This window comes from Suncus etruscus, chromosome 16, assembly GCF_024139225.1.
Source record: "Suncus etruscus isolate mSunEtr1 chromosome 16, mSunEtr1.pri.cur, whole genome shotgun sequence".
Classification (NCBI taxonomy): Eukaryota; Metazoa; Chordata; class Mammalia; order Eulipotyphla; family Soricidae; genus Suncus; species Suncus etruscus.
In genome coordinates, this window is record NC_064863.1 from 6,526,381 (window position 1) to 6,631,826 (window position 105,446).

The 105,446-nt window shown below is 50.1% G+C and overlaps 4 protein-coding genes across 4 annotated transcripts; 3 read left to right on the top strand and 1 right to left on the bottom strand.

Moving 5' to 3' along the window:
• Positions 1-7,109: 7,109 nt before the first annotated feature.
• Positions 7,110-28,031, bottom strand: ZBTB49 (zinc finger and BTB domain containing 49). The gene is given in 18 exon segments (XM_049790224.1): positions 7,110-7,843; positions 8,762-8,923; positions 9,000-9,082; positions 9,681-9,754; positions 17,179-17,225; positions 19,935-20,042; positions 20,045-20,178; positions 20,214-20,392; positions 20,434-20,502; positions 20,504-20,533; positions 20,535-20,909; positions 20,911-20,952; positions 20,954-20,988; positions 23,791-23,881; positions 23,883-23,966; positions 25,511-25,613; positions 25,708-25,761; positions 27,340-28,031. Coding segments are annotated over 18 exon segments (3,024 nt in total). The 3' UTR covers positions 7,110-7,181.
• Positions 28,032-33,792: 5,761 nt separating this feature from the next.
• On the top strand, positions 33,793-45,438 carry LYAR (Ly1 antibody reactive). Its single transcript, XM_049789797.1, is given in 10 exon segments — positions 33,793-33,825; positions 33,827-33,856; positions 33,858-33,916; positions 35,697-35,811; positions 36,867-36,974; positions 37,069-37,152; positions 41,732-42,143; positions 42,832-42,933; positions 44,659-44,744; positions 45,103-45,438. Coding segments are annotated over 10 exon segments (1,164 nt in total). The 3' UTR covers positions 45,238-45,438.
• A 4,590-nt stretch (positions 45,439-50,028) lies between these two features.
• TMEM128 (transmembrane protein 128) lies at positions 50,029-57,037 on the top strand. The gene is made up of 5 exons (XM_049789815.1): positions 50,029-50,131; positions 52,850-52,991; positions 54,129-54,287; positions 55,136-55,244; positions 56,869-57,037. The coding sequence occupies exons 1-4, from the start codon at positions 50,035-50,037 to the stop codon at positions 55,233-55,235; spliced, it is 498 nt and encodes a 165-aa protein (XP_049645772.1). The 5' UTR covers positions 50,029-50,034; the 3' UTR covers positions 55,236-55,244; positions 56,869-57,037.
• A 2,194-nt stretch (positions 57,038-59,231) lies between these two features.
• Positions 59,232-85,966, top strand: OTOP1 (otopetrin 1). The gene is made up of 11 exons (XM_049790225.1): positions 59,232-59,256; positions 59,396-59,450; positions 60,667-60,803; positions 60,990-61,055; positions 61,105-61,353; positions 61,431-62,009; positions 68,813-68,949; positions 71,659-71,717; positions 76,357-76,487; positions 83,426-84,297; positions 85,796-85,966. The coding sequence occupies exons 1-11, from the start codon at positions 59,232-59,234 to the stop codon at positions 85,964-85,966; spliced, it is 2,481 nt and encodes an 826-aa protein (XP_049646182.1).
• The last annotated feature ends 19,480 nt before the right edge of the window (positions 85,967-105,446 follow it).

Here is a 105,446-nt window from a genome sequence, read left to right on the forward strand (position 1 = left end):
CCCCGCCCCCAGGGAAACTGAGGCATGACCCCACTAAGCATGTTGTGTGGTGAGGAAGGTCCGCACCTGTTTCCCCTGCCCAGTGAGGCTCTTAATGGTTGGGGTGATAGGCAGAGCCCGTGTGGGGGGTCCTTCTACAGGGGGGGTCCTCCTACAGGTCCAATTCTGGGCAGATGGAGTCCGGAGTCTCCCGAGGTGGCAAACTAACTGAGTCATTACTCAGAGCTTCACAGAGGGTCTGTCTGTCCTTGCGTTCCAGGGCATCTGAGGTGCAGCAAGGAGGTGCCACTAGCTCTCCTACACCCTAACCAGGTAATCCAAGCAGAGCATACTCAAATACGGACCCCCTAAGACACTCCCCAGCTCCTTTGCTGGCCCAGTTCACCGTGAGCACTGCAGAGAGAGCACAGCCAGCCCTAAATGCAACCTGCAGACACCTTCTTGCATCCTCCTGGGCCGACTTCTCCTTCCCTTTGGTTTGAGAGACACGCCCTGCATGTCAGAGTCTGGGAAGGCTCCAACTCACCTCTCTTGTGTCTTCCAGAGCTGATGGCTTGAGGAGGACACAGGGGACACTGCAGCTACCTTGTGATCCCCCAAATCCGGAACCTCCTTGCGTCCCTCCCAGGGTTTCCTGTACACATGGGCTCTGCCTCCTCCTCTGGCTGCTGCTTTAGTCCATTAACCAGCCCAGGGGAAGGCGGCACTGGTGAGCAGTGGGGGCCCCAGGCGGGGTCCTGGGGACAGGGTTTCAGTGGGAAAGAGGTGGCTCTGAAGCCCCTTTACTCCACCCACCCCTCCTGAGTGGGCGAGTCCAGTCCTTGACTCCTGGCTTTTACTCCTTGTATTTAATCAGCTGCTTTTTGCCCTTTGGATACGTGCTTTACACAGCGGGTCCCAGTGTTTCACTTTGAGGGTTCTCCAGTTGAGCTCTGCAGTCTGGAGGGCTGGGCACCCCAACCTGCTCTTCTTTGCTAAGGGCCAGTGGCCAGGGCTGGGGCTCACCAACATAGGGTGCCTGAGACCAACAATGGGGAGTCTGCTGGGAGGTGGGGTGGACGGTGCTCAGGTCTCACAAGGGTCCCATCTGGCCTTTCCCACCCCTCCTACCCTCTCCATTTTATGGGCCACAGCCAGTTGTGTTCAGGCATTGATTGCCACTGCACCTCTCCCTGCAGTGCTCAGGGAAGCCTGCAGGGTGAGGACTCAACCTGGGCTCTCTCCTTTTCCCTCCCTGCCTCGCTCCGTCCCCCCACACCTGGTTCTAAGCTTGCTTGGGGGTTCTCACAGAGATGCTCTGCCCGCACCCATTCCAGATACACTCTCCAGGCCTGTTTGCATTTCTGGAACTGCTTTTTATGGGAGAGCACACCCCATGATACTCAGGGGTTACTCCTGGCTCTGTGCTCAGGAATCACTCCTGATGGGCTTGGGGGAGTCAAACCTGGAGGGCAGATGCCCCACTGTGCCATCGCTCTGGCCCCTGAAACTTTTTTTTTTTTTTTTTATCAGAAACACTTAAAAGCATGGCACATGCTTCAAATGTCCAGGAAAACTCAGGCAGCTAAACATACATCAACTGTGTGGGATTTAGGGACAGACACAGACACACAAATACACACACCCCCCCCACTAGGCTGGGATTTAGGGACACACACACACACACACACACCCTACTGGGCCAGGATTTAGGTACACACACACACATGCCCCTCTGGGCTGGAGAGCCAGGCCTGCCTGTGGGTTTCTGGCGGGCACAGTGCCAACCACGATAAGGCGTGTTGACGACTCACAATTGTGGGGGCAGGACCCGGCTGCAGGGAAGCAGGTGGGTGAGTCTCCTGAGGCAGAACCCCCGTTATCACTCAGCAGCTTCCATGCCGAGTCCTTCCCTCAGGGAAGGGCTTGGGGGGTTATAGCAGCTGAGGGCTATTCAGAGGAAGGGGGCAGAGTGGCCCTGACTTCAGCCCTTGTATCTAAGATCCCTCAATTCTCCATTTCAAGGCCTGCCTTTGAAAATTAAGACACACACAAAGGTAGACGGAAATTCAATGAGACAGTCAGTGCAAAACCTTTGCAAAAAGAGATTTTCAACCATGGACCTAATAGGCGTGATGAGGGCAGAGCGGAAAAGAACTTCTTCCTCAAGATGTTTGGCAATGTCTGAGGGCATCTGGGGGGGGGGGGGTGTTTGTTTTTGATTTTGGGACACAGCTGGTGGTGCTTAGGGGTTACTCCTGGCTGTGCTCAGAAATCACTCCTAGCAGGTTAAGGGTACCATATGGGATTCTAGGGATCAAACCAAGGTCAGCTATGTGCAAGGCAAATGCCCTCCCTGCTGTGCTATCACTCTAGCATCCATTTTAAAAAGTATTTTATTTTCGGGGCCGGAGAGATAGCATGGAGGTAAGGCGTTTGCCTTTCATAAAGGAGGTCATCGGTTCGAATCCCAGCATCCCAGATGGTCCCCCGTGCCTGCCAGGAGCAATTTCTGAGCATGGAGCCAGGAGTTTCCCCTGAGCACTGCCGGGTGTGACCCAAACACCACACACACACACACACACACACACAACTATTTTATTTTCTTCTTCTTATTGTTATTATTATTTTTTGGGGGGCCACACTGGCAGCGTTTAGGAGTTACTCCTGGCTTTGTGCTTAAAAATTACTCCTGGCTCCGGAGACCATATGGGATGCAGGGATTAAACCAGTCAGCTATGTGCAAGGCAAATGCCCTCCCTGCTGTACTATCATTCCATCGCCATTAAAATATTTTTACAACAGGGGCCGGAAAGATAGCATAGAGGTAAGGCGTTTGCCTTGCATGTAGAAGGTCGGTGGTTTGAATTTCGGCCAGGAGCGATTTATGAGCATAGAGCCAGGAGGGACCCCTGAGTGCTGCCGGGTGTGACCCAAAAACCAAAAAAAAAAAATTTTTTTTTATAACACCGTAATTGACCAAGTGGTTCACAATACTGCAGTCTTTTCAGGCATATTTCAGCACCAACCCCACCACTAGTGTCCCTAATGCTGGCCCCATTGGTCCTGGGTTGAGGCCACACTCAGTGGCTGGTCTCTGCTGGGCACAGGGGTCCCTTTCAACCGGGACAGCTGCATTCTGGGTCAGCTGCACCTTTGCAGTCTCTGCTCATGACTCGGGACTAATTATACCAAAGTGACCTCGTTTCTGAAGACAGACTCATGTACTGCGCCCCAGGGGCTGGGGGTGTGGGGGTTCCGCTTCTGGATCTTTGTGGGACATGAGGCCTCTCACCACATCCCCAAGTCCTGCACCTGAGACAGCCGGCTGGCCGGCGGTCCCTTCTCTGGGGTCCCTCTTCCAACTGGGCCATGCCCTCCCAGAAGCTCTTCCACAGCAGCCACTGAGGGGAGCCCCCACCCCCCAAAGCGGGCCACCTCACCACTGATCTGAACGGTCCTAGAATGCTGTGGATCTCAAGGTTGGCAAAGTCACTAATGGGTGTGGAATGGCAGAGGAAGGGGCCATGGCACCCCTTAGACTCAAACCATAGCAGCTCTTCTGCCTTGTCTGGGACCTGGCAGAGACCAGACCCTGAAACCAGCACAGGAGGTAGGTGTGCTGGTACAGGCTTTCTCCCTGTACCCTGCTCCCACTGTAGTCCAAGTGAATGCCCCCCACAGTGGGCACTTCAGAGGCCCCTGGGAAGCTCAGACTTGTCGGTTGGGGGGTAATAGGGTTTGCTGGGGGGCCGGGAGCAATATAGTACAGCAGACCTTGCTTGTGGCCAACCAGGGTTTGACCCCCCACCCCCACCCCAGCATCCCATATGTTACCTTAAGAACTGCCAGGAGTAATTCCCAAGCACAGAGCCAGGAGTAACCCTTGAGCACCACTGGGTGTGGCCCCAAAACAAAGCAAAACAAGGAATGCTTCTGGACCTCTAGGGTCATGGCTCAGTTTGGTTATGGTCTCCCTGCTCAGACCCCCCAATTTCTCACTCCCCTGACCTGCAACACTTCCCCCTCTCCCGCCTAGGTGACCTGGGGCCTCAGCATGGGTTGTACTGCTGTATTCAGAGCTGGGACTGGAAAGGAAGAAGACAGTTCAGCAAAAATGAGGTCACTGGGGTGGCCATGACCTAGAGCAATGACAAGTGTCCCATGGGAAGAGGAGAGCAAGACACAGGCTGGGGACACACAAGAAAACAGCGGGGCTGTGTGACCGCCCCCCCCCCCCCCCAGTGGCCTCCCCAGGACCCTGCAAGCAGCCCTGTTTCCTGAGCGCCTGGTCTGGTGTTTGAGATGAGCCAACTGCAGCATCAACAACGAACTGGACAGAGCCCGTGTCTTCCCGGACAAGCCATCAGCTTTAGACGTGTCGAGAATAATCTCCCTTGGGCCTGAATGTCCATGAGATTGGAGATGATCGCTCTGCGCAAGAACTGGGCGCTGGAAAGGGCAAAGTGACAGGCACGATGCCCCTTCAAGAACAGTATTGCAAACCAGTGTCTAAAAGGAGAGAGGGGCTGGAGCAATAGCACAGTAGCAGCGGGGTTTGCCTTGCACCAGTAGACCTGGGACGGACCCAGGTTCAATTACCGCCATCCCATAGGGTTCCCTGAGCCTGCCAGGAGCAATTTCTGAGTGCAGAGCCAGGAGTGACCCCTGAGCACTGTCGGGTGTGGCCCCCAAAATTAAAATAAATGGGGAGGGGGTGAAACAGAGACAGAGACAAAAGAGGAGGGAAAGGAAGAGAGGAGAGGAAATCAGGGAAAGAGGAGGCGACAGAGGGCTCTGCCATGGACTTGCCCCCAGCCAGCCAGCTGCCTACAGAGGTTGATCATCGAGTTCCAGGTCAGCCCAAAATGTCTGCCAGTGGGGGTTGGTGGGCGTGCAGATCAGCCAGGGGCAGTGGGTCATTTCTAGTTGCAGGATTAAGCCAGGCTCACGCAATTCCTTCCCACTGTTGCTCCCCTAGGACTGACACCCCAGGTCCAGCCATAGAGCAGAAGAGACAACAAGAGACACAATGGGAACTCGGTGCTGGGCCTCTGCAGCGCCACCCAAGGGCGTGTGAGAAATGGCAAGGCCAAGCCGGCCCAGATGGCCTTGAGATGGCCCAGAGAGCCTGTGGCAGATCCAGGTGCCGCCTGATGCCTGCAAGGGGCGCTCTTGCCACCTGGAGCCGGGCAGAGAAACAGATGGAGATTTGCTTTCGAATTCCAGGAGAAAGAGGCCTTTTGTTTTAGGGTAAATTCCTGAAGTATGGGCAGGCTGTCCAGGACACCCCTGGATCAAAAAACACGAAAGGAGATCACACAGAGGTTGCCTGTGCTTAACAACAAACTTTTTTTTTTTCTGAAGGGGGGCCCACACCCAGTGGTGCTCAGAAGTTACTCCTGGCTCTGCACTCAGAAATTGCACTTAGGGGCTGCAGAGATAGCATGGAGGTAAGGCGTTTGCCTTGCATGCAGAAGGACGGCAGTTTGAACCCCGGCATCCCATATGGCCCCTCCGAGCCTGCCAAGAGCGATTTCTGTGCATAGAGCTAGGAATAACCCTTGAGTGCTGCTGGGAGGGAGGGAGGGAGGGAGGGAAGAAGGAAGGAAGGAAGGGAGGGAGGAGGGAGGGAGGGAGGGAGGGAGGGAGGAAGAAAGGGAAGAAGGAAGGAAGGAAGGGAGAAAGGGAAGAAGGAAGGAAGGAAGGAAGAAAGGGAAGAAGGAAGGAAGGAAGGAAGGAAGGAAGGAAGGAAGGAAGGAAGGAAGGAAGGAAGGAAGGAAGGAAGGAATGAATTGCTCCTGGCAGGCTTGGGGAACCATATGGGATAGTTTGTCCCAGGTCATTTTCATGCAAGGCAAATGCCCTATCACCGTGGAATTGTGCTGATAAGGGAATGTCTGAATGTCTCCAAGCATTTGCATCTCACGAGAGGGAAATGTGAGGGAGAAAATGAAGTGGCCACCCCATAAACTCAAGGAGTGCTGGGGGCGAGGAGTCAAAGTGGCGACTACTGGGGAAGTCACCTCTATTGGCACCTCTGGGTTGGATGCTTGTTACTTGTTTTCTGCTTTTCTTGTTTGGGGACTATACCCGGCAGTACTCAGGGCTGACTCCTGGTGCTGTGCTCAGGGATCTCTCCTATTAGGACTCAGGAGACCATATTGGTTATAGGGGGCTGAACCTGGCTGAGCACACGGGAAGTGCCATATTCACTGCACTACTGCTCCCACCCCAATTGTTCGTGTTTTTTGTTCACTTAGAAAATCAGAATGCAGAGCAAGTGGGAGAGCCGGTGGACAAAGGGAAGAGAATGGTCCTGGGGCCTAGTTTGGTCAGACCAAGGTTCCACACTCCCTGCTGTTGAGATTGGGAGACATTCAGCTCCTACTCAGGATGGCAAAGCAGCCGTGGAGGGCACCAGTGAGCCCCAACCTGACTCCTGGCCATCTCTCTGTGCAGCTAGTGAAATCCTCAGCTCAGGAATTCCTCCATCCCTCTCCACTTCTCCCATCCGCTGCTCGCTACTGGTGAGCACTGGATGGGTGCCCAAGAGGACAATGGGGAGTGTGTTAAGAACGGGGCATGGTGCAGTTTGGACGGAAGAAACCACCTGGGGCAGTCATCCCCGTGCCCCAAGTCCCTGTGGGGTCCCAGAGCAGCCTGTGGTTCTGGGGTGAGGTCAGCACAGATTTATCCAAGGCCCCGTCAGAGTGGGATGGGGAGCTTGGCAGAGATGCACGGGGCAAGGGCCGGATAAGGAGGGTACAGGGGAGCTTTTGACGCCGGACACAGGCTGTTCTGGAGATTTCTACAATCCCCGTGGGTCCTGGGGAGACACGGGCTCTCTAGGAAAACCGGAGTCGCTCATACAAGTGAAATCACAGTCTGAGTTTCGTGGACAGATAAAAACTTTTAGGAACAAAGATACAAAATGCTACGGGCTTTGATCGTGTAAAGATAAAAAAAATAATCTGTGTGTGGTCGTGGAGCTATAAGATACATGCGTATGTGCAGTCGCTGGTCCCGAGGCCCACGTTCTCCCACTGGCCGGCCAGTGAGCCGGGCATCTGCCACCCCGGGCCAGGCTTGCCTTTGTTTCCAGGTCTCGTCGATGCCACTGCCTGGGCTGGATCTCACTAACATCACTCCCCAGCTAGGATCTCAATGTTGTCACCGTCCCATCCAGGGTTCTGCTGCCGTCACTGTTCCAGCTCGCCCTCATTCTGCAGTGTCTTCATGGCAAGCCCCCAGAGCGTCATGCTAGAGAAGAACTGCCCCTCAGCATTCCGGTAGGCCGTGGTAGTCCCCCGGCTTCCCAGGGAGTCGGGCCCATGGCTGTCCAGTGTGGCCAGGGACGAGCGGATCAGGGCCATGCCATCGGCCGGCAGTTCGTTGCCAGGGGTGGCGCTGGCATCTGAGTAGGCATAGGCCGGTGGCTGTGCGGGTGGCAGGGGGCCCTTTGCCAGCCTCTGGGGGTCCAAAGTGAGTTTCTCCTGCTCGTTCCCAGCAGGCAGAGGCTCCAGGGAGCGGAACTTACAAAAGGGGCCCGCAGCAGCAGCAGGGTGCCCGTGGAACCCAGGCCCTGCCTCTGGGCTGGGCAACTTCCCCGAAGCTGGCAGCAGGGCCTCGGCCACGTCCTGGGACAGGGAGCCGGATGGCTGGTGGAGGTCAGAGGCCTCAGGGGCCTGCGCTGTCCGGTCCGGTGTGTCCCGGGAGGGGGCATGACAGTGCATCTTGCAGTGGCGCCGCAGCACCGCTGAGCGGGTGAAGCACTTGTCACAGATGTCACACACATACGGCTTCTCCCCAGTGTGCGTGCGCAAGTGCCGTCGCAGGTCGCCTGAGCCCCCGAAGCACTTCCCTGAGGGGGGCCGGGAAAAGTCAGGAGGGGGGTTGGGAATGGGGATCCTCCTCTCCTTGAGGAGAGCGTGTACAGGCGTGGGCTCAGTGACACAGGGGAGGGCGGAGAGGGGCCGAGAACAGAAGCTGCTGTAAACGCTGCTGACTTCTAGCAGGTGGCAATACCTGCAAACTCACCCTGAGCCTGGAAGCCCAGATAGCGAGTGACCGTTCCTGGGGGTGGTGGGGGGTGGAGGCCGGGATGAGTGCATAGGGTAGTTCTAGGTCTTGCGGGACGCCCCAACACCCCGCACAGCCATGCTCTGGCTCTAATGCCTCTTCCTAGGCCCTAAACTTGGACCATGGCACAACCAAGAGCCCAGAGTGTGAGCTCCACAGTGGCCCTGTGCACCCCCTTTTCACTCTCCAAGCTGCCCCACTGGGGTGCGGGTGCCAGGAGGAGAGAGCTGGGAGAATAACTGGGCCAGAGAAGCCCCCCCTCCATTTCCCTCCATGGGGTCTTGCTGCAGAGGGAAACGAAATATGAACTTTGTTCATTTGGGTTTGGGGCCACGCCTGGTGATGCTTAGGGTTTTTTGTTGTTGTTGTTGTTTTGGTTTCTGGGTCACACCCGGTGGTGCTCAGGGGTTACTCCTGCGCTCAGAAATTGCACCTGGCAGGTTCGGGGGACCATATGGGAGGTCGGGATTGGAACCACCTTCCATGCTGGATCAGCTGCCAAATAGCTGTGCTATCTCTTCGGCCTTAGGATGCTTAGGACTTACACCTGGCGGTGCTCAGGGGCCCCCATGGAATGCCAGAGATCAAACTTGGGCCAGCTGCTGCAAAGCAAGTGCCCGCCCCTCCGGGCTGGCCCTGAGTCCTTCTGCCCCAGGCCTGGGCGCCCGCCCTCTCCACGCTCCCCGGCTCCCCGACTCACCGCAGGCGGAGCAGCTGTAGGGCCGCTGGCCCGTGTGTCGCACGCGGTGCTTCACCAGCTTCCGCTGCATGTTGAAGGACTTGCCGCACTCGTCGCACGTGAAGACCTTCTCGGCCGTGTGCGTCTTCTTGTGCTCCTTCAGGTTGCTGAAGTTGCTGAAGCCTGGGGGTGGGGGGGTGGGCAGGGGTCAGGCCACGGAGGGACGTGGGCGCCCGCCCACCAGAAGCGGCCTGCTTACCTCGTCCACAGATGTCACACAGATGCGGCTTCTCTCCGGAGTGGATGATGATGTGTCGCTGAACGTCCCCCGAGGCTGCGAACCTGTGAGGTGACGCAGTGTCAGGGATGAGCCCGACATTGTCAGGAGTCTTCCTAGCTGCTCCGCCATGTCTAGCAGCCACCAGCTGGAGGCTCTGGAGGCTAGCACCATGGCATGGCTGGAAGAGCGCTTGGTACCCCCGAGGGTCCCCAAGCCCAGCCAGGGGCGATTCCTGAGCACTCTGGGTAGAGCCAAGAACTAAAAAAAAAAAAAACCAGAATCTTTTCCCTCCTGTGGAAGCAAAGTGGAAACCTCAGACCTAGAGGCAGGGAAAAACCTTGGTCTGGGTTAGGCGGGTGTGAGACGCTCCCCACTTTTGGAGATAAAGACATTATTTTTATACCTAAATTATAAAATAATTTTAATGCCTTTTATTTTTTGTGCAGGGCACAACCTTCAAGTTCTCCTGAGAACTGAGCCTCAATTGTGCTGAGTTACCTAGGGCAGAGGGTCCCCTCCCCTTCCCCCAAATCTTCCTTCCCTGAGGGAACAGTTGTACCCAGGGCTACTGCTCTCAGTCCTTGTAGCATGCTGCCCGGTTTCCCCTCCTAGTCCCCTGGGCCCAGCCGCTGCGCTGCTCAGAGCCCACTGCTCTCTCACCTCTTGCCACAGATCTCGCAGATGTAGGGCTTCTCGCCAGAATGGCGACGTAGGTGGGTCTGCAAATTGCCTGCCTGCAAAAGAGGGCGAAGAGCGAGACAACCATGGTGGGAGGGAGTTTCTGTCAGGAAGGAGACAGGCACTCAAAATGAACGTAGCAGCGTGTGACTGGGGCCAGGGCCAACTCAGCACACCTCAGAAGGTTCCAGATGCATGGACCCCTAAGGACCCCTGACTCCAAGCATGGGGAGACACTGGCCTTCTCTCCTGTCTCCCCACGGGTGCTCCCCAAGTCCATGCTACTGTGGGTGCACGTTATGTTGCTCCCCTTTTGGACCCCTGCCAGAAGCACATCCCAAGGAGATCCACAGGAGGTGAGCACTGCTGGGACGGGTGAGGAAGGAGTGCTGGTACCTAGTTACTTCTCTCTAAGACATGCGTCAGTGCAGGAAGGTTGTGAGTGAAAGGCCCCTCCTCGAGCAGGCCAGGGCTTCTGTCTCCTGGAATGGCACATTCGCCTTTGTACACAAAGGCGAATCAGGACAGTGACAGCGTCCTTCAGCTGCGAGGGCCTTTCCTATTCTTCACTGCCGACAAGTGGCAAGACTGGGCAAAGAATGACTTACTTCTTTAAATGAGGATCCCCAAGTAAGACTCGCATGTCAGGAGAAACACAGGATGAAAAATCAACTGCCTCAAGAAGGGCAAAAGAAATTCAATCCACAAATGCCTCGGGATTAAAATGGCGCCTGGCCAACTGGGTTTGGAAAGCAAATCTGTCAGTACAGCAATCGAGTCACCGGTCCCAGCCAGCTGGTCCCTTGCTTCAATTTTTGGAATAGCGCTCTGCTCTAAATACCAGGAAAACAAATGACTGGGCCCCAGGGTAACAGTGCTCACGCATTATGTACCCTAAATCAAAGAGAGGAGATGATGAGTCGTTATAGCAGGTTACACCCGCTAACAAACCAGGCTTTGTAAATCTGCAAACAAACTTTCATTGGCTCCTGTTTGCAGGTTTGGAAAAAGAGTCTGTCTGGCCGCCTACAGTGGAGAGTTCCAAGGGGCAAACATGGTGCCGGCAGCCAGAAACAGCACTACACAGCATTCTTTAGGTCTCAAGGCGTCTGGAAAACAACTAAGACAGACACGACCTTGGAAAGTACAATCAGGAGGTAGAAGAAAACAACTCCAACCATTCAGAGAGCCCCTGAGCAACAGTCTGGGAGGCCATGGTGACCACAGAGCTGGGGTATCAACTTCAAGAGACATTTGGTATCATGGGGCCCCGTGGAGTCTGCCCAGAGCCCCTTTGGTGAAGAGAATCCGCAGCTCCGTTTCCTTGATGAAACTGAGATCTGGAGAAATCAGGAAGGTCAGGTTATGTGACCGGGGCGAAGGGAACATTGGTTTGTCTCTTGTCTAATGTGAGATAAGAATATCCGAAAAGGCACACGTGTGGGAATGGCCACTTATGCCAAATACAGCTGCTCCCCTTTACTTGTGTGGGCTACATTCTAAGAGGCCCCTTCCCCAGTGGATGCCTGGATACATTAGAGACTCTGTAGACACTTTCCACCTCCATCTAACGAAGACCAGTTTATATATAAATGAGCCTGAAAGCAACTGATCACACAATACCATGCAACGAGTGATAAAAATCACGACAGATCTCTCTCTCCCTCTCTTCCAATACCTCACTGTTCATGACATTTCAGGGGGCCACAACCTGGAGAAAATAGAACTGCAGGAAGGCAGGAGCAGATGGGGGAGCAAGAATGGACTTAAGTGTGCCAGGGATGCTGCCCTGAGATGCAGCTCACTAACTGCTCAGAGCGGTACCCAGGACTGTTAGAATCGACCATTTGCAAATCTCTCAGCACTTGGGCCAGTGAAGCCGTCGTTTCTCAACAGGCTATTGATTTGAGTTTGGGGGCCACACGTGACTGGTGGTTGAATCCAACACGCAAAGCGTGTGCTCCGGTCAACTTGTGCCGGACCCCTCAAGTCACTCTAAACTGTACATGGTGAATGGGATCCACTCGATTTGTACATGGCTTTGTGTCCTTTTCTGTCTTTTTGCTTCCACCAGGGATGGAACATGGGCTCACACTGGGCAGTGCTGAAGAGTGTTCCTGGTGGTGCTCAGGGGACCGTATGCAGTGCTGGGGATTGCAGCCTGGGTCACTGCACTACTTGCAGGCCTCTGCCTCATCCTTTAAAAATACAGCTAGGCAATTAAAGCTTTCAAAGCAAATAGGAATTAACGATCTTATGCTTATAGCAAGTAATGGGCACAAACACGTAAAAATGGTTCCCAGGGGCTGGAGAGTAGCATAGCAGTAAGGCATCTGCCAGCCGATCCAGGATGGACTTGGGTTTGATTCCCAGCATCCCCAATGTTCCCCTGAGCCAGCCAGGAGCGATTTCTGAGAGCAGAGTCAGGAGTAACCCTGAGTGCCACCGGGTGTGGCCCAAAAACCACCCAAAAACCAAAAAAAAGGGTCTCCAAGGACCAGAGCAATAGGACGGTGGCGGGGCTGAATGATAGAGCAGCAGGTAAGGTATTTGCCTTGCATGCAGAAGGTCGGTAGTTCGAATCCTGGCATTCCATATGGTCCCCTGAGCCTGCCAGGAGCGATTTCTGAGCGTAGAGCCAGGAGTAACCCCTGAATACTGCCGAATGTGACTCCAAAACAAAAAACAAACAAACAAAAAAAAACAAAAAAGGATGGTGCTTGCCCTGCACACAGCCCCCCCCAGGTTTGACCCCCTCCCTGCCATAAGGCACCAGGAGTTGCTAGTAGTGATCCTTATGCACAGAACCAGGAGGTAAGCCACGAAGCCATGAGCATTTCTACGTCTCCTCCCACAAAACAGAAATGGTCACCAAAACTAACAAACACATTTTTAAAGCTATTTAGTACTGGAAATGTACAATATAAGTATCTTGGGAGCTGGAATGATGGAGCAGCAGGTAGGGTGTTCGCCTTGCATGCAGACATCCCATATGGTTCCCTGAGCCTGCCAGGAGTGATTTCTGAGTGCAGAGTCAGGAGTAACTCCTGAGAGCTGCCAGGTGTGGCCCCCAAACAAACAAAATTATCTCCACTCTCACCAACTCCCCCAAAGAGAGGCAAGTTAATCTAAATATCATCAAGGCGATTCAATAAGAGCTCCAGGTCAAAAGCCCAATCAGCTTTGGTGCTAATCACACTTGAGGTGCACAAGTGGCATATCAATGAGCCTTGTCGTGCTGAGCCCAGAGAAGTGTGCTCTGTGCTCAGTGCTCACCCCCACAGGAGCCTCTTTTGACATTCTGGCTGAACAGCCCTTGCCCTCGCCGCCTGTGCCTTCTGAGCCAGCAGCACCCTATGCAGGGCAAGAAACCAAAGGCCAGGCAGGGCCCATGAGGGCAGGCAGGACAGGGCCCCAGGCAGTGTTTCCCGAGGGTGTGCATCTCCCACCCAGGGAGCACCAGGCCTATCCAGGATCTCGCAGGAACCTCAGAAGCCAGGTCTGTTCTGGGATAGACACAGATTTCGGGGTAGAGTGATTTTTTCTGATAAAAGGAGGGTCAATGGAAGCAATCCTCTACCAGGGAAGACCCTACTGCTGCTCTGACATCGATCTACTCAAGAGTCTTCCCTTAACACTGAGAAGACTTAACAACCACAACGACCTGCTTACAGGACAGGGTTCTCTGCATTGCCCTTTAATTGAGTGGAAATTAGAGGACGCTCGCACCATCCTGACTTCAATGTAGGAAGTGCAGATTCCAGGATCTTCAATACAGAAACATGATACCAACAACAGAGACTGTGAAAAATAAACTGTATTGGCACTATAGACAATGACTTGGTTTAGACAAACTAGTTTGCCTGGAGCCTAGAGTTGGTCTTATGCCAGGAAACTTCAGGGGTAGAGTCTCCTTGTATTTAGGCCAAGGCTTTTCCTTCCCATGTCCCCCATATTTTGGTGGGCCTATGCAAACGATAATTGCCACTCTAACACCGTTTTTACTGTGCTCCTTTGACTCTAAACCTTAAAAAAAAAACCACTTAAACTTTTGAAGTTAACTTAAACTAATATGCATGTGCGTGGAAATGTAAAAAACTACTATGCCTTCAAGTTTAAGGAGTTACATAAATTTTATGGCTTTAGATTGCTTGGTGTACCGCTAAGAAATGTTATAATGTACTACAATCTGGGGACTTGAGGGACAAAGTAACTGTACATGGGTTCAGTTTTATTTTTCTTAATGTTCTTTGACTGTAAGTTCAAAATTAAGGTGTCAGCAGGGGGATTTCTTCGGAGAACTCTGTTTTTGGGTGATTGTCCTTTCACTGTAACTTTACCTTGATCTCTTTGCATCATTGTTCACATAATTAAAAATAAATAAAAAATTTAAAGAAAAAAAGGAGGGTCAATATGTCAAATGAGTTTGAGGACTTCTAGACAATGGTAAAACAAAACAAAACAAAACAAAAAACAGTAGACTATAGAGCTCTTGTATTAAGAGACAAGTGGCCCCTTTTTCCCATCTGGGTCACTACGGCTGGTACACAGCGCTTGCTCCTAGCTGTGCTCAGGGCTTATGGCTGGCAGGGCTCAGAGACTCACAGGTGGCTCCCAAACCTCAAGCCTGGCTTGGCCATACACAGGGCAAGTGCCTTAACCCTGGTGTACTCTCCTCACCCGTGGACAGAGGAAGCTGGTGCCTGGCTCCCCGTCTTCATAAGGTTGTCCCCCTTCCTCTGAGCACCAAGTTTGCTAAACACGGCACTAAATGCGCTGTGAGTTACTTTGCTGCTTTCAGCTCTCCAGATAGGAGTCGCTTACAAGAGCCTTCCACCGAAGTCTGAAGTAGTGACAGGGAGCACACACACCCACCCAAGACCAATGTCCCAGCTCATTTCAGGCAGGAAGGCCTGACAGGCTCACAGGTGCCCGTTAGCCTCCTCAGAGCTCCATGACCACATTCCGCCTCTTGGTCTATACTGCCTGGGACCAGAGGCCCACTCGAGCATGCCACTTGTCTACACGGCTCCCTTCTTACTCCAGATACAGGCTTGTGGGTAGAAATGACCCTCCCTTCCTCCCTTCCTTCTTTCCCATGATTTTCCCTCCTCTGTGCTTCATCAGAGAAGTTCTGATATCCCACCATGCTCATCACTCGTCTGCTTCCCCCAAACCAGTGGCTCCCGGAAGCCTGTTGTCTCTTCATGCCTCAGTCCCATGTGGAATCCTGAGGCACCAAAGCCATGCTATGTACAGAAGAAATAATCCTAGGCTGGAGCGATAGCACAGTGGGAAGGGCATCTGCCTTGCACACAGCCGACTCGGGTTTGATCCCCGGCATTCCTTATGGTCCCCAGAGCCTGCCAGGAGAAATTTCTGAGGAAAAAGCCAGGAGTAACCCCTGAGCACTGCTGGGCAGGGCCCCCTCAAGAAAAGATCCATCTTTTTGGAGTGACCCTCAGTATTGCTCAGTGGGCCATGTGAGGTGCTGTGCATTGGATCAGCTGCACGCAAGGCAAGGAACAAGCCTAAAAACCCCCTGTATTATCTCTTGACCTGGGCAGTACCTGATCACTGCCCATCTGTGCAGGCCTCACAGAGCAGGGGCCCCCTATGTCTCTAGTGACCATCAAACAGAAATACAGACACTGACAGCACTAGAGACAACAGATATTGAGCAGTTTGGCTGGGATCCCAGGTGGAACCAAGAGAGGTACAGGGCTCTGGAGGGGACATGGCACAGGGCCACATGTGGCATCTCTGTGAGAATCCATGGTTCAGCCCTAAGAAGCCTCATATGGGAAGCGAGCCTGGCATCAGTGTCCAGACTGGGCCAGAGGGTCGCCAGGCTCCACCCAAGGGGTTGGGGAGAGAAAGGAAGTTTCCTGGCCCCAGGCCCCTTGGCCACTTGCCCTCTTGGCGCAGCCAGCAGAGCTACAAAAATCAGCCCCAGAAAGCTGTTCCCTCAGCCCTGTGGGCACAAACCAGAGCTCAAAATCCCTCCACCTTTGAGCAAGCTCCCAGCGTGGGATGCAGATACAAGCAGGGGCAAGGGAAATTGGGGCTGTGAGTGCGGTGAGGGAGACTAGGAGAGGCTGAAGCTCCCCAGCTCGCCTCCTCACACAGCTGCCCCAGCCACTGGTCTTTCTCAGCTGAGAAGCGAATCGATGTGCCAGAAGCTTAAGGGGTTCCCAAGGCCCCGGACCTGTGAGCCAGGGCAGAGACTGGAACCCGACCACAGGCTCCAATCTGAGCTCAGAACTCGGGCCAGACTGAGAGAGAAAAGCCAGGGCCCACAAGAGGTCAGCCTGAGGGAGCAAGAGTGAGGTACTGTTGAGGGCTGGGTGAGTGGGAACAGATTTGGAGGGATAACTTTGTGGGCCAAGGCCAGAGATGGGGTGGCCTGGGTGGCCAGGCCTTTCCCAGAGATCCAGTCAGTGCTGGCTGCGCAACTGCAGAACTGATAGAGCCCGAAGGTCCTACCTGTCTAGCCCTGGGCAGAGGCTAAGACCAAGAAATTGAGTCTGGGCACGTTGCCAACCCAGGATGGACTCGGGTTCGATTCTGGGCATCCCATATAGTCCCTTGAGCCTGACAAGAGCGGTTTCTAAGCACAGAACCATGAATAACCGAAGTGCCACTGGGTTGTGGCAAAAAAACAAAACACAAAACCAAAAAGGAGTGATCGGGGGCTGGAGAGATATAGCACAGCAGTAGGGCATTTGCCTTGCACACGGCCGACACAGGATGAACCCAGGTTCGATTCCCAGCATCCCATATGGTCCCCGAGCCTGCCCAGATGATTTCTGAGTGCAGAGGCCAGGAGTAACCACCCTGAGCGGCCGCCAGTTGTGGCTCAAACCCACCCCCCAAATTGAATCTCCCCAAAGCTCTTGAGCTTCCTACCATTAAGTCTACCCTGTCCAGGGCCGCAGCAGTGCACTGCCCATGAGAAGGCCCCACAAGCACAAGCTTCGAGCGTGTCAGCACAGCAGGGAGGACGGGAACAACCTGGCACCCTCCTAACACCCCACAGCCTCCCTGAGACTTGCTCAGCATCTGGCACAAAAGAAAAGACACCGAGCACACTACAGGGAGGGGGCAGAGAGCTGGGTGTGTGTGTTGAGTACACTGCTGACTTGCAGGAGCCCTAGGTTGGATCCCCAGCACTGCCTGGTCCACTGAGCACGTGGAGGAGTGACCCCCATCCCCCAATCCCACACCAGAGTGAACTAGAGTTAGGACTTGACTTCCCCTCATGGGGGAAGGATATCTTGAGAACAAACAAGCTCATAAATATTCCCTCTATCCCTGTCGCTCGAGAGCTACCTTCTCCAGATTTTTGCTGGGAACCTTGTAGATCACAGCCGTCCCCAGAGGCTTTCCCTCCTAAGCCACAAATACAGCTAAGCCATCACAAAAATCAACACTGGTTTTCGGGGGTCCAATTATTAACAGTAAATAAGAGTATTCCCACCTGAGAGAAATGTTTCCCACAAATGTTACATTCAAAAGGTTTCTCACCTAAAAAACAAAACAAAGCAAAATCAACTTGTAAAATCATTCGCATTTGCACGCTAACTTGCTTTTTAAAATCATTGCACGCTCATTTTTTTTTTAAAGTCACTGCAACGGTCCGCACACTAATTGGCTGTTTCGTAAAATCACTGGTGGTAGCTGCACAGTAACTTGGGCGAAGTGTTTCTGATGAGGTCAACGAGTCCTTCTTTGGGCTAAGAGCACAAAAACAGAGGCTCGCAGCACCGCACACTTGGCTCTCACCCTTGGGTGTTAGGTGTGTGGGGGGAAGCAAAACCCGCATTTCCCACTCTTGAGAGACCCACCAGGCCTAGTAGTGAGTGGATGGCAAAACGCACGTTGTCTGTGGAGCAGCTCAACCCGACCTATAACCGTTCTCACTGCTTGGGAAGGCCAAGCAGGGAGTGAGGGGGCATGGGGGACTGGTGGACCACACAGAGACCTCTGTGGGAGTCCAGGTCCAATATCCAGCAGCACTGGGTATGGTCCCCCTTCGAACCGAAAGTGACAAAGACAAAGGCCTCCAGTCTTTCGGCCCTGGAGAAGTGCCCAGTTGGGAAAGGGTTTCCCACCCTCGATGGCAGGCAATGACTCGGAATTAAGAGTCATTAGGGGCCAGAGCTCTGTCTGGAGAGCGGAGAAAAATCTTTGAAGGTGTCCTGTACCCCTAATTAGGAGGGGACTCTGAGTCTTCTCTAGGAAAGAACCAAATGAGGAGGCTCTCCTGGAAGCTGCGGGGGTGTCCCTCCAGGTCAAGGGGCTTTTTCTGACCCTGAGGAAGTAGGGTCGCACTAACTAGTGTCAGTACCTCCTTTTCAGGCAAAGTTCTGGGAGCAACGAGGTGTGGTGGAAAAGGTCTGGTCACGAAGACTTGAGGATTCAGGACTAAGGGCCCCTGCTCCCCCACTCTCCTATCAGAATTGGTTGGGCTTGCTCTCCGGGGATGAGTAAACCTCCAGGGCGCCTGAGCCAATTCCTCTCCTCCACACCCTGCGACCTCTTGCCTGAAAAGGGCCCCCAAGTCCGCTCCAAGGACTTCCGCTTTCCTCCACAGAACACGCCACATCCTACAGTCTGAGGGGCTGTGGGCCAAGACTGCAGAGGATGCCCCGAGCCCAGGGTTTCTAGGTCTAGTCCCAGGCCTGCTGCTCTGTTCTACACACAGCCGTGGGCGCGGCTTGAGTACTCAACCCTAGGCAGGGAGGAACAACTAGCAACCAAGCAGAGCTGGAAGGAAAAATCTGGGAACAGTGGTCTCTCTGGCCTAGTGTCTGACAGGATGGTCAGAACCAAACAGGGGGCCCATGCAGTTGCCCAATGACCACCTGCTAAAAAGCAAACATTTGTTTTTTCCAGTCACCAGTCTCAGTGACTTCTTCTCAGGTGCTGGGAAATTCAATCCAGTAGAACGAGGTCAGTTTTTTCAGGAGAAACTGAGTGACAGTCAAGTATGAAATACTTTTGAATCACTAGTGCTAATCACTAATGATAATCGGGGCTGGAGAGATGGCATAGCGGCAGGGCATTTGCCTTGCATGCTGCCGACCCAGCAGGGACCTGGTTTTGATTCCCGGCATCCTATATGTTCCCCCAGTCAGCCAGGGGCGATTTCTGAGTGCAGAGCCAGGAGTGGCTCCTGAGCACCACCGGTGTGGCCCAGAGACCAATCAATCAATCAGTCAATAAAGTTTAAAAACATAATGATAATCAGACTATGCACTTTATATACAAATACCCTTTAGCATTTATAAAGCCCGTTCTCCAACATCCAACTCTCCTCATGGTAGGACTAGGGAGTAAACACCAAGAAAACACAAAGAATGGCCAAACATCACTTTCATGAATGCAACCATGCCAGGTTCCTCCTCCAGAGCCTTCTTGAAGCATCCTGTGCCAATCTCACCTACCATGGGTGACATTGCTGTCATTGCTCTGCACTGTGCACCAGCACCAAAGGCTCCATGACAGGAAGGACATGAGTACTTTAAAAAAGCCTTTAGGATATGTCACCTTTTTGGAAAAGGAAGGAGGCACGAATTAAGGTATGAAAATGGCCTAGGATCAAAGCAGATTCTAGTGGCAAGAGCTTATTCCAAAGTGCTCGGGCCTGTCTCCCAAACAAAGCACCATTTTAAAAACTTTCTATTCACATTACTCCTGAGAGGACTTTTAGAATTACTCAGAGTATGGCTAGAGTGGGGAAGGCGTTTGCCTTGCCCACGACCAATCGGGCATTTGATCCCTGGCATCTTATATGGTCTCGAGTCCTCCAGGAGTAATTCCTAAGCACAGAGCCAGGAGTAACCCCTGAGCACCACTGTGTGTGGCTCAAAAAAACAAAAAAAACAAACAGAAAAGAATCAGAGTTTACTGCAGTCCTGAATGAAGCCACATTCTAGAATCACTGTACTTTTCTGAGAAAAAAAGATAGCTGATAAGGCCTCTATAAAAACCGAAATTATAGCTGGTCCTCTGAAAGCCATTTCTAGCCCTCAGATAATCTATAGAGTATTAAGAAACTTCACCAATGTGATCGCATCAAGAACAGCCGACCCTCGTGGGCAGAAGTGCGCCGTGGATGGGCGACAGTGTCCTGAGCTAGAGCAAAGCTTCTCACAGCACTGAGAGTGGCGGCGGCGTCTGATGGTCCGCGCTCTCCCCTGTCCGGGATGCCCGGGGAGCGAATCAGTGTACCTGTGTGCGACCAGCCTGTGCAGCTCAGGTTGCTGGGGTGCTTGAAAGGTTTCCCGCACAACTCGCACGCGTACAGTCTCTGCTCCTGGAGGCCTGGGGACTGGTCTCCCCGCGGGGGCCCAGTTCCTCGGGCCTCGATGTCTCTTGATCGCCACCAAAGCCCTCGGGGTTTCCCAGTCCTTCTCTCTCGTCCTGCTGGGGGCTCGGCATGCCAGCTTTCTCGACTGAGGTGTCATGGGCCGGGCTGGTGTTGCTGGGTCCCACCAGAGTCGAAGGTGCTGGGGGTGAACAGCGGCCTCGGCAGCTCTCTGGGACTTGAGGAAGTTGAGTTTCTTGAGGTGAAGAGCCTTCTTGAGTCGCATCTGCTTGGCAGGGTGCTCGAGCTCCAGGGCCGGATTGAGGATGTCAGAGGGCAGGTGCTCAGGGCTGGTTGCCACCGGCTCTGACTCTCTGCGGCACTGCCCAGAGCCGAAGGTTTGCTGAGTGCCCCTCTCCTGGCCCAGGGCAGGTGGCTGGTTGACGCTAGCTGCTTACTGTAAAAGCTACGAAGCTTGGAACATCGGTTGGGCTTGCTGGAAAGGCAGCTCTGGGCCGCTGCCTGTCCAAGGCAGAGGGGGCCTGTTTGGACACTTCATCCAGGGAAAGGATGCTGCGTCCCTGGCGGCGACCATGGGGATGGGCGTCATCCGGAGCTTTGTTAGGCTGCACCTCGGCTGAGCAGGCTGGCAGCAAGGGAGGGTAGTGTGTCCCCAAAGACGCAGTCCGAGGTCTGGGGGTCAGAGTGCCCTGTGGGGGGAACACGCTGCTACCTAGCAGGCAGGACGGAGAGGCTGCTCGGCGGTGGCGGGTGGCCTTCAGGAATGTGTGGCACAGACCTAGCACATTGGGCACTTGCAGGCACTGGGCAATGCTCAGCATGATCTGTACGTTGGCCGGGGTCAGCTCGAGATGGGACGTGTACATAAAGTCCAGGATCCTGCCCGATGCCACTGACGTTCTTGATGTCCAGGTGGAACACATTCATTCTTCTGGCCTGAAGAATTCCTGGAAGAGGCTCCTGGGGAAAAGGAAAGATACGGCACAAAGGTTGTCAGTACCTGGGACACTTCAACTGCTCCCACCAAGCATGCAGTCACAATCTCTCTCCCCCAGTAAAGGCAGTAATATCACCGTGCTTAAACTCTTTCAAACATTTGACGAGACATCCAACTCGGAAGAAAGACTTGTGCTCAGCACCCAACTTTTCCAAAGAAATCTCAGAGTAAAATTTTTGCGATAGATTCACTGCTTGTTCTAGAATATCTAGATATTTTGTCATTTTTTTTTTTTGGATGCAGACACGAAAAACTAAAGGATTTTTAGTTTTATACGAAATACAAAAAAACAAAAATTTCAGTTTTTCATATATAGTCTTTCAAATCTCAGGCCTTGAAACACAAACATGTTCATATTTAAGTACCTTGAAAATGTTTACATCTAGAGGCTGGAGCGGTGGTGCACTGGGCAGGGCGTTTGCCTTGCACGTGTCTGACTAAGATGGACCTCGATTCTTTTTTTTTTTTTTTATTTTTTTTTTTCTTTTTATTTTTGGGCGCACACCTGGCGGTGCTCAGGGGTCACTCCTGGCTGTCTGCTCAGAAATAGCTCCTGGCAGGCACGGGGGACCATATGGGACACCGGGATTCGAACCAACCACCTTTGGTCCTGGATTGGCTGCTTGCAAGGCAAACGCCGCTGTGCTATCTCTCCAGGCCCTGGACCTCGGTTCTATCCCTAGTGTCGATGGTCCCCCAAGCCAGGAGTGATTTCTGAGCGCTATGGCCAGTAGTAACCACTTGAGCGTCACAGGGTGTGCCCCCTCCCCCCCAAAAGAAAAGAAAACAAAGAAAATATCTAATTCTTCAAACAGGGACTGTGAGAGAGAACAGCAGGGAAGGAGTTTGCTTTCCATGAGCCAAGCCAAGTTCAACCCTCAGTATCACATAGGACACTTTGAGCACCTTCAGGAGTGATCTCAGAGCTAGGTGGTAAGCCCTGAGTACCACACTGCTGTGGTGTGTGTGGCTCCCCCAAGAAAACAAACCCCCCCCAAAAAAGCCTAAAAATAAAGAGCTATAATACAATCAACTGAGTCGTTTTTGCCAATTATACAAAATGATCTACCATTTATCATTAAGCCATTGGAAGTGATGAAAATGAAATATGAGGCTGGTGAGGTGGCACTAGAGGTAAGGTGTCTGTCTGCCTTCCAAGCGCTAGCAAGGAAGGGCCACGGTTCAATCCCCTGGTGTCCCATATGGTCCCTCCAAGCCAGGGGCAATTTCTGAGCACTTAGCCAGGAGTAAACCCTGAGCATCAAATGGGTGTGGCCTGAAAACCAAAAAAAAAAAAAAAAAAAAAAAACAAGAAAATATATGACTACTCAAACAGCAAATCTGATGGTTTTAGAAAGAAAAACGAGAAAGAGAGAGAGAGAGAGAGAGAGATGAGAGAGAGAGAGAGAGAGAGAGAGAGAGAAGGGGGATAGAGTACAGGCAGGAGGGTGCTTGCCTTGCACACAATTAACCCAAGGTTTAATCCCCAGGCATCCCATTTGGTCCCCAGAGCATGCCAGGAAAGATGTTTTATTTTGGTTGTTTTTTGTTTTGTTTTGGAGCCACACTCAGCAGCTCTCAGGGGTTACTCCTAGCTCTGCATTCAGAAATCACTCCTGGCAGGCTTGTTAGGGCCATTTGGGGATGCTAGGATCGAACCAGGGTGGAGCCCGTGGCAAGGCAAATGCCCTATCCACTGTGCTATTGCTCCAGCTACCAGCAAGAAAGATTCTTTTTTTTTTTTGGTTTTTGGGCCACAACCCGGCGGGTGCTCAGGGGTTACTCCTGGCTGTCTGTCTCAGAAATAGCTCCTGGCAGGCACGGGGGACCATATGAGACACCGGGATTCGAACTAACCACCTTTGGTCCTGGATCGGCTGCTTGCAAGGCAAACGCCGCTGTGCTATCTCTCCGGGCCCACCAAGAAAGATTCTTGAGTGCAAAGTCACAAGTAACTTCAGAGCGCTGGCGGGTATGACCCAAAAAACAAAACAAATATACCACAGCTGGGGGCTGGAATGGTTAGCGCAGCGGGTATAGCGATTTTGCCTTGCATGCGACTGACCTAGGACGAACCACGGTTCAATTCCCCGGTGTCCCATATGGTCCCCCAAGGCAGGAGTGCATTGCCAGGAATAACCTTTGAGTGTCACCCGGGTGTGGCCCCCAAAACAACACAAACAAAAACTCATGGCTGGCAAAGGTCCTTCTTGGCCGGGCAATTCCATTTCTTGGTCATAGGTACTGGCTGAGGGCTGTTCCCCTTTCTGGGGTGCCTCCACACACACCTGGGATTTGACCTGGTGCCTGGCTACCTGCAAGACTAGGAGCACAATGCGTCCTAGGTAGGGGTGCCAAGACGCCACCTCTCCACCTCATGGCTTCACAGACATCCACACACTTCCTGCCATCAAAAACTGGCTCATCATTTCAGATGGACTCTGTTCTACTAAGCTGGTGCTTTTCTTTCTTCCCTCCCTCCCTCCTTCCTCCCTTCCTTTTTTCTCTAACTTTGATTTGGGGGGGTGTGTATATCTCCCAAAAAGGTACCTGCTGGCTCTGTACCAGGGTTCAGTTCTGGCAGGTCCTTGGAGGGCCTAGATGGAGTGCCAGGGCACCAAGCCCAGGGTTGTGTGCAAGGCAAGCACCCTGCCTGCTATCTCTCTCTCTAGCTATTCAGAGAAAATCAGACAGAGCCCCAAAATTTTCACAATGGACAAGCTGTCCTCCTCCCTCCCGGGGAAAGCAAGTCTCCAGTCCGCACCTAAAATACTGGCTGAAGGCAGCCAGGACATTCTTGTGTGCCTTGAAGCAGACGCCTTTCACCACGAGCGTGCAGTCGCAGAGCAGACCCTTGGATCCGCTGCTCGTGCAGCTGCTGAAGCAAGTGGCAGCTATGTGCTGCCCGCAGGGTCCATATTCGGCCATGCATAGGAACCTACAGAAGAGAAGAGAGTGAGCCTGGGGGGGACGGGATGCGAAAGGGAACCCCTTCCACTGCACCCTCCAGGCAACCTAGGCTCCCTTCTTGCAAGCCATTGGAGACTCCATCCCAGTTCCTACTTCTCCAAAGTCCCTGGATCCTGGATGGTCTGCTCCAGGGGGCTAAGCTGGTTCTTCCTTTCCCTGGAGGCCTCAAATGTCACTGACCCTTAGGATCTAGCACTTGGTCCCCATTGCCTTTCTAGGGTCTTCGCTTCTGGTAAGCAGACTAGGCACCACCTGAATCTAGGGCTTGTAATGCCAGCTGAATTCTCCTCTCTGCAGCCCGCAATCAACACTCCAAACTCTTACCGTCAGCCTGGCTCCAGCTCTACATCGAAGAGCTGATCCCCCAAGTGAGAAAAGCCTCACTTCAATATGCAGTCCTGGCATGATCTCAAGGGGAGCAGGGGTAGGCAGATGTTAGGCCCCAAATGAGCCCAGAAGGGTAGTTTGGGCAGGCAGCAGGGCCTGTCCAACTCAGTTCCTCACTTAAGTCAGATGATAGCATTATCCTCAGTCCTCACACCCCTCCCCAGCCAGTTGTTGGGTTACTTCTGTCAGGCTGGCATTCACTGAACCATGACCCATGGCTGGGCCTAAACTATGCATGGCATAATACATAAGTCAAATCATTTCTACATGGACCCCATTACCTCCGTTTCATAAGCAAGGAAATTAAGAAAGTTTCAATGACTTGCCCAAGGGATTCAAAGCCAGGATTTAAATTGGAATTTCCTAAACCCTAAGGCTTACTCTACTTGCTCTACTAACTTTTCCTCTATAGGGAAAAAAAATAAGGCATCCAGACACAGAACTTTCCTCCAAAGACCTCATTGTTGAAATGCAGCAAAAACTCTGAAACTACATTAAATGTCTTCAACAGAAGCAATATGGAGTGATTGGAGCTGCTCAAAGCTTTGTTGTGACTTCTCATTCACTTATTCATATTATTTAATAAAGGGCTCATTGCACAACTGCTTCCCTAAATTAACCTGCCACACCCTCCCTCACTCTCTGGAATCAGAACTTGAGCGAGAGAGACATCACCTGCTAACTTTTTATGGGTCCTGGCAATAATTACCATAAGGAACATGTACTGTAGCTGGGAATGGCAACAGACCCGATAACAGTAGTCATCACACTGCTTCCTCTGTGCCAGGCATAGTCCTAAGCTCTGACACAGGCCCTCACAGAATTGCTGGGAGCCCCAAGAGTGAATATGTCAAGGATGCATGCAGACAGTGGCACCAGGTTGCAAAGATGGCCTGACTGAGCTAGGCTACTCTTGAGAACGTGCACAGTCTGGAGGTGGGGGATACAGGGGGGTGGGAAGTTGGATCTTCTGGGGCCAGGCTCGAGATGGTCCAACCACCCTGCACACAGGCCCTGCAGAAGAACAAGGACAAGAGAACACTCCTGCCCTGTCGTCCTGAGACGGGAACCCTGAACCCCACTTGCAGCAGCGGATGTGGAGCTGGAAATTGGCCAGCCCTGTACCAGGCCTGACCCAGACAGAAAACTGGGAGTCTGTAAGTCATAGTTGAAGGTCATTGGTTGCAAGTACAGGACATGACAGGGTGCCGCTCGGAGGATCCCTGTGCTAGGGGAGAGTTTGGGGAGCCTGAACCCAGGACCTTGGGCCCTGGCGGACAGCCGTGATTGGGGACACCAATGCTTGTCCCCATCCTTAGCACGCTGAGGTGCTTTCCACACCATCCACCTCCACTCTGCGAGTGGCTGCTGTATGCCTGGGGGGATACCAAGTAAGAGGGCTGGAGGGCACGGGAAAGACAGGGCTTAGAACCATGCCTGGCACAGAGGAAGCAGTTTAATACGTACCGTATTTTCTGCTCTATAAGATGCACTTAGTTTTTCGATGCTCTCCTCCCCTGCATTCAGGCTTCAGCTCTAAGCGGCAATCGCCTCCATAAGAAGCACTTTTGGGGGGAAAAGGGAATTTTATGGTATGAAAAACACGATATTTAATCAGTCTGTCTTGCCCATTCCAGTACCTAGCTATGGTTGCATGTTCCTCATGGTGGTTGGTTATTCCCAGGATCCCCTGGACAAAAGTGCCAAACCTCCAAGTCTTGGTGGGTTTGTTTTGGGGAGGGGGCACACCTGGCGGTGCTCGGAGCTTCCTCTCGGCTCTGCCACGGAAGGGTTCACTCCTGGCGGTGCTCAGGGGCTCCCTACCTTATGCATAGACAGACAGGGTGCTGAGGATCAGATCAGACCCAGCAAACTCCCCTCTGTTCTACACCATCTCTCTGGCCCTGCCACCTCAAACAGTGTGACCCGAGGAATTGGGGCAGCAAATGTCTTTTTTTGTTTGTTTGTTTTTTGTTTTTGGCCACACCCAGTGACGCTCAGGGGGCTCAGGGGTTACTTCTGGCTATGTGCTCAGAAGTCGCTCCTGGCTTGGGGGACCATATGGGACGCCGGGGGATCGAACCGCGGTCTGTCCAAGGCTAGCGCAGGCAAGGCAGGCACCTTACCTCTAGCGTCACCGCCCAACCCCAGCAGCAAATGTCTTGGGGTGTGTGTGTGTGTGTGTGTGCGCTGCAAATGTTTTGGTGTTTGTGTGTGTTGCAAATGTCTTGGTGTTTGTGTGTGTTGCAAATGTCTTGGTGTGTGTATGCGTTGCAAATGTCTTAGTGTGTGTGTATATGTGTTGCAAATACCTTGGTGTGTGTGTGTTGCAAATGTTTCAGTGTTTGTGTGTGTTGCAAATGTCTTGGGGTGTGTGTGTGTTGCAAATGTCTTGGTGTGTGTATGTGTTGCAAATGTCTTGGTGTTTGTGTGGCAGCAAATGTCTCGGTGTGTGTGTATGGCAAATGTCTTGGTATGTATGTGTTGCATATGTCTCAGTGTGTATGTGTTGCAAATGTCTTTGTGTGTGTGTGTGTGTAAGCGTTGCAAATGTCTTAGTGTGTGTGTATATGTGTTGCAAATACCTTGGTGTGTGTGTGTTGCAAATGTTTCAGTTGTTTGTGTGTGTTGCAAATGTCTTGGGGGGTATGTGTGTTGCAAATGTCTTGGTGTGTGTATGTGTTGCAAATGTCTTGGTGTTTGTGTGGCAGCAAATGTCTCGGTGTGTGTGTATGGCAAATGTCTTGGTATGTATGTGTTGCATATGTCTCAGTGTGTATGTGTTGCAAATATCTTGGTGTGTGTGTATGCGTTGTAAATGTCTTAGCGTGTGTGTATGTGTTGCAAATGTCTTTGTGTGTGTTGGGGCAGCAAATGTCTCCGGGGTGTGTGTTCATTTGTGTGTGTGTGTTTGTGTGTGTGTGTGTGTGTACCCGAAGGTGTGGGTCCCCCACCCTGCCCCTTCCTCCCTTCCTTCTCGGTCTCCCGGGGGTGTCCTGGGGGGTGGCGGCGACGGGGCCCCAGCGCCCATCTCGATCCTGGGGGACACCACATTTCGGGGGGCTCGGGGTGCGTCAGGCTTGTGCATGGGCCAAAGGCGGCTCCAGCAACGCCGAGCAACCGGAGCCGAGCCCCGCGCCCGTGCCCGGGCTCTGCTCCCGAGCTGGTCCTCCGCGACCGGGGGAGCCCGTTTCCGGCGGTCCCGTCCCCCCCGACCCCACAAGGCCGCCTCCGCGGCCATCGGCCATCGCCACGCTCCCGTTCCACGTCGTCGGGCCCTCTCGGCGCTCGGGGTCCCCCGTGTCCCCGGCCCGGCGCCCCCTTTTACCTGCGGAGAGCCGCTGCGGGGCGCCCGCGGGGCAGGGCCGCCATGTTCCTGGGCCCCAGCCGGGGTCCACGACCCCGCTTCCGGTGTCGTCACTTCCGCCGCCGGCCCCGCAGGACGCAGTGGGGCTCCTCGGGCGCCAGCTGCCGGCAGCGGTGCAGTGGCGGGAGGCTCGGCTCGGGGCGAGTGGCTGCGCCCCACGTGCTCCGGGGCGGCCGGTGGAGGCAGTTGGCGGGTCCGGCGGCAGGTGATGGGCTCCGGGGCTGCAGGTGGAACGCCCGGGAGGCCCGGAGTCCGGGAGGATGGGAGGAAGCGATGCATGCGCCGGGCTGGGCTGCTGCACCCTGTTTTCCTAGCAAGGGCAATGAATGACACACTCGCTGCAGGTCCGTCATTCATTCATTCATTCATTCACTTTTGTATTTATTTATTTATTCATTTACTTAATTATTGGCCGCGGGCTTCATGCTTCATTCAGTGCCTAGGTGCAATGTGGCATCCGGTTCTTGGAGAGTTCCATTTTCCTAGGGGCATGGTCTTGCAAGGCCCAGGGTGCAGGGTGCAAGGATGGGGGGCAGATCCAGGGCACCCCCCCTCGCTGCACAGGGGTGGGGGACAGACTGCCTGGTGGAGGTGGGGGGTGTTCGTCTGTTCTTTGGGAGTCCTGGATCCTGGAGCATGCGACCCATAAGGGTCCCCAGCACCATCACCCGGGAGATAGGGGGTTGACACGTGCCTTTGTGGGTGTACTATTGGCGGGCCCCGGCGGACAGGTGAGGGGGCTCCGGGCAGCAGATCCACGTCCCCGGGAGGCCCCAAGTCCAGGATGGGAGAAAGCGATGCAATGCACTGAGCTGGGACTGCTAGAGCCTGTTTTCCTAGCAGGGCAATTAATGACATACACACTAAAGGTCATTTATTTATTTATTTAATTATTTTGCCCCGGGCTTCATGCTTCATTCAGGTCTAGGTACATGTGGCATTTGGTTCTTGGGTAGCTCCATTTCCTACGGGCATGGGTCCTGCAAGGCCCAGGGTGCAGGGATGGGGGGGGATCTAGGGAACCCATTGCTGCATGCAGGACAGCCTCATGAGTGGGGGTGAAGGATGTCAAGAGTCCTGGATCCTGGAGCATGCATCCCATGGGGGGTCCCCAGCACCGCCTATGCTGACAGGGAGGGTTGACACATGCCGTTTTAGGTGCACAAGTGAACTTTAGACTTTGCTGCAGGGTTCTGCCCTTTTTTTTATCCACCAGGTAGGAGGAGGAGGGTGCGGGAGTACAGGTCTGCACTGATGGGGTTCCCCCCAGAGCTCTGTGCACTGATTGCCTACTGGGATGGTTTTAATAGATATGTGGTTTCAATAGATCATGTGAGGTTTGTGCTGGAATGGGATGCTGGAATTGCGGTGAGGGGATAGAAGGGACCTTCCCACCTTGTCTGCTTGTTATTAGATGCACTAAGAAGAGGTGTACCTATATCTAAAGGTTTTATTTATTTATTTATTTATTTATTTGCAAACAGCAAGCTCTCAGGCCCCAGCGGGAATACAACCTGAGAGCATCTTGGGCATTTAAGTGTAGATCCGGATGATCTCCTTCTGCTTCGTTTCTCTGGGTTTCTGGATCTCCTCTTCCCTGGAGGGGAAGTTCTGGTGGTCTGACATCCTTTTTTTAGATGTTCCACCAACACAGTGCCTCAGGGCTGACTCCTGACTGTGCTCTGCTGGGGCTTGGAGGACCCATGTGGGGTGCCTGCTGGATTGTCATCTGTATATAGAACCTCTGCTCTACAGAAGAGAGAAGAATTTGAAACCAAGCAGGGACAGACAGTGACTCTCTTGAAGACACAATGCTTGATGGGGACTTTGCAGTTGGCCCTTGGTGGCAGAATGCTGGGGTGTAAGTGAGAGCCTGGGTGTGGCTGAGAAACTTTGCAGAATATGAGGACACAGCTGTTTGTAAAGAGATGAGATGATGCATAAAGTGTGTGAAAGCAGATTAAAAACAGATCTCTGAACTAGAGCGATAGCATAGCGGTTAAGGCATTTGCCTTTGCAAGCGGCCAACCCTGGACAGACCCATGTTTGAATTCCCAGCATCCCATATAGTCCCTTGAGCCTGCCAGGAGTGATTTCTGAGTGCAGAGCCAGGAGTAGCCCCTGAGCACCACCAGGTGTGACCTAGAGGGAGGGAAGGGAGGGGGGAGAGAGAGAGAGACAGAGACAGAGACAGAGACAGAGTGAGAACTTTCAGTCTCTCCCGCTGCCACAAAATCCAGCCTTTACAAGGGTCCTGGTGATATTCTACACACAGGCAGGGGGTCTGAAAAATTCGATGATACTGGGCGAGACCACATTTAAAAGAGTGGTTTGGGTGGGGACAGGAAGCCTTTCTGTAGCTGGACAGGGAGGGGGGCACTCTGGGATGGACAGTCCACACATTAAATAGGGAAGCGAGTTTCATAGGACAAATGTGGCCTCTATTTAGCTCAGATCCTTGAACCCTTGGCCCAAGGCTTGTTCAGCTGAGGGGGCTTCTTACTGTCACCCTCAACCTCAGCTGGACCTTTTTTCTTTTTTTAAACTTAATTGATTGATTGATTGGTGGTTTGGGGGCTACACCCAGTGGCTTTTCAGGATTACTTCTGGCAGGCTGGGGGACCATATAGGATGCTGGAATCGAACCCAGTCCCTTCCGGGTCAGCTGCATGCAAGAGGCAAACACCCTTCTGCTGTGCTATCTCTTTGGATCCCCTACACTTCTTCTAGGGGCTGGGAGGGGCTGGGCAGCAGGAGGGTCCTAAGCACCAGGGGGCCCTGGCTGAGGACTGGGTGGGCGAGTGGGGCAAGTGGATGGAGGTAACGGCATCCCCAGCCCCTCTAAATAGGGTCTGGAGCATGAAGCTGCTGTGGTGCTAACCTGGAGTTCTTGTGCTCACTTTGCTCTGTGCATGTGCCTTTGCTTCTAGAAGGAGGTGCTTGGAACCCTGGGAGCATGGTGTATGGCTTCAGCCCCAAGGGCAAGCTGGGATATGGGCCGGGAGTCCAAGAGCAGTCGGAGCCCCATAGCAGGAATTTTCCAAAGGTGTGGTTGGCCGATTCTGGAAGCTTCCCCTTTTGTCAGTCCTGGAAATTTCCCCATTTGTCAGTCTTGGAAATTTCCTCAGCTCTCAGTCCCGGAAGCTTCCCCATCTGTCCGGTCCCAGAAATTTCCCATCTGTCACTCCTGGAAATATCCCCATCTGTCCAGTCAGTCTGAAAGCTTCTCCATCTGTCCGGTCCTGGAAATTTCCTCATCTGTCACTTGCAGAAATTGCCCTATTCTCTTGCATCCAGTTCACATTGGTCCATCCCATATGAAACCCTGAGCCAGTGCAAAGCCAGAAGCATGTCCTGATCCCTGCCAGGTGTGGCCTCAAAGCAAAAAATAAATAAATAAATCTAAATAAATAAAAAGCGCCCTATTCTCAGTCTGGGGTAGGAAGGAAGGAGTTTTCACACATCCTCTCTGTAAGATTGTAGTATTTACACTTTCTGGTGTTTACCCCCCCACCTCCCAACCTCCTTGCAGCCTGGGATACCCTGGGTGCTCTCTGTCTCCCCTTGGGGGCTCCTGGGAGAACAGAACAGCTGGCTTGGAGCACCCTAAGGATCTTAGGTGCCCCTTTATCTCTCTCTCCCTCCCCCCCTCCCTCCCTCCCTCTCTGTCTCTCTCTGTCTCTCTGTCTCTGTCTCTCTCTCTCCTCTCTCTCTCTCTCTCTCTCTCTCTCTCTCTTTCCTCTTCTCTCCTCATTTTTTTGGTATTTGGTTTTTGAGCCACACCTGGCAGCGCTCAGAGGTTACTCCTGGCTCTGCACTTAGAAATTGCTCCTGGCAGGCTCGGGGACCACATGGAATGCTAGGAATTGAAACGGGTCCGTCCTGTGTCGCTGCGTGCAAGGCAAACACCCTACTACTGTGCTCTCTCTGTCTCTCTCTGTCTCTCTCTCTGTCTCTCTGTCTCTGTCTCTGTCTCTCTCTGTCTCTCTCTCTGTCTCTGTCTCTCTCCTCTCTCTGTCTCTCTCTCTCTCTCTCTCTCTCTCTCTCTCCCACACACACACACACACTCTTTCTATCTCTTAAGCACACCAGACTGGGTCCTAGCATGGGAAAGCAGAGAGAAAATGGCTGTGAGATGCCCCCAGGGACAGGCAATCCCCCCTGAATTGCTGTTTACTTTGGGCAGCAGCTCCCCAGGGTGTGTGTGTGGGGGGGGGGGGGGAGTAGCTGGTATTGTGTGGGCTCCTTCAGCTGAGTCAGTCACCCAGCCAGGTCTAAAGCTTCCAAAGCATTCCTTCCCTGGTCCCCCTCTCAGTCTAGAAGTGGAAGAGGCAGAGAGATAGAGCTGTGGGTCATGCGCATATGTGCTTGAAACTGGTTGACTCAGCTTCAGTCCCCAGCACCCCATACGGTCCCCCAAGCACCATCAGGAATGGTTCCTGAACATTTCTGGGTGTGGCCAAGAAAAAAATGAACACTAGAAATAATAACTGTCACCACCACCCAGGACTTAATAATTAATATATGCGACCCCCGATGGGGGACCCCCGACCCGCGGGGGTGTGGGAATGGAGGTTGCTAGTAATTTGTGGGTTCCCTCGAGCAGAGCTGATCTGTGAAGTAAACTTGAGGTTAGTAAGAAGAGAGCTTTTTTTTGTTTTTTTGTTTTTTGTTTTTGGGCCACACCCGGCATTGCTCAGGGGTTACTCCTGGCTGTCTGCTCAGAAATAGCTCCTGGCAGGCACGGGGGACATATGGCATATGGGACACCGGGATTGGAACCAACCATCTTTGGTCCTGGCTTGCAAGGCAAACGCCCGCTGTTCTATCTCTCCGGGCCCACGCTGTTCAAAAGGATTTATTGCTTGGGGAGACTGGCATTTAAAGGCAAAAATACGTCATGGGGGTGTTACAAGTACGTCACTCAATTTTCCACCAATTACAGCTTGCAAGCGCTTATCCGCTTAAGCTTGGGGCAGGAAATAGGGAGGGGTAAAGAGGCAGACTTGAGCACATGTAAAATGCTAATCATTATCTTGTTTGTACTGAAAGCACGAGTGTGTAAAACGTTACCAAACAGGATCTTATAAATTTTACTCAGCAAGCATAAATAAAACATCAGCTGTAAACACATTAATCTTTTGCTAACACAAAGGCAAGTTGTTCTATATGGGTAACTTCTCTCTGGCTGGGTGGATGGCTGCTTTGAATATACTTTAGAGTTTAGCTATTTCCTTTGTCCTTAGGGCATGGGTGCCTCTGGATGTATGTAGAGTCTGAAGTTTCAGAGGTTCCGGTTATGCTCAGGGTTCAAGCAGCCCCCCAACAAATATTAATTAATAAATATGTAATAATTAATATGTATTTCTACTATAATATGTATTTCTAGCAAGGATAGTAAAAATAAGTCCCTTTCTTCTGCTTAGATTTCTTATATTTGGGGCATTCTGTTTCATGTTGAGTCGTTTTGTTTTGTTTTGTTGTTTTTTGGGACTGTACCCCGGTGGGGGTGCTCAAGGAATACTCCTGGCTCTACACTTAGAAATCGCTCTGGGTGGGGGCCGGGCGGTGGCGCAAGAGGTAAAGGTGCCTGCCTTGCCTGCGCTAGCCTTGGACGGGACCACAGTTCGATCACCCCGGCGTCCCATATGGTCCCCCAAGCCAGGAGCAACTTCTGAGCGCATAGCCAGGAGTAACCCCTGAGCGTTACCAGGGTGTGGCCCAAAAACCAAAAGAAAAAAAAAAAAGAAAAAAGAAATCGCTCTGGGCAGGCTCGTGGGACCATATGGGATGCCAGGGATTGAACCCAGATCAGCTAGTGTAAGGCCAAATGCCCTACCGCTGTGCTATTGCTCTGGACTAATTGAATCTTTTTTGTTTGTTTGTTTCTTTAAGGGCCACCACCATCAGTGCTCAGGTTGAGAAGAAGGTCCACGTCATCCCAACACTGATCCTCGTCTTCCTTTCTCATGCTTGTAGGACAAGGCTTCAAATCTCTTGTGCGGCGGGAAACTCGGTTAGCTTTTTTATTAAAAAAAAAATGGTATTTTTTACATGCAACGCCTGTGGCGATATCAGTAAAGAAAGCGCAAGTGGAGAAACACCGTGGCTGCCTGCCAGAACTGCGAGTGCCTTTCTTGCATTGATTGTGGGAAGGATTTCTGGTAAGTTCTGCACATTCCTGCAGGTGGGTCCCAGTTTCCGGAGCACCTGGCCCAACCGAGCTCTAAAATAGGAGGCATTGTTGAGGGGAGTAAAGCTGAAAGAAGTGATGTGCTGGGCCAGAGAGATAGCATAGCTGTAGGACATTTGCCTTGCACGCGGCCAACTCTGGACAGACCCGAGTTTGATTCCTGGCATCCCATAGGGTCCCCTGAGCCTGCCAGGAGAGATTTCTGAGCACAGAGCCAGGAGTACCCCTGAGGTGAGGCCCAACACGTACCCTGAACACCATAGGGCCCATGGTAAGGAGCCTCAGTGTCTGCTGGGGTCTCTACAGGGTACATACAGATGGCCTGTGTGCAGCTCCGCCCAGGACCAACAGTCTCTGGGGTTCAGTGTCTCTGGCTGTTTCCAGAAGGAATCACCCTGGCTCTGGCCTTTGGGTGTTAGTTAGTGTCTGTACTTGTTTCCTTTCAAGCAGTGGTACTGAAAAAGTGGGGATCTGGCACAGTGTTGAGGGGCCTCTTGGACCTTTCCACTCTGCAGGGCAGCCCCCCAATCCCTACCACCGGAAATAACTGCCCAGGCCAGAGCTAGTACAATGGGGAGGGTGCTTCCCTTGCACACGTCTGGCACAGGTTCATTCCTCACCAGCCTATATGTGTCTCTTGAGTACTGCCCAGGCGTTAATTTCTGAGCATCATTGGGTATGATAAAAAAAAAACAAACAAACTCAAAAACAGTATGAACAACCTTGTAACCGTGGTGTTTATTTTTTTAAACTTTATTTATTGATTGATTGATTGGTTCTTGGGCCACACTCAGCATCATTCAGCGTCACTCCCTGGCTCTGCACTCAGAAATCACCCCCCAGCAGGCTGGGGACCATACGGGGATGCCAGGAATTGGACCAGGTCCTTCCCAGGTCGGACCACATGCTAGGAAATGCCCTACCACTGTGCTATCTCTCTGGCCCCGTAACCATGGTGTTTAAGTCAAAAACATCTGCCATAGAGCACATGCCTACCAGGGTGAGGCCCCACATTCCATCCCCATTGCTGCAAGGGGAACAAGGAATAGTCTGGAAGCATCCGGGCACCTTTGTTCAGAGCTAATCCCCAGGGGAAACCATCCGTGTCCAGTGGGTTTGAGCAGATGCTTCCTCTGACATGGCCCTGGACATTTCCCTGAGGCCCCTTGAAAACTGCTTGAGATTGTGGTCAGACTGTTCTCCCACCCCACCCCAACATCTGAAGTCTAGAACCTTCTACTGACTCAGTGCTGCTGCTTCTATCAGTTCTTGGTGTGCATGGGACCACTAAAAATTGTCCCCTGGGATGGGTCACTGATGTTAGGATTTGAGGTGAAACCCATGTGGGGCAGAGCATTGAGTCTCCGGGGTCTATATTTATTTTGGGGGGGGCACACACCTGGTGGTGCTCAGGAGTTACTCATGGCTCTCTGCTTAGAAATTATTCCTAGTGGGCTCTAGGGACCATATGGGATCCCGGGGATCAAACCTAGGTGGGCTGCATGCAAGGCAAACACCCTTCCTGCTATTCTATCATTCTAGCCCTGACCCCCAGCATTTTTGTGGAGCCCCCTCACTCCACTCCCCCAAATGAATCCCAGCCTGGCTTCGGGCTCTCATTTCTCCTGCTGCCTAAAGCGGTAGGGTCTCGTTTCCAGAGAAGCCTTCGCCTTGCAGGGAAAGGAGTGTGGGTTGGGTAGTGGAAGTTCTAGGCTAGCCTGGATGCTGCCCTCATGTGAGTGTCTCCCCAGGGGCGACGACTACAAGAACCATGTGAAATGCCTCAGCGAGGACCAGAAGTACGGCGGCAAGGGGTACGAAGGCAAAAGCCACAAGGGAGATGTGAAGCAGCAGGTCTGGCTGCAGGTAAGGGCCCCACCTTCCCCCCAGGGCTGTCCCTCCCCTGCCTGTGTGGCAGCAGGCAGAAGTAGGGGCTAGTATCTGGCTGGTAGGTAGGTGCAGACTGGCCCCATGTCTGGGGCTGGCACTCATCATTTCTCTCTTGTCGCTGTCTCGCTGTCTCGTTGTCTTAGGATGCTGAGTGCTCGATCCTTAATGCATATCTTTGGCCGAATCCCCAAAATGGTATTTTACTTTGTGGCAAGGTTTGCAATCAAAGTTGAAGATTTCTTATTTATTTTTTGTTTGCTTTGTTTTCTTAGCCACAATTGGCATTGCTTAGGGGCTTACTCCTGGTTCTGCCTAGGAATTACTCCTAATGGGTCTTGGGGAATCCTGTGGGATGCCAGGGGATTGAGCCCAGATTGTGTGCGAGGCAAAAGTCCTTCCTGCTGTGTTCTTGTCTGGCCCCTGCATTTAATGGTTTTTTTTTTTTTGCTTGTTTTTGTGTTTGGGGCCACACCCTGCAGTACTCAGGTTTCACTCCTGGCTCTGCTCTCAGAAATATCTCCTGGCTCGGTGGACCATATGGGTTGCCAGGAATCTAACCCGCATCTCTCATGCCATGCAAGTCAAATGCCCTACCTCTGAGCTACCACTCTGGAAAATTCTGCTTTCTCCTTACTAGCTTGGCTACTTAGCTGTTTGTTTGTTTTTAGGCCACACCTAGCGATACTCCTGGCTTTGAGCTCAGAAATCTCTCCTAGCAGGTTCAGGGGACCTGATGGGATGCCAGGGAATCTAATCTGGGGGTCAGCCTTGTGTAAGGCAAATGCCCCACCTGCTGTGCTATTGCTCTGGCCCCTCAGCTACCTCTTTCGTGTGGTGCTGTTGACTCTGGCAAGGCCTATTGGACACTGCCACTTTCTCGAGCAAATACAGGGTCTCGGAACCTGTCCCCAAGCTGGGTGGGCGGGAGCCAGACTGGTGTGATGAGACCCACTTGGGTGCCGGATGTGGGGGGCATTGACTGGCTTTTTAGCTCTACTTATTTCATGTTGTTTGCTTGCTTGTTTTGGTAGAAAATTAACGAGTTAATGAAAAGGTCCAACATCAGCCCCAAAGTGAAGGAACTCCTAGAGCACATTAGTGGCTTTGACAACGTGCCCCGGAAAAAGGCCAAATTCCAGGTAGGTGTGTTGGCCGGGACCCGGGGTTCAGGGAAGCCAGTGAGTGGCTCCAGTGGGGACGCAGGACCAGCGGCTGGTTCTCTTCCCCTTCCAGAACTGGATGAAGAACAGCCTTAAGGTTCACAGCGAGTCACTGCTGGACCAGGTGTGGAGTCTCTTCTCAGAAGCAGCCAGCAACGTAAGTGGGGCCCAGGCTCCTGAGGGCGGTGGGCTGAGGAGGTGGGGGTGTCCCTTGTGGGGGAGGTTGAGTCAATGTTCTTGGTCAGCAACTCTTCAAGCCTCCCTTTATGGGAAGACTAGGTTGAGGGCAGTGCAGAGAAGGGTTTCTAGTCCTGCCAGGAAAGGTCTCGAACCCTGGTGTCTGCTCCTGGTTCCCACTCTAGAGGGGTGCTAGACTTAGAAAATAGGCAGGGCTGGGGCTGGAGCGAGAGCACAGTGGGGAGGGTGTTTCCTTTGCACGTGGCCTACCGGAATTCGATTCTTGGCATCCTATATGGTCCCCCCGAGTCTGCCAGGAGCAATTCCTGACTACAGAGCCAGGAGTAATCTCTGAGTGCTGCTGGATGTGCCCCCCTCCAAAAAAAGACAAAAGAAAGCAGACAGTACTGGTAGCCTGCCAGGAGTAATTTCTGGGTGTAGAGCCAGGAGTAATCCCTGCAAACTGCCCAGTGTGGCCCATAAAGGAAAGAAATCAGGCAGCACAGGGGGCTGGAGTGAAAGCACAGCGGTAGGGTGTTTGTCTTGCACACAGACGACCTGGAACAGACCTGGGTTCGATCCCTGGCATCCCATATGGTCTGAGCCTGCCAGGAGAAATTTCTGAGCACAGAGCCAGGAGTGACTCCTGAGCACTGTTGGGTGTGGCCCCGAAACAAAACAACAACAACAAAATCAGGCAGCAGGACCCAGAGACAGGACAGTGGGCAGGGTTCTTGCCTTGCGCTGGGTTTGATCTGCAGAATCCCACTTGGTTTCCCCAGCTCTACCAGCAGTGATCCCTGTGTGCAGAGCCAGTAATAAGTCCTATGCATTGTCAGGTGTGGCCCCAAAACCAGAAAAAGGAAAGAAATGAGGCAACAGGCATGTTGGGAGGATCAGGAACTCTGGGCAGAGTGTGGCCGTCCCTGACAGAGGAGAGGGCTGTGCCACGGGGAAAAGTGGGGGACTGTGAGGAGAGGGTCGTTACCCAGTGCAGGCAGCCGGGCAGGGACGGGTCCTTGTGTGCCATGGGGCCTGTGTCTGGTGATTAGGAATATAGGACAGTGACAGGCACATGTGGGTGAGGCTGGAGTCGGGGATGAGAGGGGCACAGCTGGTTGCTAGATGGCTCCATCCCCTTCCTGCTCAATTTCAGTGGCTCTTCATTCTGCCCCATGTGGCTGGGTTCATGGGGGTCCCCTTGGAGAGTGGGGGGCTTGCAGCAGACCTCGTTCCATCCCCTCCTATTCTCTGACTTGCTGCTGTTTTGCCAGGCATAGGGGTTGACTAGGACAAAGTGAGCCCCTCCTTTATTTACTCCTGTTTGTACACCTGCTCCCCAAAACAGCCTGAAGGTCCCCCACCTATCTCCACTGACACCCGCCTTCTCCCTCCTAAGCCCTTGAGTCCCAGCCCAGCTCCAGGGCTATTAGAGGTTTGTTTGTTTGTTTGTGTCTTTTTTTTTTTTTTTTTTTTTTGGTTTTTGGGTCACTCCCGGCCGCACTTAGGGGTTACTCCTGGCTCTGCTCAGAAGTCGCTCCTGGCAGGCTCAGGGGACCATATGGGATGCCGGAATTCAAACCACCGACCTTCTGCATGCAAGGCAAACGCTTTACCTCCATGCTATCTTTCCAGCCCCTGTTTGTTTGTTTGTTTGTTTGGGAGGATTTTTTAAATAAATTTTTTATTTAAGTAATATGATCATAGTTTGGTTACAGTCATAACCAGAACACCCCCCTTCACCAGTGTAACATTACCCCCTCCTCCCTTCCCATCCCCTACCTGTATTCAAGACAGGCGTTCTACTACTGTTATTTGTTTTTAAGTTCAGTTAGTTGTATTATTTTTTCCTCAAAGGATAAGAGTAAAAAAAGTAAAGGTGTGGTAGTGGCAATCGCTGTTGTTTGCATAGGTCCAGAAGAATGGGAAAATGGAAAAAAATCCTTGACCTGATTACGAAAAGGCCTCACCCCAGAAGTTTATTGGCATAAGACCGACTCTGGGTTCCAGGCATACCAGTCCGAGTCCAACTCGAGTCATTCTCAAGGTCCCGGTGAAACTTTTTCACACTTTAGCTATTGTTGGTATCAGATTCTTATATTTAAAGACTCTGGATTCTGTGCATTTCTTTCATCAATGTCAGGCTGATGCAGAGCAATCTGCCCTGCATGCAGACTGTTGCTGAGTTGTCTGGGTGTTGGGAGCACTTGTTGGAGTAAGTCAATGCCAAAGCAGTGGTAGGTTTCCCTGATAGAGGCTTGGATCCTGGTAATGTTAAAGACAATTGTGGTTGTTTCCATAGATGGTATCCATTGTTCAGGTGTGTGTGGGCGATGCCCATTCTTCTGAGGCCTGAGCCAAATCATTATGCCAATGTTCAGGGTAAAAGGCCTAATTATATTACCAAATTTGTGCTCCCATCTCTATTAGATAAGAACTTGTTTGCATATGTATTATTTTCCCATTTTAATGTGCCTATGCAAAAGAGAAGCAATGCCACAAGATATTGTTGGTGCATCTGGGGGCCGACGAATAAAGTCCAACATTCCCCATAACTTGGTTCAAACATGAAATCTATACAGAGATACTCTTCTACCAGTATTGCTCATAAAACAGATCTCAAAGGGGGAAAATCAAACAATCAAATAACAAATCCAGTGGGCAAAATTGTCACTATATGAGGATGTTCGAAAAGAGTTATAGATGTTAAGGGAATACATCTGAGATATACAGAGGAGATACACATGTCCCTTTTGTGTTTGAGAAATAGTCAAGAGGGAGGGGGGTGTTTCCGAGACACCACTTTGGTCTGTGATTTGGACAAGCGAAGAGAACATGGAGTCATGTCCTCCCCTTGTTGCCTGCTGAAGCTTCTGACTCCCCGAGAGGTGTTTTCTTCCTAATTGCTGGAAGTTGAAAGTTCACCAGTCCCCTCCCAGCCCCTTGCAGGAGCAAGGAAGCCTGGGGTCTCTTTTAAATTGCACCTCACTGGAACCCACTTGCTGGGACCCTGAGCAGGTGTCTAGAAATAACCCTGGGGACAGGGAGGAAGGAGAGAGAAGGCTGTGAGGGGCAGCCAAGGCTGCATCTTCACCTTATCTTGGCCAAAAAGCCTACAGCATGGAACCTTGCCGTGACGAGTTGCCTGCTGAAGCTTCAGACTCCACCCAAAAAATTACTGGGAAAGATATGTAATTCACCTTGGCCAAAAAAAAAAAATCATTAGTACAGAAAAATGGTTAAATGTGGGGTAACAAGAGATGGGAGTGAGGGAGTAAAGGAATAAAACGAGCTCCTGGACAGCGTTCAGATAATGACAAGCAATGAAACCCAATGATATCAATAAATTTGTCATAATGTTCTGTGCGGGGCCGCGCGGTTTCACAATGCACAGGTTTAATAAGGAAACTTCCCTGGTAAGTCCTATTGCCAGAACCTATTGTGCTGCTATTCCTCTTGGTTCCCAGGAAGGAAGGAGATCCTTCCCGAGCTAGAAGGCCAGAAGGTCAGAGCCCACACCCCCAGACCCTCCCTTTGGAGCCGGGAAGGAAATGGGGAAAGCCTAGGAAAACCAATAAACTCCACCAAGGGACCCACCTTGCTGGCTTGCCCAGCCATGTGGCCAGGAAAAGCCCTGGAGCACCAGAGGAAGGAGGTAGAGGGGTGCTGGGGTGACCCATGTCCAGCACCCCTTCCTAGGCCCGGTTAAAGAGGCCCTTGGCATGGCGGAGGGCTGCCAAACTCAATGCTGATCGAACCTCCTGGCTCCCAGCAGGATTTGTTTTTAGATCACACCTGGCAGTGCTCAAGGCTTACTCCTGGCTCTGTGCTCAGGACTCAGTCCTGGTAGGGCTCAGCGAACCATATGGGATCCCGGGGATCAAACCTGCCTGCATAGCAAGTGCCCTACCCACTTCATCATCTGTCTGGCCCCATAGTTGTTGTATTTTGATCAAAGGGGCTGATAGAGAGGGGCTGTATTAGGATGGCTGTGAAATAAGCCTTGCAGTCAGCGGGGGTCTTCTCTGGTCCCCCAACTTCCTCAGGCCTGCATGGCCAGCCTCTCCTTTATCCTGTGCATTGGAATCTGGGGGGCCCCACACGGAGCACTTGACTGTGAGAATGAGGAAGTGGGTTCAGAGCAGATGCAGGGACTGGATCGGGAACAGACCCGGGTTTGACCCCTGACATCCCCTGTGGTCCGAGCCTGCCAGGAGCGATTTTTGATCTCCTGACTCTGCAGCAGCTGGCAGGGTAGGGTCTGCGCTCATATGCCCCAGGCACCCCTTTTTCTGCAGGACAGAGAGAGCTGCTGAGCCTGGTGGTGTCCAGGCTACACACTCAAAATTCTGGGTTCTGGGCTGGAGTGATAGCACAGCAGTAGGGCGTTTGCCTTGTAGGTGGCTGATCTGGGTGGGGGACCCAAGTTTGATCCCTGGCATCCCTTATGGTCCCCTGAGCCTGCTAGGATCAGTGTCTGAGTGCAGAGCCAGGAGTAACCCCTGAGTGTGTAGGGTGTGGCTCCAAAACAAAAAACAAGTCTGGTTCTGTTTCCTAAGGACCCAGAGCAGAAGCCCCCTGGCCCTGTGGCAGCCCACCCGCACTCTGCCACAGGAGCCCCCACCAAGAAGCCCCCTCCTGGGGCAGACGAGACAGGGGGGGCAAAGCCCGCGGTGGCCAAGAAGAACAAGCGGGAGCGGAAGGAGGAGTGGCAGAAGATCCGCACGAAGGAGAAGAAGGAGCTGAGGCTGGAGGACCACCATGCCAACTGCAAGGGCCAGAAGCTCAAGAAGCGTAGGCTGGACCCCGCTTCTGTGGCGGCCGAGGAGGCTGGCGAGCAGGATGACCCCAAGGCCGCTGGCCCCACGAGGAAGAAGAAGCGGAAAGGCCAGCATGCTGAGAATGGGGTCATCGCTGGGGATGGGGCGCCAGAGGCGAGCAGAGGCAAACGGAAGCGCAAGCACTCGGAAGGTGCTTAGCCTGGAAGATGGGGGTGTGGGCAGTGGGGGGCTTGGTGTTTCTGGACTAGGCTGGATTGGCCTGCATTGGGTTGGGCCAGGCTGAACTGAGCTGGTCGGGTCCACTCTGCCAGGAGGAAAGGCAGGCACCCTGTTGCAAGTCAGCCCCTGAAGAGGTTGATTGATGGAGGGATGGAGGATGAGGCCTTTCTCTTCCAGCTCGGAGCACGCGTCTGCCATATTTCCACAAGCCTGACTGTCTGCGAGCTGTTTACCCGCCGTTTCATCTCAGAACCGAAGGCTAGACAGGGTGGCAGATGCATGCTCCGAGCTGGAAGAGAAAGGCCTCATCCTCCATCCCTCCATCAGTCAACCTCTTCAGGGGCTGACTTGCAACAGCACCCCACATGTTGGGGTTGCAGAGGGAGGACCCTATGGTGGTCCCCCCATTTATGGGGCTACTGCTGTCCATCCATATGTAGATGCAAACTCTGGGGGCCGGAGTGATGGCGCAGCAGTAGGGCATTTGCCTTGCATGCGGCTGACCCGGGACAGACCTGGGTTCGATCTCTGGTGTCCCGTATGGTCCCCCAAGGCAGGAGCGATCTCGGAGCACAGAGCCAGGAGTAACTCCTGAGTGTCCAACGGGTGTGGCCCAAAAATCAAAAAAAGAAATGCAAACTTTGTCCCCTCCACCCTAGCCTCCGCCCCTGTGGAAGCAGCATCCAAGAAGAAAAAGAACACCGTGCCAGGACCGGCCTCTGACGAAGGGGCAGCAGATGCCCCAGAAGCACCTGCCCAAGGTATGGCTGCATGGGGCCCAGGGAACCAGGTCCCAGCTGCCCTCTGCAGGGAGCCTCTCAGTGCCCTTCGATGCCCCATCCCTGCTGGGTGTGTGTGGGTTCTTGCAGACCCACAGGCTTGCGTATGTGTGTGCAAACAGCATGCTTGAGGTCTCCCCACGTGATGACTCACACACATACAATGTCACCTTCTGGTGAGCCCCCAGGCTCTGCGGCATGGCTCGTCCCCATTCTGGACATAGCCCCACTGGCCCTGCTATTCTTCCCTGGTGCTTGTTTTACTTTCTGACTCTTTGAGGGTTTGCAAGGATGTTGGGGGCTTCACCAGCTTCCTGTGCTTGTGAGCAATGTCATATTGCTGCATTACCTAGTCTTGGGGGGGGGGGGGAAGTCCAGCTCTTTGGAGAATGGTTGTGCAGCAGGAACGGGGGTATCCCTCCCTCCATGAGGATGTGCCTCACATGTGTGTGCAGAAAAATTGACCTTTGTCCATTTCCACCTGCAGGATATCCTGCCTGGCCAAGCTTTCCCATATCCTAGGCAGTACTCAGGGGTTAGTCCTGGCTCTGTGCTCAGAAATCGCTCCTGGCAGGCTTAGGGGACCATATGGGATGCCAGGAATTAAACCCGGGTTGGTCCTGGGTTGGCTGTGTGCAAGGCAAACACCCTACTGCTGTGCTATAGCTCCAGCCCCACCGGCCCAGTTTTGATCCCCAGCATTCCATAAGGTCCCCCCAGCCTGCCAGAAGCGGCTTCTGAGCACAGAGCCAGGAGTAACCCCCGAGCGCCACCGGTATGACCCTCCCACCCCAAAAAGACTCTTTCTTCCCCCATACTGATCTGCTTTTGCCCCTTCATCAGAAATCCAACTTTCTGTGTCTGTTGTGACTTCTTTATTCTTTGGGACTGATCTGCAAATCTCTCCCTTTGCCCAGTCCTGTAGATGCTGGATGCCCTGAAACAGGATAGGTATATTCACCACAGTTTTAAGGAGAATCTGCCCGTGCCTACCTAGTGGGGTCTTGCTGGGATTTTAAAGGGGCAATTAGGGGGGCCGGAGAGATAGCATGGAGGTAGGGCATTTATGTCTCTTGCATGCAGAAGGATGGTTCCCTGAGCCTGCCAGAAGCAATTTCTGAGCATAGAGCCAGGAGTAACCCCTGAGCGCTGCCGGGTGTGACTCAAAAACCAAAAAAAAAAAAAAAAAAGTGAGCAATTAGGCCTGTGAGTCTTGTGGGGAGCTGTCGAGTTGTGCATCTCCCACGTGGAGCTTCTTGTCTATGAACACGGTAGACGGTTCACATCTTTGGTTCCATTCACTTCCTTGTAAGCCATTATGTCCCAAGAATTCTCCAGAAGAGTCTTCTAGCTTGACTGCCATTCTTTTGTTTCTCCTCCCCATTTGCACAGCGAAGCTTCTTTGTCTCATCTCCTTCTCTCTTATTGACTGCGCTTAAGCATCCTGCAGTCTTCTCAGCTGCTCGATGCCTCTTCCTGGTTTCCATCCATCCGTCAACCTATGATCTCTCCCAGGAGTTTGTAGTGCTGCTGATGTCGACCACAGCCCCTCTCAACCCCCCCACTCCAGAACAGCACTGGGATGGGTACGGTGACTGTCCCCCCCCAGACTGGGTTGACTGCATCATCCGCCTGCTTGTTCAGAACTGCTGCTTTGTTCTCTGAGGAAGTGAGCCCAAGCAGAGAGTCATGCGTTTTCTGTTTTAGGTAAATTTAACTGGAAGGGAACTATTAGAGCCGTGCTGAAACAGGCCCCCGACAATGAAATCTCAGTGAAGAAGCTCAGGAAGAAGGTATGATGGTTGCTGCGTGGGTTCCTACGTGCAGAGAGTCATGAGGGGACCCCAAGCATAGTTCAGTCAGGAAGGAACCTGAATTGTGCTCAGCTCACCCAGGTTCGATCCCTAGCATCTCATATGGTCCCCCAGCACCATTAGGAGTTATTCCTGAGTGCAGAGCTAGGAGTAACCCTTGAGCATCCCCTGATGTGGCTGGCTGAGTCCTGTCCCCCTCCTGACATCTGAACAACAGTGGGTAGGGTTAGGGCCCTGTGGATCCTTCTCAGAGCTTTCATCCCACCTGCGCCTGGCATAGTGCCCAGCCTGCTTTCGGAAGGCCCCTATGTCCCTGGTGACCATTTCCTCCTTGCAGGTCCTGGCACAGTATTACACCGTGTCCAGCCAGCAGCACCAGTCTGAAGAGGAGCTGCTGGCCATCTTCAACAGGAAAATCAGCAAGAACCCCAGCCTGAAGCTATTCAAGGACAAAGTCAAGCTTCTGAAATGAACTTTGTTCTATCTACAAAGCAAACAACTAAAGCCAATCCCATCCACGCCGTTGGCTTCTTCCTGTCACTGTAGTTGGAAAAGCTTGGGCTGAATTGGTACCACTCACTCGGGTCTTCCTTTCCAAAGACGCCTTTTTAAGTTAAAGTAAAATACATATTTTTGGTAGAACTTTTATGAGAAAATAAAGTATTCTTGTCTGAAGTTGTGATGTGGTGGTGAATACGAGCGTATGAGTAAAAATGACTACGCAGCTTCAGGTAGGAATTCACTTTTATTTTGGGAGGAGGTCTACACTTAGTGATTGGGGGGATGAGGCGCTCTTGGTAGCTCTTGGCGGAGTGTATGGTATGGGACCCCAAATGTCTTCATATACAGTAGTCACTCTAGCCCCTATGAGGTGTCTTCCTGACCCCGGAATACTCTATAATTAGAACAGGTCCAAAAAAATTCCTCTTTGGTAAAACTCACTTAGCTGTGTCATTTCTAAATACTTTTTGTTTTGTTTTATTTGGGGGCCATCCCCAGAAATGCTTGGGACTTATTCCTGGCTTTGTGCTCAGGGATTACTCGTGGCAGTGCACAGGGAATATATGGGATACCGGGGATGGAACACAGGTCGGCTGCTTGCAAGGCAAATTCTCTCCTCACTGCTAATGCTCTAGTTCCCAATTCCAGATTGTGTGTGTGTGTGTGTGTGTGTGTGTGATATTTGAAACGTATATGCACAAGCAGTAGAGTTCAGATAGTGTGAACAGTGGCCAGACAGATTCTTACATGCAACTGAGCCGGGTTCAATCCTCAGCATCCCATATAGACCACTAAGCACTGTCAAGAGAATTCATGAGTGCAGAGCCAGGAATAACTCCCGAGCATTGTTGGGTGTGGCCCCAAAACAAAAGAAGTGCAAACAGCAAGTGTTTGTGAGTGAGCTGCTCCTGGCCAGTTGTTCTGCTCTATGACATGTGGACCAGCCTTGCGAGGCAGTGCCTAAGGTGGCCTGTCACCACATTTGAGGGACACTTGGCTGCAATGGTGTCCACTATTGAGCTAGACCACTGTCTCAGCATCCTGACCAGACTCGGGTCCTTCCAAAAAGGGTCTTCCGGGCCTTTCAGGACTCTTACCAGTTAGATTCCCAGCATCCCATATGTTCCCCTGAGCCTGCTAGGGGTTATTTCTGAGCGCAGAGCCAGGAGTAATCCCTGAGCGCCACCGGGTGTGGCCCCAAAACCAATCAATCAATAAATTGGTGTGGCTCAGTGGTAGAGTGCACACCTACTGAGGCACTCACACACACACACACACACACACAATAAGGCACACACACTGCTCACTTCAAATGACTGTATGGTGTGCCATTTCTGCCAGCACTGGGGAAAACCTTGCTAGAAGAATCTGAAGTTTCCTTTAATACTTTCTCTTTTTTTCTTTTTTTTTGGTTTTGGGTCACACCTGGAGGTACTCAAGTGTTACTCCTGGCTCTGCACTCAGAAATCACTCCTAGCAAGCTTGGGGGGGACCATATGGGATGCCAGAGTTCGAACCCGGGTAGGTCCCACGTCAGCTGTGTGCAAGGCAAAAGCCTTCCCACTGTGTTGTCTCTTCTTCCCCTCCTTTAATATTTTCTTAAGAAATTTATTGGTTCTGAATGAGCTAATCTGTAAAGTGCTCATATTTTTATATAAACTTGCTTTTCCCTTTCCTAGGGCTAGAGAACCACTGACTTCCCATGCCCTTCTCCACCTGTGTGAAATAAACTCTCTAACTCCTGTCTGTGTTAGTCTTTCTTTTCTGGTGGGGACTGGTGGCTTGGGCCACACCTATGGGTGTCCAGAACCTATTACTGGCTTCTGTGCTCAAGGATCACCCCTGGCAGGATGCAGGGGTATAAAATCACCCCACGTGCCCTAGCTCTGGTGAACGAGTATGAATCACATGAAATGTGAAATAATCCAAACCAAGCTGAGGGTGAAACACATGTAGTCTGGCAGTCTTCTACTTCATATGGAGAGTCAGTTGCCTGCTAGAACTGCCATTTATATTGAGTCCAGAGAGTAGGTGGGGCAGTAAGGACAGATAGCTTAGGCTATCCTGAGCCAGTCCCACTCAGGACTTTACATGTAAGACGATTTGTTTTGGTGTAAATCCAAGTTGTAAACAAACAAAGGAACCAGAGATTATTTTTGTTTTAGGTAAAAAAAAAAAAGGTGTAACCTAACACAGGGGGTCACTTGTACTGCTGGGCATGGAACTGGGGTTGGCTGTATGCAAGGCAAGCACCTTAATCTCTGCCGTGTCTCTCACCCTCATGCAATTTCTTAATATTCATCTCATAGCTGATCTACCCATCATGGTAATTTTATCTGTCCCATCACAAAGGTTACAGTCAAATTCATTTCCCCTAACCCCCCATCCTCTCTAAAAATGCAAATGTCTTCGGGGCCGGGCGGTGGCGCTGGAGGTAAGGTGCCTGCCTTGCCTGCGCTAGCCTAGGACGGACCGCGGTTCGATCCCCCGGCGTCCCATATGGTCCCCCAAGCCAGGAGTGACCTCTGAGCGCATAGCCAGGAGTAACCCCTGAGCGTCACTGGGTGTGGCCCAAAAACCAAAAAAAAAAAAAAAAAAAAAAAAAAATGCAAATGTCTTCATTTCAGCAATATAATCTCATCAATCTGTAACCAAGACACATAGTACACACATTTAAGAACCTACTCAACGAGCCCCAGCAATGCATATGTCGTCATTAAGTACTTATTCCAACCTGCTTTCAAGTATCAATATTGTGTGCAAGGAATGTCATTTAATATGGGGAAGGAGGATGAGACTGGAAGGATTTCAGACCCAGATACAAAGCCCCTGAAGCCCCTGAAGGGGAAACCAGATCTGACCTGAATATACTACCTATGGACGCCTGGAATCACCACGATCCCTTGGGAATATTCGGTTACAAGGGAGACCCAGCTCTGACCCTTTCGCAAGGAGACAATCAACAGAAGACTGTGTTTGATAGAAGGGATTTACTTCCTGTTAACAAGGTTTCAGACCCTCGACAAGGGAGACAAGAGGGAGGGCAAGGACCCCAGTTGGCTCTGAAGAGATGAACTCTGATTCTTTAGGAGGCTGAAAAGAGAAAAGAAACCTAACAAGAAAAAGGAAGTATTGTGTGGAAAAGCCATATGATCCACCCAGCTGTTAAGTCCTTTGCTCTAAATGATTTGCTAGAAAGACTGAAGCAACAATAAATACACCAGTAGAAAATTGACATTCTTGAGCATTTTTTTTCTCTCTTTTTAGTTTTTTGAGTCACACTTGCCAATGTTCAGGGGTCACTCGATGCTCTGCATTCAGGAATTACTCCTGGCGGTGCTGAGGGACCCTATGGTATTACCAGGGATCGAATCCAAGTTACACATTCCTTCCTTCCTTCCTTCCTTCCTTCCTTCCTTCCTTCCTTCCTTCCTTCCTTCCTTCCTTCCTTCCTTCCTTCCTTCCTTCCTTCCCTCCCTCCCTCCCTCCCTCCCTCCCTCCCTCCCTCTCTCTCTCTCTCTCTCTCTCTCTCTCTCTCTCTCTCTCTCTCTCTCTCTCTCTCTCTCTCTCTCTCTCTCCCCCTTCCTCCCTCCCTCCCTTCCTTCCTTCCGTTCGTTTTTGGGCCACACCCGGGCTGCACTCAGGGTTTACTCCTGGCTATCTGCTCAGAAATAGCTCCTGGCAGGCACGGGGGACCATATGGGACACCGGGATTCGAACCAACCACCTTAGGTCCTGGATCTTCTGCTTGCAAGGCAAACACCGCTGTGCTATCTCTCAGGCCCCGCTCCCTCCTTTCTTTCCTTCCTTTTTGGTTTTTGGAGCTGCGCTTCTGACCAGTATATTGCTCAGGATCCAGCTCTGGCCTTTACATGTAGGCGACCCCTTGAACTCTCTCGTTAACATATTTCTTTTACAAACATCCATATATATACATACATACACGCATATGTATATGTGTGTATGTATGTATATATAAGCTATTCTTTTTTTTTTGGTTTTTGGTCCACACCCGGCGGTGCTCAGGGGTTAGTTACTCTGGCTGTCTGCTCAGAAGTAGCTCCTGGCAGGCACGGGGGACCCTATGGGACACCGGGATTCGAACCAACCACCTTTGGTCCTGGATCAGCTGCTTGCAAGGCAAACGCCGCTGTGCTATCTCTCCGGGCCCATATATAAGCTATTCAAGAGGGTAGGGGCCAGAGTGGCAGTACAGCGGGCAGGCCATTTGCCATCTCTGAGGCTGTCCATCTGTGATCCCTGGAACCCCATATAATCCCTCTAACTTGCCAGGAGCGATCCTTTAGTGCAGAGCCAGAATTAAGCCCTGGGTATGGAACACCTAGCGGCCTGAGTGATGGAAAATTATTTGGGGGGGCCGAGGACATAAGTCTAGTTCTCTCCCCCCATGGTGCATGCAGGAGAGGAGCTGAGCCCAGAGAAGTTTATTATGGGGCTGGATGCGGCTTCCCAGTGTCCTTTCCCCGCCTCGAAGCAAAAGTCTCAGCCCCGGTGGGGCTGCAGAGCATCAAGATGATGCAGAAGCGACGGAGCTGGTACCCAGGAACTACAAGGGCTGCTGGGAAGGCGCTCAGCGCCAACGGCAAAGCACGGCCCTTCTGGGCTTCCGTAAGTCGCCCGGCTTCTCCGGAAGTCTTTATTGGCCCCGCCCATGGGCTGGGCTCAAAGAACCCTTCCCCCTTGTGAGTGGAAGAGGGCGCCGGGAGTCCCTTACGTCACTTCCGGCGCGTTCCTAGGCAGCGCCAAGATGGATGCCTCCAGGGCCCAGGAGCAGCTCCGGCGGCGCTACCGGCTTCTACCCGACTCCGAGCCCGCGTGGGACGGCGAGGGCGACGCCGGGTCGGGTGAGGCGCTGACCTCCCGTCGCCTGGCCTCGTGGAGTAGCCGGGTTTTGGATGTTCAGCAGCATGGAGGACACTTAAGGCGCTAAGGCGGCCCAGCTCCCACGCCCTTTGACCCCGCCTTGGCTGCTCTTGGACCTGGGCCCTGGAGATGCTGGGGTGTCGTGTCTAAGAGGCCTCTGGACGCGGGGTGCTCTGGGACAGCGTTTTTCCACGTTTTTGTGCAGAGGCACCCCTTTTTTCACGATAATAAAGTCACTAGCACACCCCCATTAGAAAATGTTAAAGAAAAATTAAGTCTGTGCCTCTATTGACTATAGAAAGTCATTCTGTTGACCAGGAGTCAAAGAAACAGAAAGCAACTATTTCATAATGACTTTATTAAGTATTTTAGGGGCCGTAGAGACAGCATGGAGGGAGGTAGGGCGTTTGCCTTCCAATCAGAAGGACAGGATAGTGGTTTGAATCCCATATGGTTTCCCCCCATTTGAGCCTGCCAGGAGCGATTTCTAAGCGTAGAGCCAGGAGGAAGCCCTGAGCGCTGTCGGGTGTGACCCCCCCCCCAAAACCAAATAATAATAAAGTATTTTATAATTGTTCATATTTCTGTTGACTTACTGAGTGAAGACCACAAAGCTGATGATATTCTGGCAGGAATGCAAGAAAGACACACACAAACGTAGCTCTTCGTCAACTGCTCTCAGTCTCTGTCTTTAGTTTTTTTTAATCTTTATTTTTGGGAGGGTCACACCCCCAAATCGCTCCTGGCAGGCTCGGGGGACTATGCGATGCTGGGATTCGAATCGCTGTCCTGCATGCGAGGCAAATGCCCTACCTTCATGCTTATCTCTCCGGCCCCTGTCTTTAGTTTTTATAGTCCGTAACATGCGCTTCGGCTCACAATTAGACCAATCTTTTTTTAATTTTTTTTGGGGTGGGGGCACACCTGGCAGTGCTCAGGGGTTACTCCAGGCTGTCTGCTCAGAAATAGCTCCTGGCAGGCACGGAGGACCATATGGGACACCGGAATTCGAACCAACCACCTTTGGTCCTGGACCGGCTGCTTGCAAGGCAAATGCCGCTGTGCTATCTCTCCAAGCCCAAATAGACCAATCTTGCCGAAGTCTATTGTTACCAAGGAAATTAGAAATTGGTGATTGAAAACCGCTGCTCTAGGACACTCACAAAGTGACTTTGCAGCAACATGGTTAGGGATGGTGATGCCCAGGACTTAAGCTCACCCACCTGCCTGTAGAGAGCAAGGCAAGGCTTGTCCCTGACCTCCTTCTCAGCCCACCCAGCTAGCAGGCAGAGTGGACTTCATCGTAAGAGAGGCCACAGCTCGATGTGTGATGTGTGCTCAGTACCGAGTGTGCACAAATGACATCAGGAGTCGGTCCAGATTGTCTGCCATGCTTGCTCCTGAGGGTTTGGTAGGAAATGGTTTGGACCTGGGTCTTGCCAACCAGATGCTCTTATTTCAAAAGGAATAGGAAGGTGGGAGAGACATCGCTTTTCCTGCAGGAGCAGGTCCGATTGGGTCAGTAGCACCACATGCTCCAGGTGGTGATGGGGGGGACCCACGAGCACTGAATCCTGAGTATCCTCTGAGTGCCTCTGGGTATGGCCTCTCCCCAAAAGCAAAATGTTGTACCCTTGTATGCTGGCTTAGTGATTTTGAGGGCATTGCCCACGATTTGCGGTCTGAATCAGTTTCCCAGAGATTGCCAGTTGGGTAAAACAAGAGAAACCTGCCCTGGATAGTTCTGTGTTTTTCCCATGCGTGAGAGTAAACATGTCAGTAAATACCCAGGAAATATTCTTAGAAAGAACCCTGTTATCCCATCCCAGCCCCCTGTTCTTCAGTCTCCTTCAGGACTAGACCCCAGGGACACCTTATTCTTGTTCGGTTAAAGTACTCCCCTAATAAGGATTTTGTTTTTTTTTTTTGTTTTTGGGTCACACCTGGCATCATTCAGGGATTACTCTTGGCTCTGCACTCAGAAATTACTCCTGGCAGGCACAGTGGCAAGCATGTGGGATACTGGTAATCGAAACCAGGTCGACTACATGCAGCCCTACCTGCTGTGCTATTGCTCCAGCCCCTGTAACAAGGAGTCTTATATGATTGTTTTTGGAAAATCATACACACCTGTTTTGTGAGCCAACATTTACCTTTTGTATTTTATTTGAGAGTAATGATTTTCTAGCATGAACTACGAAGCATAAGTTCAAGATTACTACATCACCCAAGGGCATCGATCTTTTTCAGAAGGCTGAATGTATTTATTTGATTTCAAAGTTTGTTTAGAAGGGGGGAAATGGATGACATTTGGGTATAAACTAGCAGGCTCATAACATTCCTGCAAAAATTAATCCATTCTGATGTTTTGTTTTGTTTTTTTCCCTTGGGAAGGGGAAGTTTTGGACCACACCTGGTAGTACTCAGGGATCTCTTCTGGCTCTGGTCTCAGGGATTGATCCTGGTGGTGCTCAGATGCACTGTCAGGGATTGAACTAGGGTCAGCTGCATGCAAGGAAGCATCTTATTCCCTGCTCTATCTCTTTTGCTCGTGTGACAGTTTACAGAAGAGATTGACACTAGAATAAGAAAACATGGTTCTCAGAAAAACTCTAAGCAATTACTTGACTTAAAAGAGGTATAATTTTTCATCACGCACTTCAGGTTACAGAATATGTTGAAATCTCCCCTCTCTACAGAAATCTCGGTAGCTGTTAAGAAAAGTGGAAAACCTCATCGGAGACTTAACATCCATTCTGGATTCTGGATTTTGGCGTCCATTGGGGTGACTTACTATGTGGATTTCTTTAAAACTGTCAAAGACAACATTCACAGTAGTAGGTAAGAATGCTTTTTTTGCTTCCAAAGTCGAACCCCTCCCTCAGTTTATTTATTTGTGCTTTGGCAATCGAAGGCGCTAGATGCTTCGTAAGTACCTCCTTTCTGCTGGGCTTTATATTAGAGTGGCGGCTGGTGAGGAAGAGTGCATGCAAAGTGGATGGCAGAGTGATTGAGACAGAAAATCTTTTCCTTGGAAGAATGGGAAACTAAAGAGGAGCCTGGCTCGTTGGAGATTCAGGGAGGGCAAAAGACTGCAGGCCTTTCTGAAGGTGAAAGCATAGCTGAGGGAGTGGTCATATGGAGACCTTTGGTGGGAAAGTTGAGTGTCAGAGTTGGTTCAGAGAACAAGATTCAGAGAGTGCGGGATGTCCAGGGTCCCACAGGGTGCATGTCCTTGAATCCCAGATGACGATAAAGCACATCGCCAGTGAGAGGAGTTAGGAGCTCTGAGGATATCCGATCAGCCACTGGGAGGCTACAGGATGGAGACCTCAGCTTGATCTCAGGAAAACATTGAAGAGATGATGACGAACCGTGTCCCAGCGTCCTTTTTGAACATTAGAGGCCTCCAGATAAGAAGAAGAGGGACGGTATTGGCCATCCTTAGAAGGGTCAATATGCTAGAGTTGTTTGGGGGGAGAGGGGGCCATACCTGGCCATGCTTACTCCTGGCTCTGCACTCAGGGATCACTCTTGGTGGGCTCGAGGGACCACATGGGATTCTGAGAGTGAATAAGGCTCAGCAGCATGCAAGTCAAGCACCCTGTCCATGGCTGCGCTATGGCAGTGGCCCCTGTGCTGGGGGTTCACTGAGGGTACAGGTGCTTCCATGGGTTCCCGTAAAACTGCACAGGTGAGACAGGGTTCTGTGATCCCATAATCAGACTTTTTTGGGTTGGCGTCTGAATGTTCATTTGTGAGCACCTCAGTTCTTCCATGGCCACCCATTCCTGAGTCTGCGTCCCCCTCTTTTCCGTCCCCCGTGACATCCAGACTTCTTGTAAGCTGTCATCATTGAGGGCTCCTCAGGCTGCCTCCCTGGCTGTTCCTCTCCTGGGGAAAGGGAATTTGATTCTGTTGGCGGAATCTGACTGTCAAGACCTGCGCTCATTCGGACCGCTGTTCTTGCCCCTGCAGCTGGATTCTCCTCGGCGGGGCCTTGCTGCTTGTCAGCCTATTAACTGCCTTCTACTGCATCCTCTATCTGGAGTGGTATCGTGGGATCCAGGACTACGATGTCAAGTATCCGACCTTGATCCCCATTACAACTGTGACTTTCATCGTAGCAGGGATTTGGTGAGTGGACTCGGAGGGGATTCAGAGGAATGAAAATGGTTTGGGGTCTGGAGAGAGTACTCAACTGACTAGGTGTGTGCTGGGCAAGGAGTGGGCCTGGCTTCTGTCCCTGGCACCATAGGCTCCCCAGACGTTGCCCAGTGTGGCCCCAAACCCACACATCCCCAAGAGATTTTGAACAGGCAGTAATGTACATGCTGTAAAACTCAAAAGAGAGGGCTTGAGCCATAACACAGCAAGAAAGGCTCTTTCTTGGCTTGCACCTGACCTGGGTTCAATCCCTGGCATCCCATATGGTTGCCTGAGCCTGCCAGGAGTAACCTCTGAGCACCACTGGGTGCGGCCCCAAAACCAAAAAAAAAAAAAAAAAAAAAAGTAAAGAAGCCATATCATTTGGAATTCTCATAGATTGGTCTTCGGTGTGCCCCATTCTTATCACTCACATCGATATTCTGAGTTTGATTATTGTTGTTGTTGTTGTTCCAGACCTGCATGGAAATCCTGTGACTTATCAATCAGTTAATGTAGGGGCTTGGGGGCCACACCAGGCAATGCTCGATGTTGAATTCCAGCTCTGCTTGGGAGCATATAGTGCTGGGATTTGAGCCTGGTCCACCAAGTTCCCTTCCCAGCCCCCACTGGGATTTAGGTGACCCCATCCCTGTGGCATATTCGATTGCCTTTATTCTCGAACCCTCTGAGGCCGGGCTCTGCATTTGTGTCATTCGCCGACTAGACTCTACCGGCCTGGGCAGGAGGACGTGTCGTAAGCACCATAGCCTGTGCAGGACCAGATTCCAGTTGCTCCGCCAGCCTGTCACCTGTGCGCTTGTCCTTTTCCTTCCTAGTTTCAACGTGGCGTTCTGGCATGTGTGGTCGTTTTTCACTCCACTCTTGCTCTTCACCCAGTTTATGGGCGTTGTCATGCTGATCTCACTCCTGGGCTGATTTCAACAGGTAAGGCTTCCGGAATGTGTTTCTTTCTGGGAAGGGAATGGTTTTCTACCCATTTGGCAGCAGGTCTCGGAAACAGAGAGTCCTTTCTGCCAGAGCTGCCAGAGCTGTTAATCCATGAGTTGCAAGGGACACAGGCTCAGCCCCTTCCCTTTGGAGGATTTATTCTTTTAACACCTACTTCTGGGAGAAGGTGCTCAACCCCAAGGCCAGCTTGAAGGCCACGTTTGCACCTTCCGGTGTAGAGGATTCACATAGTGCATACTTTGCTTTCTGATTCCTTTTTTGGCTTTTGACAACGATGCTCAGGGCTTACTCTTGGCTCTGCACTCAGGATTTATTACTAGAGGTGCTCAGGGAACCATATGGGAAGCTAGAGATCAAACTGGGGTTGGCAGTGTGCATGGCAGGCAAGTGATCTCCTTGCTGTACTATTGCCCCAGCTTCATCCCCACCTTCTTTTTTTAAAAGTTGATTGATTGATTGATTGATTGGTTTTTGGCCACACCCAGCGACGTTCAGGGGTTACTCCTGGCTTTGCACCCAGAAATCACCCCTGGCAGGCTGGGGGACCGTATGGGATGCCGGGAATCGAACCAGGTCCCTCTCAGCTCGGCCACATGCAAGGCAAATGCCCTACTCCTGCGCTATCTCTCTGGCTCCACCCCATTCCACCTTCTTTTGGTGATCCTCAAGTGTTACTTCTGGCTCTGCCTTAGAAATTATTCCTGGGGCCAGAGAAATAGCATGGAGGTAAGGCGTTTGCCTTTCATGCAGAAGGTCTGTGGTTCAAATCCTGGCATCCCATATGGTCCCCCCGTGCCTGCCAGGAGCGATTCCTGAGCATAGAACCAGGAGTAACCCCTGAGCGCTGCCGGGTGTGACCCAAAAACAAAAAACAAAAAACAAAAAAAAAGAAATTATTCCTAATGGGGCCGGTGAGGTGGCGCTAGAGGTAAGGTGTCTGCCTTGCAAGCACTAGCCAAGGAAGGACCATGGTTCAATTTCCTGGTGTCCCATATGGTCCCCCCAAGCCAGGGGCAATTTCTGAGCATCAAACGGGTGTGGCCCAAAAAACAAAAACAAAAGAAATTATTCCTAGTGGGCTCATGGGATCAAATGGGATGCCAGGGATCAAACCTAGTTGGCTGCATGCAAGGTAAACACCCTACCCACTGTATTATTACTCTGGCATCTGACCTCCTTACTTTTTTAAAATGGTCTTTGGGTCAAACCCTGTGATGCTCAAGGGTTTCTCATGGCTCTGCACTCAGGGACCACTCTTAGGAGTGCTTGGGAACCTATGGGATGCCGGAGATCAATCCTGGCAAGGCAAGTGTCCTCCCCACTGTGCTGTTGCTTCTACTCCAGCCAGAAGAGGCAGGATCAAAGAGAAAACACCTTTTGGGGGCACAAAGCACCTGCAGGTTTTAGACCAGCCCATAGACCTCAGAAGCATGCAGCTTGTCCTGCAGTGTGCTGGGGATTTCCGCCTCACTGAGGGTGACTGCTCTTAGTCAGTCGAGTGTGACTTTGGAGTTGGCCATGGCGCTTCACAGTCACATAGGCGTGGGATTGGACTGTGTTGACCCAAATGCTGAAGATGCCTGTGTTTGTTTGCGTTCAGGTCCCAGGACTGCTGTGAGGGAAGCCAGCACCTGAGGGGAAAGCCAGCCATGCCCTTTGTTTGTTGGTTTGTTTATGTGGGAGGAGTGAATGGCTGCCCCAGCAACCAGGGGACTGGAGCGATGTGTGTGGGGAAGCCCAATAAACCGTGTTCATTTATGTGTTCTTCAGCTGCAGTGATTCCTGAATCATTCAGGTCCAAAATAGAAGCATTCCATACATAAGAGAGACAGAAACAGAGAGTGAGAGGACAGAGACTGAGTGAGTGAGCGATGTGAAAGAGAGGAGAGAGAGAGGAGAGGGGCCGGAGCAGTGGCGCAAGCCCTAAGGCGTCTGCTTTGCATGAGCTAGCCTAGGACTTACCATGGTTCCATCCCCGGTATATATGGGTTCCATCCCATATGGTCCCCCAAGCCAGGAGTAGCCCCTGAACGTCACTGGGTGTGGCCCAAAAACCAAAAAATAAAATAAAAAGAGAGAGGAGAGAGAGAAAGTGAGAGCGAGCTGGCTGTATACAAAGGAGTAAAACTCAGTAACTCAGTGCCTTGCTCAGCTTTGGCAGCGGCCAAGTAGCCTCACCATCTCCTGTCTTACTTTCCCCTTGCTGTCGATTTTATTATTATTATTATTAATATATCATAAAATTTTATAATTTTTATTCATAATATTTTATCATTAATATTCTGTCATTATACATTTTGTTTCTCAGCAATTTTCAGTCTGCTTAACTTATGTATCTTTTCTTTTCCTTAACACTGAAATAAAATATTTTTCTAACTTGCCTGTGCTTTGATGAAAACACTTTGGCTGTTTGTTTCCTGTTAACGACAGACGTGAAGCATCTCCTTAGCGTCCGTGGTTCGTGAAGGGAGGCTCTGCGTGCTCCAGGGAGGATGGTAGTCCATTAAGCCTGATGATCAGTGGGCCTTGAACCCCAAAGGCCTCCTCTACTGGGGCTGCTCACCATCAGATGATGCGCTCAGAACTCGAGAGACTTGTTGGTCAGTCTCTGTCTGCTGTGAACGGGTTTTGGGGGACCAGCAATGTTTAAAGCACCTTCTTGGTGCCTGGCCTTGGAACTCAGTAAGTAGAGAGGGAAAGGAAGACAAGATGAGGGCTGGTTCTTGCCTTGTATGCTGCAGAATAGGATTCAACCCCTGGCATCCCCTGTGTTCCCCTGAGTACCACCAGGAGTGTTTCCTGAGTGCAGAGTCCTTGGCACTGCTAGGTGTGGCCCGGAACCAAGAAAGACAAAAGTGGGCAGGCTCAGAATGGGTAGAGGTAGTATGGCCACACATGTGAGGGACGGAGGGAACGTGGTGCCCTGGGGTGAGACTCAAGGTCAGGCGAAGGTCAAAGTCGGTGCCATGGACTCATGAGAGTCCAGCTAGGAGTTGGCTAGGAGTTTACATGCACCTTAGGGGTCAGCTCCTTCCAGATGATGAAATAACACCATGAATGACTACCTGCCTCACATCCCAGTGAGCTCAGGGGTCCTTTGAGTAGCCCGGCCGTGACCATTGAGTGAATCTCCTTGGGTAAGAGACAGAGATCCAGGGACAACTCCGGCCAATTGTCTGGGAGATCCTACAGGAAAGGCATCAATCAAGCCCTGCCCTGAGTGACGCACCTTCCCTTTTACACTGAAGTGGGAAGCCAGGCTGGGACTTGCTACTTCATTCCATGTGCTAAGAGCCAGCCAGCCCTAGAACTGGGAAGTCTCAGAGATTTCCTGTGCCCTCCAAAGGGGGCGATAAAACTGATCAGACAAGAGCAAGTTTCTGTGCAGTAGCTGCTATGAGAGTTAAACCTTACATGTCTTTTCCCGTGCCTGGGATGGTTCCCTAAATATGAATGAGGGCGGGAAGTTCTGCAGATATGCCAGAGCATGGTGTAGGGAGGGAGGAAATGGCCCTGGGAAGAACCAGAAGTGGTGGCACAGTCACAAGCTCTGAGGGAGCCCTGGTCCTCGGCCCTCACATGCACGGGGTTTTTGTCTTGGCCTATACACTGGAGTCCCTGAAATTCAGAGCCTGACCTGAAATTCTGCCTCAAGGGACAAGCCAGACTGTTGGGAAGAGGCTTTCCTCTGCTTCTAGAATGCAGCTTGGTGGGGCCAGAGCGATAGCACAGCGGTAAGGCACTGTTTGCCTTGCACATGGCCAACACAGGACAGATACCGGTTCGAATTCCAGCATCCCATATGGTCCCCCAAGCCTTCCAGGAGCGACTTCTTAGTGAAGAGCCAGGAGTAACCCCTGAATGCCGCTGGGTGTGACCCCCTCCACCCCAAAAATGCAGCCTGGCATTGCACTTGCCTGCACAAAGATTTCTGCAGTGGGCAGGGCAGACGGGACAGGTACGATGGGCTGGCAGCTGAGCTGTTGCTGTGGGCAGAGTCAATGTAGAACCAAGGCCAGGGCCCTTTGCTCTGATGGGCAGGCCTAACCCTTCACCCTCATGGACCAGCGCAGAGCCTTCCCTAACCAGTGGGCCCCAAACTGCCAAGTCTTCTGCTTCTCTTTCAGCAACCAAACTGCTCAGCGTTCCCCTGAGCCTAAAGAAAATGAACCTGGGGGCCGGGTAGGTGGCGCTGGAGGTAAGGTGTCTGCCTTGCAAGCGCTAGCCAAGGAAGGACCGCGGTTCTATCCCCCGGCGTCCCATATGGTCCCCCCAAGCCAGGGGCGATTTCTGAGCACATAGCCAGGAGTAACCCCTGAGCGTCAAACGGGTGTGGCCCAAAAACCAAAAAAAAAAAAAAAAGAAAATGAACCTGGAGCTATGGACTATAGCACTGCGGAATGTGCGTTTTGCCTTACTCATAGCTAACCTAGGTTCGAGCCTTGGCACTCCCGATAGTCCCCCGAGTGAGCACTGCCAGGAGTGATTCCTGAGCCTAGAATCAGGAGTAAACCCTGAGCACTGGTCAGGTGTGGCCTAGAAACAAACAAAACTATGTGGTGTAGTTTCCGGATACGTGGAGCATCACCAGGTACGCACCACCCCCAAAGACAAAAAAAAAAGTGGTAGCTGGGGCTGGAGCAATAGTACAGCAGGGAAGGCACTTGCCTTGCACACGCTAACCTGGGTTTGATCCCCAGCATCCCATATGGTCCTCTGAGTAATGCTGGGAGTGAGTCTTGAATGCAGAGCCAGAAATAAACCGTGAGCATTGCTGGGTGTGGCCCCAAACAAACAAAAAAGGGATGGGATAGGAATCGGGTGGTTGCTGAAAGGGAAGAAAGCCAGAACTTTGGATGGAGAGTCTGGAGATGGAAGGTTGGGAAGCCCACTGGTTACTGCAAGCACATGGTTATGGCTGAACTCATTGCCCAGACTTGGCTTGGGGTCCACCCAATCAAGCTGAGAGACCCGCCCCTTACCGTTCCCTTACTTTTTTGGAAGAGGGGGTCACATTTAATGGTGCCAGGGGAGAGACATCATGTGAGAAGCCAGGGACAGAATCCAGGTTGGCTGAGTTCAAGGCAAGTGCTCCGCCCTGGAGTTTTGCTCACTTCTGGCTACAGGCAGGTCTCTGGAACTGCCCCCTCTGGACCTCCTTAGGGTGCAGGCTTCTTCCAGAACGAAGGAATAAATGAAGCCACCACAGACTGCCTGCCTCACACCCAGGGTGGACTCAGGGATTCCTCCAGCAGGGCCATGGAGCCAGTCCCTTGAGGAGGAGTAGTCTGCTCCAGTGAAAGAAGGACTGACTTGAACCCTGAATCAGGCCCTGGCCAGGCCCCGGGGCTCACTAGCCCGCCCCCTCCCCAATACCGGACCCCTGAAATGGCTCTAGGTTGTTTGCAAACGGCAAAGGTGAGATCTTCCTGCTCAAAAACAAACAGGGCTGCAACGCCGAAAGCAAGGGGGCCAGACCAAGATGTCTGGTGGGGACCAGCTCTCTGCGGCGCCCCGATGCCCCCCTGGACCTATGTGCTCAGTCCACCTTGAAGCTCTCATCCCTGAGCCAGCACCTCCAGGACTCCCGCCTTGCTCTTGAACTTCCTGGAGCATACTTGCCTTCTTTCCCGGGAATCCCCTGTGGGTAGGACTCTTTGGCACCTGCGGACTCGGGGTGGGAGGGTGGGGGGGAGGGGGATCCTGCGTCCCTCCGTCCAGTCCAGACCAACCAGACGTCCGGGACTCACGGGCAGGACAGACCCCGGCTCGCCCTGGTGCGCCCTGGTGCGCTAGGGCGCATTCACCGTGCACCTTTGCGCTCCAAGTCCCGCAGAGCCCCGGGGACCCCCTGCATCCTCCGGGCCCGTGCTAGACGTGCACCTCTCTTTCGGATTGGGGTTCCTTGGGTGGGTGGGGTGGACACCCGCGCAGCGCAGGGCCACGGCGAGCTCGGGGCGTGGCGGGGCGTGGCGGAGCGCGCGCGCAAAGGAGGGCGAGTGGCCAGTGCGCATCGGGGAGCAGGCGGGTTGGGGTCGAGGGGCCGGCGGGCAGGTGCGCCGGGGTGCCACGGGGGAGTCCCGTGGTCGGGCCCAGAAGGCGAGCAGGCTTCGGGGGGCCAGGGGTGAGCCGGAGAGCGCCCTTCCAGCCCCGTCGGGGCAGAGTGGGAGCTGGAGAGGGGCTGCGTGGCACGGGGCGCAGGTGCCCAAGCAGGGCGCAGCAGAAACCGGGGTGGAATCGGAGTCTGGGAGAAGAGTCGGGGCTGGAAGGGGGTGCGGCAGGCGGGGTGCAGGGGTCTCCGGGGTGCAGAGAGGTGCAGGGAGGTACGGGGCGGTGCGTCCCCGTCCAGGATGGCACAGGAGCAGGGCACGCCCGCTCTGCCCCCGGCCCCGGCTCTGGCTCCCGCATCGGGCACCCCGGGCCAGCGTCGGGGACCCTCGGACCCCTCGCCCGGCTCGCCCCCGGGTGCGGGCTCGTTGGCTTCCCGGCCCGACGTGCCGCCCACGCTGGCCGAGGCGCGCAGCAGCCAGTACGGGCTGAACGTGTTCGTGGCGGGGCTGCTGCTGCTGCTGGCCTGGGCCGTGCACGCGGCGGGCGTGGGCAAGCGCGACCTGCTGGCCTTCCTCACGGCGCTCATGGGGCTGCAGCTGCTCTGGATGGCCTGGTACGAGGCCCGCAGCTCCACGCACCGCCGCCTCTTCCGCCTGCGGGACGCGCACGCCGGCGCGCGGTGGCTGCTCGGTGAGTGCGGAGCGGCCCGCGACCCCGACCCGCGACCAGGCTGAGTCCTCGCTGAAGGCGCACTCGTGTCTCCGGTCTCTCTTCTCCTCGTTTCTGCACTTCTTCCCCTTCTCCCTCTTTCTCTCTTTTCCTTCCTTCCTTCCTTCCTTCCTTCCTTCCTTCCTTCCTTCCTTCCTTCCTTCCTTCCTTCCTTCCTTCCTTCCTTCCTTCCCTTCCTCCCTTCTCTCCCTTCCTTACTTCTATTTCTTCTTTCCTTTCTTCCTTCTTTCCTTCCCTCCTTTCTTCCTTCCCTTCCTTCCCTCCTTCCTTCCCTTTCTTCCTTCCCTCTCTTCCTTCTTTCCTCCCTCCCTTCCTTCCTCCCTTACCTCCTTCCCTTTTTCCCTGCCTTTCCTTCCTTCCCTCCCTCCCTTCCTTCCCTCCGTCCTTTCCTTCCTTTTCTTCTTCCATTCATTCCTTAGTTCCTTTCTTCTCTCCTTCCTTCCTTTCTTTCTCCCTCCCTCCTTCCTTCTTTCTCTGTCCTTCCATTCCTTCCTTTCTTCTTTCCTTTCCCCTTCCTCTTTTCTTCCTTCCTTCCCTCCTTCTCTGTCCTTTTCTTCCTTTCTGTCCTCCCTCATTTCTTCCCTTTCATTTCTCTCTCCCTCCCTTCCTTTTCCTTCTTTCCATCCCTTCTTTTTCCTTTCTTTTCTGTCCTTTCCTCCTTTATGTTCTACCTCCTTTCCTTATTACCTTCCTTCCCTTCCTTCCTCCTTCCTACCCTCCCTCCTTCTTTTCCTCTTTTCTTCACTCCCTCCTTCTTTCCTTTCTTCTCTTTCCTTCCTCTGTCCCCTTCCTCTCTTCCCTGTCTTTCTTCCTCCCTCTCTGTCTTCTCTCCCTTCTTCTAAGAGCTCTTTCAGCTCCTGGGGCTGCATGGGTGGGTAAGTGATGAAATGACAGGGGATGGGAAGGCAGATGGAGGTGCCTGTAGTGGGAGTGTCATTCTGAACCATGTATTAGATCCCAAGGGTCAGGGAGGCCATTGAAAGAGCCACCACAGTAGGTGCTCACGGAGCAGTGGCTATTAGACACGTGGTAGCTGACATCAGTGTCACTGGGGTCTGGGGCAGTGGGAGGGGCATTGGTCCTGGAAGTCCCTGTCCCACATCTGTGTTGTCACCTGCCCTTCCTGAGCTCTGTTTTCTCAGCAGTAAGCTGGGGCTCCTGAACTTGGAGGGCAAAGTCCTCACCCTCTCTCTCTGCCCATGAGCTACCTTTATCAAGGATGCAAGAGGCGAAGGCAGCACAGCCAGCCTGCAGGACTGAAGTTTCCCCCAGAATTGTGACTGGAAGGAAGCATTTGAATTTTGGGCAGCCAGGAGATAGAGCCAGCCCATATGCAGCTTTGGCAGTGAGGTTCTGCAACTGTGGGGAGTGTATGTATGTGTGTGTGCATGAGAGAGAGAGAGAGAGAGAGAGAGAGAGAGAGAGAGAGAGGGAGAGAGAGAGAGAGATAGAGAGAGAGAGAGAGAGAGAGAGAGAGAGAGAGAGAGAGAGAGAGGTTCTTTGGAAGAACAGCTTTATTGAGAATGGAGTGCCATTGTGCCAATGCACATATAAGGACACTGAGTCAGGGGAGAACTACAAGGTCTACAAGGGTGAGAATGCTCTTGGTATTTATGTCCTGTAGCACCTCATTGCCTACATTGTACTGGATAGATGGATAAATGGATGATTGGATGGGTGAATGGTTGGATGGATGGGTGGGTGGATAGTTGGACAGATGGATGGACAAATGGCACTACTGTATTCTGATCTCTGTTATGACAATTACCATGTAATAAGTGTCAGTAGGTATCTGAAATCGTGACATCAATGGATGGATGGTTAGATGCATAGATGAATTTATGAATATATGGAAGGTTGACTGATGATGGAAGGGTGGATAGGAAGATGGATGGAAGAATTGTGGAAAAGTGGGAGGGTGGGTGGATGGGCTTATAGACAGGTTGAAGGGCTGATGATGGATGGTTGAAGAGTGGGTAGATGATAGATATGGCAGACTCTCCAGGAGAGAGAATGGCAGACCTGAAAAGCTAATATCAGCTTTACATAAGAACATTCTGGCACATGTGCCAGCCGCTGATACGTGCACATAGGGAATGGTGTACCTCCTAGCCTTCCATGTCCAGATGGAGACCATATGGCCACCAGGAAGCTTTCCTTGCAATAGCTGGAAGATAGAAGCCCATGAAGCAGAATTTCATGCCTCTAAACTCAGGGCTTTCATCTCCTACCAGGACCAACCTCAAGTCACTCTGTAATTAGCTCTACTTTGCTCATAGTAATGATGAGAATGACATCCCCTTTATAGAATTTATTTATTCATTTAATTGTGCCCTTTTATTTTGTTTTTGTTTTTGGGTCACACCGGCAGTGCTCAGGCGTAACTCCTGGCTCCATGCTCAGAAATGACTCCTGGCAGGCTCAGGGGACCATATGGGATGCCGGGATTCGAACCAATGACCTTCTGCATGAAAGGCAAACGCCTTACCTCCATGCTATCTCTCCGGCCCCTAATTGTGCCCTTTTTATTTTTGCACATCTAGCGATGCTCAGGAGTTACTCGTAGCTCTGCACTCAGGAATCACTCCTGGCAGCATACAGGGACCATATGGGATGTCAAGTACCAAACCTAGGTTGGCCGCTTACATAGATGGTTGACACTTGAACACCCAACTCACTATTTTATGGCTCCAGTCCCCTCCCTTGATAGAATATCTATACTTGAGGCACAATTCTAGTTGCTTTCCAGGAAGTGGCTTCGTTAGTCTCTCTCCTTGTGAGCTAAGCAGTGTTATCATGAGCCAGATTTTACATATGAAGAGGCAGAGATAGAAAGAAACTAAGTCATTGCTTGAGATCATCAATGAATAATACAAGTGAGTTGGAAGCCAGGAAGTTATTTTCTATCACTACACTCTGTTTCCTTTTTAGAACAAACTTGCCATTTTTCTTTTTGTCAGTGTTCTGAATGGGGTCTGGGAGAAAGTTCAAGGCCCTAGAGTCTGCTTTACATGCTGGAATTTAGGGTTTAATCCCCAGAATTACATGTTCCTTTGAACACTAAACTGGGAATAGCCCCTGATTACTTCTGGATTCAACCCCTAAACAAAATAAATTTCCATGGAAGTAAAATTATGTATCTTTAAAAATGTTTTTATTGAGACCACTGTGAATTACAAGTACTTCATAGTTATTCAACTATGCAAGCTTATAGTAGCAATCAAAAATTATGTATTCTTTTTTGAACTATGCAACAAAGCCAGGTTTGTTGGTCTTACTTTTCTTTTTAAATTTTGAGCCGTACTGGGTAATTCTCATGTTTTACTCTTTACTCACTCAGGGCTTACTCCTGATGGGTGTCTGGGGACCACATGGGTGCTGGGAATAGAACCCAGGTCAGTCACATGGAAGGCAAATGACCTACCCTCTGTATTATCACTCTGAGTGCTGGTTTAATCATTCTATGTCCTTTCTTATGTGATATTTATTAGAGCTGTCTTTTTCATAAATATAGTTTAAGTTTGAAAGTAGAAATAAGATACACAAAGCAAAAAGAATATCACTGGGAAGGTGTGTGACTATCACACTATCGTACAGATGATTCTTTTATGTATATTTATCAATTCATCCATCTATTCACTCAGTCACTTATCCATTCAACCACCCATCCATGCATCCTTCCATCCTCCCCTCCTTCCACCCTTTTTTCCACTCAGTCATCCATCTACCATTCATCACCTGTTTACTCATCTATTTTTCCACCTTACCCATCCATCCACCTATCCATTCACCCATCTGATCATCCATTCATCTACCCATCCATCTATTCATCCGCCCACCTGATTACCCATCCATCTATCCATCTATTCATCCACCCACCCACCCATCCATTGTCTACCCACCCCTCCATTCATTAATCCTCATTAATTTTATACTTTCTCTTCTCCACTCCTCTTGTCCACCTTCTACCCTCCCTTAGTTTCTCCTTTTTCCATCTAGTCTCCAATCTTTTTTTTTTTTTTTTTTTTGTGGTTTTTGGGTCACACCCAGCAGTGCTCAGGGGTTATTCCTGGCTCCAGGCTCAGAAATCGCTCCTGGCAGGAACGGGGGACCATATGGGACACCGGGATTTGAACCAATGACCTTCTGCATGAAAGGTAAACGCCTTACCTCCATGCTATCTCTCCGGCCCCTAGTCTCCAATCTTTTGTACCATTTACTTCTCACTATTATTCCCTTTTCTCTTCATCCTTCTTTATGATAAAGAGTCTCTTGTTTAATGGTTGCATACCTAAAGCCTTTGTCAGACAAGTGGCTTTAACCAAACAAAGGTTGCTGATCTATTTCTTTAGTGCTATTTTATTTCTGTTGCATTGTCACCTTCTTGGGACTCCTCGCTTCCCTTTATCAGCCTCATCCCCTTTCTTGCTTTACTTCTTTTTAGCATCCTTAATACACTCTAGTGTTGACTTTATGCTGATTAATGACTTTTTTTCTCCCAAGAGCAGATATTTTATTGCCCCCCCTTTTTTTTTCTTTTGGTTTTTGAACCATACCCGGTGACACTCAGAGGTTACTCCTGACTCTGTGCTCAGAAATTGATTCTAGCAGCAAGGCTCAAGGAACCGGGAATTGAACAGGGATGCTAGGAATTGAACCCAGGTCAGTCACGTGCAAGGCAAACACCCTACTCTCTGTGCTATCGCTTCATCCCCACTTTATTGCCTTTTTCAATGAAGTGCTTGACTGATGTCTGATGTTCAGAAAATACTTGTTAAATTGATCCTATTTTTATTGTTTGTTTAATTTTTTTGAACCACATTCTACAGTTCTGTAGTTTCTTCTCATAGTAGATTTTAGTAACTTTCTCACTAGTTTCTGGCTTCATGGTTTGCCATGCTTCAGATGAGAAGTCTAGAGTCAGATCATTCCTTAATATTTTGTACCTACCCCAAATGTATGCAATATCATACTTATATTTTTTCTTCTCTGTCAGATTATTTACCTTTAGTATTTGGCATAATGCCTTATCATAGGTCCTTGAATCACTCTGTATAAACAAATAGATGGATAAATAAATGTATGAATGGATAGAGAAATAGGTATTAGGTGAGTGGATAAATGCATGGATGGGTGAGTGGATAGATGGATGTGTGGATTCATGGGCTGGTGGATGGATGGATAGATAGATGGATAGATTCATGGCTGTATGAGTAGATGAATGGTAGTGGATAAATTGGTGAATAAAAGTATGGCTGTATGGGTGGATAGGTGGAAGATGGATTGATGAATAGAGGCATGGATGGATAGGTAGGTCGATGGGTAGATGAATGGATAAATGGATGAATGGAAGGATTGATAGGTGGGATGAATGTATCATGAGTGCATAGATAGATTTATGGGCAGGTTGATGGATGAATGAATGGATTGATGGATGGATGAATAGATAGATAAATATGTGGTTCGATGGATGAATGAATGAGTTCGATGGATGGATACATGACAGATGGGTGTTTGTCTGGAGGAAATAGATAGGTGGGTCATGGAAAGATGGATGGGTAGGTAGATGGGTGGGTGGATGAATGGAGAAGAGACTTTACAAATGTGGGAAGGAATAGGAAGTATATATCTTAACCTTTGAAATGTTAAAGATAGACATGTTTCTCACTATGGGGGTCCAGACGAAGAGCATTAGCCCCACCCTGGAACTTTTTTGAGATGCAATTTTGGGTTTTTACTCCAGACATTTGCAGTTTCCCAAAACTCTGGGAGTGCAGAGTTCAGCAAAATTGTGTTTATAAAACCCTGCAGGTGATTCTCATGTTCACTCAACATCATTTTATAGATGGCCAAAAAAAAAAAAATGGGACAAGAAAATGAACCAGTCCAAACCCAAACATTCAGAATAGTGGTCAGTGGTCAGAACAGACCATAAGTTCAGGCCAGCCTGCATTCTTACCACCCCACCCCACCCCGCCAGCCTCCTCACTTTGTCTTGTGCTTTCTCTTTGTAATCAAAAAGACCCACACATTTCCCAAGTCATTTCAAAGTGCTGGGACAGGATTGAATCTCCACTGTTACAGAGTTTCTGATTTCACTAGATGCTTTCCAGCATTGCCCCCCTCATTTTCCCCTCCCCAAAAATACATGGCTTAGACTTGTTTCCATAAGGCTGTGAGTGGTGGAAGGGAGCCAGGCGGTTGCATTTCTTTTCACTGGAGGCTGCTCAGGCCAGAGCTGAAAGGTTATAGCTCACTGTTAGGGCACCTGCCCAGCTCTCTCTCTCTGTTTCATTCATGCTTGGCATGCTCCATTCAGTTTCCTGATGAGGGTGGGACAGAATGTGGGAATGGCAGCCACCACTGGCCTGGAAGAGCCCTTAGGAACATGGCCATGGATCGTGTGTCTGCAACCATTATTCACTATGGCCACAGCTTCTTCTTAATGCATTTGTATGTTCCTTTTCTGTGTTTTTAATTTGCTTGCTTTTTGGGGGTTATTATATACATATATATTTTTGAGCCACACTCAAAGGCACTTAGGAGTTACTTCTGGCTCTGTGCTTTAGGACTCACTCCAGGCAGGCACAGGGGCCCTTGTGGGATGCTGGGGATTGAACCCAGGTTGGCTGCATGCAAGGCAGATGCCCTCCTTGCTCTGCTATTATAGCTCTGGCCCACAATGTGAGGGTTTGAACAGCCTTGATTCAAGAGGGCCCCTATGCACACATCATTGCTCCCACTTGTCCTGTGACTTCCCATAGGCAGCATCACTGTGTTTGCGGCCATCACTGTTCTCCTGGGATGCCTGAAGGTTGGCTACTTCATCGGCTTCTCTGCCTGCTTGTCGGTCACTGAGGGTGTGTTTCCCATCATGCATGCTGCGCACACGCTGTCACAGGTCAGTCCTGCTGCCTGCTTCATGTACATGCGTGTGTGTGTGTGTGTGTGTGTGTGTGTGTGTGTGTGGTATCCTGGTGACCTCAAGATAGCCAGAAGGTCAGGTGGTCATTGGAGTGAGCCATGACTAAGTAGCATGTCACTATTCCCTGTAAGAGGCAGGAAACCCTGCAGAAACCTTTCTTTCTTGGGCAACTAAAAATATTTATATAGCATAATATGAGTTTATAGGATATACATATTATTATAAAATACAATTTTACAATACATTTTATGTATTAAAACTATTTTTATAATGAATGCACTATATTACATAAATGATTTATTAATTTAATGTTGAATCTATAAGTATGCTATAAATTTTTTGTATTAAATGGAAAAACTTATGTTCATGTCTTTTTTCTTTTTTTAATCTTTATTTAAACACCATGATTACAAATATGATTGTAGTTGTATGATTTCAGTCACGTAAAGAACACCCCCCTTCACCAGTGCAACATTCCCACCACCTGTGTCCCAAATCTCCCTCCTCCTCACCCCACCGACACCTGTACTCAAGACAGGTTTTCTACTATGTTTATGTCTTATATTAAAATAATATATGAGGGGCCAGAGCAATAATGCAGCAGGTAGGGCATTTGCCTTGTATGCAGCCAACCCAGGTTTGATCCTTGGCATCCTATCGAGTCCCCCTGAGCACCGCCAGGAATGATTCCTGAGCACAGAGCTAGGAGTAACACCTAAGCACTGCTGAATGTGGTACAAAAACAAAAACAAAACAAAAAATATATATATGAAACTATAATAGGAATCCTGGTATAAGATGATAGAATTTATAGACTTATAATACTTTTATATTATTGTATATCATGAAAATGTAATTATATAAAGCTAAGATATAGTTGATAAAATATGGAGATGATCTGGTGTATAGAAAATGAGATGGGGCCGGCGCAGTGGTGCTAGATGTAAGGTGTCTGCCTTGGCAGCACTAGCCTAGGACGGACCACGGTTCGATCCCCGGCGTCCCATATGGTCCCCCGTGCCTGCCAGGGGCTATTACTGAGCAGATAGCCAGGAGTAACCTCTGAGCACTGCCGGGTGTAGCCCAAAAACTAAAAAAAAAAGAAAAAAAAGAAATGAGCTCACTTTCCTGGACTGACCTTCCTTCCCAAGCCACATAGCACCCTTTGACCCAGCTCCCTGTGGTCAAATATCTGCAGTATGGTTCACCCATCACTCTACTCCATTCCAGGACATTTTCATCACCTGCAAAACCCCTGGAGAACCACGGTCACTCTGAGCCTTTAGAACCATGTTTGACTCACCCCTTTGCAGATTAGGGGGGAGTTGGGGGGGAGATTTGAGACACAGCTACCTGGTAATGCTCAGGAGTTACTCCTGGCTCATGCTCAGAAATCACTCCTGGTAGGCTGGTAGGCTCCGGGGGCCATATGGGATGCCAGGAACTGAACCCCGGGTTCATCCGGGTTGGCTTCGTGCAAGACAAATGCCCTACTGCTGTGCTATCTCTCTGGTCCTGGATTAGTATCTTGTAGAAAAACATAAAGCTGCTTTTTCTCAATCTCAACTAACTTGGCTGTGGCTTAGGAGTAAAACATTTGTTATATAAAGTATATATCTATAATTCCATATACTAGAAAGTATATGTTTTATAACACTCATTTTTTGTTTTGTTTTGGTTTTTTGGTTTTTGGGTCACACCAGCAGCACTCTGGGGTTACTCCTGGCTCTGCACTCAGAAATTGCTCCTATCAGGCACGGGGGACCTTATGGGATGCTGGGATTCGAACCATCTTTCATCCTGGGTCTGCTGCATGGAAGGCAAATGCCCTATGGCTGTGCTATTTCTCCAGCTCCTCATTATTATTATTTTTATTTTGTTTTGTTTTTTTTTTGGGCCACACCCATTTGATGCTCAGGGGTTCCTCCTGGCTAAGTGCTCAGAAATTGCCCCAGGCTTGGGGGGACCATATGGGACGCCAGGGGATCGAACCGCGGTCTCGGTCCTTCCTTGGCTAGCACATGCAAGGCAGACAGACACCTTACCTCTAGTGCCACCTCACCAGCCCCATTATTATTATTTTTTAATTTGGGGGACTATACCCAAAAATGCTCAGGGGTAACTCCTAGCACTGCACTCAGGAATCACTCCTGGCAGGTTCACATGGGATGCCTGGGATCGATCCCGAGTTGGCTGTGTGCAAGGCAAATGCCCTCCCCACTGTGCTCTCGCTCTGGCACCCCACAGTCCATCCTTGTAGGTCCAACCTAGTAGGGTGCTTAAACGGGATCTTTCCACAAAGCCTAGTAGGATCTGGGGCACAAGTAGGACCTGCTCATATCAAAAACATGTTGATGAAAATGGACCTGCCTCAGGGAGGGTCAGTCACCCCCGTTTTAGGACTGGATAAAACAGATACCAGAAGTTTTCCAATGTGCTCAGGCTCAGAAGAGTGGTTGTGGTGGGGCTGGTGTGTGTCCATTGCAGCCTCTTGCACAGCTATTAGTGTCCAGGTGGCAGCAGCTAGACTTTGAGATGTGGAGAGCATTTGACTTGTCTTTGCAGGAGTGGGAGATCATGGACCCCCAAGCCCCCCCCCCTCAGATTGCTATGACTTCTCCGGGTGCAGACAAGCTCCCAGTTTCCCTTGACATGTCTTCCTTTCTTGCTCTTGTTTCTGTCTAGGTATACTTCCTTTGGGGACATGCCAAAGACATCATCCAGTCTTTTAAGACCCTGGAAAGGTAAAAAAAAAATTTTTTTTCGTGAGGAGGGTATTGCTATGTGTGCTAGATTTTAAGAACTACACAAAGCTCGAGGCTGCCATCTGACTTGGGTTACACATTTGAGCTTTTGTTTGTTTGTTTGTTTTTTGGGTCACACCCGGCAGTGCTCAGGGGTTACTCCAGGCTCTATGCTCAGAAATCGCTCCTGGCAGGCTTGGAGGACCATATGGGATGCCGGGATTCGAACCAATGACCTTCTGTATGAAAGACAACACCTTACCTCCATACTATCTCTCCAGCCCACATTTGAGTATTTTTAACTGAAAAAAAAATATTTTTTTAACTATGTCCAAAAGTTCTCAGGAATTTGTCCTGGCTCTGTACTCAGAAAAATCACTGATGGGGGCTGGAGAGATAGCACAGTGGTAGGACAGTTGCCTTGCACACATCTCATCCAGGACAGACGGTGGTTCAAATCCTGGCATCCCATATGGTCCCCCGTGCCTGCCAGGAGCAATTTCTGAGCACAGAGCCAGGAGTAACCCCTGAGCACCGCTGGATGTGACACCCCAAAAAAGAAATCACTGATGGCAGGTTTACTAGGGGATGCCAGGATCAAATTGGGTTGGCCAAGTGCAAGGCTAATGCCCTACCCACTCTACTATCTTGCTGGCCCATGTTTTTAATTTTTTGAGTTGGGTAAGGGACAGGAGGGAGCCACACCCAGTGGTGCTCAGGTATGACTCCAAGTTATCTATCAGAGGACCCCATGAGTCACCCAGGATCACAGCCACATCAGCTACGTGGATTATACAATTGGGACTGTTCCTGTGTTCCTTTCTTGGTGGCCAGCAGAAATGCCTCTGCCTGCGGCTTCTCCCCAGTGGCCGCCCAAGGGAGCTGACCACTTGGATCTTCAACTCAGACACAAACTCCCATCTTTGCCTCAGTTTCCCTCCTCAAAGAAGTGCACCTGCCAGCCCAGCAGCCTCTGGGAACTGCCTGAAGTCATGGCATGAAGTCTGTGCTAATCTCTGAATCATCCAGGCATCATACCTGGGTCTGTGTTTGTCCCCTGGTTATGATGAGGCTAAGAGGGCAAATCTCTCACACCCAAGATCCAGTGCAGCATAAGCACATGTACAAGTAGTTCTGGAGACTAGATTTCTCCCTAGAAAGTTCCCCTTGTCACAGGCAGCCCTCAGCATTCTTTCAAGTAGCCATGGGTCTTTAGAAGATTGATTTGAGGGCCTGAGAATAGGGAGGGTGTTGCCTTGCATTTGGCTGACCCAGATTCAACCCCCAGTGTTCTGTAGGGTCCCCCAGAGCACCAAGTGTAGGTAGATCCAGGAGTAAGTACTGAGTACCACTAGGTATGGTAAAGGAAGGAAGGAGGGAAAAACTAAAGGAAGGAAGGAAGGGAGAGAAAAGAAAAAGAAAGAAAGAGAGAAAGAAAAAAAGAGAGAGAGAAAGAAGAAAGAAAGAAAGAAGAAAGAAAGAGAGAGAAATAAAGAAAAAGAAAGAAGAAAGAAAGAAGAAAGAAAGAAAGAAAGAAAGAAAGAAAGAAAGAAAGAAAGAAAGAAAGAAAGAAAGAAAGAAAATAGAGGGGCTGGAGAGGTGGCGCTGGAGGTAAGGTGTCTGCTTTGCAAGCACTAGCCTAAGACGGACCGTGGTTCATCCCCCTGCGTCCCATATGATTCCCCCAAGCCAGGGACAATTTCTGAGCACATAGTCAGGAGTAAATCCCTGAGTGCCAAAAGGGTGTGGCCCACCAAAAAAAAAGGAAGAAGAAAGAAAGAAAGGAGAAAAGAAGGAAGGAAGCAAGAAAGAAAGGAAGAAAGAAAGAAAGAAAGAAAGAAAGAAAGAAAGAGAGAGAGAGAAAAAGAAAGAAAAAAGAAAAAAGGAAAGAAAAAGAAAGGAAGGAAGGAAGAGAGAGAAAAAGAAAGGAAAGAAAAAAGAAGAGGAAAAAAGAAAGAAAAAGAAGAGAAAGAGAAAAAAGGAAGAAAGAAAGAAGAAAGAATGAAAGAAAGGAAGAAAAGAAAGAAAGAAAGAAAGAAAAGAAGAAAGAAAGAAAGAAAGAAAGAAAGAAAGAAAGAAAGAAAGAAAAAGGAAAGAAAAGAAAGAAGAAAGAAAGAAAGAAAGAAAGAAAGAAAGAAAGAAAGAAAGAAAGAAAGAAAGAAAGAAAGAAAGAAAGAAAGAAAGAAAGAAAGAAAGAGAAAGAAAGAAGAAAATAAATGGAATTTCTCAGGGGACCTCCCCTGATTGTGAAAGGACCAACTAACATCAGCAGCACTGGGCATCTGTGAAACTCCTGCTGTGTTCAGTCTGGGTCTGGGTCTGGCTGCTAGAAGATTCCACAGTCCCACTGTCACTGTTGTGGACAACAAAGGGTTAGTCCTGATTGCAGGTGGGGCTGCCCTGTCTACCAGCCACAACTCCCACTCCCCAAAGTCTCCCAGAACTGCTGTCTCTGCTGACATATCCCACTGCCACCCTGGATTTCTGATCCCTGCCCTCTGAGCCCCTTTTCACTGGCCTTTTCTTTTTCAGGCTCTTTTTTTTGGGGAGTGGGGGAGTCACACCCGATAGCACTCAGGGGTTACTCCTGGCTCTGCACTCAAAAACTGTTCCTAGCTTGGAGGACCGTATGGAATACCGGGGATCAAATCCAGGTCCATCCTGGGTCAGCCAGGTGCAAGGCAAATGCTCTTACACTGTGCTATCGCTCTACCCCCTCTAGGTGTTTTTCTGCAGTCCCTCAAAGTCCTGTTCTCTTCCCCAGGGCGAGGCGTCAAGGAACATTGGTTCTCAAAGTGCGACTGGAAGCATTGTCCTTCCCCTCAGCAATGGTGCAGGGCAGACCGCGCTTGTCTTTCTTGTGGGCTGAGGTTTGGGGCTCCAGGGATGAAAAAGCAGGACCTCCCTCCTTCTGTCCGGGGGACCCTTTCCGGTCGGGGGAGGCAGAACCACCTGCCAGCTGGTTGTGGTTGGCATGGACGCCAGCTCCTCAGGCTTTCAATGGGCGCTCGAGCCATGCCAACTCGACCAGGAAAGAGGAGAAGCAAGAAGGGGTGGGGGACTTGTGTGCATTAGGCTTTGACAGGAGAAAGCAGTATTGTCTGCTGTTTGCCAAGGGCCCCAGACAATGCCTCCCCGGCGCCAGGCCACACCGTCTCGCGCATCTGGCCAAGTGTGGATGGGCAGATGCCCCATTCGCATGCCCAGGGAAAACTCTCCCTCTCCAGTCGGGTTGGCACATTGTGATGGGGTCGCTTGCACAGAAACACTCAAGAGTCCTAGAAAAGTTTCAGAATTTCAAGGAGTTTGACTAGCTGGCATCTGCACTAATTTGGTCCCAGACTCAAATTCTGCAGCTGCACCCCCAAAGTGATGTTTTTCCTAGTTTCTGTTTAAGACTGTCCTTTATTATTATTAATATTAATATTAATATTAATATTAGTTTAGGGACCACACCCAGCAGCACTCAGGGGTTTCTCTTAGCTCTGTGCTCAGAAGTTACTCCTAGCAGGCTCAGGGGACCATATGGAATACCGGGCATCAAACCTAGTTGGCTGCGTGCAAGGCAACAAAACCCGCTGTGCTATCACTCTGGCCCCTTTCATAATTTTTTAAAGAATGGAGCACATCCGGGCCCGGAGAGATAGCAGAGTGGTGTTTGCCTTGCAAGCAGCCAATCCAGGACCAAAGGTGGCTGGTTCGAATCCCGGTGTCCCATATGGTCCCCTGTGCCTGCCAGGAGCTATTTCTGAGCAGACAGCCAGGAGGAACCCCTGTGCACTGCCGGGTGTGGCCCAAAAACCAAAAAAAAAGAATGGAGCACATCCTTGTACAGCAGATGTGCAAACCGAGAAGAAGTTGTGTGTTTTTTTTCCCTTAGTTTTTGGGCCACACCTGGCAACACTCAGGGCTTATTCCAGGCTCTACCCTTAGGAATCACTCCTGGAATGCCAGGAATTGGACCCAGGTAGGCTGCAGGCCCTACCCACTGTTCTATTTCTCCGTCATCTCTCTCTCTCTCTTTTTAAATTCTTTAATTGCATCACTGTGAGAAACACAGTTATTTATTTAGTTGTTCATGGCTGAGTTTCCATCCTGCAATGCACCCTTCCCCAGTGCACATTTCCCTCACCAATGTCCCCAGGTTCCCTCCAGACTTTGATATCTTTAGAAGTAAGTAGAGGGCTTAGGTGAGGACTGCAGGGCTCAGGACCACCACTAAGGATTCACCCAGCTCTTCCCATCTCCAAAATACCCCTTTCTTCTGTCTCACTGTGGGAAGGAAGGCTTTGGGGTTAACTCTGGGCGGTCCCTTATTTTCAGTAAATTTCTCTTCCCTTATTCCTGACTCCAAGAGACTTGGTTTCTTTCTGTCCTGCAGACAATGAGCCGAGTGTTGTGGGTTCAAGAGGAAGGTGGAATGCCAGGACTGGGGCTTGCAAAGATGCCCGGGGCAGTGGCTGTCCCAGGCAGACAGGAGTCCCACCCAGATCAAATGCCACAAGAATCTTGCTGGATGCCTGTGTGTGTGTGTGTGTGTGTGTGTGTGTGTTGTGCACTCTTGACTCCATGAGCTCCAGAATCTCCCAGAACTGTTAAAGGACCTTTTGTTTGGGGTGTATGTGTGTTTGTTTTCCAGATTTGGGGTGATCCATTCAGTGTTCACCAACCTTCTTCTGTGGGCCAATGGCGTCCTGAATGAGTCCAAACACCAGCTCAATGAGCACAAGGAGCGTCTCCTCACTCTGGGCTTTGGCAACATCACCATAGGTGAGTGCAGGGAATGTTCTGCCTGCTTGCTGGAATGTTCTAGAACCTCTAGAAGGTTCTGAGATGGAGCCTGTCCAGAGAACTATGGGACCCCCCTCTCCCTATTGGGGCCACTCTCACCCTATCTGCCCTTGGCCTTAGCCCTGGGCGGAGTTTGCCATCTATCATTTAGACTTAATTAAAGGCTTCCCAGAGACTCAGGGTTGCTCGGAGTCCAGGGCGGTCACTGCTAGCACCGTTTCTCAGGGGCCACTTTGGGGAGAGAATGTCCTGTCTTTGTTTATGTGCCACAGGAGCTCTGAGTAGTCCTTTCTGTTTTCTGTTTCAAAATGAAGCCTCTATTACCAGTTCTTTGCAGTCAAAGTATAGCTTGCAGAAAAATCCACCTTTGGCCTAATGGCAGGCTGTGATCCACTGGCCTTTTTTCATTGGAGCATTTTTTCCCCCTTGACTCAACTTGTCTTCCAGTGTGGATCTGTTTTTCCTTCTTTTCTTTCTTTCTTTCTTTCTTGACTCTTTCTTTCTTTCTTTCTTTCTTTCTTTCTTTCTTTCTTTCTTTCTTTCTTTCTTTCTTTCTTTCTTTCTTTCTTTCTTTCTTTCTTTCTTTCTTTCTTTCTTTCTTTCTTTCTTTCTTTCTTTCTCTCTTTCTCTTTCTTTCTCTTTCTTTCTTTCTCTTTCTTTCTTTCTTTCTCTTTCTTTCTTCTTTCTCTTTCTTTCTTTCTTTCTTTCTTTCTTTCTTTCTTTCTTTCTTTCTTTCTTTCTTTCTTTCTTTCTTTCTTTCTTTCTTTCTTTCTTTCTTTCTTTCTTTCTTTCTTCCTTCCTTCCTTCCTTCCTTCCTTCCTTCCTTCCTTCCTTCCTTCCTTCCTTCCTTCCTTCCTTCCTTCCTTCCTTCCTTCCTTCCTTCTTCCTCCTCCTCTTTCCTTCCTTTTTTTGGGGGGCCACACCCGGTGACACTCAGGAGTTACTCCTGCTATGTGCTCAGAAATCGCTCCTGACTTGGGGGACCATATGGGACGCTGGGAATCGAACCTCAGTCCTTCCTTGGCTAGCGCTTGCAAGGCAGACACCTTACCTCTTGATCTTGTCCTTTTCTTCCACACTGAATCCTAGAACTGGGGGATTTTTGGGAGTGGGAGATGGACAGACATGGGCTGCTGGCGTCTTAGGTTGGGGCTTATTCCCATCACTGATGAGCTGCGTGGTTTTGGCTTTTGTTGGTTTGTTTTTTGGTTTGGGGGTCACACCACTGATGCTTTGGATTTACTCCTGGCTCTGTACTTCAAAATCACTCTGGCAGTGCTCAGGGGAGGCCAGGGATTAAGCCCTGGTTGGTCATATGCAAGGCAAATGCTCTCCCCCTGCACCATATGTGACTTTTGGGGGGCCCTGGGGTGACTTTTGGGAACCACACAGCCCCTGAGCCTCCCCACAATCCTTTGTACCATGCAGCATCTCGAACCACAGTGCTCCAAAGAACCCTTCTGGCTTTGAACTCTTGAATCTGTGCCAGCTATGTGTCCTGGGCTGGTCCCAACAGCATGTCCTTCCCCTGTCAGGCCAGATGACAAGGTGGAGGTGGGGGAGGCATCTTGCTTTGGGGATATCCTCTTCTCCTTGGCATCAAGAACAAAATCAGCAACACTAAGAACTCAAGTGTTTGTGTGTGTTTGCTTGTTTGTTTTGTTTTGGAGTCACTCCCAGTGGTGTTTAGGGATCACTCCTGGTTCTGTGCTCAGGAATCACTCCTGGCAGGCTAGAACCATATGAATGCTGGGGGTCAAACCTGGACCAGCTTCATGCAAGGCAAATGCCTTCCCTGCTGTGCTATCGCTCTGGCCCAAAGAACACCTTTTAGGAGGCCATTTACTGGGCATCTGGTGCTGTTTTCAGTTCTGTGCTGTTCTTATGCTTCTTTTCATGCTCATTGAGACACTCTGAGGTAGGTGAGGGGTGTCCTTGACTGCCAGTCATGTCGATCTGATGATGAGGATGGAGCCAGGGAGCCATGGAGAAATTAAGGTACAGGCCTGCAAGGCTGGAGCAATAGTACAGAGGGGAGGGCATTTGTCTTGCTCACAGCTGACTGGGGTTTGATCCCCAGCATCGCATATGGTCCCCGATTGTGCCATGAGTGACTTCTGAGCACAGAGCCAGGAGTAACCCCTATGCTATCCGTTCTCCTGAGCCTTCCCTGCTGATCTGGGCACCTCACTGTCTCAGGCCAATGCAGGATTGAGTCATGCATGATGGGAGGAGACCTTCTCCAACCAAGAATGGCCCCATGTTCTGCACAATGAGGTGGCTTAAGGTAATCACAGGCGCTTCCACCCGAGTTTATAAGTAGCCTGTGCAGCTCAGACGTAAGACTCATGACAAAATGAGCTTCTCCCCAGAAGCACTGTCCAGTGCTAACATCTGGGTGTTTTCCCAAGAGCCAGCACTTTTTTAAAAAAATATATTTTTTTATTTAAGTAACATGATCATAGTTGGGTTACAATCATAACCAGAACACCTCCCTTCACCAGTTTAACATTACCCCCTCCCCCTTCCCATTCCCTGCCTATATTTGAGACAGGCATTCTACTACAGTTATTTGTTTTTAAATTCAGTAAATTGTATTTTTTTCCCTTAAAGGATAAGAGTAAAAATATATAGTAAAGGTGTGACAGTGGCAATCGCCATTGTTTTCATAGGTCCAGAAAAATGGGGAAAATGGAAAAAAATCGTTGGCCTGATTACATAAAGGCCTCACCCCAGAAGTTTATTGGCATAAGACCGACTCTGGGTTCCAGGCATACCAGTCCGTCCAACCCGAGTCATTCTCTGTGGTCCCGGTGAAACTTTTCAAACTTTAGCTATTGTTGGTATCAGATTCTTATATTTAAAGACTCTGGATTCTGTGCATTTCTTTCATCAATGTCAGACTGATGTGGAGCATCCTCTAGTTTCAGCATATCATTCAATGCAGAGCGATCTGCCCTGCATGCAGACTGTTGCTGAGTTGTCTGGGTGTTGGGAGCACTCTTTGGAGTAAGTCAATGCCAAAGCAGTGGTAGGTCTTCCCTGATAGAGAGCCAGCACTTTATTTATAGTTGGGATCAGACTGTGTATAGTCTATGTTTCCTTCTCTTCTGCTCCCCACAATAAGACACACTGGTTTTAGATTACAGTTCTGGTGTCCAGGTCTAGATTACATACTCATCTGTGTAGACACAGGCCTTGACATCAACGACTCACAAGAGCAGAGACACTCCAGTTTAAATGGTATCTGATTTCATGCCATGTCCTCCTATTATGCGCCTGTACAATTCCATCTGTTTGAAAAGGCAAACATTGACTGCAAGCCTGGTTTTCTATTGGTTTTCTGGTCTCAGTATGGGCTGTGTGATGTACTTAAAAATACTGGTCTTCAGGCCAGAGAGACAGCACAGTGATAGGGCATTGGCGTTGCATGTGACTGACCTGGGGGGACCTAGTTCAATTCCTGGCATCCCATCTGGTCTCCGAGTTTGCCAGTAGTGATTTCTGAGTGGAGAGCTAGGAGTCCCTGAGTGCCCCCAAACCAACCAACCAATCAATCAATCAATAAAGTTTAAAAAAATACTCACTGGTTCTTAATTTTACCATTGCTGTCAAAACAGAATCATTTTTGGAGCTCTTTAAAACACAGCTTAATTATCGCCAAAAGGGCTAATGAGCCGTATAATCACATGGATAAGATGACATTCAGTGAGCAATTTCTAGTTTGTCGCGCTGTTATAAAGAAGAAGGTGCTTCTCTTTATGTCTCACTGTTATTTCTGTTCCTTCTCTCACAATCTCTCTCTCTCACACTCTCTCTCTCTCTCTCTCTCTCTCTCTCTCTCTCTCTCTCTCTCTCTCTCAACTTGATATGCCCTCACACACAATTTTACCTAGTGCTTTGATTACATTTTTTTGTTTGTTTTGGGACTACATCCAAATCTACTAGATTTAAATAGAATCAAAAAGACAATAGCACAGAGTCCACCTTAAATTTGCACAGTGATGGTGCTGGCTAGAGCCATAGCACAGTGTTAAGTTGTTTGCCTTTCAGATGGCTAACCTATGACCAACCTGGGTTCGATCCTCGGCATCCCATTATGGTCCCCTGAGCCTGCCAGGAGTGATTTTTTGTTTGTTTTTGGGCCATCGCCATCGGTATTTAGGCTTGCTCCTGGCTCTGAGCTCTGAAATTGCTCTTGGTTCAGGGGACCGTATGGGATGTTGGGGAATTGAACCCGGGTCCATCCTGGTTGCAAGGCAATGCAAAGCAAATGCCCTCCTGCTGTGCTACCACTCTGGTTCCCAGGAGCGGTTTCTGAGCCCAGAGTCAAGAGTAACCCCTGAGCATCTCGAGGTGTGGTCCAAAAACAACAACAAAATTACACAGTGCTTCATGCCAGTTATGTTTTCGTAAAGCCGGGTAAGTAAAGACACAACATAGTTTTTTTGTTTGCTTTTATTTTATTTATTTATTTTTTTGAGTCACACCTGGCAGTGCTCAGGGGTTACTCCTGGCCCTATGCTCAGAAATCGCTTCTGGCAGGCTTGGGGACCATATGGGATGCCAGAATTTGAATCACCGTCCTTCTGCATGCAAGGCAAAATGCCTTACCTTCATGCTATCTCCGGCCCCCTGTTTTTATTTTTATTTTTATTTGTTTGTTTGTTTGTTTGTTTTTGGGCTACACCTGGCGATGCTCAGGGGTTACTCCTGGCTGTCTGCTCAGAAATAGTTTCTGGCAGGCACGGGGGACCATATGGGACACCGGGATTTAAACCAACCACCTTTGGTCCTGGATTGGCTGCTTGCAAGGCAAACGCCGCTGTGTTATCTCTCCGGGCCCTGTTTTTATTTTTATTTTTTTTTATTTTTATTTTTTTTGGTTTTTGGGCCACACCCGGTAACGCTCAGGGGTTACTCCTGGCTATGTGCTCAGAAGTTGCTCCTGGCTTGGGGGACCATATGGGACACCGGGGGATCGAACCGAGGTCCGTCCAAGGCTAGCTAGCTCAGGCAAGGCATGCACATTACCTTTAGCGCCACAGCCCGGCCCCCTGTTTTTATTTTTTTTAACTAAAGAAAAACATGTAGGATTTTTGGGTTTGTTTTGGACCACACCCAGCAGTGCTTAGGGCTTCCTCCTGGCTCTGTCTGAGCTTAGGAATCACTCCTGGCCGTGCTCAGGGAACCATATGCAGTGCTGGAAATGGAATCCAGGTTGATCAAGGGAAGCACTCTCCCCATTGAATTGTACTCTCTCTGACCCCCTCACAATTTTTTCCCTCACAATTTTTGTTAATTATTGTTCACATCCTCAGTGTATGCTCATCCAAATGGTTTTCTCTCTGAATCTCCCTCTCCCTCTCTGGCTCCATCTTCCTGCCTGTCTTTTTTTTTTTTTTTTTGAAAAAGTAAAATGTTATACTTTATTGCCTTTTTATTTTATTTTTTTATTTAAACACCGTGATTACAAACATGATTATAGTTGTATGATTACAGTCATGTAAAGAGCACCCCCCTTCACCGGTGCAACATTCCCACCACCAATTTCCCAGATCTCCCTCCTCCCCACCCCCTAAACCTGTACTCAAGACAGGCTTTCTACTTCCCTCATTCATTCACATTGTTATGATAGTTTTCAGTGTAGTCATCTCTGCAACTGCACTCATCACTCTATGTGATGAGCTGCATGTCCTGAGCTGCACCTACCAGCCCTCATCTCTCTTGTCTCTGAGATACTGTTAAAAATATCCTTCATTTTTCTTAAAGCCCATAGATGAGTGAAACCATTCTGCGTCTTTCTCTCTCCCTCTGACTTACTTCACTCAGCATAATAGATTCCATGTACATCCATGTATAGGAAAATTTCATGACTTCATCTCTCCTGATGGCTGCATAGTATTCCATTGTGTATATGTACCACAGTTTCTTTAGCCTGCCTGTCTTTATTTCTTCATCTGTCCACCCATCCTCCTTGCATTTGTCAGTCATCTATTCTATCTATCTACTACCACATACATACCTATAATTCATAAAAATGGTTCACTCCTTCTTAGTCATCTCCCTTTATTTTTATTTATTTATTTATTTATTTATTTATTTATTTATTTATTGTTTTTGGTTTTTGGGTCACACCCGGCAGCGCTCAGGGATTACTCCTGGCTCTGCATTCAGGCTTGGATGACCATATGAGATGCCAGAAATCAAACCCATGTCTGTCCTGGGTTACCACATGCTAGGCATACGCCCTACTACTGTGCTATCGTTCTGGCCCAGTCATCTGCCTTTATTCAGCAATTTTTTGCGGGGAGGGGCATATAGAATGGTACTCCTGCCTCTGCACTCAAGGATCATTCCAGGTGGAGCTCACGGGACCACAGGGGACCCATATGGGTCAATCAAACCCATCTCGGCTTTGTGCCAGGCAAGCACCTTATCTGTTGTACTATCACACTGCCCGCCCTGCAATTTTTTCTTTGTATTTTTGTGTGTTTGGGGGAGGCACATACCAGCAGTGCTCAGGGCTTACTCCTGGCTCTAACCTCAGGAATCACTCCTGGCAGTGCTCAGGATGCCGGGGATAAAACCCAAGTCATAAGGCAAGCGGCTTCCCTGCTGTGTTATTGGATCAGCCCTCAACTCGGCCCTCAACCTGACTCAACAATTCCTCATATCCTTCTTGTTAATAAGTCAGATCTTACAATCCTATTGCCAGTGGCAACTCAGGTCAAAAGTGATTTGTGTCATGAATGATTTGTGTGTGTATGGGGATGGTCTGGACTGTCAATCAGTTGTATCATTAATAACATTGATGTGATAGGGTGTGCAGCTTTTACAGGGACCCTGTTTATGGGTGGGTCTCTCCCTCTTCTGTACGAGGTACGCTGACACCCCTGCTTTGCTCCTTCCCCCAGTCCTGGATGACCACACGCCTCCCTGCAATTGCACCCCGCCGGCCCTCTGCTCGGCCATCTCGCATGGGATCTACTACCTGTACCCCTTCAACATCGAGTACCAGATACTGGCATCTACCATGCTCTACGTGCTGTGGAAGAACATCGGGCGCCAAGGTGATGCCCACCAACACCGCAAGATGCGTCTGCAGTTCCGAGGTGGGGCGACTGGCTCTGTGCTGGGCCTGGGAGCCCTGGCTGCCACCATCTGTGTCGTGGCCATCTACCTGGTCCGCATCGGCCGCTCCAAGACCAAAAGCGAGTCGGCCCTGGTCCTCTTCTACCTCTATGCCATGGCCCTGCTGCTGCTGATGGGGGCGGCAGGGTTGCTGGGCATCCGCGTCTACCGCCTGGATGCCCCTGCGATGGACCAGTCCAAGAACCCGGCCCGTCAGCTGGACGCTGCCCTGCTGGTGGGCACCGCCTCCGGCTCCTGGCTCATCTCCTGGGGCTCCATCCTGGCCATCGTCTGCGCCCCGACCTGCCCGTCCTACACTTGGTACAACCTGCCCTACTCCGTGTTGGTGATCGTGGAGAAATGCATCCAGAACGTCTTCATCATCGAAGCTACCTACCGGGAGCCCGGGAAGCGGGCCGAGGCAGTCCGCACGCTGCGGGTGGTGACCGTATGCAAGAGTGCTGCTGAGTCTGAGTGCATGGGTGCCCCCGAGGATGAAGACGACTTTCAGGTGGCTCTGGCCGCCAATGGGCATGTGCACAAGGAGGGTGAGGGTGTCCCCCACGTGGCCTGCCACCCCCGTTTCCTGGAGGGCGATGGGAAGAGGAAGCTCCTGAGGAACATCGCAGCTTTTCTGTTCCTCTGCAACATTTCGGTAATCCGTAGCCCACTCTTGCTGTCTGTTTTTATTTTATTGATTATTTGTGAGTTGTTCTTGTTTGCGGAGTGGTCAGTCACACCCGGTGGCGCTCAAGGGTTACTCCCTGGCTCTCTGCTCAGAAATTGCTTCTGGCCGGCCCGGGACCCTATGGGATGCCAGGATTTGAACCACCATTGGTCCTGGGTTGGCCACTTGCAAGGCAAACGCCCTTCCTCTGTGCTATTTCTCCAGTCCCTGATTTGGTTTTGAAGCCATACACAGTGGTGCTTCTCTAGGGCTCCCTTCTGGCTCTGTGTTCAGGAGTCATTCCTGGCCTATGTTCAGGGCTCACTCCTGGCTCTATACTCAGGGGTCACTCCTGGCTCTGAGCTCAGGGTTTACTACTGGAATGGGTCTCTAGGGCAGTTAGAACTAGGGTTTAGCTCCAGTGGGCTCCTACCCGTTGTCAAGTATAGGTTGTAGTTGTAGGTTTGATCTGTCAAGCGTACCAGGTCAATTACACGCTCTCCTGTCAATCAATAACACTTAGTCTTTTATACTGGGGTACATTTTGTCAATTTCACCTTGTCACTTCTTTTTTTTTTTTTTTTGGTTTTTGGGCCACACCCGTTTGACGCTCAGGGGTTACTCCTGGCTATGCACTCAGAAATCGCCCCTGGCTTGGGGGGACCATATGGGACACCGGGGGATCGAACCTCTGTCCTTCCTTGGCTAGCGCTTGCAAGGCAGACACCTTACCTCTAGCGCCACCTTCCTGGCCCCTCCTTGTCACTTCTTACCCATCCCTAGAAACACCCTCTGCTTAGGATTCCCCGACCAGATGCTACTTTCTCTATGAGCTGGGTGACCCGCATCTTGGAAATGGCACCCCTGGCTTTAGCAGGGTCCCTAGGTTTAGCCCCGTTCAAGAAAGAAGGTCCCCAAAGGAGATGACCCGAGGAGGTGGCTTCCTAGAGTCACTCTGTGTCCTGCCTTGCTGTTCGCACATCTTGGGGGTGGAGATTTTGGACAGCTCCCAGGAGACTAACAATTCCAGAGGAAGAGGCAGAAAAATGGGCCAGCGGGGAGATGATTGCAGCAAAGGACCCACGATGAGTGGAAGGAATGGGGTGTCATTGGGGGTTCTCAGACTTTCACTGGAGTCTTTTGACAGGAGTCAGGTGGAAACTGAAGGATTCAGCCATGGCCTGTGTGACGACAGACCCCAACGGACAAGTCCCCACTGGGCTGCAAAGCATCACTCTCCCACTGTGGTTCTGGCCTGCGTGTGCAGGAGCAGGGGGCATTTCTGAGCCCAGGGCAAGCTAGGAAGAAGGGCCCCTTAGAACATGGAGAAAGAAATCTGAGACCTCGGGCTTGGAGCTGAGGCTCGCTGGCACTTTCTCAGTATGGAGCCAGGCGGGACTCAGTTTCCCCCATGTGGAGCAGTGCCCAGGGTTTGCTTGGGAGCAGCTGCCAACCTTGCTGAGCCTATCCCCTCTTTCTTTTGCAGCTCTGGATACCGCCTGCCTTCGGCTGCCGGCCAGAGTATGACAATGGCTTGGAGGAGATTGTCTTTGGCTTTGAACCCTGGATAATTGTGGTCAACCTGGCCATGCCCTTTTCTATTTTCTACCGCATGCACGCAGCTGCCTCCCTCTTTGAGGTCTATTGTAAGATCTAATCTTAGCGGACAAATGGGGGAGGAGTGTGTGTGTGTGTGTGTGTGTGTGTGTGTGTGATGGAGGGGGGATTGCAGGGGGAAGTGAACTTACTTGGAGAACTCACCCTGCCACCTGGGGATGTTTAGTTTGGGCAAACATTGCTTTAGGTGAGTGGGGCCGCCCTTTGTCAGCGAGGCTTGTATTCAGGCTGGAATCATGCAAACAGGTTAGAAAGAAATCTGTGCTTTGGCCGGCTCAGAATGTTATTCCCTCCATTTCATTCTCCTGAGGTCAAGCTTTTGACCTGACACGGAAGTTTCTGAGCTGCAGAGAATGCCGAGATCCTAGCTGGCAAAACCCACAAGTCTTCAGCTTCCGGTTCTAGGAATCACTTTCAGTCACCGTGGCATTCCACGCCTCACCTTTTTCGGGTCTGGTGCAATCAATCACCCTTGAATGCACCAGTGGACTCATCGAGGGGAGATGCAGTCACATTGGGCTTACCTAGTGCTTGGCTGAATGTCTTCTTTGGGGAACAAAGCTGTGTTTTGATCACTGGAAAGGGAATCTGGGCCCACTGCTATTGTGGATATTCTTGTTTCTCTCTGGTACTGATATCTTTTGGGTCATGGGGATGGCAGCTTTGCTTTGGACTTGGGGCTACATCCTGCAATAATGAAGTAAATAATAAACACATAATAGGGGTCGGAGAAATAGCACAGCAGTAGGGCATTTTTTAAATGCGGCTTACCTGGGACAGACTCGGGTTTGATTCCCGGCATCCCATATGGTCCCCAGAACCTGCCAAGAGTGATTTCTGAGTGCAGAGCCAAGAGTAACCCCTGAGCGTGGCCATGCGTGGCCCAAAAACAAACACACAAACAAAAACAAAAACAAAACCCAAAACCCCCACACATAATAAAGTATTTTTATGCAAATAAACATTTAACACGGACAAATTGGATATTTCAGAAGAGTCAGGAGGAAAAGAAATCACCTATAAAATGGTGTGACTGAGTTATTTTTTTTACTTTTTTTTTTTTTTTTGGGTAACACCCACCCAGCAGCACTCAGGGGTTAGTCCTGGCTCTACGCTCAGAAATCACTCCTGGCAGGCTTGGGGAACCATATGGGATGCCGGGATTTGAACCACCATCCTTTTGCATGCAAGGCAAATGCCTTACCTCCAGGCTATCTCTCCAGCCCTACTTTTTTTTTTTAATTAATTTTTTTCCTCTTCTCAGTTCTCAGATGGTTTATGGGACGTAAGTGGCAGTGCCCAGGGAGCTACTCCTGGCTGGGTGTTGAGGGATTCGTACAGACCCTCCTTCATGCAAAGTACATGCTCAGCCATTTAGGATCTCCCTCCAGCCCTGAGTCTTTTTTTTTTTTTTTTTTTTTTTGGTAACATGTTGGTGGTTTCTGGCATCTGGACAGATAGGATTTCTCTCCCCCATTTTTGGCTTCCCAGTTTGAGAAATTTCCCATTTCTCAAATTTGCAAATTTTCAAGGCTGCCAATGATAGGATTTTGTGAAACCCAACATCCCAACACCACACCCCCATCAGAATGTCTTTCCCTCCACATGATCTCAGGGCCCCCTTCACTACCCTTTCTCGTGGTCCCCTGCACCTCCTTACATCTCACTGCCATAGTAAACTCAGTTCTTAGAACACTTCTTAGCTTCTGTCGCTCTTGGCTTTCTTTTTAATTCATCTACGATGCTTCTTTCTATTCAACAGATGAGAGACCATTCTCTCTCTCTCCTTCTCCCTCTCTCTCCTTCTCCCTCTTCCTCCTTCTCTCTCTCTCCTTCTCTCCATCTGACTGACTTCACTCAGAAAAATAGCTTCCAGTACCGTTTATTAGGGAAAAACTGCACAATTTTTGTCTTTTTGTAAAGCTGAGTCCTGTACTATGTGTAGATTTATTGTTACTTCTTCCATTGTAGCTGTTTATGCACCATACCTAGTGGTGCTCAGGGGTTACTCCTGGTTCTGTGCTCAGGAATCACTCCAGGTGGGCTTGAGGTACCCAGTGGGATGCTGAGGATTGAACCCAGGACTGAACTTGCAAGGCAAATGCCCTACCCGCTGTGCTATCACCCTGACCTCAATTTTACAATAGTTTCTTTTCCTTTTTTTGGTTTTTGGGTCACACCCAGCAGTGCTCAGGGGTTACTCCTGGCTCATGTGGGCTCAGAAATCACTCCTGGCAGGCTCGGGGGACCATATGGGATATCAGGATTCAAACCAATGACTTTCTGCATGAAAGGCAAATGCCTTACCTCCATGCTATCTCTCCAGCCCCTTACAATAGTTTCTTTATCGACTCCTCCGTTCTTGGGAACTTGGTTGTTTCCAGATTTGGGGCTATTGTGGGCTGTGTGGTAGGGAACATAGGAGCGCAAATGCCTTTTCTGATCAGAATTTTTGAACACTTGGCGTCGATGCCAGAAGTAGAATTGCTGGGTCATATAGAAACCAAGTTTTTGAGAAGTGTCTATATTATATTGTAGGTCTTTTAAATTGGTGTTACAATACATGTCAGTGTACTGTGATGAATAAAATTCATTTTCCCACTGGTGGAATCTGATGGAAGCCTTTGTTCCACATTACTATAAATTATGTAAATCTTTCTCTGATTCCTTATTAGAAAGCTAGGCAGTGAGTGGAGCAGGATCATTTTAGTTTTCTCTTGTGGGCTTAAGAGTGTTGATAGCTTTCTGATTTTATGAATGACTACCAGAAAAGCAGCCCTGTTTGCAAAGCATTTTCTATATTTAGAATATAGTTCCTTTTAGATCATTACTGGAGATCAGAATATAGAGTCAGAGATTATAAATACTTTAAAAACTCAGGAACTATGAGGTCTCTATATTTTTTTCTACATTTATTTTAAAAATCACAATAAACCAGCCTGTTTGCTCTAACTACTAATGTGAAATTTTTTTTCATGTCTGATCATTTTTATTTCCACCAAATGAACATCTGACTGTCTGGTCTTGGTACCATCCATTTTCCCCCTCCAATTCTGAGGTTGATCAAGGTGATTTCAGTAATGTGACTCTATTGGAGATATAAGAAAAAATATGGGAGGAGAAAAGGAAAAAGAAAAGAAAAAGAGAAAAACTCGGAGAAGTCCGTCTAGGTGTTATAAATATCCATTTAGAAGAAGAAAGGGAAAAATAAGGAAAAGGTAAAAACAAAACAAAACACCAGACCAGCAACTTCTTTTTTTTAAAATATATATTTTATTTAAACACCTTGATTACATACATGATTGTGTTTGGGTTTTAGTCATGTAAAGAACACCACCCATCACCAGTGCAACGTTCCCAACACCAATGTCCCAAATCTCCCTCCTCCCCACCCGACCCCTGCCTGTACTCTAGACAGGCTTTCCATTTTCCTCATACATTCTCATTATTTGGACAGTTCAAAATGTAGTTATTTCTCTAACTAAACTCATCACTCTTTGTGGTGAGCTTCCTGAGGTTTGAGCTGTAATTTCCAGCTCTTTTCTCTTTTGTGTGAAAATTATTATTGCAAGAATGTCTTTCATTTTTCTTAAAACCCATAGATGAGTGAGACCATTCTGCATTTTTCTCTCTCTCTCTCTCTCTCTCTCTGACTTATTTCACTCAGCATAATAGATTCCTTGTACATCCATGTATAGGAAAATTTCATGACCTCATCTCTCCTAACAGCTGCATATTACATTGTGTATATGTACCACAGTTTCTTTAAAAAAAAAGGGTTTCTTCTTCTTCTACTTTTTTTTTTTTTTTTTTTTGGTTTTTGGGCCACACCCGGCGGTGCTCAGGGGTTACTCCTGGCTATCTGTTCAGAAATAGCTCCTGGCAGGCACGAGGGACCGACCATATGGGACACCGGGATTCGAACCAACCACCTTTGGTCCTGGATCGGCTGCTTGCAAGGCAAACACCGCTGTGCTATCTCTCCGGGGGGCCCCCCTCCCCCTCCCCTCCCCCTCCTCCTCTTCCTCCTCCTCCTCCTCCTCCTCCTCCTCCTCCTCCTTCTTCTTCTCCTCCTCCTTTTTGCATAGGCATAGTAACTATTGGGGAAATTAGAATGAGAATTCCCTTGGCCTAAGAGATACAGGGTTTCTCTGCCTTTGTATGTGAATATATTTTCATTTTATTCTATTTGTTCTCTTTGGGGTAGAGTGCTGGGGCCACACCTGGCAGTACTCAGTGTTTGGGGGGGTGGGTCTCTCCTGGTCAGTGCTCAGAAGATCATTTGGTGTCAGGGACTGAACCTGGATGGGCCACAGGCAAAGCAAGCACCCTTGTTTTTTCTTTTTTTTTTTTCTTTTTTTGTTTGGGAGACACACCAGGCATTGCTCAAGGGCTCTGCACTTGAGAATCATTCCTGGCAGTAAGGCAAGCGCTTTAATCCCTTTACTGTTGTTGGGACCTGAATTCTGAACAAGGAGGGAAGAGGTATCCCTAGACAAGAACCAACCATTTTAAGGATCATCAGAAAGCTGGAGCCTCTCTATGTCTCTTCCCTATCTAATCTTCATCATGACCTTGGGTGGGGCTCATCTCCTTGGGGGATGGCCCTGGCTAGCCAGGTTGGGGGATCTTGTTGGTAGACGGATTAAACTATTAAACTTTATAAAGTTGTGTGGTCTTGTCCTTCTACTCTGGAACCCTACACTATCTCTCTATCCCTTGAAGATAGTATATTTTCCCTTGACAACATGGTGTTAAGATCTGCCTTTTTGACTCTATCCTAGGCTTCATCCTAGAATCTGTGCAAAAAATCAAGATCTCTAATTACAGAGGACTAACTTTGACAACTGCAACTGAGCAGAACATTTCCTGGCACCATATAGAAAGACCTTGGGGTTGGACAACTAACATGGCCAGAGCCTATAGTAGGTCTTTTATGCTTCAAGGGTGGAGACACCTGTTTTTCTTAGGCCAAGGGAATTTCCTTTCCAATTTCCCCAATATTTACCATGCCTATGCAAAAAACAAACAAAAACCAACCCAAAACTTCCTACATCTGCCCCCTTTTTTCTTTCTTTTTTTCCTTTTTTTTTTTGGGTCACACCCGGCGGTGCTCAGGGGTTGCTCCTGGCTGTCTGCTCAGAAATAGCTCCTGATAGGCACAGGGGAGGGGGGAGGGGACCATATGGGACACCGGGATTTGAACCAACCACCTTTGGTCCTGGATCAGCTGCTTGCAAGGCAAACGCCGCTGTGCTATCTCTCCAGGCCCTTTTTTCCCTTTTTTAATCTTATTTATAGCTTCTAGATAGGGGTTCCTGCCGTTTTTACAGAACCATAAAACACGAATCATTTTGTTTTACCTCATATTTCTATGTCCTCCTACAAATTGAGAAAAAAAAAAAGTGGATAGGACTCAGGGTCAAGCAGTCTTAGGAACATTGAGTGGAAATAAAAAATGGTCAAACCTAAATACCCAGGCCAAAGTCAATGACAATAGAATCAAGAAACCCAAATTACAACAAGCTAGACACAAAAGGGACCCAGCTGTGGCTATTCTTACACAATATACCAGTGTCCTGGGCAGATGCACAGAGAACACAGCCAACTCTTCCATCTTGGTCCTCAGTGCATGGAAGTGGCCCCTCACAGACATCTGGGACATATAAGGGGCATTTTTTTTTTTGCCATACTTGGCAGTACTCAGGAGTTACTCCTGGCAGGCTTGGAGGCTTGGGGGACCCTGTGGGATGCTGGGTATTGAACCCAAGTTGGCCACGTGCAAGGCAAATGCCATCCCTTCTGAATTATCACTCTGGCATTTTTGAATATTACTCTAAAGATGTTTTGGGACTCTGGTTGGTGAACTCTGGAGATGATGCTGATCACACAAAAAGAATCCTGGAGTCCTCTGTGAACAGATCTGGGGTGGTCAGTGCAATCTGCCATTCATTCCAGGACCTAAAGAAGTGTTACTACCTGCCCCCCACCCCCACCCCCCGGAGAGAGTTATACAAGCAAACTGAGCTTCAAATAACTTGCTTTTCTTGTTCCTCCTTTTCTCGTCTTGTTTTTGGGCCACACATGGCCAAGTTACTCCTGGTTCTGCATTCAGGAATCACTCCTTGCTGGGCTTGGGGGACCATATGGGAAGCTGGGAATTAAAGGCAGGTTGGCTGCCTGTAAGGCAAACGCCCTCCCTGGTGTGCTATGGCTCTAACCTCTCCTCCTTACTCCTCATAACACTCTGGATATGCTGGCATGCTCAGACCATCTCTGGGCCGCCCAAATTCCGATTCTTCTGGTGGTAACTGAAAAGGGACATGAATGAGTTAAAAAGTTTAAAAAAGTCTCTGCATATGCCCGGAAAGCCCCCCAAAAGGTTAAGGTGACCGCAACTGAAAATTCACTGAACCTGTACAACCTGTTAACCTGTTATTGTGTCTGTGATAAATGCTCCAAATGTTCCCTGAAATGTAAAAGTCACTAAACTTCCTGAAATCAGCTGTCATGCTGTGTTCTGTAAATTTTCCATTGTACTGAAGTGGTATAAAAGAACTGCTGGATTTGTGATCAGGCTCTCAGCCTCTAGCCATATGGCCATGCTGAGTGCCCATGTATATGCTTGAACAATAAACCCCTTGCTTTTGCATGAACTTGGTGTCACTGAACAGCTCTCCGGTCCTTTCAGTAACTTCTGTGGGAGGCACCCAAGAGGTCTCATTCTCCCTAACAGTTCTGCTTCGATCCACATTTCAGCATGCCACCCAGCTCCTTAGGCAGGAGGTGGAACCTCAAACAAAGGACACTGAAGAGAAACTGATGTTTGCATCAGGCCTTGCTCTGCTGGGCACCAGGAGAGGGAAACCAGAGGCCTGTCCCAGTGAGGGGGTGACTTTCAGAAAGCACCTACATGGTTTGTGGGGGTCTTCCTAGGGGAGGGTGCCTGTGCCTCTCAACCCTGAAATGGTGAAGCCACCAGCAGCCCAAAGAATTTGGCGGTTCAGTCACCCAGTGCCAGGGAATGACAGAAATAGCAAACATCCAAAATTGCATAGAGTCACTTTTGACCTCTCCTAATCCCCCCAATTTGCCTCCCCCAGAGCCTAGGGGTCCCTGGTGCTGGGTCAAACCCAGGACCTCACCCATGAAATATTGTGTTCAGCCACTTGGCAGGTCTTGTCTGTAACCATTTAGTGCCCAGTTTGTGGGTTTGGTCCATTGCTATACTGTGGCCTCCGTGTGCCAGCTTCACGCCCCAGGCCCACAGTCCTGCTTTTTCTACAATCCGATGGGGTGAACTCCCCGCTCCACTCTGCACTCCTCTCCAGTCCCTCACACAGGCTAGGGCTCTCTCCACTGGACTTTGTTTTTGTTTTTGGGTCACACCCAGCAGTGCTCAGGGGTTACTTCTGGCTCTCTGCTCAGAAATCGTTCCTGGCAGGCTCGGGGGACCATATGGGATGCCGGATTCGAACCACTGTCCTTCTGCATGCAAGGCAAACGCCTTACCTCTATGCTATCTCTCCGGCCCCTCCCCTAGACTTTATTAACAGCTCTGCAGGTAAACCATCTAGAGCAGGGGTCTCAATCTCAATTTACCTGGGGGCCGCAGGAGGCAAAGTCGGGGTGAGGCAGGGCCGAATAAGGGACTTCGCTTACCAAATATTCACAATAAAAAATTGCATTAGTAAGAAAAACAATCGCATTAAACATTTGCATACCCCAAACGGAACTGCTTGAAGTATGTGAATGTTTAATGCGATTTTTTCTTACTAGTGCGATTTTTTTTTTTTTTGGTTTTTGGGCCACACCCGTTTGACGCTCAGGGGTTACTCCTGGCAATGTGCTCAGAAATCGCCCCTGGCTTGGGGGGACCATATGGGACGCCGGGGGATCGAACCTCGGTCCGTTCCTTGGCTAGCGCTTGTAAGGCAGACGACACCTTACCTCTAGCGCCACCTTCCCAGCCCCACTAGTGCGATTTTTATTGTGATTATTCGGTAAGCGAATAATCGCGAATACTGTGATATTTGAAGGCCAGCTGCGGGCCACAAAATGTTGTACTGAGGGCCACAAACGGCCCGAGGGCCATGAGTTTGAGACCTCTGATCTAGAGGCAAGTTTGAGGATCACTGTCACCTCTGACTTTAGCACTAGGTGGCGCTTGAAGCCGGGCTGTGGGTCACAGAAGGGGAAGGCAGTGGGTCTGCTCTCACCTGCTGGGTCCTTGGAACCATAGCCTTGTTTCATGCTCCCACCATTCACCCATAAAGCCTCAGGTTCGAAGCTGAGCAGGCTCTGTCCTCGTGCTCCTCTCCTCCTGAGCCCTCAAGTGTCCTTATTTCTGGAGCTGGTACTCCCCCCTCCAGGGGAATCCCAGCTCAGTTTTTTGGGTTTTTTTTTTTTTTGGTTTTTGGTTTCTGGTCACACCCAGTGACATTCAGGGGTTACTCCTGGCTCTGTGCTCAGAAATAGCTCCTGGCTTGGGGGACCATATGGGATGTCAGGAAATCAAACGACATTCGGTCCTAGGTTAGTGCCTGCAAGGCAAACACCATACCGCCTGCACCACAGCTCTGGCCCCCCAACTCACTTCTATTGACTCTGAGCGTCCTCCCAATGGTCCACTGGCTCGCCTTCTCCTTCATCTCAGCCCTCTTTCTCCCAGTGTGTCCCCAGCTCCCTGCATCTTTTAATTTTCTCAGACGAGGCTCTCTGCCCCAGAGACTTAGCAAGGCCACACCCCCCTCTTCTAGAGAGGTTGATTGACTTCGGATCTTTGCTGGAGGAATTTCTTTTCTTTTGGGGTGGGGTGAGGAGGAAGAAAGGTTTTAATTTAATTTAATTTAATTTTCCTCATGCATTTGTTGGTCCTTTCTTTTGCTTAAATAATTATTTTATTTAAACACCATGGTTACAAAATTGATTATGATTGAGTTTTAGTCATACAATACACACCACCCTTCACCAGTGTTCCCAGTTTCCCTCCCACTTGTCTGACTCTGGGGTAGATATTTTACTTCTCTCTCTCTCTCTCTCTCTCTCTCTCTCTCTCTCTCTCTCTCTCTCTCTCCCCCTCCTTCCCTCCCTCTCTCTCTCTCTGTCTCTCCCTCCTTCCCTCTCTCTCTCTCTCTCTCTCTCTCTCTCTCTCTCTCTCTCTCTCAGTCTCTCCACTGTGGTTTGCATTATTGTTAATGAAGGGGTACCATGCAGATCACCTTTCAGCACCTAGTTCTGGTCCAGAGTGCTCAGTTCCAACTATTGTCTTATTGGTCCCTTCCCTACCCTGACTGCACTCACAGCTCTTTGTGGCATGCTTTCTACCATGGACTGGTCCTTTTGGTCCTCATCTCTATTGCCTCTGAATATTATTACCATAATCTCTTTTATTTTTCCTATATTCCACAAATGAGTGAGGCTCTTCTATGTCTATCCCTCTTTTTCTAACTCATTTCACTGAACATAATACTCACTGGAGGAACTTTTTTAAATTTAATTTTATTGAAACCATTGTGATTGACAAGGTCCTTCATAGTTAAATTTCAGACATACCAGGAATCAGGGCCAATCCCACCACCAGTGTCCACTTCCCTCTACCAAGGTTCCCAGAATGCATCCTATACCATCATCACCTTTTGCCCCGTGGCCTGCCAGTATAGCAGGCCCATTTTAAGTTTAAATTTGCTGGAGGAATTTTCTTCCCACTGATGACCAAGTAGCTCACTTGCCACCCATGCTTTTCCCTTTGGACCATGTAAAATAAAATCCCAGAGTTGTGAGATCACCCCATGCACTGTCTATCTAACCCCCCACACAAATGAGGCTGAAGAAGCAGGGCATTGGAGAAAGACGAGTAAGCCAGACCAGTCAGGAAAAAGCCATCTAGACTCTCTGAGCCAAAAGCCACAACTGCTTCTTTCTTTATTAAACCAATTCCCATCCCATCTCACCAGTTCTGTCCTTTTACATATCAAAGGAAGATTAAGGGGAGAATGAAGAAGATGGTGGGACACCTTTGTGTTGGGTTAATAGCTGGGTATCATCTTACAGGATCATGGGCAGTGGGCAGTCAGAACTCACTCCATGTGGGGGGTACATGCACCAGGGATTAAAATTGGGGATCCCCCCAGGCACAGCATCAACTCCAGCCCTTTCAGGCATCCCTGGAGGGGGGGGGGCAACCATTTCCAAGCAGCGTCTCCTTCTAGCTTAGCCACCCTCTGCCTAATGATTTCATCTTTTCTTTTCCTTTTCTTTTTATTTTTAGGAGGTCAACCTGGTAGTGCTCAGGGGTTACTCCTAGCTCTGCATTCAGAAATTACTCCTGGCAGGTTTTGGAGGCCATATGGGGGTGCTGGGGTTCCCAGGTTGGCTTTGTGCAAAGCAAAAAAGCCTTACCTTCTATGCCATTGCTTCAGCCCTTCATCTGACTTTTTTCCCTAGCAGTTGTTTTTTTCGGGGGCGGGTGGTGCTCAGGGAGTCCTCTCTGGCTGTGCGCACAGGGTTCATTCTCGCAGGTGCTTGGGCCACTCCAGTGGTGCTCAAATCAAACTGGATGTGGCTGTGTGCCAAGGCAAGTGCCTTAACTCCTGTCCTACCTCTTGAGCTCCAACATGGACTTTTAAAAAAATACTGTATAGGGACCAGAGAGATAGCACAGCGTTAAGGCATTTGCCTTGCACACAGCAAATCCAGGACAGATAGTGTCTGTCATCCCATCAAAATCCCATCAAATCCTGGCATCCCATATTGTCCCCTGTGCCTGCCAGGAGCGATGTCTGAATAACCCCTGAGTGCCACCAGGTATGAGCCATCCCCAAATACTGAATAAAATGAAAGCTCCAGGAGTGCTGGGATATGCGGTTGATTCCTGGGGCTGAGCTCCCGCCACCGCATGGCACAAACAGGCTTATCACAAACATCCTTTTGGTTGTAGTCTGAGAATGAGCCTGTTCCAATACAGCCTTTTTATGCGGGCTTGGCATTGACAAGTCTTGCTGAGTTCCCGTGAACTGTCCCAGCATCTCCTCCCAACTACCTGCCTGGCTAGGTGGTCTGTGGCTTGGGGGCTGGGGGTGGGACCTGGAAACCATATGCCCCCTTGAGGAATGCAGACTCTTTCTAGGTCACTTTCTTTGGCCAAGCTCAAACCTGACTGAGAATGCGGAGGCTAGAGGGAACCTTTGGTTCACATGGATCGGCCCTTTTTTGGTTTGTATTTTGGGCCACATCTGATGGTGCTCAGAACTTACTTCTGGCTTTGAGCTTAGGAATCATTCCTGGCTGTTCTCAGGGGACCATTAAAAATGCCAAGAATAGAGCCTGGGTTTGCTGTGCAAAGCAAGAGCCCTCCCTGCTGTGCTATCACTCTGGCCCCTCACTTGGAAATGTTAACCGGGACCCCGTGTGTGTGTGTGTGTGTGTGTGTGTGTGTGTGTGTGTGTGTGTTTTCTGTCATGCAATCCTTTTAAAATTGGCCTTTGGGGCAGCGCTTTCTTCTGAGTTTCCTCCCTGATAAAGCATCAAGTCTTCCAGGCAGCCCTGCAGGATCCAAGCAGGGAAAGGTAGAAATCATTGAAGTTCTGGTCTGCTGAAGCCTCACCGAAAATTAATTCCCACGGGGGGGACGACAACAACAACAACAAGAACAACAACAATAACAATCACCACCCTACCCTGTCAGAGGGAGAGCGAAGGATGGCCCCAAGACTTAGGTCACAACCGGGTGCTTGTCAGGGGAGGGGGGAGCCATCAGAGCAGAGGACCCTTAGGAGGATTCCCCTTTTTGATTTTTGGGTCACACAGGCTCTGAGGACCATATAGGATGCCAGGGATCCCAAGTCAGCTGCATATATGCAAGGCAAATGCCCTCCATGCTATGCTATCACTCTAGCCCCTGTGCCCGCTTTTTAGGGATTGTTTTTTGGGCCATACCTGGTGATGCTCAGGGGTTACTCCTGGCTCTGTGCTCAGAAATCATTCCTGACGGGGATCAAACCCAGAGCGACTGACCTCTGCAAGGTAAACACCCTCACCGCTGTGCTATCACTCAGCCTTTCCTGGATGGAGCGAGTCCTGGCTCCAAGAGGAAAGGGAGCCCATTTCTCCGAAGGGTACATCAAGGCCCAGGTTGGTGAGGGAGGGTGTTTAAGGTGCCCCAACAGGGAAGCATTATTGGACATCCACCCTTATACATGTGCTTTCTGGTCTGGAATCCAGTTCTTCTGGTCTGGGTCCCCCTGACCCCCATCCCCACATCCTGCTATATCCCAGAAGGGCTCTGGACCAGGGCACTTCTTGGCTTTCTTGAGGACACTTGTCTCGCTGGAGCAGGGCGAGGTTCTAGAATTCTGGGGAGTGGGAGTAAAGACGGATGGTGGGGAGACTGGGCTGAGGCAGCACCTGGCTGGGAATCGCTGGCACCCAAGCCCCGCCTGCTTCTTCAGCTCCAACCTCACACAGCCTCCAACAGTCTGCATGCAGTTCCTGAAACAGTGCCCAGTGGGCGTCACAGGGCCCCCATCTTTCTGCAGGTGCTTGGAGAGGCAAAAGGGGTCCCTGTGCTAGCTCTGAGTGCCCACTGAAGCTCGGGGTTCACAAATCAGGGGCTGTGAGTGGCTTGCCACCCCTGGGTGAGGCCACTGAGCCGTTGAGTAGAAGCCAGGAGGGACCTCATGCCGCCTGACAGCCTGCCCTGGCTGGACCCTGGATATGCTCCCCGGGGTGGACCATAGCACTGCCACCATGGATCAGGAGCGGTTCTAGGCTGGGGGAGTGCCCCTAAGCCCCGTGGAGGTGCTCACCACTGGCCTCCTGGTCCTGCTGGTCTCCTGGACTCTGCTGGGCACCTTGCCACTGTGCCTGGCCATAGTGCGCCATTGCCACCTGCATGCCAGCCTCACCAACATCTCCTGTCATTGTGTCGCTAGTGCTGTCAGCAAGAGTGCTGATTCTGCTGGTCATGTCCTGGAAGGTGGTGGCCGAGGTGGCCAGGTACTGGCCTTGGGGTAAATTGAGGCCTTTGAAATAGTTCCCATTTGTATCAAATATTTCTCATTTTGTATCTTGATTATTTTCTGTTGGAACAAAAGATATCATTGTAATAATGCCCAGAGACAACAGAGATAGGGCTGGAAGGACTGGCTCTTGACATGAAGCTCACCACAGAGAGTGGTGAGTTTAGTTAGAGAGATGACTACACTATTATGACAATGATAATGAGTGAGAGAAGTAGAATGCCTGTCTTGAATACAAGCAGGGAGAGGGTGGCAGAGGAGAGAGATGAGGGGCATTCGTGGTGGGAATGTTGTACTGGTGAAGGGGATGTGTCTTTTTTTATGACTGAAACCCAACTACAATCATGTATGTAATTATGGTGCTTAAATAAAGAAAAATAAACAAATAAATAAAAAATTTGGGGTCACACGGTGGCGCTCAGGGATTACTCCTGGCTCTGTGCACAGAAGTAGCTCCTGGCAGGCTCAGGGGACCATATGGGATGCCAGGATTTGAACCACTGTCCGTCCTGGGTCAGCTAGTGCAAGGCAAACACCCTACCGCTGTGCTATTTCTCTGGTCCCATAAAATTATTTTCTGTTTTTCTTGTTTCCCATTGCCTTTCATCTAGCTTTCCCCCTTCCCTTGAGGAGGAGCTTGAATTGAATTTTTTTTTTTTTTTGGTTTTTGGTTTTTGGGCCACACCCGGCGTTGCTCAGGGGTTACTCCTGGCTGTCTGCTCAGAAATAGCTCCTGGCAGGCACGGGGGACCATATGGGACACCGGGATTCGAACCAACCACCTTTGGTCCTGGATCGGCTGCTTGCAAGGCAAACGCCGCTGTGCTATCTCTCCGGGCCCTTGAATTGGATTTCAATAAATGGAAGGTAGGAGATCTTGGCTGGGAGCTGCCATCGAGGCTCCTGGTTCCACTTGGTGGAGTGAACTGTGGGCTAACAGCTTGCAGTGTGAATTTTCTTACCTGCTAAAACTTCCAAATCTGGGGGGCGGAGCGGTGGCATAAGGGGGAAGGCATCTGCCTTGCCAGCACTAGCCTAGGACAGACCGAGTTTCGATCCCCCAGGGCCCCATATGGTCCCCCCCCCCAAGCCAGGAGCGATTTCTGAGAGCATAGCTAGGAGTAACCCCTGAGCGTCAATAGATGTGCCCCCTGCCACCATTAAAAAAAAAACCACCCCCAAATCTGTGTGGATTACTTATTGCTGGGGAATTGCTCCCAGACCGGCTTCTCCTGTCCTCCCCGGATAGGGGGTATGGGATTCCACTTCTTCTGGGAATTGTGGGATAAACAAACCTCAGCCAAATACCTAAAGGATATCTCATTACACTGGCCCTTTGAGACCTTCTGCGACGTGTGGGTGGCCTTTGACATCATGTGAGCCACTGCCTCCATCCTCAGCCAAAGTGCCTTAGGCCTGGACCCCTATTGTGCCACTGCCAGCCCTTTCCGTTACCAGCGCAGGAGGAGCCGGTGCATGGCACTGGGCATGGTGGGTGTGGCCTGGGCTTTGTCTGTCCTCGTCTCCTTCATCCCTGGTGCAACTCCATTGGCATCAAGCCCCAGGGGTTCCTAGAGGTTCCTAGGGGGTTCCTAGAGACCTGGCTAACGGATCTGCTTGGGACGTAGCCAGAGAGGCTGCGCTGGAGAGCTTTGACTGCAGCCTGAACCGTGCCTACGCCATCTCCTCCTCCATCTTCAGCTTCTATGACCCCCGTGGCCTTCATGCTGGACACCAATGGGAGCAGTTTCCGCATTTCAAGGGCGCAGAGAGGCCGCCTTGCCTCTCTGGAGCATGCAGAGCAGATACACAGCCTCCGAGGATCCCTCCAAAGGGAGATCCAGACTTTGCATATGCTGTCGCTGGTCCTGGGGGTCTTCTTGTGCTGCTAGATGCCCTTCTTCATTCTCAGTTGCTTGGTCCCCTTCTGCAGCAGCGGAGCGGGCACCTCTGGTGGCTTCCCCTGTGTTGACAAGGCCACTTTAAATGTGTTCATCTGGTTCAGCTGGGCCAACTCTGCACTCAACCCCATCATCTCTGCCTTCAATCACTACTTTTGCCAAGTGTTTGCCAAGTTATTGGAGTACAACCATCTCTGGTCCCGCACATCTGTGCAGGCCACTGTGGAGACACACCACCACCTCTCCTACGACCAGGACATGGGCTTCTGAAGGGAGGCATTAGCCTGTATCCAGATGGTCCCAAGAGCCCTGTTCCCAGAGGACCAGGATCAGTAGTAGTAGGAGGAGGGAGGCAGAGGGTCCTTCTGATCTTGTGTCTTAGGGTCTCCCCCACATCTGCAGAGTGGGATGCTAATGCCTGGTGCGTTTTGGGAAGCTGGACTGTGATGGGAAAATCTCATGAGGCAGAGTAATGCTAGGCCTGGAAGGTCACAGGAAGGACTGTGACCCTCTTGGACACTCCTATGTTTCCTGCCCTCATGGGCTGGTGATGTCATTGCGTGTGGTTTGCAACCCTGGTTGAAAGCTCGTGCTCAGGGTGAATGGCTTTGGGGGAACTTTCTTCTCTCTTGCTTTCTCTAGAGCTGTGTGGATGTGCTTTCAGCCCAGTGTGGCTTTAATAAAGTGGGAAATCCTTCTCGATTTGTTCCCATATCTCATAAACATGAGCAGTGCCTAAGATTATGGGGTTGGGATAGCCCCTGGAGACCCCAGGTGAGCAACATTCCTCTCCCTCCCTCCTTCCTTCCCTCCTTCCTTCCCTCCCTCCTTTCCTCCCTCCCTCCCTCCCTTCCTCCCTTCCTTCCTTTCTCCCTTCCTCCCTTCCTCCCTTCCTTCCTTCCTCCCTCCCTTCCTTCCTTCCTTCCTTCCTTCCTTCCTTCCTTCCTTCCTTCCTTCCTTCCTTCCTTCCTTCCTTCCTTCCTTCCTTCCTTCCTTCTTTCCACCCTCCTTCCCTCCCTTCCTTCATTCCTTCATTCCCTCGTTCCTTCCTTTCTTTCATTTTTGGGCCACACCTCATGGTGCTCGAGGGTTATTCCTGGCTCTGCACTCAAAAATCACTCCTGGCCATGTTAAGGGGGCCCCTATGGGATGCTGAGGATTGAACCCTTATCTGCTGCATGCAAGGCAAATAGCTTCCCCACTGTGCCATCGTTCTAGCCCCAAATCATATTTTTTCTGAAGGACTTTGAAGAGTGTGACTATTTCCTTTGTAAAACCTCTCCCATTTGGGCAGGAGCGATAGCACAGCATGGAGGGCTTTTGCCTTGCACATGGCTGACCTCATTTCCATCTCCAACATCCCATGCAGTCCCTTGAGTTCAACAGGAGTAATGCCCGAGCAGCATGGGGCATGGCCTAAAAAAACAAAACAGCATCAACAAAAAATAGGCTTTTTTTCACTGGTGACAATGGGAAGCAAAGGAATGCATCTTAACAGAAATGTTGGAGCTGCTATTTGCATTCACTTGAAATAAAAAGAAAATATTGATTGGGATGCTTAACAATGACAACAACAACAAAAGATCCCCCAACTACGTCCAGTCATTCCCCCCTCTGCAATTTGTACTGAGAAGGGAAGGTTTGATTCCTGAACATTTTTTTTTCTTTTTTTAGTTTTTTGGGTCACACGGGTGGCACTCAGAGGTTACTCCAGGCTCTGTGCTTAGAAATCACTCCTGGCTGGCTCAGGGAACCATCTGGAATGCCGGGATTTGAGCCACCGTCTGTCCTGAATCAGCTATGGGCAAGGCAAACGCTCTACCACTGTGCTATCTCTCTGAGCCCCCTAATTCCATAAATATTTGATGCTTGAAACATTCCCACTGAGAGCATATTATTGCCATTAGATCTAGGTGTGACTGTTGGTTAACAGAAGCCAATGAAGTGCAAATATGTCTTAGTTTGCCTGTCTTTCCTTTGAAACCAGCTTATCAAGGACAGTTCAATCAATTTCTCTTTGGGGATAATTTTATTGTTAGTCAACCAAGCCACCATGTCTCGCTTCCTGCAAAAAAAAGAAAAAGCACAGCACCTGGCGTTTGATTAATAAATATTTGTGGAACGGAGCTCTATTTCTGGAGTGATGAGGTTGAAAGCACCTCCAGAATAATAATTTGCATGAATGATTTGATTCAACCAGTGTTGGAATCGGAGGTTTGTGCTGAGTTTTGACCTCCCTTGAACTGAGGCTTCGGGAAGACTTTGGAGGGCAAAGTGGGGGAACTCAGGGGGAAGCACCTGGTCTTGGAGTCAGGAAGTAGCTGTGTGACCAGGGGTAGGTCTCCTGCTTCACCTTTCTGAGCTTCAGTCTTTGCAAAGACATATTTTTTTCACATTGTGCTTCCTGATGCAGAAGTGAAGGGCCCAGGGTGAAAATTAACTCAGCAGGCCCAGATGCAATACTGAGTTTCTCCTGATCATGAGCACTGCCCCACCAAGAACACTTGTCTATAGTGGGGCCTCACATCGCAAGCAGTGTAGTCCCTCATATTCTGGGAGTTTTATTTAATTTTTTTTGGGGGGGCACACCCAGTGATGCTCAGGGGTTACTCCTGGCTATGCACTCAGAAATTGCTCCTGGCTTGGGGGACCATATGGAACGCTGGGGGATCAAACCTCCGTTCGTCCTAGGCTAGTGCCAGCAGGCAGATGCCTTACTGTTCTGCGCCACCACTCCAGCCCCGATATTCTGGGAGTTTTATTCTCATCTCTTGAAAGGCCACAGACATAGGAAACAAGTTTGAGAAGTTTGCACAGGTCCTGTGTAAGGTGAATCTAGATAAAAATGTAAACAAAGATTTTCCTCCAACTTCCTTTTTCCCTAACCTTTTCTTTTGGTATGTAAAAACCCACTGGATAGTTGCTTTGTATCTGACTTGACCTCCTTCCTGACCCCTTTCCTGGATTTGGGACTTGGTTTGCATAAAGAAAGGGGTCTGGGATTGCCTTCTTGACTTCCTTCTCTCCCCTATCATTATTGGTGTATAAAAAGGCCATTGATTTCTGTGTGTTAATTTTGTAGCCTGCCACCTTGCTATATGAGTCTATTGTTTCTAAAAGCTTTTTGGTAGTCTTTAGGGTTTTCTAAGTAGAGTATCATGTCTGCAAACAATGAGAGCTTGACTTCTTCCTTTCCTATCTGGATTCCCTTTATATCTTTTTCTTGCCTGATCCCTATAGCAAGAACTTCCAGTACTATGTTGAAGAGGAGTGGTGAGAGCGGACAGCCTTGTCTTGTACCAGAATTTAGAGGAAAGGCTTTTAGTTTTTCTCCATTGAGGATAATATTTGCCATTGGCTCGTGGTAGATAGTGCCACACAAACTCAAATATCTTGGAGTCAACTTGACCAAAGACGTGAAGGACCTATACAAAGAAAACTATAAAGCCCTGCTCCAAGAAATAAGAAAGGATACACGGAAATGGAAACACATACCCTGATCATGGATTGGCAGGATTAACATCATTACAATGGCAATACTCCCCAAAGCATTATATAGATTTAATGTGATCCCCTTAAAAATACCCATGCCATTCTTCAAAGAAGTGGATCAAACACTTATGAAGTTCATCTGGAACAATAAACACCCTTGAATAGCTAAAGCACTCCTAGGGAAAAGGAAAATGGGAGGCATTACTTTCCCCAACTTTAAACTGTACGACAAAGCAATAGTTATCAAAACAGCATGGTATTGGAATAAAGACAGACCCTCAGATCAGTGGAATAGGCTTGAGTTCTCAGACATTGTCCCCCAGACATACAATTACCTAATTTTTGACAAAGGAGCAAGAAATCCTAAGTGGAGCAGGGAAAACCTCTTCAACAAGTGGTGCTGGCAGAACTGGTTAGCCACTTGCAAAAAAGTGAACATAGACCCCCAGTTAACATCATGTACGAAGGTAAAATCCAAATGGATTAAAGATCTTGATATCAGACCTGATACCATAAGGTATATAGAACAACACGTCGGTAAAACACTCCATGGCATTGAGACTAAAGGCATCTTCAAGGAGGAAACTGCACTTTCCAAACAAGTGGAAGCAGAGATCAACAGATGGGAATACATTAAACTGAGAAGCTTCTGGACCTCAAAAGAAATAGTGCCCAGAATACAAGAGTCACCCACTGAGTGGGAGAAACTATTCACCCAACACCCATCAGATAAGGGGCTAATATCCAAAATATACAGGGCACTGATAGAACTTTACAAGAAAAAAACATCTAATCCCATCAAAAAATGGGGAGAAGAAATGAACAGACACTTTGATAAAAAAAAGAAATACAAATGGCCAAAAGGCACATGAAAAAATGCTCCTCATCACTTATCATCAGGGAGATGCAAATCAAAACAACGATGAGATACCATCTCACACCACAGAGATTGGTGCACATCACAAAGAATGAGAACAATCAGTGCTGGCAGGGATGTGGAGAGAAAGGAACGCTTATCCACTGCTGGTGGGAATGCCATGTAGTCCAACCTCTATGGAAAGCGATATGGAGATTCCTCCAAAATCTGAAAATTGAGCTCCCATTTGAC

What these genes read in the sequence shown, in the direction of transcription:
- TMEM128 (XM_049789815.1), top strand. Translation starts at nt 50,035, where the DNA reads ATGGATGCCTCCAGGGCCCAGGAGCAGCTCCGGCGGCGCTACCGGCTT. An exon ending in CGAGGGCGACGCCGGGTCGG is followed by an intron (nt 50,132 to 52,849) that starts GTGAGGCGCTGA and finishes CCCTCTCTACAG; the next exon opens with AAATCTCGGTAGCTGTTAAG. An exon ending in GACAACATTCACAGTAGTAG is followed by an intron (nt 52,992 to 54,128) that starts GTAAGAATGCTT and finishes TTGCCCCTGCAG; the next exon opens with CTGGATTCTCCTCGGCGGGG.
- OTOP1 (XM_049790225.1), top strand. Translation starts at nt 59,232, where the DNA reads ATGGGCTGGCAGCTGAGCTGTTGCT. An exon ending in CTGGCAGCTGAGCTGTTGCT is followed by an intron (nt 59,257 to 59,395) that starts GTGGGCAGAGTC and finishes CTTCTCTTTCAG; the next exon opens with CAACCAAACTGCTCAGCGTT. An exon ending in GCTCGCCCTGGTGCGCCCTG is followed by an intron (nt 61,056 to 61,104) that starts GTGCGCTAGGGC and finishes CAAGTCCCGCAG; the next exon opens with AGCCCCGGGGACCCCCTGCA.